This window comes from Bos javanicus, chromosome 6 (genome assembly GCF_032452875.1).
Source record: "Bos javanicus breed banteng chromosome 6, ARS-OSU_banteng_1.0, whole genome shotgun sequence".
NCBI lineage: Eukaryota > Metazoa > Chordata > Mammalia > Artiodactyla > Bovidae > Bos > Bos javanicus.
Window position 1 is genome coordinate 94,687,942 of NC_083873.1, and position 144,179 is coordinate 94,832,120.

General features: G+C 38.9%; 1 long non-coding RNA gene across 1 annotated transcript; it reads right to left on the reverse strand.

The window, feature by feature from the left end:
* Positions 1 to 45,605: 45,605 nt before the first annotated feature.
* Positions 45,606 to 86,589, reverse strand: LOC133249762 (uncharacterized). Its single transcript, XR_009737090.1, has 3 exons — positions 86,330 to 86,589; positions 50,721 to 50,962; positions 45,606 to 47,481 (listed from the first exon to the last, which is right to left on the reverse strand). It is a non-coding gene; the product is annotated as an uncharacterized LOC133249762 (long non-coding RNA).
* Positions 86,590 to 144,179: the final 57,590 nt, after the last annotated feature.

Sequence of the window (144,179 nt, forward strand, 5' to 3'; positions counted from 1 at the left end):
GAGAAAGTAACATAATTTTTAAAACCTTAGTTGTTCTCTGACCTGATGGAAATGAATTCATGGCGCTGGGCTGATATACTTATCTCATAGCTAGTAACATAATTGTAATATATTCTGGAATGCAGGTGAACATTTGATGCAATAGCTTGAGGATAATTGACAATATGTGAGTATTCCTGAAATCTTAAACCTTCAATCAAAAAAAAAAATATTTGAATAGTTTTTCTTCTTCCTAATCACAAGTGAAGAATTTTTTAGTTAAATAGTTTTATGGTTAATACTGAATTCAATCTTTTATTTATAGCCTTAATAATTTTTCTTATTGATCTAGAAACCATTATACTATGAAAATCTTTACTCCTATGCTTTCTATTTTGAATGATATTCCTTTTTTCTTCATACTTACTAAGTCAGCTCAAACACCCCTATGAAGCCCACATTATAACCATTCTCTATCATGAAACATTTCCTATTCTCTTCGTTCCAGGTCGTTTTCATCCTTTGAACTCCTAAAGTGATATTTGTGAAAGCACTGTCCATGGATGGTCTGCATCAGAATCACCAGTATTAAAATTAAAGCAAGTTTAAATTGACTCATTAAAATTTTAAAACCCAGACCATCCTCCAGAACCACTGAGTCAAAATTCAATAACCATTGAATGTACTTTATTTATTTGGCCTATGCTTTAATTATATGCTTCAATTATATATATCTATTATAATTATTAATTATATAATTAATTGATTCAATTAAATACTAACCATATTTAATTAATTCTTTCTGAATAATTTTCTTATATTGTTATTTCTTGCATTTTTTATGCGATTCCTCTATTCCCGGGATGTATTTTTTGTGTTATTTCTTCTACAAGGTTATTATTTATTTGAGTTGTGTCATGATTTATCTGTTTATATACACATATATATTTATCTATTATTTATCTTATTATTCTACTAGTGAAGGCCTCTCTGAAGTAGTGATGGGTCTGGATGAGTTTGCTCAGGCAACTAAAAGAAGGCCAATCATTCTGGAATGCAGTAAAGAGAGGACAAATCACATAGGGCTTTTTAAGCCCACTTCGTGGTGCTGGAGCGACTATGAGGAGATACCCCATGTCCAAGGGCAGAGAAGCCCCAGCAAGATATTAGGCACTGAAGCAGCAGCTGCGCAGCTCTGGAGCGACTTTGAGGAGATACCCCATGCCCAAGGGCAAAGGATAAGGCCCAGCAAATGGTAGGAGGGGCAAAATCACATTTAGAATCAAACCCCATACCTGCCACAGACACTCAGAGGGCTCAAACAAACCTTGTGCACACCAGGCCCCAGAGACCCCACAGAGACTGAGGCAAAACTGTGTTTGAGTGTCTTCTGTGGAGGTACGGGTCAGCAATGGACTGCCGCAGGGGCAGGGGCTCTGGGTGCAGCAGATTTGGGTATGGCATAAGCCCTCTTGGAGGAGGTCACCGTTAACCCCACCAGAGAGCTGCCAGAACTTACACAGTGCTGGGAAATAGACCCTTGGAGGGCTCAAACAGAACCTTGTGTGCACCAGGACCCAGGAGAAAGGAGCAGTGACCCCACAAGAGACTGAATTAGACTTGCCCATTAGTGTCCAGGTATCTCTGAGAGGCAAGGAGAGATAAGAAAGACTTCCTCAGTGATCAATGCAAAGAAATAGAGGAAAGCAATAGAATGGGAAAGACTAGAGATCTCTGAACACATGTATACCTGTGGCAGATTCATTTTGATATTTGGCAAAACTAATACAATTATGTAAAGTTTAAAAATAAAATAAAATTTAAAAAAAAAGAAAATTAGAAATACCAAGGAAAAATTTCATGCAAATATGGGCACAATAAAGGACAGATATGTTATGGACCTAAGGGAAGCAGAATATATTAAGAGGTGGCAAGAATACACAGAAGAACTACACAAAAAAGATCTTTACTACCCAGATAATCATGATGGTATGATCACTCACATAGAGCCAGACATCCTGGAATGTGAAGTCAAGTGGGCTTTAGGAAGCATCACCACGAACAAAGCTAGTGGAGGTGATAGAACTCCAGTTGAGCTATTTCAAATCTTAAAAGATGATGCTGTGAAAGTGCTGCACTCAGTATGCCCGGAAATTTGGAAAATTCAGCAGTGGCCACAGGACTGGAAAAGGTCAGTTTTCATTCCAATCCCAAAGAAAGGCAATGCCAAAGAATGTTCAAACTACCACACAATTGCACTCATCTCACACGCTAGTAAAGTAATGCTCAAACTTCTACACGCCAGGCTTCAACAGGACGTGAATTATGAACTTCCAGATGTTCAAGGTGGATTTAGAAAAGGCAGAGGAACCAGAGATCAAATTGCCAACATCTGCTGGATCATAGAAAAAGCAAGAGAGTTCCAGAAAAACATCTATTTCTGCTTTATTGACTATGCCAAAGCCTTTGACTGTGTGGATCACCACAAACTATGGAAAATTCTGAAAGAGATGGGAATACCAAACCACCTAACCTGCCTTTGAGAAATCTGTATGCAGGTCAGGAAGCAACAGTTAGAACTGGACATGGAACAGCAGACCGGTTCAAAATAGAAAAAGGAATATGTCAAGGCTGTATATTGTCACCCTGCTTATTTAACTTCTATGCAGAGTACATCATGAGAAATGCTGGGCTGGAAGAAGCACAAGATGGAATCAAGATTGCCAGGAGAAATATCAATAACCTCAGATATGCAGATGACACCACCCTTATGGCAGAAAGAGGAGGAACTTAAGAGCGTCTTGATGAAAGTGAAAGTGGAGAGTGAAAAGTTGGCTTAAAGCTCAACATTCAGAAAACTAAGATCATGGCATCTGGTCCCATCAGTTCATGGGAAATAGATGGGGAAACAGTGTAAACAGTGACAGACTATATTTTGGGGCTTCAAAATCACTGCAGATGGTGACTGCAGCCATGAAACTAACTTGGAAGGAAAGTTATGACCAACCTAGACAGCATTTTTAAAAGCAGAGACATTGCTTTGCCAACAAAGGTCTGTCTAGTCAAGGCTATGGTTTTTTCAGTAGTCATGTATGGATGTGAGAGTTGGACTATAAAGAAAGCTGAGCACTGAAGAATTGATGCTTTTGAACTGTGGTGTTGGAGAAGAGTACTGAGAGACCCTTGGACTCCAAGGAGATCCAACCTGTCAATCCTAAAGGAAATCAGTCCTGAATATTCATTGGAAAGACTGATGTTGAAGCTGAAACTCTAATATTTTGGCCACCTGACAGGAAGAACTGACTCATTTGAAAAGACCCTGATGCTAGGAAAGACTGAGGGAAGGAGGAGAAGGGGACAGCAGAGGATGAGATGGTTGGATGGCATCACTGACTCATTGGACATGAGTTTGAGTAAACTCTGGGAGTTGGTGATGGACAGTGAGGCCTGGCCTGCTGCAGTCCCTGGGGTCACAAATAGTTGGATATGACTGAGCAACTGAACTGAATTGAAAGAAGTCTGAATTTTATTCCTAACATATGGGGCTAACGTGGCTAAGTGAAAGTTGCTCAGTCGTGTCCGACTCTTTGCAACACAATGGACTACATAGTCCATGGAATTCTCCAGGCCAGAATAGTGGAATGGGTAGCCTTTCCCTTCTCCAGAGGATCTTCCCAACCCAGGGATTGAACCCCGGTATCCCACATTGCAGGCAGATTTTTCACCAGCTGAGCCACAAGGGAAACCCAAGAATACTGGAGTGGGTAGCCTATCTTTTCTCCATCAGAACTTCCCAACCCAGGATTCGAACTGGGGTCTCCTGCATTGCAGGGCGATTCTTTACCAACTGAGCTATCAGGGAAGCCCTATGGGGAGCCACTGGCAAAAGAGTGGCATGATTTCATTTGCAATTCTAATTTATTAATATAGCTTCTCTATGCAGTGCAGACTGGGACAGAACAAAAGTAGTGCAGGGACAACTGTGAGGAGGCTATGAGACAAATCTAGGTAAGTGGTGATGGTTCAATTGAGTTCAGTCACACAGTCATGTCTGACTCTTTGTGACCCCATGGACTGCAGCAGGCCAGACTTCCTGTCCATCACCAGCTCCTGGAGCTTGCTCAAACTCATGTCCATCGAGTCAGTGATGCCATCCAACCATCTCATACTCTGTTGTCCCCTTCTCCTCCTGCCTTCAATCTTTCCCAGCATCAGGGTCTTTTCCAGTAAGTCAGTTCTTCCTATCAGGTGGCCAAAGGATTGGAGTTTCAGCTTCAACACCAGTCCTTCCAGTGAATATTCAGGACTGATTTCCTTTAGGATGGACTGTTTGATCTCCTTGTAGTCCAAGGGACTCTCAAGAGTCTTGTCCAACACCACAGTTCAAAAGCATCAGTTCTTCAGCACTCAACTTTCTTTATGGTCCAACTCTCACATCTATACATAACTACTGGAAAAACCATAGCCTTGCCTAGATGGGCCTTTGTTGGCAAAGTAATGTCTCTTCTTTCTAATATGCCATCTAGGTTGGTCATAGCTTTTCTTCCAAGGAGCAAGTGTCTTTTAATTTTATGGCTGCAGTCAGCATCTGCAGTGATTTTGGTGCCCAAAAAAGAAAGTCAGCCACTGTTTCCCCATCTATCTGCCATGAAGTGATGGGACCAGATGCCATGATCTTAGTTTTTTGAATGTTGAGTTTTAAGTCAGCCTTTTTACTCTCTTTAATCTTTATCAAGAGACTCTAGTTCCTCTTGGCTTTGTGACATAAGCATGGTGTCCTCTGCATATCTGAGTTTATTGATGTTTCTCCTGACAATCTTGATTCCAGCTTGTGCTTCATTCAGTCTGGCATTTCGCATGATGTACTCTGCATATAAGTTAAATAAGCAGGGTGACAATATATAGCCTTGATGTACTCCTTTCCCAATTTGGAACCAGTCCGTTGTTCCATGTCTGGTTCTGCCTGTTGCTTCTTGACCTGCATACAGATTTCTCAGGAGGCAGGTAAAGTGGTCTGGTATTCCCCTCTCTTGAAGAATTTTTCGTGGCTTAGACTAAAGTAAGGGTAAGGATGAAATCATATGGATTCAAAGTGTAGTTCATTCATTAGTAAGCTGACAAATTGACAGACATTTTCAGCTGAGAGATTGGTTGTGGGTTGAAAAAATGGAAAAGGATAGCTGATATGATTTTGGTCACTAAATATGTAAACACACTATTTCAATGCAGTGCCATAATTGCTGCTAAGTTGATGTACACATAGTTTAATGACTGTATAGGGAAAGATGTATCTAAGGATTCCTGAAAGAGTCAAGAATGTTATTATACAAGGGACTTGAAGGATGAACACAGTTATGTGCTGGGTAGAGATGAAGAGAACTAAATTTGTTGAACTTAACATTTACTGGTTGAACTTCTGCCCTCTGCTCCTCACATTTGCTCATTTCCCTGTATTTCTTATTTTAAGTAATAATATTGCCACAACTTAATCTCCAAAGTTATGTCCTATATCCCACTATCTACATATACAATAAATCTAGAGTGAATGTTACTTGATATTGCAAAAACATTAGCTGCATTACCTTCAAAATAAGGAAATGATAAGGACCACTATTACTACTTGTATTCAATATTCTCTTGAGGTTTTATTTAACAAAGTAAGGTGAAAAAATAAAATTAAGATATAGGATTAGATGTAAAGACATTTATGTTTTATTTTCAGAGGATATTGTTATATATAAATATCCAAAGAATCTAAAGACAAATTTTTGGAAAGAAGAGGAATTATTAATGTGACTGACAAATATACCACTAACAAAGAGAAAATGTAATGAGAAAGAAAGCATTCACAATAGAATAAAATGTTTAAGGTAGCTGGGGGTGCAATCTGAAATAACTATTGTTATGGGTCATTTAAGAACAGCTATGTCAGAGGAGACATATTTTAACAGTAATGACTTTATAAATAAAAATAATATATTTCTAACCACAACATTTGATAAAAGCCCAACTTTGGAAGTCCAAGCTCTGAGCAGTTGTCCCAAATATAATTTAAAAAGGAATTCTGGGATTATGTTAATCAACATAACAATCATCATTTATGAACTCTATTCATTGTATCATTTTTAGAAAACTGTTGCAAGAAATAAGTTGAAATGAGAAATACAAAAATCTACTAGAGTATTTCTAATACAGTTATTGTATAAGTATAAGGTGTTTAAAAAAGTAATAGAATACATATCCTCTTGTAATAAAACAGGGAGACATCATGAACTTTTTTAGCTCACAGAGATTCGCTGATTACCTTGTGGTAAAGGAATTCTTGGCTATGGAGAAGGCATCTAGAAAACTGATATTTGGAAATATTCCCATTATTAAGGAATATTTTTAGCCCCAAATAAATAAACTTATATAAGATTTTCAAATTGGAGCATGCTAAATAGTCCAAACAGCTTCCCAAATGGCACTAGTGGTAAAGGATCTGCTTGCCATTGCACAGGACACAGGAGATTCAGGTTTAATCCCTGGGTCAGCAAGATTCCCTGGAGTAGGAAATGGCAACCCACTCCAGTATTCTTGTCTGGGAAATCCATAGACAGAGGAGCCTGGAGGGCTACAGTTCACGAGGTCACAAAGAGTCATACACGCCTGAGAGACTGAGCACACGCAAACACACACACAAATACTCAAAAATAAAATTTTCACTGGAGTGAAGCAATTTGCTAAAATTAGAGGAACACCACTTATTAATTTGCAAAGAAAACTGATTGACATCAGGGAAGATGGAAAAGTATGAGTCAAATTTTAAGAAAAATAGTTTTCCTTAATTGGGGGGGTTGGGATTTTTAACTGAATATTATGATTTATTAATCACAGCCAAAAATGTCTCATTTGTCTCATAATGTTTGCACAAAGTATCTTTTCACTATGGCAGATATTATAACCCTGTATTAAAGTAAATTGTGTGCTCCGTTGTGTCTGACTCTGTGCAACCCCATGAACTGTAGCCTGCCAGGCTCCTCTGTCCATGGGACTTTTAGGCAAGAATACTGAAGTGGGTTGCCATTTCCTCCTCCAGGGGATGTTTGGAGGGATTGAAATCCTGTCTCTTGAATCTCCTGCATTGCAGATTCTTTACCACTAGCACCACCTGGGAAGCCCTATTAATAAGGGTACATGGTTAGAAAAGTGGAAAAGACATTGCAAAAAATAATAGAGCAGAAGAGAATAGAAATACTTGCAACAGGAGAGCAAATGGAGCAGAGTCTGAAATGTTCTGCCTGTCACACCTACTTGATACTTAAAATACAGGACGGTGGAAGATGATGGGCAAGACTCTGGGTCTTCACAAGAGGTTACTTGTTTCCTAAAATGCTTTATATTTATAATTCCTATTAATTAGAGTATGACTACAGGATCGATTTCACATTATAACCAAGACAATATTGCTGGCAGAACAGAGGGAGATTTTGTTGACCATCTAACATTTCCCTCCTCCTTGGCTTTAGGTCTATCTCAGATTAAAACTATTTCAAGACAGTTCAGTTCAGTTCAGTTCAGTCGCTCAGTCGTGTCCGACTCTTTGCCACCCCATGAATCGCAGCACGCCAGGCCTCTCTGTCCAGCACCAACTCCCGGAGTTCACCCAGATTCACGTCCATTGAGTCAATGATGCCATCCAGCCATCTCATCCTCTGTCATCCCCTTCTCCTCCTGCCTCCAATCCCTCCCAGCATCAGAGTCTTTTCCAATAAGTCAACTCTTCGCATGAGGTGACCAAAGTACTTGAGTTTCAGCTTTAGCATCATTCCCTCCAAAGAAATCCCAGGGCTGATCTCCTTCAGAATGGACTGGTTGGATCTCCTTGCAGTCCAAGTTTCTCTCAAGAGTCTTCTCCAACACCACAGTTCAAAAGCATCAATTCTTCGACGCTCAGCCTTCTTCACAGTCCAACTCTCACATCCATACATGACCACTGGAAAAACCATAGCCTTGACTAGACGGACCTTTGTTGGCAAAGTAATGTCTCTGCTTTTGAATATGCTATCTAGGTTGGTCATAACTTTCCTTCCAAAGAGTAAGCGTCTTTTAATTTCATGGCTGCAGTCACCATCTGCAGTGATTTTGGAGTCCAAAAACATAAAGTCTGACACTGTTTCCACTGTTTCCCCATCTATTTGCCATGAACTGATGGGACCAGATGCCATGATCTTAGTTTTCTGAATGTTGAGCTTTAAGCCAACTTTTTCACTCTCCACTTTCACTTTCATCAGGAGGCTTTTTAGTTCCTCTTCACTTTCTGCCATAAGGGTGGTGTCATCTGCATATCTGAGGTTATTGATATTTCTCCTGGCAATCTTGATTCCAGCTTGTGTTTCTTCCAGTCCAGCATTTCTCATGATGTACTCTGCATATAAGTTAAATAAGCAGGGTGACAATATTCAACCTTGATGTATTCCTTTTCCTATTTGGAACCAGTCTGTTGTTCCATGTCAAGTTCTAACTGTTGCTTCCTGACCTGCATACAGATTTCTCAAGAGACAGGTCAGGTGGTCTGGTATTCCCATCTCTTTCAGAATTTTCCACAGTTTATTGTGATCCACACAGTCAAAGGCTTTGGCATAGTCAATAAAGCAGAAATAGATGTTTTTCTGGAACTCTCTTGCTTTTTCCATGATCCAACGGATGTTGGCAATTTGATCTCTGGTTCCTCTGCCTTTTCTAAAACCAGCTTGAACATCAGGAAGTTCACGGCTCACATATTGCTAAAGCCTGGCTTGGAGAATTTTGATCATTACTTTACTAGCGTGTGAGATGAGTGCAATTGTGCGGTAGTTTGAGCATTTCAAGACAGAGGTGTCCACAAAATTGTATACTTTCAAAATCACAATAACCCCAAACCTTATCTTTCTTTTTCCAATCTTACCTTTTCACCCCAATCACATGATAGTATGGAGAAAGTGGAAAAATTCTTTTAGTAGATATTTTAAATAGGCCAGGGAGGTGGGAGGGGGGGTTCAGGATGGGGAACACGTGTACACCCGTGGCGAATTCATGTTGATGTATGGCAAAACGAATACAATATTGTAAAGTAATTAGCCTCCAATTAAAATAAATAAATTTAAATTTAAAAAAGGAAAAATAATAATAAATAAATAAATAGGCCATAACTGAACATCAATGCAATTCTAAACCACATATCAAAATTCCCAAACATGTGTTCTCCATCTTTTGCAAATCTATTTTTGTTCCTGGGAGAAATATATTTGAGTCCCAGAACTGTTTGTTTAGCAGAGATATTATATTGCAATTAGCTGAGAATGGAAGAAACAAAGGGAAGTCAGTTGTAGCTGTCTGGTCATTTGAAATCATCTGGCATTAACTGTTAATGGAAGAGTTTAGAAACTTTTCTTTCCTCAGACCTTTTTATAATTAATATGATTATTAATATTATACTTTACAGATAGAAATTAATATTATAGTTTACAGATATAATATTAATAATCATATTAATTATAATAATTAATTTTGTGGACACTGTAAAAGAAGGGTACAGTTTAAGATGCGTGGGAAATTTAGTTCTCTTTAGCTCCAAAACATCTAAACCTACAACCTCAGACAGTCTGTATACACTTCTGTATGCCTGCAGAGAGAACTAGTGTAGTGTGTTCACAGCAACAGTCGGGAAAATATTCTTTTCGAATGGAAGAATCAGCTCTTTGAAACAGCATTTGCAGCCTCCACAGAAGACTGCTGTAGGGTGTGTAAGAAGGCATTATCTTTTACAGAGCTGTGCATCCGCCTATGCACTATCTCCTCTTAGCCAGTTGCCTGAGTGTGGAACATCTGTGTTTATTTTGCATGACAAAGTTGTTCCTTGGCTTTGCCAAAATGAGCTTTGATGTGGGACTCTGGGTTTGTGGATTTTCCGTAGGGTAGAGATAAAGCTCAAGTGGCAGGACATTGTTTTTGTATATAATGCATATTACATGAAGTCATCCATATTTAATGACAAATGTGCTATATTTTTAATCTTTATAGCTTTAATGTGTGTAAGAGGTTTTAATAATTGGTGCTGGGATGGTGGTAACTTCCCAGAAATGCTCAGCACAACTGCTGTGGTTCTCAGCCCACAGTGTGCACAGGTTGTAAATTATAAAACTTGATTAGTGATAGACTTGGCAATATCTCTTGTGCTTTTGAAGATGCCAATCTGTAACATCATGGGTACAAAATATTTCCATTCACATTTGTAATATTCACTTTAATAGCCTATATGAAAAACCCCAGAAGAAAAATGATGAGTTATTTGGGGAAATAAAATTGTTCTCCTAAAGAACTTCTTAAATTTCTAATCTTATTGGCAGGGATGCTTAGAATTCTGTATGCAAAATCTAGACAGGTTCACTTCAGTGATTATCCATTTAAGTTCTAAAATGTCTGCTTGTGTTAGCAGAGTTTTAATATTATAGATGTAAGTTCTATAATGTTCCTTAAAAAGACTACTTTGTGAGGAAATCACTAATGGGTTGCTATTAGAAATTCAGGGACCTAACAATCTTAATAACTTTTATTTTCAACTGTATCAATTTTTCTTCCTTGAACTTTTCTTGTACTTGTTTTGCCTGAATTATCTGCTCCAGTGAGCATTTAATTAGTGTTTACTTCAGGCAATAAAGAATATCCTTGATGACCCTAGACCCCATCCTTCCACCAAAAACAGAATGACTATTACCCATTCCCATTCTTATACCCATCACAGCAGAAGACTGAGCATTTATTCTCTGCTGAAGCAAAGGGACCCTGGACTTAATAACACTCTGCTCAGCTGAGGGTGGAGGTTTCAACTGTGAACATATAGACTTATGTGAAAGTCTATGTATAAGTAAGACTCCTCTACTCCTACTCCAATGTCTCAAAGAACACCAAATTACCAAAACAATCTTGAGAAAGAAAAGTATATCTGGAGGCCTCATACATCTTGCTTTCAAAACATATTATGAAGCTACAGTAATTTAAACAGTATGGCACTGACATAAAGCCTCAAATATAGACCAATGAAGCAGAATAAGGGCCCTGAAATGAACCCTCATGTATTTGGCCAAAAGATGTTTGGCAAGGGTTCCAAGGCTACACAATGCATAAAGGATAGTTTGTTTAATAGATGATGCTAGGAAAACTGGATAACCACCTGCAAATGAATGAAGTGGGACCCTTACCTCATGTTGTATACAAAAATTAACTTAAAATGGTTTAAATCTCCAAATGTAATAATACCTGAAACTATAAAATCCTAGAAGAAACATAGAGCAAAATCTCATGACATTGGATTTGGCAACAATTTCCTAAATAGGATACCAAAAGTGCAGTCAATAATAAACTGGTTTTGGTTATACCTCATACTCACTGAGTATGTTCATAAAGCAGAAAAAAATGAGGGAATGAAAGTAAATTAAGGGGACAGAATTATTCAGATTAAATCATTAGTCCCTACATAGCCAATATACCTTGCCTGAGATGATAGAAATATAATTCATAGAAAAATTAAAAATATTTATCCTCACCAATAAATACTAATGGAGAATAAATGAGAAATCTCTCAAAATTATACATAAAACTGGCAAAGAAAAGAAATAATAACATTTAATTCTAGCAAGAGTACACTGAGATATAGCTATCAAACAATCAGCTCAGTTCAGTTCAGTTGCTCAGTCATGTCTGATTCTTTGCAACACCATGAACTGCAACACACCAGGCTTTCCCTGTACATCACCAACTCCCAGAGTCTACCCAAATTCATGTCAACTGAGTCGGTGATACCATCCAACCATCTCATCCTCTGTCATCTTCTTCTCCTCTTGCCCTCAGTCTTTCCCAGTATCAGGGTCTTTTCAAATGAGTCAGCTCTTCACATCAGGTGGTCGAAGTATTGAAGTTTCAGATTCAACATCAGTCCTTCCAAAGAACACCCAGGACTGATCTCCTTCAGAATGGACTGGTTGGATCTCCTTGCAGTCCAAGGGACTCTCAAGAGTCTTCTCCAACAACACAGTTCAAAAGCATCGATTTTCGTGCTCAGCCTTCTTTATAGTCCAACACTCACATCCATGCATGACTACTGGGAAAACCATAGCCTTGACTAGACAGACCTTTGTTGACAAAGTAATGTCTCTGCTTTTTAATATGCTGTCTAGGTTGATCATAACTTTCCTTCCAAGGAGTAAGCATCTTTTAATTTCATGGCTGCAATCACCATCTGCAGTGATTTTGGAACCCAGAAAAATAAAGTCAGCTACTGTTTCCACTGTTTCCCCATCTATTTGCCATGAAGTGATGGGACCAGATGCCATGATCTTAGTTTTCTCAATGTTGAGTTTTAAGCCAACTTTTTACTCTCCTCTTTCACTTTCATCAAGAGGCTCTTTAGTTCTTCTTCATTTTCTCCCATAAGGGTGGTGTCATCTGCATATCTGAGTTTATTGATATTTCTCCTAGCAATCTTGATTCCAGCTTGTGTTTCTTCCAGCCCAGCATTTCTCATGATGTACTCTGCATATACATTAAATAAGCAGGGTGACAATATACAGCTTGGACGTATTCCTTTTTCTATTTGGAACCAGTCTGTTGTTCCATGTCCAGTTCTAACTATTGCTTCTTCACCTGCATACAGATTCCTCAAGAGGCAGGTCAGGTGGTCTGGTATTCCCATCTCTTTCAGAATTTTCCAGAGTTTATTGTGATCCACACAGTTGATGGCTTTGGCATAATCAATAAAGCAGAAATAGATGTTTTTCTGGAACTCTCTTGCTTTTTTGATGATCCAGTGGATGTTGGCAATTTGATCTCTGGTTCCTCTGCCTTTTCTAAAACCAGCTCAAACATCTGGAAGTTCACGGTTCACATACTGCTGAAGCCTGGCTTGGAGAAGTTTGAGCATTACTCTACTAGTGTGTGAGATGAGTCCATTTGTGTGGTAGTTTGAGCATTCTTTGGTATTGCATTTCTTTGGGATTGGAATAACAACTGAAAACTGACATTTTCCAGTCCTGTGGCCTCTGCTGGGTTTTCCAAATTTGCTGGCATACCGAGTGCAGCACTTTCACAACATCATCTTCCAGGATTTGAAATAGCTCAACTGGAATTCCATCACCTCCACTAGTTTTTTTCGTACTGATGCTTCCTAAGGCCCACTTGACCTCACATTCCAGGATGTCTGGCTCTAGGTGAGCGATCACACCATCGTGATTATCTGGGTTGTGAAGATCTTTTCTGTACAGTTCTTCTGTGTATTCTTGCCACCTCTTCTTAATATCTTCTGCTTCTGTTAGGTCCAAACCATTTCTGTCCTTTATTGAGCCCATCTTTGCATGAAATATTCCCATGACATCTCTATTCTTGAAGAGATCTCTAGTCTTTCCCATTCTACTGTTTTCCTCTATTTCTTTGCATTGATCACTGAGGAAGGCTTTCTTAACTCTCCTTTCTATTTTTTCGAACTTTGCATTCAAATGGGTATATCTTTCCTTTTTCCTTTGCTTTTCACTTCTCTTCTTTTCACAGCCATTTGTAAGGCCTCTTCAGACAGCCATTTTGCTTTTTTACATTTCTTTTTCTTGGGATGGTCTTGATCCCTGTCTCCTGTACAATGTCATGAACCTCTGTCTATAGTTCATCAGGTACTCTGTCTATCATATCTAGTCCCTTAAATCTATTTCTCAGAATGAACCAGGGCCAAGACTAATAGACTTTTGCCAAGAGGATGCACTGGTCATAGCAAACACCCTCTTCCAACAACACAAGAGAAGACTCTACACATGAACATCACCAGATGGAATTGGATGATTATTGGTACATTCTTTTTGGAAAATCACTTTAGAAATGTACATTTGGGAGTGCTTTTGTGTAGCACAGCTAGAGTAGATATTAGATCAAATTTTCAATTCAAGAAAATTTATCTTTGTAGTTGAGTCTCTACCTCTATCTTGAGGAAATTTCTTCTTTCAAGCACTAACAAACTTCACTTTCCTCGTGATCTCACTAGTCTTGTTTTCCCTTCTAGATCTCAATTTCAGGAATCCTTTTGGATATAAGAAGTTTCTTAATAATTAATACTTTAGAGTAAACATACATTCAATAATATTAGTTTAAATGTGATTTCATTTTTATGCATTAAAATTAAATAGAAAGTGTTAGCATTTGAATGATAGAAATTAGTATTTTGGGGATAAAGAGCTGCATATTCATCCTATTCCTAGTGTTGGACCTAAATATAGAGACAGATTTTTCCAATGCAGCATTCTTCCTGTGTGGATGTAAGTGTATTTGCACATTCCAGCTGGTTAAGAGTCAAGTGTAAAACAAAATGAGTCTCTACAATCCTTAAGTTAATGTAAACCATTTCACTTAAATCTCAAAACCATAAGCTTAGTGAAAAGCATGTCCCTAAGGCAACATTCCCCAAATTGTGCTTCCTAGGACAACAACAAACTGATATTAAATGTTTCATGGAGGAAACAATTGAATTAAATTTAGGGGGGAAATGAGCTGATTATAAGCAAATAAAATGAAATATGTTTATTATATTTCATAAAATGAGGGTGAGACAGGAGAGTGAAAAAGCTGGCTTGAAACTCAGTATTAAAAAAGCTAAGATCATGGCATCCAGTCCCATCACTGCAGGACAAATAAGATGGGAAAAAGTGGAAACAGTGATGGATTTTATTTTGTTGGCTTCAAAAATCACTGTGGATAGTGACTGCAGCCATAAAATTCAAGTACTTTTGCTCCTTAGAAGGAAAGCTATGACAAACCTAGAGAGCATATTAAAAAGCAGAGACATCACTTTGCCAACATAGGTCTATTTAGTCAAAGCTATGGTTTTCCTTCATCAGGTAATGGATGTGAGAGTTGGACCATAAAGAAGGCTGAGCACCAAAGAACTGATGCTTTCAAATTGTGGTGCAGGAGAAGATCCTTGAGAGTCCCATGGACTTCAAGGAGATCAAACCAGTCAATCTTAATATTCACTGGAAGGACTGATGCTGAAGCTGAAGCTCCAATACTTTGGTCACCTGAGGCAAAGAGCTGCCTCATTGGAAAAGACCCTGATGCTGGGAAAGATTGAATGCAAAAGGAGAAGGGGACAGCAGAGGATGAAATGGTTAGATAGCTTCACTGACTCAATGGAAATGAATTTGAGCAAACTCCAGGAGACAGTGGGGGACAATGAAGTCTGGTATCCTGCAGTCCATGGGGTTGCAAAGAGTCAGACACAACTTAGCAACTGAACAATAAGAAAAACAAGATACAGTGGAATATTTTATGTACTAATATGCATTGTGAAGCTTTCAGAAATTAAAAAAAAATGACATTTTTTATGAAGAAATTTATATCACAGAATTTTTTAAGAAAAATATTTTCGGTTGAAGGCAAGTTAGGTGATACTTCTTCGTAAACCTCTTTTCAAGTGGATTCACCCAGGCCATGATACTCTCTTACTTTTTCAAGACAGTGATTTAAGAGCTTCTGCTTTCCTTCTCTTATTTCACAAAGAGACAAATTAGCAAAATAGTTTCATAGACCACCACTGACAGGTAAGAAACTTCTGAGGTAGAATTAAAACAAAGTTTCCTACCTTTTAAAATGTCCTTGCATTTGACAGTCTAGATTCTGTCTTTGGTTTTTCGTTTTCTTGGAATCTCTCAGGAATTCCCTTCTCACAAGAAACTTCGCAGGCAGTGGTAATGATTTGTGAATGGAAAGAGATTTATAAGGAAATGAGTTGAGACAATGCTTTAAAAATTCATTCTTAGGATACTTTTCAAGACACAGGAACTTTCTGATAACCGTCTGAGATTCAACATAGTGGCTTCTGACAAGCAATAGAACATTAGAAACATAATTAAGCTTTTAAACTTTGAGTAGGTTGCATTGTCCAATTATTTCCCCTGACATTTCAAACTCACACACCATTGAACAAACACAAATCCAAATGCTGAAAACAAATATGTGAGAGTGAATGAAGCAGATGAGACAGGGAACATTCCTTACTCAGAGGTAAATCGAAGAGCTGCTTATGAAGCCATGAGAATTCAACAGAATAGAAATTTGAAATATCAAGTAGGCATGCCTAGAAACACAAATGAAATGATGAGACTAGAGTGTCTGTGAGGATCCTACTATGAAGTGGGATCTCAATGAAAAGTTAAAGAATGAAATGAAAAAAAAAATTAATGAACATTATAGAAAGTGTAAGAAAAGTGAGGCAACTTTTCTTTCCCCATTTGGAAGCTCTGTTTACTACACAGGAAGCTACTGTGAAGTTGATTAATAGTGCCCCCTCTCTCTCTCTTTAGTCACTAAGTTGTGTCCGACTCTTGCGACCGCATGGACTGTAGCCCGCCAGGCTCCTCTGTCCATGGGATTCTCCAGGCAAAAACACTGGAGTGGGTTGCCATTTCCTTCTCCAGGGGATCTTCCCGACCCAGGAATCGAACCCAGCTCTCCTGCACTGCAGGCAGATTCTTTACCAACTGAGCTATGAGGGATGCCCTACCCACTGTTAAATCTCTGGTTCTGACTTGTTGCCCAGAATAAACTATGCTCTCAATGCACCTTGCGGGAGGGGGTGCAAATTAACCAACCATGGGGTGAAGTATGAAAGAAGTGGAAGGAATCATTTAATCTCTTTAAACACAGACCTAAAGCTATCATTGAGGCATCCGTGTCCATGTAATGAATAATAATAATATGTATTCTACAATTGATTTGAGGGAAAAAAAGTAAACAGAGCAAATTCACAAAACTTGAAGAACAGGAGAGAGAGGGAGGGGATAAAAGGGTTTCTAAGAGTGTTAACTTATTCCTATTTGACAGTGGGTATTCACAAGACACAACCTCATTTCTGAGAGTGATAGATTAGGAAATACAAGTTTTAACAGTATTATTTGTTATAAAAAACAGAAACATTATTTTGCCAACAAAGGTCCATATAGTCAAAGCTATGGTTTTTCCAGTAGTCATGTATGGATGTAAGAGTTGGACCATAAAGAAAGCTGAGTGCTGAAGAATTGATGCTTTTGAATTATGGTGTTGGAGAAGATTCTTGAGAGTCCTGTGGACAGCAAGGAGATCAAACCAGTCAATCCTAAAGGAATTCAATCCTGAATATTCATTGGGAGGACTGATGCTGAAACTGAAGCTCCAATACTTTGGCCACCTGACACGAAGCGCCAACTCATTGAAAAAGACTCTGATGCTTGGAAAGATTGAAAGTGGTAGCAGAAGGGGACAACGGAGGCCCGGATGGTTGGATGGCATCACTGACTCCGTGGATATGAGTTTGAGCAAGCTCCGGGAGCTGCTGAAGGCCAGGGAAGCCCGGTGTGCTACAGTCCATGGGGTTGCAGCAAGTCAGACACAACTGAGTGACTGAACAACATGTGTTATAAAAGGTGCCACTCTTAGAATTAAAAAAGAGTTATACCTTTCCCTATTTATTCAAAGCAACTAAGCATACAGAATAAATTAGAGAAACAAACTCTTCAGAGGAGGATACAGAATGAAAAGATCTAGAAATTGTATGCAACAGATTGCATATTATTGAAATTGCTTAAGGCATAAGTACACTGCAGCCCTATTTGCAATAGCCAGGACATGGAAGCAGCCTAGATGTCCATCGACAGATGAGTAGACAAAGAAGTTGTGGTATTAATACATATATACAATGGAATTTCACTCAGCTATAAAAAGGAACAAATTTGAGTCAGCTCTAGTGAGGTGGATGAAACTAGAGCCTGTTATACAGAGTGAAGTAAGTCTGAAAGAGAAAACCAAATATTGCATATTAATGCATATATCTGGGATCTGGAAAGATGGTACTGATGAACCAGTAGAGATGCAGACATAAAAACAGACTTGTGGACACAGTGGGGGAAGGGGAGGGGGGGACAAATTGAGAGAATGGCACTGAAACATACATGTGCATTACCATATGTAAAATAGATAGCCAGCTGGGATTTACTGAATGACACAGGGACTGTGCCCAGTGTCCTGTGACAACCTAGAGTGATGGGATGGGGTGGGAGGTGGAATGGAGGCTCATTAGGGAGGGGACATATATATTCCTATGGCTGATTCATGTCGATATATGATAGAAACCAACACAACATTGCAAAGCAATTATCCTCCAATTAAAAATAAATAATTTTAAAATTTATTTTTAAGAGTAGTATGGATGCATATACATTAACACATGTAAATAGGTAGCCAATGGGAATTTGCTGTATAACTCAAGGAACTCAAACTGGGGCTCTGTAATAACCTAAAGGGGTGGGAATGGGCAGGAAGTGGAAGGGAGATCCAAGAGGGAGGGGGACATAGGTATACCCATGATTAATTCATGTGGATGTATGACAGAAATCAAGCCAATATTATAAACCAATCATCAATCAATTGAAAATAAATACATATTTTAAAAATAAATATATTTTTTAAAAGACATAAGTAAAAGGAAAGTCTTCTTTGCCTGTTTAACTTGCCTGATACGTTTCCTCTGACAGTTCTCTCCTTGTTTCATATTCTGGGGTCCAATTCTGTATTGAAATATTTATATTTATTTTTATCAGTAATAAATTGACAACTTCTACTGTCCATCAAATCATTTTATACCTAGCATATGAGATTCTAATAAATTAAGTTGTATTTATATGATTCCCAAAGAGGAGATGTCGAACAAATAAGATCCACCCAGGTACTAAAATGTGGTAGTAAACTGTTCTGAATGATGGAATCATAATAGAAGGAAATGTGGGGGCCCTTATGTCTAGAGAGGCTATTTTTTGATGGCTTTGGGGGATGGAAAATATGTTACCAATCTGAGAGCATTGGTGTCAGGCCGACTTGTTGACTTCAGGATTGAACTGAAGGTTAGTTTTAGGTAGTCCCTGGACAATTTTGCCATGGGATTTTAGAACAGAAACAAATGCAGGGTTTCCATTCAGGGGAGTTCTAAAGGCTTCCATATGAAATGGAACACAACTTAGTAATAGATAGCGTAGGGTTTTAAGTCAAACTCAATGCAATTTGAATGCCAGCTTTGTGACTTAGAATGATTCTGAGGCAATTTTGTGTGTGTGTCTTAGTTTCCTTATCATTAACATGGGATAAGAATAATTAGGGCTTCCCTGGTGGCTCAGTGGTAAAGAATCCACCTGCCAATGCAAGAGATGAGGGTTCAGTCCCTGGGTTGGGAAGCTCCCTTGGAGAAGGAAATGGCAACCCATTCTTGCCTGGGAAATCCCATGGACAGATGAGCCTGGCGGGCTACAGTGCATGGGATCACAAAAGAGTCAAACAAGACTTAGCAACTAAACAACAAATAATAACCTCCTCAGAAACTTGTGTCAAGGACTAAATGGGAAAATGCAAGTGCCTAGTTTATAATAAGTTTTCAATAAATGTTAAATTTAAATTTTTACTCAATAACTTTGATGTTCTATGAATTAGTGGGATATAGAATTTATTTTCTCTTCACAAAGATCTTCCAGGATTCCTGGGAGATATATCAAATATAAATATCAGGAATTCATTCTTCAATTCAACAAACTTTTATTGAGCACCTAATACTTGCCAGGCACTCTCCTAAGCTTTGGGGATATTGCAGTGATAATCTACAGACAGAATCCCTGCCTGCTTGAACCTTGTAGATATCGGGTAGAGGTCGGGGGGAGACAGACGGTATAAAAGCGTACAAGTAAATGTTTCCTTTCTGGTAATTATAAATGCTATAACTAAAATATTTTAGAAAAGTGAGAGAGACTGGTATTACGGATAAGAAAGGGAAAGACTATTTAAATGCGGTCAAGATGTGAGTCTCTAAAGGACATTTGATGAGAGATCCAAAGAGAGGGATCAAATTATATAAAGGTCTATGAGAGAAGAGAATTCCATTCAGCAACAATATTTAATTTAAGGTTTCCAAAGTAAGAATAAGCTGGGGATACCAACAGAACAGCAAGAAATCTGTGGGAGCAAGTGCATGCTTTCTAATTATTAAGACTTCATGCAATTTAGAGTTTCACACAATTTAGTTTCTATTTAGAATTATTGAGAAAGAAACTCTAAATTTCATGAAATAATATTTGTGAAATCATAATCTAAAACTTGCCTGCACACACCATTTATTAGTTCAACATAAGCTTTTATGAATTCACTGTTATACTGTATCTTGAAATATGTTTTTAAAATATCTGGCATTGCTTTGTCTTCATAAAGCCTATAGCCTAGTTTTCTGTTTTCTGCATCATTAATGTATACAGTTTATTTGTATGCAATTTAGATCTAACAAAATCTATTAGCATAGTGTGGGATGGAGCTTTATGGTAGCTGATAGAAAGGTAAGCAAAGTGCAGATTGAAGTGCAGTGCCCTCTGAGGTCATATCATTATACTGAGAGTTCTGTGGAGGTCTAAGAAATAATCAAGGTTTTCAGGTCTCAAGTTTTTAAGACAGTCTCTAAGTCAACTTTGAATATTTTACAGTAGAAAATATTATTAGATAAATACAATTTAGTAGGCAATATAAAAATCATGGCTGAACAAGAACTTAACGATACCGTCTCTGGTTGCTATACCTTTATGTTTAGTTTTATAGAGTATTTTAAATATTTTTATGTGTTTTGTGTATAGTTGAGAACTGAATGAACAAGATTTAGAAAAAAAGAGAAATCAAGATTATTGAAAAGGCATAATCAAAAAGAAAAATTTAGTATTATGGTTAGCATAATTGAATAATAATTATATGATACTCATTTTATATGATACTTTAATACCCTTGCGCTTTAAGATAAAGTCAATGCAACCAAAAATACAGGAGGGTAGTAAAAACATACTTAAAGCCAGAAATCCTGGCAGCTATAAAGTCTTAAAGAAGCAATTTTATAGAGACTGACAGATCTATAGGGGTAGATCCAAGAATCCTTAATAGAGGTGATCATTCATTCAACAAACATTTATTGAGTAAGCCAGACAGTAGATGAAAACCTAATATATGTACCACCCTCTGTATAACACATCAACATATATCATTTCCTCTAATATTTGTTACAGTCCCATGAAGTGTGTATTCTTAAGGGGAATACAGAATTCAAAGGGGTTACTGTAAATGAGCTAGGTCATAGTAGAAATGCTGGAGTAGAAACCCAGGGTTTTTTGACAATCTATTTCTTGATCTTTCCAGTATACCATGCTAACCTTCCTATTCACCTGCACAAGGTTGAAACACGGGCCTTCTTCTTCCTGTAATTTTAATTTTCTTTAAGAGTCTTTTTTAATATAAATGTATTTATTTTAATTGAAGGCTAATTACTTTACAATATTGTATTGGTCTTTTTTTTATCACACAGAAAATGAAAAGACTGAGTATCTTATAAGATGCCACTAGTACCCAGTGGGAAGTGGTGTGCATGAGACTGAAGAGAAAGGAGGAGAGGGAAAACTAATTTGAATGAAGAAGTTGCAGGGTAATAGTAAGAGAGTGAAAGAGAAGAGAGGAAAGTGGTAACAGGGCAGCAAGAGATGCAGGCACACTCCAGAGAAACGTCTTTTGTTGTGTTGTTGTTGTTTTTCACCTAACTTTTGTTCTTACTATATTAGTTTCTAAAGAAAAGCAGGATGATTACAGACATTTCTTAACTTATACTCAATATCCATTTCCCCTAAATTTTATGTCTTCTTCAAACCATTCTCAGAGCTTCAGTTATCTGCCCGTAGTGCAGGAGACCAGGGTTCAGTCCTTGGGTCAGGAGGATCCCCTGAAGAAGGGAATGGCAACCCACTCCAGTATTCTTGCCTGGAGAATTTCATGGACAGAGGAGCCTGGCTACAGTCCATAGAGCTGCAAAGAGTTGGACATGACTGAGCAACTAAAACTAAGCTTCAGTTAGCACATCTAAGTTGCTAACTCCATAAGTTTTATATCCAGACCCAACTGTTCTCAAAAGAATACCATATTTCCAGATGCTTACAGAAAAAAATCAACTTGGAGGATGCTGCAAGTGCCTTAAATTCAACCTGTCCAGAACTACAATAATTTATTTTTTTTAATTTTTATTTTATATTGAAGTATAGAACCAAATGTATAAACTCTGGAAAAACAGCTTACTGTTTTTCTCCCTGCCTCTCCCTATATCCTTCATCTAAGACTAAGAGAGCTCTCTTTCTACCCAAGAATGGCAAATTCAACCTGTGCAACCCATCATCTCCCTCGTCTCTATCCAATCACTAGTACCTGTCCTTGTTCTTGCTCAGTCACTAAGTCACATACAACCCTTTGAAACCTCATGAACTGTAGCCCGCCAGGTTCTCTGTCCATAGGATTATTCCAGGCAAGAATACTGGAGTGGGTAGCCATTTCCTTCTCCAAGAGATCTTCTCGGACCAGAGATCAAACTCAGGTCTCCTACATTGCAGGAGGATTCTTTACTGAGCCATCAGGGAAGGATCTGCCCTTGTACTTTATTAATAATTCATGAGTCTATCCTCATGGTCTTGGTAATTTCATCATTCTTTCCTGAAGTGCCAGAGGAGCCTCCGCTTTTTCCTTTTGTATCTTCCCTTTCCATTCCAGTCTGTACACAGTCAGTAGAGGCAACTGTCTAAAATTTAAATTTAATCATGTAGTTTTCTAGAAAAATGTTTGTATAGTATCCCACACTATCTGAAAGATCAAGTCCACAATCATTCCATGGCTTTCAGTGCTCTCAGTGAATTCCGTTCAACCTTTCTCACCATCCTCAGCCCCTGACACTCTTCAGTTGAGTTCAGTTCAGTCACTCAGTCATGTCCGACTCTTTGCGACCCCATGAATCGCAGCACGCCAGGCCTCCCTGTCCATCACCAACTCCCGGAGTTCACTCAACATCACGTCCATCGAGTCAGTGATGCCATCCAGCCATCTCATCCTCTGTCATCCCCTTCTCCTCCTGTCCCCAATCCCTCCCAGCATCAGAGTCTTTTCCAATGAGTCAACACTTCACATGAGGTGGCCAAAGTACTTGAGTTTCAGCTTTAGCATCATTCCCTCCAAAGAAATCCCAGGTTTGATCTCCTTTAGAATGGACCGGTTGAACACTCTTAGCCAAACCAAATGTACACTTTTTTGCTCAAATTTTTTTCTTTCCAAAGCACTTATCATGGCCTGAATTGTCTTCTGTGCGTGTTTATTGGTTTCCCTCAGAAGGTGAGCTTTCTCAAGTCAAGAACTCTGTTTACTTTGCTTACTGCAGAGTCTGTCATGCCTAGAACAGTGTCTGACACATAACAGGTGCCCAGTGGATATATATTGATTAACTGACTGACCCAGAAGTTTTGAGACAATTGCCTCTGAAGCCCAAATCCATGTTCTCTATTATATATTATTATATATACTAGATTAACAATCACTTTCTTACTTTTCACCTTAACTTTCACTCAAAGTAGTAAAATTTTAAAACTAATATAGTGAGGAAACGTACAGGTTTGGGTGGGGCTTTCCCCAGTGGCTCAGCAGTAAAGAATCTGTCTGCAATGCAAGAGACTCAAGGGACTTGGGTTTGATCCCTGGGTCAGGAAGATCCCCTGGAGGAAGGCAGGGCAACCCACTCCAGTATTTTTGCCTAGAGAATCCCACGGACAGAGGAGCCTGGTGGGCTATAGTCCATGGGGTCTCAAAGAGTCAGACATGACTGAAGCGACTGAGCACAGCATGTAACACAGGTTTGGGTATCAGGGAGACTTGGGTATCAGGTTTGAATTCTGGCTCCACATTGACTCATTTACCTCATTTAGAAAATGAAGAAATATTTCCTTCTTTACATAGTTATTTCAGATCGTGTGTATGATTTAGATATATGATTTATACTGTAAATACACCCTCCCTTCCTTCTTTCCTCCCTCTTACCCTTTCTTCTTTCTTCCTCCTCTTTTCGCTTTGGTAGGGAACCTGTTTTGCAAGATAAAACCTCGACTGTGACACAGAGGAATGAAGGGGGACATTTTCACATATTAAACTATCCCTCTTAGCTGAAAAATCAAATGTCTGATTTGGACAGCCATGTGATTGTCCAGCTTATGCTTAAATAGCTCTAGCAGGAAAAATTCTACCTCCTGTTTCTGTCTAGCCACCAGAAAACATAAATTCCATATCACAACTACATAAAATTGTAACATCAGCTAATATTAAAGATAGTTTGCATAGTATAATAAATTAATTAAATAATCTTGGTGAGTCTATTTGAATTGAAACGTCAAAGTCAAGTTTCCTGCAATTTCTTTATCAAGGTCTCTAAAGTTGTATTTTTATTGATATTTTAAAAATAAATTCCTATAACATCAAACCTATAAAAGGTTCATCACAGACCAAATACCTCTCTAACCTTTTAAGCTTTCACAGTAAAAACTGTCTTTTTTATTTATCTAAGTTTGGGAAAGATACAAATGTAATCATAACCCCCAAGGCAAAATTTTATGGCAGTTTTCAGAACTCTTCACTATAAAAACTACTCAGACCTACAAACATAAAAGTTTCCAATAAAATTTGTTTTAGATACTTGCAATAAAACATTCTTTGCTTGCCTCTTAGCTCCAAATTTTGGAACCACAGCTGTCCAAATGCTGAAGATATATTCCACCTTCCCCAGCCACACATTCCTCAAACTTTTAATCTCCTTCCATTGAAAAACACTATTATTTATTAAATATAATTAATATTTCATATATAGGAAATGTATGTTAATAAGAATGAAAGAAAAAATGGGTCATATTAAAGAAATCACAAAGAGCATTACATACAAAGAGCAATACATACATACATTACTAAAGCACCTTAAGTAACTATATTTTACGTTAAAAATAATGTCCTTGGGTTTTCACCTAAAAAATCATTCTGCTGTTTAAGCTGGAACATGTTTCATAATGAAAATTTACATAATAAGGGAGAAACATGGACCTATGAGCACAGAAGTGATTCATATTGGAAGGTCTTCTGAGAGTGCGTGCATGTTCTTGTAGGGGCATTTTGAAAGCTGATTTCAATTCCACTTCTGGTCCTCCCAGTACCACAGGGAAATGCTGCCAATGGCTTCAGTGCTAAGGAAGCACACAGAAGCATCCTGGCTCTGGGCTTGAATAGTTTTACCAAGGTGTTCCTTTCAGGCCTCTGACCTTGAAATCAATCCATTCCATCCATTGCTTTGATCTCTGTTTCTCTGGGGCATTACACAAAATACAAACCAGGCTCCTTCCTTTGATATCAGCATATTGTTTACCATGCAGAAAGCAGTCAGTGGTCCGGGCTCTGTTCTCAGCTAGTCCCTTACATACATGTTCCTCTGCCTTAGGGAGGGAGTGTGGGTGGAAACGTGTGCAAAGGCTTAGGCACCAGACCAATTTATGTTTGAACCTCAGAAATGCCACTTTCTATCTCTATCAGTCTGGCAAGTTAAGAAACTTCCTCATCTGTAAAACTGAAGCAAATTTCCTCCCGTTTGTTCCTTCCTGACTCATGGTCCCATTGCTGACCTCCCTGCAAACTCCTTCAATTTTATACAGTTTCTCTCAAAGTGCAGTAAAGTTCCCTACAATCCAACCTTCAACTTGCAAACTTTCAAAGACGCAAACATGCATGCTAGCCCCTGTATTGTACTGGTGCTGTTTTTCAGTCGCTATGCCATGTCCAACTCCTTGCAACCCCATGCCTGTAGCATGCCAGGCTTCCCTGTCCTTCAGTATCTCCCAGAGTTTGCTCAAACTCATGTCCATTGAGTCAGTGATGCCATCCAACCATCTCATCCTCTGTCGTCCCCTTCTCCTCCTGCTTTCTCTCAATCCTTCCCTGCATCAGGGTCTTTTCCAATGAGTTTTCTTTGCAAAAGGTGGTCAAAATATCGGAGTTTCAGTTTCAGCATCAGTCCTTCCAATGAATATTCAGCATTCAAAGTACTATACTTTAAGGTTAAAATGTTTATTTTTTATTTTTTTTTATGTATTATCTGTGTGAAAGTATTATATGTATTAAAAGGAAGTGTTAGTCTCTCAGTTGTGTCTGACTCTTTGCAACCCCATGGACTGTAGCCCATCAGGCTCAACTATCACTGGAATTCTCCAGGCAAGAATACTGGAGTGGGTAGCCATTCCCTTCTTCAGGGGATCTTCCTGACCCAGAGATCAAACCCAGGTCTCCTGCATTGCAGGCAGATTCTTTACCATCTGAGCCACCAGAGAAGCCCAATTATATACACTATGTATGTATATCTCTGTAAAAAGTAACATAAAACTATTACAGTAGTACAGTATAATATCGTGATCGTGTTAGTTGGGTACCTAGGCTAACTTTGTTGGACTTACAAATGTGTTCTGTGAATGAAACTCCTTCATATGTAGGAGACTTACTATAAACTCATTGTAATTCAGATTATACAGAAACAAACTGAGACAAGAACTGTGTACAAGGTACTCTCTGTGGTACTGGGAGAGACTTGTCAGAGAATCAGGGAAGCAGGGCAGGGAGAGGGAAGAAGTAAAGCAAGAGTATATTTTCAGGCACAGATTTGGCCTCACCTGGCCTCTCAGAGGAGGTCTGCAGCTGAAATTATACTGGCAAGTTTGTTCCCCACAGAGGCTGGCCAGATAAAATGTGACACCCAGTTAAATTTGAATTTCAAGTACACAAAGAATTCTTTTTGTGCTGTCCTTAGTCTTTCTGTCCTGTGTGACTCTTTGCAACTCCTTGGACTGTAGCCCACCAGGCTCCTTTGTCCATGGGTATTTTCCAGGCAAGAATACTACAGTGGGTAGCCTATCCCTTCTCCAGGGGATCTTCCTGACCCAGAAATCAAACAGTGGTCTCCTGCATTGCAGGTGGATTCTTTACACCAGCTGAGCTACCAGGGAAGCCCAAATTTTTTTAGTATGTTTCAAATATTCCGTGAAACGTGCTTATACTAAAAAACAATTATTTGTTTACCTGAAGTTCAAGTTTAATTGGCTATCCTGAATTTTTTTTAGTTTGTATGGAAATTCTGTGAAAGTCAGGCTGCTGGGCTTTCATCCTAAGGGCTGTGAGTTGGGGTCATGGAGATGGGGAGGTGGTAGCAGGACCTCACAGAATCCATACAAGGGATGAAAGAGGATCTGAGTGAGACCCCAGCAAAAGTGTCTGCTAGCATCCTCCAGTATTTTTGCCTGGAAAATCCCATGGACAGAGGAGCCTGGCAGGTCACAGTGTATGGGGTCGCAAGAGTCAGACATGACTTAGCGACTAAACCACCACCACCAGCATCCTATACTGTGTCATGTTCTTCATACAATGCTCCTTCCACTTCCTTCCACTATGGAAAAGAGGTCTCACAATTTTTCTCTGCAACAAAACTAACTTTCTACAGTTCTTCAGTATAGCTTATAGATCACACATTGATTGCTCTGACTCCCCAGGGATAAGTCCCTCTTGAGCTCTGGCTCTCTGGCTATTGCCTTCTTGTCCTGCAGTTTTGCCTATATCCAGGAGACCCTTGACCCTGATAACTGTGGTGTCTAGGTCACAGGTTTCCTCCAGCCCCAAATGCTACAGCCATCTTGGTCACTGCTTTGTCAAATAAATAGTCTCAAAGTTCTGTTATTCATTCTTTATGTTCACAGCACATTCTCTTGATTCTTCCTGGTCTAATCATTACTGGGATTTCCTTCACCTGTGAAAACTTAATTATCCCACTTTGAAAATACTCTCATTCATTCAGTTTTCACTCCATTACTCCTATTACATTAGTCCTTAGACTTAATGAAGACACTTTCCTCATTCATCCACCCTTCCAGAGTTTACTTTCTTCTCTCATCAGCAACATATTTCAGCTTTTTATCAATATTTATAAACATTCCAACAGCCTCATCCTGTATTTATTCTGCTATACTCATTCTAAGACCCCCTCAACCCATAACAATGCATAAGCCTCCTTATGTATTCCTCTGAAATTTGATTAAAAGATTATCATTGTGAAATGAAAATATCTCCTGCCGTATTAATCAACAAGAAATGTCACAGCCATCAGTGATTTCTGGCCTCCAAATGTGAATGAGGGCTCCAAAAACTGATCCGGCGGATGCTGCCACCACCACAAGGTGATTGCTGGGGAGCCAGGGGAATGCAAGAAGCAGAGGAAACGAGGAAACAGGATTGGCCCCAGATAGCTGAGGGGCTATGAAAGGAATGAATTCAGTGAGCCCAGAGGCTAAAGTTATGACAAACCTAGACAGCATATTAAAAAGCAGAAACATTACTTTGCCAACAAAGGTCCATCTAGTCAAGGCTATGGTTTTTCCAGTAGTCATGTATGGATATGAGAATTGGACTATAAAGGAGGTTGAGCACCAAAGAATTGATGCTTTTGAACTGTGGTGTTGGAGAAGATGCTTGAGTCCCTTGGACTGCAAGGAGATCCAACCAATCCATCCTAAAGGAAATCAGTCCTGAATATTCATTGGAAGGACTGATGTTGAAACTGAAACTCCAATACTTTGGCCACCTGATGCGAAGAACTGACTCATTTGAAAAGACCTTGGTGCTGGGAAAGATTGAAGGCAGGAGGAGAAGGGGATGAAAGAATATGAGATGGTTGGATGGCATCACCGACTCAATGGACATGAGTTTGAGTGAAGTCCAGGAGTTGGTGATGGACAGGGAGGCCTGGCGTGCTGCAGTTCATGATGTCGCAAAGAGTCGTACACGAGTGAGTGACCTAACTGAACTCAACTGAACTGAGAGGCTTGCCTCTTCCCATACATAGAATAGTATGCTAAATTCCTTGACTTGACACCTGATTTTTGATGTTCAAATTGCCTTCTCCCTTTGCTGCAAACTTGTATTTAGCCTGACTTCCCTGCTGCCTCCTTGGAGCAGTTTTCTCAGAGCTACTGATATGCTGTCTCCCTGGGGCTCCGAGTCCTAAACATTCCCACCAAATAAAATGAATCTCTACTTTCAGGTTTTTGTCAACTATATTTTTTTAGTCGCCATCATGATAAGGATTTTCTTGGCAGTCCAGTGGTTAAGACTTTGCCTTCCAAGGCAGGGGGTGCGAGCTTGATTCCTGGTCAGAGAGCTAAGATCCCACATGCCTTTTGCCTAAAAAAAAAATCAAAACATAAAACAGAAACAATATTGTAATAAATTCAATAAAAACTTTAAAAATGGTCCACTTCAAAAAAGTCTCTTTAAAAAAAAATGATTACTCTGATGTCTTGTATACAGTATTGGAACAACAAAACTTTCACTTATAATTATAGGAGCAAATTTAAATCATACTGAAATTAGCTACATTATATATTGCTATAACATATCCCCCACCCCAGTGGAGAGGGTTTTAAATGCAAAGACACTCTGATATATTGCAATTTTCCTTTAGGGATCATTAGGCATTTAATATGAAGAATATTAGCTTGGGTAGAGTAGAAGCTTGAATCTATGCATTTAGTAATTTCTCACACGACAGTATAAATTGGAAGCAACATTCTTAGAGTGCTATGCTATGCTAAGTCACTTCAGTCGTGTCCGACTCTGTGTGACCCCATAGACGGCAGCCCACCAGGCTCCCCCGTCCCTGGGATTCTCCAGGCAAGAACACCGGAGTAGGTTGCCATTTCCTTCTCCAATGCATGAAAGTGAAAAGTGAAAGTGAAGTCACTCATTTGTGTCCGACTCCCAGCGACCCCATGGACTGGAGCCTACCAGGCTCCTCCATCCATGGGATTTTCCAGGCAAGAGTACTGGATTGGGGTGGCATTGCCCTCTCCGTCTTAAAGTGCTGAATCCATGTTAATATTTATACATTGAAAATAGACACAGGGAAAAGATATCCTTTTTCAAAGGAAAATTCCTTTGAAAGTAGGTTTAATATTAAACCTTATTTCCAATACTCTTTTATTATGCTTACTTATTTTGTGGTGGAAAAGAAGAGGCAGAAGTACAATGAAACACAACAGCAATTATCCTATGCACAGACATGTATTAAACACAATAGTGAAACAAAAAACAATTATCATGCATGCATTTACATTAAAACAGAAATGAAATATTTACAAAGTTGAGTTTTTTCTTGGAATTGAAAGTAACTTCAGGAACAAGTTAAAAACTCTAAACCATTTTAAGTTCAACATTGTACAACTAGATATAACTCCAAGTTCTTTTCAAAACAAACTGTTTACAGCGGCTTCTTAATTCATTATAATTACCGCCACCGTTCAAATCCAACACAACTAAAAGCTGGAAACTACGGCAAGAGTTCCTCCTACTCTAAATAGTGAAATCGAAGTAAAAGTTAATTATATTTTAAACCTATTTTTTCTTCCTTGTCTTATTTCACTGTTGAAGTCATTTAATATTCATGAAGGTGTGCAAAGATTAATTTTCATTTTATATACTTGTTTCAGACATACTTAAACTGAAAGAGTTTGATTACTATACAAAATATAAGGTGATAAATCATAATCCTTCCCCATTTAGTAGAATTGGATTTTACCAATATGTTACCTTAAATTTTATTTGCTGGACTACCCTGTGGTTCAGACAGTGAAGCATCTGCCTGCAATGTGGGAGACCTGGGTTTGATCCCTGGGTGGGGAAGATCCCCTGGAGAAGGAAATGGGAACCCACTCCAGTACTCTTGCCTGGAAAACGCCATGGACAGAGGAGCCTTGTAGGCTACAGTCCATGGGGTCACAAAGAGTCGGACACAACTAAGCGACTTCACTTCACTTCACTTCACTTCACTAAGAACCTCAAGTAAGTTTGATTCTTTCAGCTTGACTCCCTGTGTCCTAGTATAAATTGTTGTGTGCAGGGAGACAGTGTGATATGGTTAGGAAGTATGTTATTTCAAACAGTTGGAACAAGAAGGCCCAAGGAATGAGTCCTAAATTAATAGCAACTAGTTGGTTTCTTTTTTGGTTTAAAAGTGAAACTAATATTTCAGGAGATTCAAGAATCAGAGGTCTCCAACCTCTGGAATCTAACAACTGGTGGTCTAAGGTGAGGCTGATGTAATGAGTCCCTTTGCTGTCCATCTGAAACCATTGAAACATTATTAGTTGGCTATACTCCAAAATAAAATAAAAAGTTTAAAAAATATAAAAATATTTTAAAAGGAAGCCACTCAATAAAATAATGAAACATGGACATGGAACTCTGAATTTTGGTTATACAAGAAAGAAACAAACTCCTCTCTGAAAACAAACTAATTTATCAAGTGAGAAATTCTTTGCAATAATTTGTATACTTCATAAATATTACAATTTTTAAGGATAAAAAATTAAATAAGTAAATAATTCATAGCATATTAGGTCTGAACGGAAATATTATTGCAACTTAAATATTTATTTTATTGATTTTTAACACTTTTTTAAAAATTTTATTTTATTTTTAAACTTTACAATATTGTATTGGTTTTGCCAAATATTGAAATGAATCCGCCACAGGTATACATGTGTTCCCCATCCTGAACCCTCCTCCCTCCCCATACCATCCCTCTGGATCATCCCGGTGCGCCAGCGCCAAGCATCCAGTATCGTGCATCGAACCTGGACTGGCAACTCATTTCATATATGATATTATATGTATTTCAATGCCATTCTCCCAAATCATCCCACCCTCTCCCTCTCCCACAGAGTCCAAAAGACTGTTCTATACATCAGTGTCTCTTTTGCTGTCTCATATACAGGGTTATTGTTACCAACTTTCTAAATTCCATATATATGCGTTAGTATACTGTATTGGTGTTTTTCTTTCTGGCTTGCTTCACTCTGTATAATAGGCTCCAGTTTCATCCACCCATTTGGTTTTAGGTGATGTTGGCACAGTTGAATTTTTAACCATTTAAGCTTTGCATTCATTCACTTGTTCATTCATTTAACAAATATGGATAGAATATCTACCATGTGCCAGGCACTCCACTGAGTACTAAAATGAATGGAACTATGCCGAAGATAAAAGTTGTCATAGCTCCCTGGAAACTCACATGTGATGAGTATGATGATCTAACCAACATGAACCATATATGGCTGAGGAGCTTTCTGTATCTAAGACTCAGAGAAGACTTCTGTGACCCACTGACCTTTCAGATGGGACCTATTTTGTGTGTCCCAGAGGGCAGTGAGGAAGGGAAGAGAGAATTCAAAAGGTAAGATAACACCTTCTTCTTGAAAGGGTTAGCTCTGTGTTTATATTTCATTTTTACTAGTTATTTTATTAGTTTTAGTACATTTTAGTAGTTATTTTCAAATAAGTATTTTCACATTGGTTCAAAATAAACTGAGATTTTTTTTTAAAACATGAGGGAAAGGTGAGATTTGGCATTTGCTATGGTTCTTTTGCTATTTGAAGGGCTCCTTCCTAGGGGCTTGACTTGGAAACAGATGGTGCATAGTAGTGACTTAATGAGATAAATGTTTCTCCCAATTAAGATCTGTGAGTGGGTCTTTCTATTAGTAAAGTATTTACTAAAGAATAAAATCAACTGCTTGTGTACTAGTGTTCCTTAAGCTAATGACACTTTATATTCCTGATATCTAATATTAGGATTTATGATCTGGGATATGATAATGCTTTCAATATAGTCAGTACTTCTTCTTTATATGGTTTATCTTAAAGAGGACTACTGTGTAATTACTTTTGTGCTTTCCCATTTGTTTTCTTGTATAAAATAAAAAAGACAGAATATTAACAAGCCAGCTGTTAGCACTTCTTTGATATTTCCCTGTGGTCTGCCCCATTAGAGGGGGCTAAGTTCTTAATATCAGTTGGATTTGTTAATCATTGGTAAACAGTGCTCTATGAGTATTGGGTAATGGGCTCATTTTGTGCACTTATTTTTACCACGGAAATTTGGATGTTCTCTTATCTTTAAAAGGTTTGTTTAAAAAATTATGAAAAGCATAATCCAGATTTCCAAGCCTTCCACAAAATTAAACAAAATGATGTTTTCTTTTATTTGCATGACTAAAGAAAGTATGATTTTCAGTTTTTATTTCAAGAATTTATTTCAGATGATCTTAGATCACAGTCTCCATACCTAACACCATGGGGAAAATAATAGGAAAAGCTATTGCATCTGTACATGAACACTATTCATTTATTCAGGGACTACTTTAATACCAGGTTTTTGTTAGGCTTTGCGGAAATGAAAGAAATGATAACGATGGGGAAAATTTCACCCTAGAGACTCCTAAGTAGTTAGTTGATCCTTTCAAATAAAGTTCAAGGGTATTTGGTATGGCATTTGCTATTTTATAGGAGACAAAGAAAAGCTCTAGCAAATTATGCCATAGACAGCCAATAAATGCCTAATTCCCATTTCCTTAGTGGTAACCCAACTCTGGGATAGATCAATTTATATCTTTACATCCCCATCACAAGAGATATCCATGGGGAAACCAAGAGACATAGATCTAGATGTTTAGCCCTAAGGCAAAGACTTGATAAGAATAACTTATTCAGCCAGGAGTGTTTTAAAAAGAAAAATGTTCTCTTCTCAGTGAGCTTCATCCAGAGAACATTTCTTCAATGACCTCTCTGCTGTCAGGTGTGGTGGCATCTGCTGTGTGGCTTTAAGATCAGACACTTAGGAGAGCTCCCCCTCTTTCATGAGGCAATCTTCATGAAGTATGTGACAGCTAGAAACATAGACAGAGCTGAAGATAAGGAGGGAACTTAAGCCTAGCATCCTTTCAGGTGCCCGATTTATCTGGGATGGGATCAAATTTTATTCATACTTCTCACTGAGGCAGAAACATAAATGACATGTGACTGCTTTACAATTTGCTTAGCTGATGACCATTTTCCCAGAATTGACTCTTAAAAGCCCACTCCATCAGTCTCAAGAACATTCTAAAGAAATTGACCACTTCCTTGATTGGAAGATTTACTAGGCAGTAGATTTCCCTCCGCCTCCCTGTACATATAGGTCCGTAGAGGACAACAAACTGAAATGATCCTCCTTCCCTGAAGCCAGTATGGAGGCAACGTAAAGTGCAGGCTAATCCCCTGAGTCCTAAATGGCCTTCAACAGACCTGTCCTAATGAAGCAAAGTTAAAAATCAGTAATAAATTAATGAGAATGTGCCTCATAGTGGCAATCATCCATCCATTCCCTCTTAGAGCACCTCTTAATTATTTTTACTAATGACAAAGTTTGGGGGTCACTGATTTCAGAAAAGAAGAAAACTTTTCTGCTCTCAAGGCTGTAATGTGCAGCCTCTACATTCTGCGTGTTTAGAATAATCACTATTTATTACTAGTGGTTGTTTCTTTTTTAAATGCTTGGTGATGGCATTGCTTCAGTGGGCTGAAAAGACCAAATTTGCTTTTTTTCATTCAGAAAGAGACTGTTGTTTGGGACTGTCCATCATTTATTGATAGTAAGGACTAGAGTAACATGTCCTCTGCACCTTCTCCATCTTCCCATGGTACCACAGTAATCCCTAAGGAGTCATAAAGGTGTGGATAAAAATGCCTGTTTCCCCACTTCCCATATTTCCATTAACTGGACTTAAGTCCAATTTATGCAGAGAATCTTTCAGTCTTGCTGGTGATTGTTACAGCTGCTGGCTAACACAGCCCTCTTAACATCTCTACTAAATTCTAAAATCTGCTTAAAAAATTATCAGTGACACGTGTTGGCAGCAATTTGATTTCACAGAGAATCACGGAGTGAAGGCAGTGCTCATTTTTCCTCCCTCCCTTTCCTTTCTTCCCTCCCTTTGCTTTCTTCCCAAGATACCAGTGACACATTCCAAATGGGGTGACTTTCTGGGGTCACTTTTCTTGGAATATAACTTACAGGTTGGGAAAGTGTGTTTAATAAAATGTGTCACAGCACAAATGAAGAACAATCAACATGAGTCAGTACTTTGTCATCATTTTTAGAGCAACCAAGCTGTAATTGGGAATTAGAGGCTGTGGTCATCCCACTGGACGCCGACAGAGCCAAGAGCAAGGGCCGCTTGTCCAGAGCCCACGGTGTGGCCACACGTGGCAAGTGCACGCCCACTGCTCTCCTGTGCCTTTCACATCAGCCACCAAATCCATGTGATCTCTCTCTTGGCCTCAAGCTTCCAGATTCAGAATCCATGAAGAGTGTAGAAAAGCAACCAAAGAAAACAGTTGGGTGTATTTTGATAGAATTATGAGAAACTACGGCTTCATCGCTTTGCTTATTACTGTTCTAACTCTGGCAGGCCCCCTCCCACTTCATAAAGGAGGAAGACATTACAGGCAATACTAGAAAATTCAGGATTAGTGAAATAAGAATAACAACAAATTAGCATTTTAAAGGTTTTTGTTGAGCTTTACATTTTCAAAGCTTCTCCCAGAATGCTTTTCCTCCCCCTTCAAGACTGCTGATATTGGATATATCACTCAAGAGAAAATAATATTATCAAGTGTTTTAAAAACAATCGAGTCGAAGGAGACTGTAGGATTAATATTTTTAAATGATTTACAGTGGTCTGTATGCACCACTTTCTTCAGCAATTTTTCTTGGCAGAGGAAAATATCAAACCCAGTCCAATGTGAAAATTCCCCACCACAATGAAAGAATTCAATACAAGCATCAAACTTGTGATAGTATGTTGTTCATTAAGAGATTTTCACAGCTAAAGTGCATTATAGGTCAGCCGATTTAATGCACATGTCTCATTCCTTACTACAAAACCAGCAGGGCTTAGTCACATCTCACTTCACGAATTCTCACCTTCATTGAAAACTGAACCACCCAAGTTCCCCAGAAGGCTTTGTAAGAAATGAACTCTTACTCGAATTACCATCACTTTTGCAATGTTCTATACAGGCTAATGCATCCCCCTTTGAGGAGAAATCTTTCCTGGAGCGAAAGAGAATGCCGTCAAGCACACCGAGTCTCATAAGGATCACTGACAGTGAAGTAAGTTCAGCAAAATTTCTTTCAACTGATTAAACTCTGAAAGGTCATCCACACAGATAGCAAGCCCAAAGTTACCCTCCCCCTTCACAGGATCAGAACATCTTATCGCCACCAGTTACAAGGCTCATGAAAGATGCCTTCACTTATTTACGCATTCATATGTTTTAAAGACTTTTTCGCATTTAAAATTTTTATTATTGAATTTTCCAGAAGTCCTCGAGGTCTTGAGAAGAAAGTCACAAATTTGAGGCACTGTCATTTGGATGTTAAATTGGTAGCAGCCATTAGAAAGGCAGCCTGAGTTAATTATGTGGGATTTACCTGCCCTGTAGATTTGCAAGTTAGACTTTGTTGCAATTTCATTATTATTTGTGCTATTCAGAGAAACAAATAACTCCCCTATTTTTACTTTATGTTTTAATGCAATATTTATCTCTTGGCATTGGCAGAAAATAATACTTTTATTGGCATGACCCAGAATGATGGGGCAAAACCATGAGAAGATAGAGTTGATATATGACTTTGCTGATTCAAGTTTCTGTGATTAAAGTAGAGTTGATAGCATATTTTTATCTCATGGCTTGCACGATATTTCTATGCCCTCAGAAGAGAACTGGCATTGCTTCCCCTAATTTAAATCCCAATGATCTATTGCTTTTTAATATTAACAGTCATTGCTAGTCAAGCTCTTGCAGAACAAGCAGCTTCAGCTCCAAATCTCAAGGTCTAAAGACTGTAGTCATTTATCTAATGAGCCCCTGGAGGACCTAGGGTAACTCAGCCCATTAAGCAAGCTGAGTCTCAAGCAAGGGCTGCTGAAAGTTGACCTGCAACTGCCAAAATCCTCCTTTGTGGAGTTTCGTTATGAGTCATAAAACTCACCTCCTCCATGACAAATCCAAGGTATTTGTTAATTGTGTCTTTGCTCTGAGCCGTAAGCTTTACTTCACCAGAGCATCTGCTTGGGCTCCATTCCATTGCTAATGATCATTCTCTACTTTCCAGTCACTAATTTTTAAGAAGTATCAGTGTAATACAGTGAAAATCTACCCTTAAAGAGGTATCATGAAACTTGATTTGTATTCCCATTTCTGCCAATAACTATCCAAGTAACATGGAGGAAGTCCTTGGGCCTTTCTGAAATTCAGTTTCCTCAACTGCAAAACAGAGGTGGGGGTACCGGGTGGGGGGATGTACTAGATGACATGAAGGTCCCCTCAGCTATAAAATTTCAGCTCTATTTACTTATAATGAAATGACTTTGTTTTTACTATTTTCATGTAAATTTTTGTGAAATTGGACAATTTTGCATGACTAAAAAAATTCATTATATATTCAGTTATCAACTCTTAGGAAAACTCTTTAAAACCAGAGGAAATCTAACACAAGACAAAAAAAAAAGCATATGAGTTTCACAGCATATTAGCTGATATGATTCTCTAGGAGGGCAAAAAATAATTTAAATCTTCATTAGTCACTCTTAAAACTCTGGATTTACTAGAATTTGGTGTTTAGTTTTCTGGAGTGTTATTTTGTATGATTTGCAATATCTCAACTACCTGAATTGATGCTTTTGAACTGTAGTGTTGGAAGAGATTCTTGAGAATCCCTTGGACTGCAAGGAGATCCATCCTGTCAGTCCTAAAGGAAATCAGTCCTGAATATTCATTGTATTCATTGAAAGGACTGATGCTGAAGCTGAAACTCCAGCAGTTTGGCCACCTGATGCAAAGAACTGACTCATTGGAAAAGACCCTGATGCTGGGAAAGATTGAAGGCAGGAGGAGAAGGGGATGACAGAGGATGAGATGGTTGGATGCCATCACGGACGCAATGGACATAGGTTTGAGTAGGCTGTGGGAGTTGGTGATGGATAAGGAAGCTTGGTGTGCTGTAGTCCATGGGGTTGCAAAGAGTCGGACACAACTGAGCGACTGAACTGAACTGAACTACCTTAAGTATGTTCTTTATTTTCTAAATGTGGAAATTAAAACACAAGTTTGGAACCTGTGGTCTCTTACATCAAGGCTGTATGTCGTCACCCTGCTTATTTCACTTATATGCAGAGTACATCATGAGAAATGCTGGGCTGGAGGAAGCACAAGCTGGAAGCAAGATTGTCAGGAGAAATATCAATAACCTCAGATATGCAGATGATACCACCCTTATGGCAGAAAGTGAAGAAGAACTAAAGAGCCTCTTGATGAAAGTGAAAGAAGAGAGTGAAAAAGTTGGCTTAAAGCTAAACATTCAGAAAACTAAGATCATGGCATCTGGTCCCATCACTTCATGGCAGATAGATGGGGAAACAGTGGAAACAGTGGCTGACTTTATTTTGGGGGGCTCCCAAATCACTGCAGATGGTGATTGAAATTAAAAGACGCTTACTCCTTGAAAGGAAAGTTATGACCAACCTAAACAGCATATTAAAAAGCAGAGACATTACTTTGTCAACAAAGGTCCATCTAGTCAAGGCTATGGTTTTTCCAGTGGAATGGATGGGAGAGTTGGACTATAAAGAAAGCTGAACACTGAAGAATTGATGGTTTTGAACTGTGGTGTTGGAGAAGACTCTTGAGGGTCCCTCGGGCTGCAAGGATATCCAACCAGTCCATCCTAAAGGAGATCAGTCCCAGGTGTTCATTGGAAGGACTGATGTTGAAGCTGAAACTCCAATACTTTGGCCACCTGATGTGAAGAGCTGATTCATTTGAAAAACCCTGATGCTGGGAAAGATTGAGGGTAGGGAGAGAAGGGGACAACAGAGGATGAGGTGGTTGGATGGCATCATCGACTCAATGAACATGGGTTTGAGTAGACTCCGGGAGTTGGTGATGCACAGGGAGGCCTGGCATGCTGCAGTTCATGGGGTCGCAGAGTCGGACATGACTGAGAAACTGAACTGAAATTGTCCACTCCCCTCTTAAACACACTTGGGCTTCTTCTCCTTGGGTTTCTATGACCCTGTATATCTGGGTTTTCTCTCCTTCTATGACTGTTCCTTGACTTTTCACTGGATCCTCTCCCTCTGCTCAACATATACCGGAGAGTTTTCCCCAAGTTCCATTCTCAGTCCTCACATTTTAATTTCTCTGTGCATGTCCCATTAGTCATATCTTCTGCTACTATCTGAACACAATTTTCAAAGTCATTTCTCCATTAAAATATCTTTGGTGACTCACCATTACATCTATTGATCAAGTTTAATTTACTTAACAAGGCACAGGTGGCCCCAGCCTACCGTGGCAGAACTATTTCCATCTTGCTCTTTCACAAGCACCTAATTCTCTAGGCTTGTTTAACTAAGTACCATTCCCTGAGTCCTCAGGGACATTCAAGTTTCTCTTCCTTGACTATGTTATTTGCCCCTCTTATGATGTCTTTATCTTATTCCCTCCTTTTATATCTTAGAATTTTCTATTCATTTTTTAAAAATTTAAAGTCTTTCTTTTTTACCTCTTTTATTGGAGTTTAATTGCTTTGCAATGTTGTGTAAGTTTCTGCTATACAATGAAGTGACTCAGATATACGTAAACATGTATCCCCTCCTTCTTGGACCTCTCTAACCCCTCCACATCCCACCCCTCTAGGTCATCACAGAGCACCGAGCTGTTTTCCCTGTGCTGTACAGAAGCTTCCCACTAGCCATCTATTTTATATATGGTAGTATATATATGTCAATCATAATCTCCCATTCATCCCGCCCCCCTTCCCTCACCCATGTCTATATGTCCATTCTCGTATACCTGTGTTTATATACCTGCCCTGCTAGTAGGTTCATCTGTGCCATTTTTCTAGATTCCACATATCTGTGTTAATATATATTTGTTTTTTTCTTTCTGACTTACTTAACTCTGTATGGCAGACTCTAGGTCATCCACATCTCTACAAATGACCCAATTTCATTCCTTTTAATGGCTGAGTAATATTCCATTGTGTATGTGTACCACATCTTCTTTATCCATTTTTTTTAATTGTAGGATAATTGCTTTAAAATCTTGTGTTGGTTTCTACCATATAGCAACATTAACCAGCCACAGGTATACGTAAGTCCCCTCCATCCTGAACCCCTTCCCACCTCCCACCCCATCCCACCCCTTAGGTTGTCACAGAACACTGGGTTGAGCTCCCTGTGTCACACAGCAAATTCCCACCTGCTATCTACTTTACATATGGTAATGCATAGGTTTCCATGCTATTATGAACCTATTTGCAGGGCAGCAATGGAGACACAGACACAGAGAACAGACTTATCCATTCATTTTTTTCCCCAGTGTGATTAATTTATTATGAATCAGACAATAAACATTTGATTTGACAGGTACCTGGACATAGGCTATAGTCAACATAAAAATTAAACATCTGCCCTTTAACAAATGTAAATAAATCTAGGTCAACATTTTCCCCTAAGTGATTTTAAAGAGACATTTTATTTATATAACTTTGAACTTAGAGACCCAGCTCAAAGCCACTTTTCTCCTTGTAGCCTTACTGACCCAACTGGGAAGCACGAATTAATTGGGTCAGTAGGCTACAGAGACAGAGAAGGCAATGGCACCCACTCCAGTACTCTTGCCTAGAAAATCCCATGGACAGAGGAGCCTGGAAGGCTGCAGTCCATGGGGTCGCTGATGGTCGGACACGACTGAGCAACTTCACTTTCACTTTCATGCATTGGAGAAGGAAATGGCAACCCACTCCAGTGTTCTTACCTGGAGAATCCCAGGGACGGGAGAGCCTGGTGGGCTGCCGCCTATGGGGTCGCACAGAGTCGGACACGACTGAAGTGACTTAGCAGCAGCAGCAGGCTACAGAGAATCCACCTGCAATTCAGGAGACCACAGTTCAATTCCTGGGTTGGGATGATGCACTAGAGAAAGGATAGGCTACTCACTCCAGTATTCTTGGGCTTCCCTTGTGGCTCAGCTGGTAAAGAATTTGCCTGAAATGAGGGAGATCTGGGTTTGATCCCTGGGTTGGGAAGATATGCTGGAGAAGGGAAAGTATTCAAAACTCCAGTATTCTGGCCTGGAGAATTCCATGGACTACATAGTCCATGGGGTTGCAAAGAGTCGGACATGACTGAATGACTTTCACTTCACAGGCTACAGAAAGAAAAGTAGCTTTGAGTTGGGTCTTTAAAAATGACTGGATAAAACTACATGCCCTGGAACCCATGCTCTGCAGCAAGAGAAGCCACCACAATGAGAAGCCTGGGCACCACACCTAAAGAAGTCCAGCACACAGCAAGGAATCCTCAGCGTAGCGCCCCTTCCCTCCCCCTCCAAAAAATGGAAATGAAGTATGATTTGGAAGAATAACTGAGAAGATGTGTTAAAGGACTGAATGTGGAAGATGAGGGGACAGAGATTACGAATGACTTCTAATTTGGGGGATCAATGAGGGTGGTATTCACTGATATGGAAAATATTGAACTAAAAAAGTATTGAATATTGAACTAAGTTTCAGTTTTGCTTTTGTTTTCTGATCTGTGCCTGAGAACAGGAGAGATTACAGAATTCTGTTTAGGTTATGTTAAATCTAAGGTATTGTGGATTGAAGTGGAGATGTCAAAAGGCGACCAACAAATATTGAAATTTGGAACTCAATGGTCATGGCTAGAAATACAAATTTAGTTGCCATGAGCATATACATGGATTTAAAGCCCAGTGACTGAATGGAAACACCTAGTGAGAGACTGCAGAAGAAAAATAAGGACCCACAACCTAGCTCTAGGTAAGTGACATTGAGGAGGAGCCAGCAAAGAGATCCAGAAGAATGAAAATACATCTTATTCAGTAATTTCTCAACATTTTGAATATGCGAGTAGTGAAACAGGAGCCTGTTCTTCAACCATTTATCTCGGCACTAGTGAGAACTTAAAGCAGCAAGACGTAAGAAGATATTTGTAATTCACAGAAAATATTTTCAAAGTTTGGAGGAATTTCTCATAATACTGATACTTTGGAATTGGATGCATATGTATTACTTAACCATGACAGGCCATTCTCATATATGAAGGTTTGTAGGCAGAGGTTGGGCTTCCCTGGTGGATCAGAGGTAAAGAATCCACCCACAATGCAGGAGAGACAGGAGACGCCAGTTCTAGCCCTGTCCCTGGGTGGAGAAGATTTCCCTGGAGGAGGGCATGGCAACCCACTCGACTATTCTTTCCAGGAAAATCCCGTGGACAGAGGAGCCTGGTGGGTTTCAGTCCATGGGGTCACAAAAGGGGCCTACAAACTGAAGCAACTGAACAGCAGCTGTAGCAGGCAGATGTTATGAGCATAGATATCAGAACTTCACCTTTTAGCTTTGGGATTTTGAGCAGGTTACTTCTCAGAGCCCCATTGTATTTATCTGTGAAATGGAGATCATAGTAATAGAACCTATCTCAGAGAACTAATCTAAGGGTTAAATTATTTAGTAGATGTAAACACATTGGAAAAGACTCTGATGCTGGGAGGGATTGAGGGCAGGAGGAGAAGGGGACGACAGAGGATGAGATGGCTGGATGGCATCACTGACTCGATGGACGTGAGTCTGAGTGATCTCCGGGAGTTGGTGATGGACAGGGAGGCCTGGTGTGCTGCGATTCATGGGTCACAAAGAGTTGGACACAACTGAGCAACTGAACTGAACTGAAACACTTAGAACAATGGCTAGAACAAAATAGCACTGAAATAAATATCAGCTATGAAACTCCAGTACTTTGGCCACCTCATGTGAAGAGTTGACTCATTGGAAAAGACTCTGATGCTGGGCGGGATTGGGGGCAGGAGGAGAAGGGGACAACAGAGGATGAGATGGATGGATGGCATCACTGACTCGATGGAAGTGAGTCTGAGTGAACTCCGGGAGTTGGTGATGGACAGGAAGGCCTTGAGTGCTGTGATTGATGGGGTCGCAAAGAGTCGGACACGACTGAGCCACTGATCTGATCTGATCTGATGAGCATCACATGTAGTTATCTTCAGGGAGCCATATTCTTGAGCCATCTACAGTATATCCAAATTAATGTAAAAATGAGTAACAGTTTTCTAGGTTCAAACATAAATTGAGAGTTATATTTACTATGTCTTTGAGAGAACTAGTTGTGAACCAGGTAGAAAATATGTGTTTTACAATTCTGATACTTATCATAATAATTATCATAATATATCATATATATATACATATGCATGCTGCTGCTGCTGCTGCTAAGTCACTTCAGTCATATCCGACTCTGTGTGACCCTATAGACAGCAGCCCACCAGGCTCCCCCGTCCCTGGGATTTTCAGGCAAGAACACTGGAGTGGGTTGCCATTTCCTTCTCCAATGCATGAAAGTGAAAGGTGAAAGTGAAGTCATGTGCATGAGTGTGTGCTAAATCACTTTAGTAATGTCTGACTCTGTGCAACCATACACATACATATGGTATATATGTGTGTGTATGTGTATATATAGATACAATACACATATATACCATAATATACTATGAAAGTGAAAGTTGCTCAGTGGTGTCTGACTCTTTTCGACCCCATGAACTATACAGTCCATGGAATTCTCTGGGCCAGAATACTGGAGTGGGTAGTCGTTCCCTTCTCCACGGGATCTTCCCAACCCAAGGATCGAACCCATATATAACAATAATTGTGGCTTTGCAAAAGTATTTTAAAATTATGGGGTCCCAGCTATCCAATTTAAAGAATGAAGAAGTGAAAGGACTAAAAGTTCCTATTGGTTTTCTCCAAATGTTATAAATTATAAGATTTCTTTATTTCTCATTTCACATGATTTTCTTTCTTTTGAGTCTACAAGTGGATGGAAACCACTGTAAATGGGTTAAAATCTTCACTTAAAGTCTGTGCATAATTAGTTTTTATGGAGCTCGAGATCACAGGAAATAATAGTTACTTTCTTGGTTATTTTTATAGATTACAGATACCAAAGTGTCAATATAACTGTGACTGTAGATCTATCCAAATGTCATGCTGAGAAGCTAATGAAAGCTATTTGTGAAAATTCTTACTTGAGTCTGAGATAATTTATTTTGTCTATCATTCATTTGTAAGGTGTGTTTTAAGAAAACACATAGTGATTTCAATACATTTAGTTTAAAATTGATGACTTTCAAGCTATTTATTTGAAACTGAACATTCAAGGAATACTTTTTTTTTGAGATCTTAAGTTTGAATGTAAGTATTTGATTGAAGACATATACAAAGTGCAATTTAATGTGCAAATATCTTGAGAGCAGAAGACTGTGAACTACTACTACTTCTTGTCCGCTTTCCAAACAGGTCAATAGTTCTGGGGAATTTAACAATGCTCCTTGGTTATGCTCAGACCTTCGGGCACTCAGTCATCCAGCCTTCTGAAGACCTTGCTTTTTAACTAACTACAGATAGCAATAGTGTTTCCCTCCTTCTTATTAGCAATGGGATTTTTACCTAGAGATTTCAGAACAAAAGGTAAGAAAGACAGTTAATTATAGCCCAGGCCTCACATGCAGAGTTAATGAATTTTAATGCACATCAATTAATAACTAATTGGGTTTTTTGCCTGACTATAGATAGAGATATTGGCTGATAAGAAGAAAAGAGGCCCCATTTTAATTGAAATACAACAGTCATTCTGCTATGGCTTTGTGTCCCTGGTTCTCCTTGTTTTTAAGTCAAAATCAGAAATAAAAAATCTGAAGCTTCTAAAGAAGTACTCACAACTTTTCACATGAGGCAAATATAAAATTCTTTATAACTCTGTATGGAACAACACTCTCAAAGCGTGTTTACATCCTGTGTAGGCAAGATGGATATGGTACTTTAATTTCTAAAATAAATAAAGAGGAAAAAAGAAAATAAAAGAAGAAAAAGGGAGAGAGAGGAGGTAGAAGAGCTCAGAATGTTTAAAATCTTGGTTTCATTTCATAGCTAGTGAAACGGAAACAGATACAAGACTTATGAATCTTAACTCCCAATTTCTCCTCACCACAACATAAAACACCCTCCAACTTCAGTACGCCCTCAAATAAGAACAATCAGGCTAGACTAATGACAGGCATATACATGAAAAGTGAAAGTGAAGTCAGTCCTATCCAACTCTCTGTGACCCCATGGACTGCAGCCTACCAAGCTCCTCTGTGCATGGGATTTTCCAGGCAATAGTACTGGAGTGGATTGCCATTTCCTTCTCCAGAGGATCTTCCCAACCCAGGGATCGAACCCAGGTCTCCCACATTGTAGACAGATGCTTTACCATCTGAGCCACCAGGGAAGTCTGTCAGACTAATGACAGGCATATATATACCCAAGTGTAGAAAAGTATTTATTTCAATATCTAAACTATTCTATAGAATATGTCCAGCTTTTAACAAAAACATACAAAGCCTATGAAACGCAAAAAAGTTTGAAAAGGCAACATAATCATCAAAACCAGAGTTAAATATGACATTAATGTTGGAAATATCAGACAAGGGATTTAAAATAACTATACTATGTTAATGACTCTTAATGAAAAGGTATACCACATGTTAGATCCGATAGATATCTTCATGAGGGAAAGAGAAACTGCAATCAAACTAAAAAGAAATGGAACTAAAACTAAAATCAAACTGAAAGGCTAGGAATATAAAATAACAGAGATGAACACTGCCTTCAGTGGATTCATCCGTACACTTTACACAGTCAAGGAAAAGATCAGTGAACTCACAGGTAAGTCAATAAAATCACTCAATCTGAAATACAAAGAGAAAAAAGTGAAAGCAGAGGGAGTATCTATGAGCTGCGGGACAATATCAAGCAGTCTAACATCCATAGAATCCTAGAAGGAGCAGAGAGCAAACGGGGCCAAAGCATGACTTGAAAAAAATAATGGCTGAGAATTTTCCAAAGTTAGTGGCAAGACACTAAACTACAGATATAAGAAGCTCAGAAAAACATTTAGTTTAGGAGGGGTAAGGGAACACCTCGGAGAAGGCAATGGCACCCCACTCCAGTACTCTTGCCTGGAAAATCCCATGGATGGAGGAGCCTGGTGGGCTGCAGTCCATGGGGTCGCTAAGAGTCAGACATGACTGAGCGACTTCACTTTCACTTTTCACTTTCATGCATTGGAGAAGGAAATGGCAACCTGCTCCAGTGTTCTTGCCTGGAGAATCCCAGGGATGGGGGAGCCTGGTGGGCTGCCGTCTATGGGGTTGCACAGAGTCGGACACGACTGAAGCAACTTAGCAGCAGCAGCAGCAGCAAGGGAACACCTATATATCATATTTAGATTGCTAAAACCTGGAGACAAAAGGAAAATCTTGCAGAGAAAAAAAGACATATTACCTATAGAGAAACAATGACAAGAATTACAGTAGACTTCTCATCAGCAATCATGTGGGAAAATAGACAATGGTGATACCTTTCAAGTACTGGAAGAAAGAGAAACAGAAAGACTACCAATTTAGAACTCCATACCTAGTAAAGTATAATCCAAAAATTAAAGAGAAATAAATTATTTTCTCAAACAAGCAAAAAACTAGTGAAGTTTTTAAAATTAATGAGTATATGACTATCTTGAGAAGAAATACTCAAAAGGTATTCAGGCAGCGAGGATGTAAGAAATTTAGATTTACACAAAATATGAAGAGCATTTGAAAAGGAATAAATTAAGGAAATTAAATGTATGTTTTTCTTTACTGCTCTAGAGATGACTGTTTGGAGTGAAAGATAATAGTATATTTTCTGTTCATAGCAGACGCAAACGTTAAAATCTATGCCAGCGCAACAAAGGATGGCAGGAAGGGACTGGGAACACACTGTTAGAACTTACAGCGTGTGCGGTTCTCAGTTGCTCAGTCGTGTCTGACTCTCTGCGACCTTTTGGACTGTAGCCCTTCGGATCCTTTGTCCATGGGGTTTTTCAGGCAAGAATAATGCAGTGGATGGCCATTTCCTGCTCCAGGGAATCTTCAGGACTCAAGGATTGAACCTGCATCTCCTGAGTCTCTTGCATTGCAAGCAGATTCTTTATACCACTGAGCTATCAGGGAAGCCCTGCTAAGTGTGAGGGGAGTATAGTATTATTAATATTAATATTTGAACATAAACTCAGTCTTCATCAAGGTAAGCAATGAAACAAACTAATTCACACAAAAATGTTCTAAGATCATAACGGATTTAAACTAGTAACAGAAAGAAATCTAGAAAATGCTCCAATATTTGAAAAGTATGCAACATACTTCTGAAAAGACTGAAAACACAAAATGTTGGCAAGGGTGTGGAGCAAAGAAATCCCTTTTATATACTGATGGTGGGAGTGTAAACTGACCCAAACTTGGAGAACTGCTTGGCAGTTTCTTAAATATTTTTCACATGAACCAGCATTTCAACTCCAAGTATTTGCCTAAACGGAATCAAAACATAAGTCTAGTAAAACCTGTAAAAATATTTTTATTGCAGCTTCATTAATAATAATTCCAAACCAGCATGTGTGTTCAGTGCTCAGTCACAACTGACTCTTTGTGATCGCATGGATTGTAGACCGCCAGGTTTCCCGGTTCCAAACTGGAAACAATCTAAATATGTACCAAAAGGAAGGAAGATAGATAAATAGCTACATATTATACAATTATACATATTATACAGTAGGTAATAAAAAAAGAGAATTACCTACTGTTCCATGCAACTACAGAGATAAATCTCTCAAAAAAAAAAAAAATAGCATAAGATGGCTCAGTGGTAAAGAATCTGCCTGCAATGCAGGAGATATACAGGTTCGATATCTGGGTCAGGAAGATCCCCTGAAGAAGGAGGTAGCAACCCACTCCAGTATTTTTGCCTGGGAAAGCCCATGGACAGAGGAGCCTGGCAGGCTACAGTCCATGGGGTTGCAAAAGAGTCAGACACGACTTAGCAGTGAAAACAAGTAAACACATATTGGGTGGTTCCATTTGAAGTCCAAGAACATATTATACTCTTAGTGACAGAAACAGAGCAGTGTTTGCCTGAGGGTGATAGAGACTGATGGAATGGAGGATGAGGCAACTTTCTGGGTTAGAGGAGTGTTCTTTGATTGGGGTGTCAGTTATATATTTGTGTGAATTTGTCAGACTCCCTAAAGTACACAATTACTGGCTGTGAATCTGTGTAAACTTTACCTGAAATAATAAAAGAAGTTTTAAAATTTCTTTAGCAGATAATATTACAGTATTAGCAAACAGACAATAAATTCTTAATAATATGTACAAAAACACCTTAAAAGAAACTAAAGTTCATCATCACTTTGTTTTGCCCTCAAATAAATTAAATTTCAAAGGCAATATAATTTAAAGTTTCTTAATACTAAAATTAGTTTAAAATCATTATGGAGACCTGGCAAAATTTTAGATTTTAGAATGCTTAAGCAATGGACAAAAATATAATTTAGCATCTTGTATATTTTCAGTTTGGAGAAGGAAATGGCAACCCACTCCAGTGTTCTTGCCTGGAGAATCCCAAGGAGGGCGAAGCCTGGTGGGATGCCGTCTATGGGGTCGCACAGAGTCGGACACGACCAAAGCAACAATTATCTATCTTCTTCATTTGATGTTATGATTACCATAATTAATCAAGATTTACTTAATTGTAAATAAAAAATACCCAAAATTACAGCTTACACAAACTTACTTTTTGATTTCTATCAATTTTCAAAGAATACTCCGGGAGGAAGGTATATCTTCAGAATCTACTAAAAATCCAATATTTATTTATGACTGCCAACATTTATTCTTATAGCAGATTTTTGTCCCTTCATAGAATTGTTTTTTAATGGGGCACTGAGTGATGGATACTATCATTTTAGAATTCTTTTTTTTTCCTTTACTTTTGGTTATTCATCACAAGAAATCTGTTAACTTTCTTTTTGTAGTATTTGATGGGGCACTGCTTCATGTATTAAACATGGATGACTTCCCAAAGTGCAGTATGTCGTTACTTCTTGGCTAGTTTCCCATGTGGAAAAATAAGTGTTCATAATTATCTGAAGAAGAGTGTTTGCATATTACTCCTTAAGCATATAATTATCTCATATTTTGGGAAGCATTTTATGTGTAGGCCTACAGCCTACTGTATGTTTTCTTTAAAAGGCAAAGTAGCTAAAAATGAATGTGTGGAAAATGTGACAGTCATACCATGCTAGCTGTATTTGTTACTATGCCACTATATGATTTAAAAGCCACTAATGCGAAAGGAAAGTGCATGGTACTTGCTGTGTGTTTCTAATTGGCACAATTTGCTAATACAGTCCTTGACGCCAGAATTCTGTTGTTCACATATCTGATTTAATATAATTAAATGGCAGGCACTTTTTCCTTGCAATTTTGGAACACCAGAACAAACAGAAAGAAAGGCTATGCCCATGAATACTAATTAATAGCAGTTCTTGCTAAATATAACTTGCCTTCCTCAAAGGCAACTATGATAAATATACTATTAAAAATGAATGCATGGAAAAGCCATTTTCTAGAATAGAATTGTATCAAGATTTTCTCTGATTCTCTCCTTCAGTCCCCAAGTGTACAGCAGCTCGAGCTTTGGAACTCTGATTAAACAACACCTTTTCTCATCCCTCACCTAATTCAGAAGAATCAATATCCATGCTGACTTTTAATGATTGGGAAGCTGCTCAAAAGAGCAGGTGACACCTGAGTTCTGAGCTGAGACACACCCACGCCTCTCCATATATAGTCCTGTCTTTCTCCCCTTTCCTTTCTCCCCACTCGATTGTCTGACCCCAAACCCTTGATGACAAGGATTTTTCTTGATGAGGAAGACTCCTCAGTGCAACCCCATATTTACTCGTTCATCCATTCATTCATCCACCAAGGACTTATTGAGAATCTACTAGGTGTCAGAGGCCATGTTAAGTAATAGGAATAAAATATTAACCAAATCTTCTATACCTTCACGAAGTTTATAGCTTAGTGTGTGCCAAGTCGCTTCAGTTGTCTTCGACATTTTGCAACCCTGTGAATGGCAGCCAACAAGATTCCTCTGTCCATGGGATTCTCCAGACAAGAATACTGGAGTGAGTTGCCACTGCCCTCCTCTAGGGGATCTTCCCAACACAGGAATCGAACCCACATCTCTTACATCCCGCCAGTGGCAGGTTCTTGACCACTAGCGCCACCTGGGAGGCCCTTATAGTTTAGTGAGAGAAAGTAGATCAATTATTACAATATAGAATGAGAAGCACCACACTGGGGTGCTATGAGAAAGCTTTGCTATAAAAGGAGAGCATTTCAGGCAGAAAACTAACTGCAAGTGACAAAGCTGCTGCTCGCCCCACTCTACAACACTGTTTTGTAATATTATATTTGTAAATGGATGTGAAAAGTTAAGTCATGAGAAACAGTAACACTTCCTCCTCCTGAAACATCTAGGAAATTTCTATCTAAATAATGCTGCAAGTCCATCTTTAACCTGTGTCTTGAAAATTGGCTTCTTCCTCAAAGAATTATTTACCATATTATTTGCATAGTGATACTATTTCTTGTCAGAAGATTTGGTATGTTTTCTTTGTCATACAATGAGAAATATACTCTTATTTGACTTGGCAATCTGCAAGCCCAGAGCTATATTTAAAGCTAAATCGTTGGACCTTGTCATATGCTCCTGTTACAAGCTTTTTTTCATCAACCACGTTTTGTTGAAGAATATGTTTCTTGACCTCTCTAACTTTATTTCCAACCATTCTGCTATGCTCTGTGTCACCTCAGATCATCTTTTTACAAGTATGTATATATTGTAAACACTTATTTCCTTAGTAAATTCCTACCAGATATTATCACTTGGGCCTTGATACAACGTTACTGAAAATTTGTTGTTGTTCAGTCCCTCATTCCTTTCCACCTCTTTGCAATCGCATGGACTGCAGCATGCCAAGCTTCCCAGTCCTTCACCATATCCTGGGGCTTGCTCAAACTCATGTCCATCGAGTTGGTGATGCCATCCGACCATCTCATCCTCTGTTGTCCCCTTCTCCTCCTGCCTTCAATCTTTCCCAGAACAGGGTCTTTTCTAATGAAAAGAAAAAAAAGAGAGAGAGACTGAGAATTAGATTACTTAATATACTTGAAATAAAATGCACATTCTCCTGATTATTCATTCCTAGTTTTCAAAAGTCACAAAGATAGTTTGTGAGCAACAATATGGCATTCATAAAACATATAAAGTCATTATTCTTTGCTTATCAAAAAGACAGCAATACTTTACACTGATAGTCTTTATTAAAAATCAGCATTACTGCATTCATGATGAAGCTTGCATTAGGAAAGTTTTTAAAAAATACAGTGTGCTAAAAAGCACTCTATATTTCTACAACAAAATTTGTTTCCATCCACATAGTTATAGTATTGATCCATGCCATGAGTGAGTTGTCTGTAAGCGTTAGGTTGTATTTCATAATATATTTTCATTTCCAAAATAAAAGAAATATTCAGTATAAATTTTGAAATGTGTCCCCGGTCCTGATCATTTTTCCCCCCACTTTTTATTGTTCAAGATAATATTTTAGTTTAAAACCTGGAGAAGTTAAAGGAGCATCCTTAAAATGAAGAATCAGTCTGTGCCACATCTTTTTGAGAATAAACTGTTCTAGGAGATCCTAGTGGAACAAAACGCTCTCTGGAAGACAGCAATTACAGGACAAACAGTACTTTCATCAGAGTGCTTGCTGCCACAAATAAATTGAAGGTCCAAATGGCATACACAATCCAAAATTAGAGTAAAGCTTTTTCAAAATCATAGTCTAAGATAAGGAAGAATGATGCTTATCTTGAAAGAATAAAACTGATTTAAAAAAAATACAGCTAGAAGCACGTTAAATAAACAGCATAGGACTTAGAGCCTTTTTATATTTGATTTAGTCCTCATCATACATTCACCATTAATCATTCCCCCTCCCCCTTTTTCCTTCCTTTCCTTTTTTCCCTTCATTCTTGCCTTCTTTTCTTCTTCCTCCCCGTATTCTTATATATGTTGGATTTACAGATGCATAAATAATACAAGAATAATAATTCAATAGTCAATGTCATTATGACTTCACATTTTGAACTGATTCGAGTGTGCCTGCTTTCTATTTTTCCCTCATTAGATAAGGGTCAGACCCTTTCAGGTTTTATAAATTTCTAACCACATCCATAGCTAAGACTTAACAGGCAGATGCAAATCAATTCTACTTAATACCAGAAATAAACACAGAGACTTAAGACTTGCCAAAAAGAAGTCAGAACAGTGTCCTGTCCCCTTATTGATTTTATTCTCATTAATTTTAACAAGAAGACATTATTTGCAATGATTTGTTGTTTTATCAGACCCTCATTAGTAAGTAAGAAACATTTACCTTTATTCCACAGCATTTACCTTACTTATTTACATCTTTTCTGATTAATTTTCAAAGTTGCAGTTTGAAATAGATTTATTTTATTTGGTTATGTTGACATGTAATTTTCTTTATCCTGATATCATAAAAAAAACACTGGAAAATATGTTCAGTTGAAATAGTTGCCTATGATCTTCCTGGAGGTTGAAGAGAAAATTTATATGCAGAATTTCCCATATAATCTCTAAAATACATTTATCAACAATTTTACTGATCGACAGCCAAAGGTTTATAAACCCACATGCTATTAATTTTTAAGCACCGGAGGAGAGAACAGTGATAATATGAAAAAGAAAGAACTTATTAGTTTTTAATAGACCACTGGACAGCACAGATTTTGTATCCAACTATATATCCCAGGTTTCTCACCATGCTCTTCCAAACTGCTGCTCAATAAATAATAAAAGATTAAAACCTTAAACCTGGAAAACTTAGAAAAAAATATTAGAAAATTTTATTTGAGATTATAAAAATCCTCAGATGATTTACTTGAAGAGACACCTTCATTGCCTCCATGCGCGAGGACTAATGATGGCCCGGGGCCTGGGATTGGCGAGGAGCTGTGCTGGGAAACATAGTCAGAGGTAGGTGATAAAGCAGACCCTCCACATGCCTCTCTCACTGTCACCCACATATCTTCTTACCATTTGTTACAAGGAAGTGATGGTCCATATACATATTGATATACTTGGACCGTTATGACCCTGATTTTCTCTTTTCCAGGACTAGTCTTTTTGTTCTAAGCAACCCAGTTTCTAGGCAGGGTGACTGCAATGAGTTTTGTGTCTTGAGCTTAAACAAAATAAAAGAAGATTCTAATTAAAGGAACTGCTCTGAGGCTACTGACATCTTCAGCGACAAGATTTCACAATCACGTTGGCTCTGTCTAGACCCACTCTGGCGCTCTACGCAGGCTCTTTTAATTAGGATGTCATGTCTTTAGTAACCTGATACTCATTTCTTCCCTCTCCTTCTAAAGATAATGTATCTTTGATAGTTGCTCAGATACCTATTGGAATGAGATTGGATGTGTCTTTTCTGTTGAATACGACCTGAACGTATATTTGCCCTAGTCGCAACCAGGAGATGAAGATGAGGACTGAGTTTCAATCGGGTCACTTTTATCCACTATAATAGCAAAAGAGTAAATACCCTAAAAAAATTATTGTCTGGAAAAATCTACAAAACCAGCAGGCTGTGCATATTCTTTATGAAGCTGGGTTGTTCACTAAATATTTCATAAATTTACCTTTGATCTTACAAACAGGTATAAGGAAATGAGAAACAGGAGGCAGAGAGATAGAAAACCTCTGCCTCGCTCCCAGGACTTGGCACACTTACTAACTCACCACTGGACTGCACAATGTCATGTTATTTCTAAATGCCTCGAATTGTTCGAAACTATTTTTGAAATATGGTGTCCCCACAGAGTTAAAACTTGTTTCCAGGACCCATCTCGCAGTGGGGTAGGGTGTACGTTCTAGTTTAGACTCAGACATCTCTGCCTTCAGGAATCGCTCATCTTTAGCTGTGACTAACCCTGTAATCTTAATCTCTCTAAGCCTCAGTTTCCTCCTTTACAAATAGGGTAGTCATAAGATTAAGCTCATAAACTGTGATAAAAGTAAAACATAAAGTCCTTGACATAAAACCTGGCATACAGTGAGCATGAAATAATTTCTCTAAGATTATTACTGGCTATTGATCTTATAAAGTTTCTTTTCTTTTTTTTTTTCTAATTTTATTTTATTTTTAAACTTTACATATTTGTATTAGTTTTGCCAAATATCAAAATGAATCCGCCACAGGTATACATGTGTTCCCCATCCCGAACCCTCCTCCCTCCTCCCTCCCCATTCTACTCACCAATGATGTTAATTATATATCCATTATGTCAAAGATACCAAAAAATGTAAGACAGCAGTAAAGAAAAACTAAAGTAAATATGTTTTTAGGATGTTCCTAAAGATAGCAAAAGATAGCAACAGTAGTAAACCAGGAAAAAAAAAATTTTTTTCCATCAACTACTAATGAGAAGAAAAGATAAAACGAGGGAAGGGAGAGAAGTGAGAGTTAGGGAGGGAAGAAATCAGCATTTATCAACAGGAATTATTTTCAAAATAATGTTTTTCTTAGGTAGAGGAAGTTTGTACATCTTTCACTTCAATATTTTGAGATGGATGATTGGGTTAGAAGATAAGTGTCATGTAAAAGTGCTTATTCTTTTTAACAACAAGGTCATTGACACATTCAGACTTTTAAGATGATATGTGGTTTATTGCTTATGGGGAAATTCATAAAAGTATTTTGACAAAAAATATGGAATAAAATTAAATTCTAATTCGTTGTGCCGTTAAAATTGTCTATGTGCCTTGTTCACCACTCAGTCTTTTCCCACCCATTTGTGGTTGTTCAGCTACTCAGTTGTGTCTGACTCTTTGCCACCCCATGGACTGCAGCACCAGGCCTCTCTGTCCTTCACCACCTCCCAGAGCCTGCTCCAACTCATGTCCATTGAGTCAGTGATGCCATCCAACCATCTCACCCTCTGTCATCCCCTTCTCCTCCTGCCTTCAATCGTTCCCAATATCAGGGATCTGGGACCTTCCTGACCCAGGGATCAAAGCTGGGTCTCTTCTGTCTCCCGCATTGGCAGGCGAGTTCTTTACCACTAGTGCCACCTGGGAAGCCTTCTAACTGCATGCTGCTGCTGCTGCTGCTAAGTCGCTACAGTCGTGTCCGACTCTGTGCAACCCCATAGACGGCAGCCCACTGTCCCTGTCCCTCTATCCTCTGTCCCTGGGATTCTCCAGGCAAGAACGCTGGAGTGGGTTGCCATTTCCTTCTCCAGTGCATGAAAGTGAAAAGTGAAAGTGAAGTCACTCAGTCGTGCCCAACTCCTAGTGATAGTTTTTTACTATTTGCTTTCTTCTAACTTCACTATCATCTGCAGTATCATTTATCACTGCTGTGGCATTTTTCCTCTTGGTGACAGTATTAAGTTAATCCAGAATATAGGATTAACTTCAGTATATATATTAACTCTAGGTTTTGGGCTTCTCTGATAATTGTTGGATGTTTTTAAAAGATAAGTTGACTTACTTCATATTGAGTATTTTATATCTGAAGATAAGGATTAACCTCTTCAGAACACAATTATCTCTGAATTTTAATTCTAATATTAATTGTATTCTAATTCTAATATTCTAATATTAATTGTAGCCCATTCCAGAATCTTTTAACACCAATCAGTAGAAGCCTTCTGCATCTTCAGTCTATAAAACAATATCAAACAGTTGTGTCTTTTACTTGTACAAATGCAGATACCTTAGAAGACATAAGCCTTTTACCTTAGTATATGTTTTTTAAAAAATCAGTATCTAGCTGATATTAATAGCTCAAATCAACTGAGGATTTTAATTGGAAGGTCTTGAAATTTTGGAGGAGAAAGAATTTTAAGGAAGAACAAATTTTATAGACTACTGAGTTCTCTAGTTATAGTTTAAGAGGAGAAACTAAACAAAAATTGTAAGGAGTAGAGGTGAGAACTTTGACTACTTAATTTTCAACAGAGGTTCTAAAGGTGTCTTAGTGAATAATAAACATTGTGTGTGTGTGTTGGTCCAAATAGTGTCCAACTCTTTGTGACCCATGGACTGTAGCCCACTAGGCTCCTCTGTCCATGAAATATTCCAGGAAAGAATACTGGAGTGAGTCGCCATTTCCTTCTCCAGGGGATCTTCCCAACCCAAGGACTGAACCCGCACCTCTTGCATCTCCTGCATTGGCAAGTGGATTCGTTACCGCTGTGCCACCTGAGAAGCCCTGGCAGACATTACTGTGTAGTAACATCCCATGTAGATTGTGATGTGCCTATTTATTTCCTTTATACAGTTTACAATTGATTTATTGCTTATTCATTAGTAAAAGCTCTTTATGGTCTAGGGATAATCCATTCTCATATGTGTTGGAGATGTTTTCAATTATATTATTTATCTTTTGATTCAATTGCTGATATATTTTCTTTAAAGACATTGAAAATATTCACTGTAATAGAACCTCTCAGCTTTTTTCAATATATCTGTGTTATCTTGGGTAAAATGTTCTTGCCTACTTCATATCTATGTATAGATATAAATAGATATATGTATAGATAGATAAATAGCCTGACAGACATAAATAGGTAAGGAGAGAGAGGCAGAGAATCCTAAAGAAGAGCAGGACTTCCCTGGCAGTCCAGTGGTTAAGACTCTGTGTTTCCAGAACAGAGGGCAAAACAAGGTACAATCCTTGGTCAGGAAACTAAGATCCCACATGCCACATGGTGTGGCCAAAAACAAGAAAAAGGAAGCAAAAATAGAGATCTAGAGTTATGAGTGGAGTAGGAGCAGTGAGAGGGATAGGAATAGATACAGATAAAGAGCTAAGTAGAGGTATTCAGTCCTTAGGAAATTTACTCTTTGTGTAATTTTAGTAGGAGTTTATAGCCAAAATCAGTCATTTATCCACTTATTCTTATGCCCCTGTCATATGGTTTTGTTTACAGCTTTATAATGTTTTATCAACTAATAGGGGAAGTTCTTCCCTCATATTCTTCTTTTTCAAAATTTCTTGTCAATTCGTACACTCTTATATTTCCATATATTTTCAAAAATTATTTGATCAGCTAAAGCAAGCTACCTTGGAGTTTTGACTACAATTTTTTTTAATGTGTATATAGGTTGGAATTGTTTTACAATTCCTGAATTTTAAACGTTCTTAGTTTCAAATTCTACCTCTTATTATTTAATATTAGGCTCATTAATTTTGTCCTGTAAACATTTTCTCAGTTAAATTTGGCCTAAAAATAGCTTCTTACAGGATTACTAAAAACTCTAAGAAGAAAACATTCGATGTCATTTTAGAAGATAAATTGAATGCCTAGCACTGCAGACCATCTTAGCCCCCTTTCAAGCAAAAGAGGGAAGTGAAGAAATAGGTATAGGAAGAGCATAATTATAGGCATTTTATAAGCCACTTTCTACACTATCAACAGTATTCATTAGTACCCTATTAATACAGTGTTCAGAAACTGTACTACTTGGAATCTTTAAAATGTGTCACTATATATTTTCAGTCCTTCTTACAAAGAACCTCTAAGCTCTGCAAAAAATGAAGCCGTGACTGGGATGCTGAAAAATATTGTTAGTCTTAGGCATGACTGAAATCAATACACCATATAACTTGAAGGAATGGGGAGTACAAGTTCTTAAAACAAAAAAACAAACGAATGGCCACCACAACAAGACCCTTTTTTTTTTGGCCCTTTAATCCAATTGGCTGGCTCATGTCCTTATTCCAGGGTTTAGAGTTTTCTCTTCACTCGTACTTACTGTTCTTTATATCCTTTATCTTCCCTCTTAAGGTGAGCTCGTGGTCTTCAGCTTCTCCTTTGGGTCTGGCCAGAATAACTTACACAATTCAAGCATCAAACCTATGCTAACCCGGGGAGCAGGACCCATCTTTAGACCAGACTTGTCCTGTCCTCCAGAGATCCATCAGCAGTCTGATCCTGTGAGTTCAGCTCTCATACCTGGAACTCCTCACTACGGTCCCATAGTCAGGAGAGACTGATGCTAAATAGACCTTTGTTACTGGGGAAATTGTCATTTTCACTATCAGTCAGTAACTAATATCAGCAAAGAAGACATATCTTGCTTATTAAAAGCCCAGCACTGTACCAGATATTACACATATTTAAGGAAACATGTAAAGAAATGGTTTACTAAATTATTCCAATTGAAATTAAAAATATTAAAGAAGGTTAAATCTCGCTTAAGATCATTGAACTAGTTAAGTACTAACATCAAGATTGTGAGTCTGTGTTGCTGCATTTCAGTTACATTATTAAGGATCTATTCATTAGTTTAGGTAAGGATATTTAATAGGACTTTAGCATACTAAGAACTGAGAGGAGATGATATAATCAAATGCCTGCTTTTAAAAAAAGAATTTTTAAAATATTTTTTTAATGGAGACATTTTTTAAGTCTTTATTGATATTGTTACAATATTGTTTTGGGTTTGGGTTTTTTGGCCATGAAGCCTGTGGGATCTAGCTCCCTCACCAGGGATGGAACCCCAACTGTCTGCATTGGAAGGCAAAGTCTTAACCACTGGACTGCCAGGGGGTCCCAATGAAATGTCCATTTCTTTAGTTCCGACTCTCCTGTTTCCTTATACTATATCTCCTTCTCAAGATATACCACACATATTAACAAGGTCACTGTTAGCATTATTTGCAAGTTAATTGATAGATGGAGTAAAGATTTTAAGTAACAAAAATGGATTTGTTTAGAATTGGTGAAGAGCATCTATTTTGTGGACTAATGCTATTTTAATAGAACTTTCATCTGGGACACTTTAATAATTGCTGTAGGGTATATTCATTTGCTCTTTAAGCAGATCACAATTTAGAAAGAGATTTTCACTATTGCATTTTCGCTCTGTTCCTCATATATTTAATCTCTATACACGTAGATCTGATACTGCCTCTTTAAATATATGGCTGCACTTCACTTAGAAGTGTTTATCTGTTTATGGGGATGTTTATCTGTCAGTCAGTCAGCTAGTATTTATTGAGGGCCCACAGAGTATGTGCGTGTTTGTGAACACGAAGCTTGCAGATTATTTAATTTTAAAAAATGGCACTTGTAAATCCTGGCCGACTAACTCTATAATGAGGATAATATTGTTTCCCAAGACCTCTTCTGTGTAAATATTATTGTAACTGAGTCTTTTGGCCTCCAATACATTGATCACACTCATGTGGTATGACTCCTGTGAGAGTGACCTAATGCACGATTGCATTTTTGTTAATACTCCTAATGTTTACTCTGTAACAGGATCACTCTCTTGCCCAGATTTGTGTTGTGAGCTCATTGAATTGCTTGCTGTAGACATACTCACACTCTGGATATCAGAATGAGAATGAGATCTAGCCTAGAAACATCTATCTGTGATTCTTTATAGCCATGTCATTGGAATAATCATTTAGCCTCACCAGACTTCAGTCTCCTTCTGACGGAAATGTTAATAGTCATCATTATATTCATATTAACAATGAACGACAGGCATTTGTTAAATATTTACCATGTTCCATTCTTTGCTAAGAGTTTTAGATTGATTATTTTTAAAGAATTCTTATAATAAACCTCATTTACAAAATCACCATCATCTCCATACTTCATCCTACCCACACCTAACTTAAAACATTTCAGAGGCTTCTCCTTCCTTCAGGATAAAAGCTAAAATCCTTTATATAGCCTCCGTATTTCTATACTTCTCACTGTTTTTCACTCCTGCTGCCTTTCACTCTTTTTCTATCAGCCACACCCAGCTTGCTTGTTTGTTTACTTTCTTTTTTCATCAATTTCTTGAATACAGAGTGTTTACCTTCCTCCCATTGAAGACACACTTAGGAGGAATATTTTCAACACATACAACTAAAGCTCCATGTAGACAAAGCAGCTTCTTAAGTCAACTGGGGAAAGAATCTTACATATGTAGAAAAATCATGGACAAATCACCGCTAAGAGGCAATTCATAAACTAGGAAACGCAAACAGAAGTAAATATTATGCTCAATTTCACTAATTTTTAAGGAAATGCAAACTAAAACAATGAGATGGTATATTTGGCTTTTAGGGGTTCCTAGCATTGATGACCAGAGAAGGAAATGGCACCCCACTCCAGTATTCTTGCCTGGAAAATCCCATGGATGGCAGAGCCTGGTAAGCTACTGTCCATGGGGTCGCAAAGAGTCAGACACGACTGAGCGACTTCACTTTCCCTTTTCACTTTCATGCATTGGAGAAGGAAATGGCAACCCACTCCAGTGTTCTTGCCTGGAGAATCCCAGGGACGGGGGAATCTGGTGGGCTGCCGTCTGTGGGGTCACACAGAGTCGGACACGACTGAAGTGACTTAGCAGCAGCAGCAGCAGCATTGATGACAAGGAAAGAGAATTCTAATATTCTTCTCATCCACTTTCATACATATATACTAAGATTCCAGCTATGCGTCTCACAGCATTGCTTATGTATTATAAGAAAGATCTACACCACTCAGCTAAGCATAATATATGTATATATGAACAGAAGAAAGAATCAGCAAATAACAGAATATTGATATATTGCTTCAAAGTATAACTGACATGACAGAGAAACCTATAAAATCAATACAACTCCAGTATTTCACATTTTTTATTATACTGGTGAAATATATAAAACCATATATGCAATAAAGGTAGAAACCAGTAAGTGTCACAACAATGTCTGGAACCAAACACTTGAGATAGTCTGCCCTCTAAAGAGAACTATCATGTTGAATACCACGCGTTTGTCACTTAACAACAAGAGTCTATGATGCAGCTGGTACATTGATATGCCACCTGCAACTGCTTGTCAAAAGCTCTAGTATGTACAGCTTGTAAATAGCATCATTCAGAGTATAATGTACAAAACTTTTATATGGAAGCAGTGAGGGAAAACAACTCACAGCTATTATACTAAGTCAAGATTAATTCAGCCCCATCATTTTTACATTTTTCACTTTGAAATAATTATAGATTCACAAAGAGTTACAAACATAGTGAAGAGGTTCCCATCCACCCAGTTCCTTTGAATGATTACATCTTATGTAACAATAGAAAAATATGAAAAACAGAACATTCATTTTGATACAATATGTCTGTACCACTTTATTACAAGTGCCTTTTAAAAAGTGTATTACAGATGCAGATTCTTAGAGCTACCACAAGTTTCCATCACCACAACCATCTTACAAGAGATTTCTTTAGTCACACCCTTCTCCCTCTTCCAGCTCATGTCTAACCCCTGCTGCTAAGTCACTTCAGTCATGTCCAACTCTGTGACCCCACAGACGGCAGCCTACCAGGCTCCCCTTCCCTGGGATTTTCCAGGCAAGAACACTGGAGTGGGTTGCCATTTCCTTCTCCAATGCATGAAAGTGAAAGTGAAGTCGCTCAGTCGTATCCGACTCTTAGCAACCCCATGCAGCCTACCAGGCTCCTCCATCCATGGGATTTTCCAGGCAGGTGCCATTGCCTTCTCCATGTCTAACCCCTAGCAACCTCTAATCTCTTCTCCATCTTTACAATTTTGTCATTGTGATTTACTCAATCACTTTTAACTTTAGTTCCTTGGGCATTTGTAAATGTGCATTTCTAAAGTAATGACATTTTCAAAAGTATTTCAGAACCAAGCATCACAGCTCTCAAACCTTGAGAAGGTGACAATGTTAGGTGAATTTGCCTGCAGCTTATCTAGTTTTGGTAATTTTTAAAACAATAAACTCACTCAAAATGTCAGTTGAAAATGTTGACAGTGGTAACTACTGTACTAACTAGATATACATCCTCTTATTCAGTGACCAAATCTTTTTATCGACAGATATAACTTCCATGATGAATGGATTCTATTATATCTCACTTACTAATCTATTTCCTCCAAAGACTAACCATTTATACATGCAAATCAAACATGTGTTTAGCAACTACTATGCACCTGGTGCATAATAGCTCAGACAGTAAAGAATCCACTCATATTGTAGGATCCCTGGGTTGGGAAGATCCCCTGGAGGAGGGAGGGCATGGCTACCCACTCCATTATTCTTGCTGGAAAATCCCATGGACAGAGGAGCCTGGTGAGCTACAGACCACGAGGTCGCAAACAGTCAACAGGACTGAGTGACTAAGCACAGCACAAGCACCTAATGCTGCTTTAATATTGTAGGAAGAAATGTATAGTCTTGAGGAATCTAAGATACAGATGAAGGTATTTTAAAATGTCCTATTGTTATATTGTATTTCTCTAGCCTCGTTCGTCTAGTCAAGGCTATGGTTTTTCCTGTGGTCATGTATGGATGTGAGAGTTGGACTGTGAAGAAGGCTGAGCGCCAAAGAGTTGATGCTTTTAAACTGTGGTGTTGGAGAAGACTCTTGAGAGTCCCTTGGACTGCAAGGAGATCCAACCAGTCAATTCTAAAGGAGATCAGCCCTGGGATTTCTTTGGAGGGAATGATGCTAAAGCTGAAACTCAAGTACTTTGGCCACCTCATGAGAAGAGTTGACTTATTGGAAAAGACTCTGACGCTGGGAGGGATTGGGGGCAGGAGGAGAAGGGGACAACAGAGGATGAGATGGCTGGATGGCATCACTGACTCAATGGACGTGAGTCTGAGTGAACTCCGGGAGTTGGTGATGGACAGGGAGGCCTGGCGTGCTGCGATTCATGGGGTCGCAAAGAGTCGGACATGACTGAGCTACTGATCTGATCTGATCTGATCTGATTTATGAGCACAAAGTGACCACTTCAAAATTATTGTTATATAACTGCTCATTTTAAATATTACAATGCCATGGTTCCTGAGTGGCTGATAAAATCAAAGGATGCCATGAATGCAAGCAGAAGTCTCTATTTGCTTCTGTTCATTAACTAAAGCTTAGACTATTTGCATCCTGATTTGGACCAAAGTTCTATTCCAATTATCACTGGATTTGTAGTTCAATTAAACCTTGATAGGCTGATCCAGGGATGCATTCAATCATCCAGCACAGAAAGCTGAACTCATTTTTGCACATTCAGTACCAGATAATCCAGATTTTCTCCATGTTAATAGATATTTGGGCATGGAGAGAAAACTGCATCAATCTGTATTGGCCATATTAGTACAAAGTAACCAGTGCCAGGACTCATTTCCTATGTAGAACTGGTGTATAAGGAAGTAAGTAACTATGAAACAAATGGGCTACTCAGAACAGAGGCAATATGTTGCTTTTGTAAGTGAAAAATTATACATAACAATGACCGTGGCATATATGTGTTTGCTTTAATTGATGAGTACATTTATGAATTAATGTACATTGTAAGGAAGTTATTGGAAATACTCAGTAAATGAAATGGTATTATAAGATATTGAGGTATGTTTTGTTGATATTGTTGTTTCTTTTGTATTTGTTTCTTTGTGTTTTTTTTCTTCCAAAGATAATCTCTACAAAATAGTAGTTGAAAACATATAATTTATGTTGATAGACAAGCTTTTGATGTCCAGCTCTCATATTTATCACTTGTGTGGCCTTGAACAAGTATTCTCATTTGTAAAATTTAACACTGTTATCTCTGTTTTAGAGTGGTTATAAGAGTTAATTAGATTTTATTATGAATACTTAGCACAATACCTGGCATGGTATAAGAGTTCAATACATGTTGGTGGCTCTTATTTTACTTATTATTATAAAGAGCACAGACAAATATTTTGAGAAAAGTCTTAAAATTGATCAGAATGTAGCCTCCATTAACAGTCACAATTCTCTTTTTAGAACTTCTGTAATACTAATAATACCAATGAATATCTTAGTTTATTTGAGATCTTAGTAACTCAGTCATGCCCTGCTCTTTGTGACCTGTTGAACTGTAGCCTATCAGGCTTCTCTGTCCAGGAGATTCTCCAGGCAAGAGTACTGGAGTGGGTTGCCATGCCCTTCTCCATTTTCTCCCAATTCCCCAGTAGTTTATCTGTAATTAAAGATAATGGCCAAAGAAAGGCATCCCATTTCACTTTCTCAAAGCCAACTAAAAAAAATAAAGAGGATGGAAAACAGAGGGGGAAACAACTGCAGGAAAATTTAAAAAGCACAGAGAAACCATAGACTATGACTCAGTGCAGTTCAGTTCAGTTGTTCAGCCGTGTTCTACTCTTTGCAACCCCATGGACTGCAGCACACCAGGCCTCCCTGTTCATCACCAACTCCTGGAGTTTACTAATGTCCAGTGAGTTGGTGATGCCATCCAACCATCTCATTGTCTGTCGTCTCCTTCTCCTCCTGACTTCAATCTTTCCCAGCATCAGGGTCTTTTCAGATGAATCAGTTCTTCGCATTAGGTGGCCAAAGTATTGGAGTTTCAGCTTCAACATCAGTCCTTCCAGTGAATATTCAGGACTAATTTCCTTTAGGATGGACTGGGTGGATCTCCTTGCAGTACAAGGGACTCTCAAGAGTCTTCTCCAACACCACAGTTCAAAAGTATCAATTCTTCGGTGCTCAGCTTTCTTTACAGTCCAACTCTCACATCCATACATGACTACTGGAAAAACCATAGCTTTGACTAGACGGACCTTTGTTGGCAAAGTAATGTCTCTGCTTCTTAATATGCTATCTTGGTTGGTCATAACTTTCCTTCCAAGGAGTAAGTGTCTTTTAATTTCATGGCTGCAATCACCATCTGCAATGATTTTGGAGCCCCAAAAAATAAAGTCTGACACTGTTTCTACTGTTTCCCCATCTATTTCCCATGAAGTGATGGGACCAGATGCCATGATTTTCGTTTTCTGAATGTTGAGCCTTAAGCCAACTTTTTCACTCTCTTTTTTCACTTTCATCAAGAGGCTCTTTAGTTCTTCTTCACTTTCTGCCATAAGGATGGTGTCATCTGCATATCTGACGTTATTGATATTTCTCCCAGCAATCTTGATTCCAGCTTGTGCTTCTTCCAGCCCAGCAATTTTCATGATGCACTCTGCATGTAAGTTAATAAGCAGGGTGACAATATATAGCCTTGATGTACTCCTTTTCCTATTTGAAACCAGTCTGTTGTTCCATGTCCAGTTCTAACTGTTGCTTCCTGACCTGCATATAAGTTTCTCAAGAGGCAGATCAGGTGATCTGGTATTCCCATCTCTTGAAGAATTTTCCACAGTTTGTTGTGATCCACACAGTAGATCTTAGACTATGACTGCTGCTGCTGAGCTAAGTCACTTGAGTCATGTCCGACTCTGTGTGACCCCATAGATGGCAGCCCACCAGGCTCCCCCATCCCTGGGATTCTCCAGGTAAGAACACTGGAGTGGGTTTCCATTCCCTTCTCCAATGCATGAAAGTGAAAAGTGAAGGTGAAGTTGCTCAGTCGTGTCTGACCCTCAGCAACCTCATGGACTGCAGCCTTCCAGACTCCTCCGTTCATGGGATTTTCCAGGCAAAAGTACTGGAGTGGGGTGCCATTGCCTTCTCTGAGATTATGACTAAGAGATATCAAATCCAATGGAATTAATAGCAAATTTAAAAGGTTTCTGAAAGGATGTTGACAGCTACTGACCTTTCATATGCAGTCTCCCTATAATTAGCCAGGCCTGAAGAGCTCAAACCATGACCATACTTGCAGTAAGAATTAAGAGACTGAACAAGTACAAGCTTCATCATAGCCCTTTTCATACTAGAGAAACAGAAAGAAAAGGCAGAATGAAGAATCAAGGAAACACCATGGTAGCCTCAGCAGAAGCAGATTGCAAGTATAGAAGGAGAGGCTGTGGGTGGCCGCCAACGGACTACTAGGCACTTAAATAAAGGCTATTATGTATTAAATTCATATCTTGAAGTTCTAATTCCCAATCTGACTACATTTGAAGATAGAACCTTTAGTGAGGTAATTAAAGTTAAATGAGATTATAAGGGTGGGATCCTAAGACTGTTGTCCTTATAAAAAGAGGGACACAAAGGATGTTCATGCACAAACAGTAGGCATATAGTGAGAAGATAGGTATCTGCAAATCCCAAGAGAAAGGTATTGGTAGAAATCAAACCTGCTTACACTTTGATGGATTTCTATTCCCCAGAGTTGTGAGAAATGGATTTCTGTTAAGTCACCCAATCTATGATATTCTGTTACATTCTCAATAGCCAAATTTGGGACAATTGGAGTAAAAAAATAATGACAATGTTTAATTAAAATCTGTAGAATAAAATAAATATCCATAAGTCTTATTAATATAAAAAAGTAATTGAGTAAATAAATGAAGTAGAAACTCTTTTTTACAAAGAGTTTCAATGAATAAATGTAGAAGTACTGAGGGGAATGTAGAATTATCATTAGGTAAACACCACAGTTATAATTGAATCAAGCAAAATCCACCCATGGATAAAGAAGGTCGTGGATGAAAGTTTGAGAAGAAATGGAATATTTGCATAACCTCAAATATCTCTCCCAAGATATTTATCAGTTTCCAAGGGAACATAGTAAACCTAGAACATAGTAAACATTGGAAAAACCTAGCAAACACCACATAAGCCATGTGACTGAAGTTTATAGCACTAGCTATAATGCATACATTATAAAAATAATTTTCCCCTTGGTATACTGCAGTGAAAAGGATACATCACTTCTGCAGTTTTCTTGCCAAAATATAAAACCTCATTCTAATCATGAGAAAACATCAGAATTACAAAATAACTAACCATGAGATGAAAAGTACCAAGTCACAATAGAAGTGGGAAGACTCAGGAACTGTCACAGCTTAGAGAAGGTGAAGGATGCAGCAACTATATGTAACTTGGATCCTAACTGGATTATGAAAGTGAAAAGGAGTATAACGGGGAAACTAATATTTGAATGAGTCTTTAGTTCAGCTGATAAGAGCTTGCTAATGTTAATTTCCCGGTTTGATCATTGAACTATGGTTTAACATCATGGGAATCTGAAATGCACTGACATCCTCAAGGATGGTGTTGGTTTGATCACTAAGTCATGTCTGAGTCTTTTGAGACACCATGGACTGTAGCCTGCCAGGCTCCTCTGTCCATGGGATTCTCAAGGCATGAATACTGAAGTGGATTGCCATTTCCTTCTCTAGGGAGTCTTCCTGACCCAGGGATCAAACCTAAGTCTCCTGCATTGCAGGCAGATTCTTTACCATTTGAGCCACCAGAAATCCAAGTGGAGGGTGTGTATGAATTCTTTATATTAGATTTGCAACTTTTCTGTAAGTTTAAAGTTATTTCAAAATAAAAAGGTTTTATTATAGAACAATAGGTAGATGTATTTCTAGACATTTATCTTTGAAGTTCAATAAAATAACACAGTCACTTCCTTAACAACTAATCTCTCACAATTCTACTGTAAAGACATGCTATTATTCTCAAAGTAAAATCATACATAGATATATATTATATATTCACTTGCTAGGTTTAAAGGTACTAACCAAAAGCAATGTTAAAAATACCATCTTGTTTTTCTAAAACTGAAAGAAGTTACCATACTTATCTCATGCTTTTTCCTATCAAAGAGAAGATTTACTATGAAACTTGAAAAAAAGTAACTATTTTATGTTACTTTAGAACAAAGAAATAATTAGCTATCTTTTAAAAGAGCAAAATTCTTGCCCAGAAATAAAAGAAAAATTGCCCCAATAAACCCTTTATTGAAAGTGTATCCTATACAGCCCCATAAATGCATGTAAACTTATACCAATCAGGATTTTTCCAATGGGATACTCTGAACCTAATGAAAGAATGAAGTAGATCTGTACATTTTAAAATCAAAATCCATTGTAAAATAAAAAACAAGTCACAGTAGTGAGTATTTTACATTGCAATCTGTACTTTAAAACCTCTATAACTTATATCTGAATCTTATAAAATATCTATAACTTATAAGTTAATCTTCATAACTTATATAAGATATATATAGTTTTTTTGGGGGGTGACAGTTTTCTCAAAGAATCCCCAAGAAAATTTCAATAGTGGATGTTTCTAGAGAGTAGAGCTAGGGGATGGAGTCATTTTTTATATACTGCATTGCAGGAGACCCAGGTTTAATCCCTGGATGCAGAAAGTGCCTTGGAGAGGTAAATGGCAACCCACTCCAGTATTCTTGCCTGGAAAATCCCATGAACAGAAGAGACTGTCAAGCTACAGTCCATGGGGTTGCAAAGAGTCAGACACAACTGAGCATACATTAATTGAAAATGTCTTTGCTGTTTCACAATAGGAATTAAAAAAAATGATTTTGGTAACCAGAAATAAAGTTGAACAGTGTGTATCATGGGATATAAATGTATCATGGAATATAATATAATGTGGTCACCATGACTTAATTTGATTAGTTTGGGATCCTAGCTTAAAACAAAATGTGTTGGAATCAAACCTCAGTGAAGCTTAGAAGAAAGCTGAAATCTGGTTGGCAGATAGTAGTCACTCATTCACCTATTCAATAAATACTTATTGAGTACCTACTGTATTACAAGCTTTTCTACAAGAGGAAACACTGCAAAACACAAGTACCTGTTGTCATGTAGATTACACTCTAGTGGAGGGAGGATGTTTTCATAGGAAAGAAACATAAAATTATTTTATATAATGTTAAGCACTCTGAAGAAAATAAAACAAGGTTCTAGGTTAAACAGTATGGTCAGGAAAGACCTCTTGAATTGAGTGACTTTTGAATTGAGATATGAAAATATGGAGGAGTATTCCCAGGAAAGTAATCAGCTAGTGATAATGGCCCTACAAACGAGTTAAAGGGATCTAACTTGATGAAGGAATCAGAAGGCCACTGTGACTAGAATTTAGGTAGAGGAAAGCTGGGTAAAAAAGAGGAAAAAAATAAAATGCCTTTAATTGACGTCTGTGACTTGATTTTAGTTATATTTGAATAAAAATATTTATTGTATTTATTCTTATCTATGGAGAAGGCAATGGCACCCCACTCCAGTACTCTTGCCTGGAAAATCCCATGGATGGAGGAGCCTGGCGGGCTGCAGTCCATGGGGTCGCTAAGAGTTGGACACGACTGAGCGACTTCACTTTCACTTTTCACGTTCATGCATTGGAGAAGGAAAGGGCAACCCACTCCAGTGTTCTTGCCTGGAGAATCCCAGGGACGGGGGCGCCTGGTGGGCTGCCGTCTATGGGGTCACACAGAATCGGACATGACTGAAGCAACTTAGCAGCAGCAGCAGCAGCAGCAGCAGCAGCATGAATCGTTATGGGCTTTCCTAATGATCCAGCAGGTAAAGAATCTGCCTTCAGTGAAGGAGACACAGGAGATTCGAGTGCAATGCCTGGGTCAGGAACATCCCTCGAAGGAGGAAATGGCAACACACTCCAGTATTCTTGCCTGGAAAATCCCCTGGACCAAGGAGCCTGGTGGGCTACAGTCCAAAGGGTAGCAAAGAGTCAGACACAACTGAGCACAATACCATTCATTCATTCATTCATTCATGTTTGTTCTCCTTTAAAAGTATAAAGCTGAAGTTACTGTGGATATTCTTAATATGCTTTGGGGAATTCACCTGTTAGTCACTGAGAAAGATGGTTTTGCATAATTGCAGTACATCTCTATTCAGGTATGAAGAAAGCTATATATATGAGTGGAAAGTCATTAAAACAACCCATTAGAGGATCTGGGAAACTGATGAAACTGGGAGATCCATTGGCAAGATGAACTGCCAACAGAGTAGGGTAGGTTCTGCTTGGACTACAGTTCTCTTCTTGAAGGAGTGTTTTCTTATAAGTTGAAATTTATGAGATGTATGTGTCAACAAGGCTCTGGCTGCATCCCTCTAAAAGCTGAATACTTGAAAGATAGCCTAGGAATAGTATCAATGTGAATGTAGCATTTGCCAACTTAAATCTCACCGTTGAATAAACAGATGGAGAGAAAAATTATTGAATGGTATAAATGTCACCTTCACTTTTTAGATACAAGCAAAGAAATGTGTGCCTGCTTGCTTAGAAGATTTTTGCTGGACAGATGTATGCTCAGATCCAGCCTATTTATTAGAGAACAGTCTCAGCTCTCATTTTCAATTTTAATCACTGTGTCAATTTTAAAAGGGCAGTTCTCATTATATAAACATTTGGAAGTTATAAAGCTGAAAGGTCAGGGTGTAGACAAGGCAAAGATAACATGCCACCAGCTGGCATACACTTCCATGTGCAAAACTTTTCTCCCAGTAAGCTCAACCCTCAGATATGAATGTCCTAGAACATAGGAATCATTGCCTACCAGTTTCTATTTCTCCAGCAACATGATTTTACTTGTATATGGAGAATTACATGTATCTCTCTATCCAAGGATTATGGAAAATGGAATTCTGCAATTAAACTTCATAACAATTTCACAGTTTGATTCAGTCAAACATCTTTATGTAGAATAATAATCATAATTGTCACTGTTTCAGTCATTTTGGTCTCTCAGTCATGTCCAACTCTTTGCGACCACATGGACTGGAGCATGCCAGGCTTCCCTGTCCATCACCAACTCCCAGAGCTTTCTCAAACTCATGTCCATTGAGTTGGTGATGCCATCCAACTGTCTAATCCTCTGTCATCCCCTTCTCCTCCTGCCTTCAATCTTTCCCAGTATCAGGATATTTTCCAATGAGTCAGTTCTTCGCATCAGGTGGCCAAAACATTGGAGCTTCTGCTTCAGCATCAGTCCTTCCAATAAATAGTCAGGACTTATTTCCTTTAGGATGGACTGGTTGGATCTCTTTGCAATCCAAGGGACTCTCAAGAGTCTTATCCAACACCACAGTTAAAAAGCATCAATTCTTCGGTGCTCAGCTTTCTTTATAGTCCAACTCTCACATCTATATATAACTACTGGAAAAAACATAACTTTGACAACGGACATTTGTCAGTAGTTTATTTAGCAACAATTACGTAACAATCGTTCTGTCTGTGTTATCTCATTTAATTCCTGCCACATCTCTGTGAGGTGGGTATTTTCATCATCAACATACAGAAATAGAAATTAAAATTTACAGAGATTAACCAATTTTCTCAGCTATTATACAACATGTGTGTGGTAGATCTAATACTTTAGCCCAGGCTTTTGCAACTTCAACTCGATGACATTAGCCTCTGTACTACTTCATCCCCTTTAATAAGTACCACTTAGCTGAGGGTTTTATTCAAGATGCAGTAACATTTGTATTATAGGACTCAAGAAATCCTAAAATACCCAAAGCACAAAGGAAGCATCACAAATCTTTGACATCTCATTTACCTAAAAGGTATAATGTAACCTGAGAACTTCAAAATGTACTGGCTGGACTCTTAAATATAGCAGAATGAAGTTTATTTTTTTTTTCTAATTTCTTTTTTTAATTCATGAAAAATAATAAATATTTAAAACACATAAAATCTGAAAATAAAAGCACACTTGCAAATTTCTATAATATCTGGACCAAAATGCAGAAGAAAAATGAGATTTGATCAATTTTTTAATAATTTTCTTAAAGTTAAGCAGCATTATGGCAAGTGACCTATACAAATATCTCTTGTTGATAGACACAAGAACCATGGGTGTATGTGTATTACATGATGAAATGGATGAGACCCTGTTAGAACCCTTGTGTGAGAGCAAGGAATGTAAAGGGAAGTGAAACTAGAGGAGCAAGTGTGTTGATTAAGTATTTGTATGAACATCATGCTTGCCTGGGGAGCCACTAGTGGGTAAAACAGGATCAAGGAGAAAAAGCATAAAGTGGTTTTCTGGTAGCAACACAGAGAGCTATGACCTAAAGACTTCCTCAACAACCCTCTTAAACACTAACAACAACAATAACAGTGACAAGAAAGTTGTCCCTAGGGCAAGGAAATAGCAAATTATTGAGTATATTTGCAATAGTAATTCTATGAAGAAGCTGACTGGTTTATTTCACTACCTCCATTTATCCCCACATGATTCTTTAACAAACAATTAGCTTCATTCAAAATAATAAGAAGAAAAGCTATTAAGTTTAATTAGGTCCCATTTGTTTATTTTTGCTTATGTTTCCTTTGCCTCAGAGACAGATCCAAGGAAATATTGGTATGATTTATATCAGAGTATTCTGCACAGCAAAGGAAACTATCATCAAAATGATGATGTCTAACTTACTGAAGGGAAAAAATATTTGCACATCATGTCAACATTTGATATTAAAATTAAACATTAAATATTATATTTAATATTCATATGGGGTAATATTAAAATATTTGTGGTTTCTAAAATGCAATATAAAAAATAGTAACCTTATTTAAAAATGAGAAGACCTGAACAATCTTCCAAAGAAGACATACAGATGGCCAATAGGCACATGAAAAGATGCTCAACATTGCTAATCATCAGAGAAATGCAAATCAAATCCACAGTGAGATATCACCTCACACCAGTCAGAATGGCTATCATCAAAAAGTCTACAAATAACAAATGTTTACACGGATGTGGAGAAAAGGGAACTCTGGTACACTGTTGGTAGGAATGTAAATTGATGCAATCACTGTGGAACAGTATGGAGGCTCTTCATAAAACTAAAATTAGAACTACACTGTGATCCAGCAATTCCACACCTAGGTGTATGTCTGGAGAAAATGAAAACACTAATTCAAAAGATAAATGCACCCCAATTTTCACAGCAGCATTATTTACAACAGCCAAGATATGAAAGCAACTTGAGTCCACCAACAGATGAATGGATAAAAATCTTGTGGGTATGTTTGTGTGTATATATATATATACGTAATGCATACATACACACACAATAGAATACTTCTCAGCCAAAAAAAGAAGGAAATTTTGCCAATTGCACCAACATTGATGGACCTGGGGGGTATTATGCCTAGTGAAATGTCAGAGAAAGGCAAATACTCTATATTATTAGGTATATGTGGAATCTAAAAAAATAAAACAACTGAATGACTATAACAAAACAGAAACTGCCTTACAGATATAGAGAACAGACTAACAATTACAAGTAGGGAAAGGGAAGGCAGGAAGGGCATCATAAAGGCAGAAAAAGTATTTGAATAATAGACATCTAGAAATAGATACAGTAAAACATGTAGAAGACCTTCACACCAAAAAAGGAGTAAGAGGAATTAAAGAAGATTTAATATATGCGAGACTATTCCATGATGAAGGTGTGGAAGATTCAGTATTGTAAAAATATCTATTCGATCCATCAGATCAGATCAGATCAGTCACTTAGTCGTGTCCTACTCTTTGCTACCCCATGAATCGCAGCATGCTAGGCCTCCCTGTCCATCACCAACTCCCGGGGTTCACTCAGACTCACGTCCATCGAGTCAGTGATGCCATCCAGCCATCTCATCCTCTGTCGTCCCCTTCTCCTCTTGCCCCTAATCCCTCCCAGCATCAGAGTCTTTTCCAATGAGTCAACTCTTCGCATGAGGTGGCCAAAGTACTGGAGTTTCAGCTTTAGCATAATTCCTTCCAAAGAAATCCCAGGGCTGATCTCCTTTAGAACGGACTGGTTGGTTCTCTTTGCAGTCCAAGGGACTCTCAAGAGTCTTCTCCAACACCACAGTTCAAAAGCATCAATTCAATTTTTTTACTCAAAAAAAAAAAAAAGCATCAATTCTTCGGCGCTCAGCCTTCTTCACAGTCCAACTCTCACATCCATACATGACCACAGGAAAAACCATAGCCTTGACTAGATGGAGCTTTGTTGGCAAAGTAATGTCTCTGCTTTTGAATATGCTATCTAGGTTGGTCATAACTTTCCTTCCAAGGAGTAAGCCTCTTTTAATTTCATGGCTGCAGTCACCATCTGCAGTGATTTTGGAGCCCAGAAAAATAAAGTCTGACACTGTTTCCACTGTTTCCCCATCTATTTCCCATGAAGTGGTGGGACCAGATGCCATGATCTTCGTTTTCTGAATGTTGAGCTTTAAGCCAACTTTTTCACTCTCCACTTTCACCTTCATCAAAAGGCTTTTGAGTTCCTCTTCACTTTCTGCCATAAGGGTGGTGTCATCTGCATATCTGAGGTTATTGATATTTCTCCCAGCAATCTTGATTCCAGCTTGTGTTTCTTCCAGTCCAGCGTTTCTCATGATGTACTCTGCATAGAAGTTAAATAAACAGGGTGACAATATACAGCCTTGACGACTCCTTTTCCTATTTGGAACCAGTCTGCTGTTCCATGTCCAGTTCTAACTGTTGCTTCCTGACCTGCATACAAATTTCTCAAGGGGCAGATCAGGTGGTCTGGTATTCCCATCTCTTTCAGAATTTTCCACAGTTTATTGTGATCCACACAGTCAAAGGCTTTGGCATAGTCAATAAAGCAGAAATAGATGTTTTTCTGAAACTCTCTTGCTTTTTCCATGATCCAGCAGATGTTGGCAATTTGATCTCTGGTTCCTCTACCTTTTCTAAAACCAGCTTGAACATCAGGAAGTTCACGGTTCACATATTGCTGAAGCCTGGCTTGGAGAATTTTGAGCATTACTTTACTAGCGTGTGAGATGAGTACAATTGTGCGGTAGTTTGATCCATAGATTTAATTTCTTGAACTGAGTGAAAATTGACAAGATGGTGATAAAATAGTTAAGGAAATTTAAAGGCCCAAGAATAGCCAAAGCATTCTTGAAGAAGAACAAAGCTGAAAGTTGCAGTGCTATATATCAAGATACAGTACAAAGCTCTAATAATTAGGAAAATATTATAATAAGACAAGGAAGAGGAAACAGATCAATGAAACAGAATTGAAAGTAGAGAAAGCATCATTTCATTTTATGATCTGGATGTCTATTTAATGCATTGCTGAAAAGATGCTTTTTCAATAAATGTGCTAGAAAATTGAATGTTTTTATTAAAAAGTGAATAATGACCACAACATCATTTATACACAAAAAATATAGTCAAAAGCTAACTGTTGAAACAATGCAGATGACTTTGGAAAACATCTTCATGACATTATTTCCTAGGGCAGGCAAATAAACACAAAAAGTATTAACCATAAAGAAAAAGTAATAAATTAGACTATATCATAATTAAAAACTTCTTTCCATGAAAAGACACCATTGAAAGAGTAAAAACAGTAGAATATATTTGAAATATATATATATTAAACAAATAATTACTATCCAGAATATATAAAGAACATCAAAAAATCAATATGAAAAATGTGTACAATGGAATATAGTAGAAGGGGAAATATGCAAAATACTTGGAGACACTTTACAAAAGAGAACATCCAAGTGGCCAATAAACATATAAACTGCATTCAATTCTCAATAACATTCAAGTTATAAATATAATGTAATTAACTTTACATCCACTAGGATGGCTAAAATATGAAAGACTTTTTTATGGAGCAGTTGGAGCTACCATTGCTGATGAGACTGTAAATTTATATAAGAACATTGGAAATTTGTTTGATGAAATTGACTAAAACTGAGCATACGTGCACCATATGACCTAGTAATCGCAGTCCTAGGTATCAGTTCAGTTCAGTCGCTCAGTCGTGTCCGACTCTTTGCAACCCCATGAATCGCAGCACACCAGGCCTCCCTGTCCATCATCAACTCCCGGAGATCACTCAGACTCACGTCCATCGAGTCAGTGATGCCATCCAGCCATCTCATCCTCTGTCGTCCCCTTCTCCTCCTTCCACCAATCCCTCCCAGCATCAGAGTCTTTTCCAATGAGTTAACTCTTCGCATGAGGTAGCCAAAGTACTGGAGTTTCAGCTTTAGTGTCATTCCTTCCAAAGAAATCCCAGGACTGATCTCCTTCAGAATGGACTGGTTGGATCTCCTTACAGTCTAAGGGACTCTCAAGAGTCTTCTCCAACACCACAGTTCAAAAGCATCAATTCTTTGGCGCTCAGCTTTCTTCACAGTCCAACTCTCACATCCATACATGACCACAGGAAAAACCATAGCCTTGACTAGACGGACCTTTGTTGGCAAAGTAATGTCTCTGCTTTTGAATATGCTATCTAGGTTGGTCATAACTTTCCTTCCAAGGAGTAAGCATCTTTTAATTTCATGGCTGCAGTCACCATTTGCAGTGATTTTGGAGCCCAAAAAATAAAGTCCTAGGTATAAACCCAAGCAAAAGGTATGAATCTAGTGTTTACCAAAAGACACATGCAACCATGTTTGTGACATCTCTCTATATAATAACCCCATCAACTAATGTCCATCTATTGTAGGACGGGTAGATAAATCATGGTGCATTCATACAATGGAAAACTAAATAAGAATGAACAATCCATAGCCTTAAGAATGAGAAAGATGAATCCCACAAACAAAATACTGAACAAAATAAGCCAGTTACAAACGACTATCTAGTGTATGATTCAACTTATACTCAATTCAATCCAGGGAACTACCTAAGGTTTAAAAGTGAGGGTAGTGGTTATCCTTGACACCATGGAGGAGAGGATGGAAGGGGACAGATGTCATTCTGAGTCCTCTAAGAAGCAGATGCTGAGACAGATTAAGACAGCAATAAATTTCTTAACAAGTAACAGTTGAAAAATACAAGTGGGTGAAAGCCTTATTGAGAAATGACTGTCTCTATACCCTGTGCTGCTCTGACATCTGTGCAAGAAAACAAAATGGAGCAAAAAAATCCTCCAAGTATAACACAGGCTAGAGAAAGTCTCAGCCAATCCAATGGGAAGTTCCACAAAATGATTGTCAAATACAGGAGTTCTATCATTACACTGGGGCTTCCCTGATGGCTCAGACAGTAAAGAATCTGCCTGCAGTGCAAGAGACACAGGTTTTACCCCTGGGTCAGGAAGATTCCCTGGAAAAAGAAATGGCTACCCACACCAGTATTCTTGCCTGGAAAATTCCAGGGACAGAGGAGCCTGGAGGGTTACAGTCCATGGGATAGCAAAAGAGTTGGGCATGACTGAGCAACTAACACTTTCACTTTCATCAATACATTGGCTAGAAGTGGTCAGGCTGTAACAACCCCCTGGAGTTGTTTACTAGCCAAGGTTGCCCTAGAAGACCTGAGCCTCAGTGGCCACATGAAAGAGCTGCAGCTCAGGGCAGTCAGCTTGTTGACACTGCAGGCGGCTGAAAAGCAAGTCTTTTCTCGAGGACAGACATTGGCCACACCTCCACGGCTGTCAGGGCAGAAGAGTAGCTTCTGAGCTGCTAAAAATGTCTCTTTTCTTTACTCCAATTCAGTTTATTCCTCAAATGAGGTCACTTTGTGAAAATGGTTTGAGCTGTGCACTCATGATTTGTGTATTTTCTTAGCATATTGTGCTTTAATAAAAGAATTTACCTAAAAAAATCACTCTAATCTTTTAATGTTTGTCATAATATTTTATTTTTGCTTGGGCTAGTTCTGGCTTATGGCCTGTGGTTTTGTTCAGCCCCAGATCTAAGAATGGTTTTTAAATATATAAAAGGTTGTAAAACATGCCCTCCTTCCCCTATAAACACACACAAGGATATGTGTGAGAGAACACGTGTGGCTCACAGACTAAAATACTTACTAACTGGTCTTCTACATAAGAAGTTTTCCCATTTCTGCTTCAGAGAGTTCTTCTAGAACTAACATATCATGGGATTAGTAAGTCAATTATCTAAAGTTCAGCATGCCTTTAATTTCTTTTCTCCCAAGTAAAATTTTATTTTATTTATTTTAAAATGGTATTATAGTGTATTAATCTTTGTTCTACCTTTTATCTGCAAATAAATACTCTATGTCTAGAAGAAAGCTGATTTTAAAAAAAACAGTAAGTTTCTGTATATTGGGATTATAAGTAACTTGGAAAAAAAACTCCTTAGGACTTTTTTTTAGTTACATGATTTATATGAAATATGACCATCCCATGCCACAGTTTTAGAAATCAGAATGATATCACATAGTCACACAACCCCCCACCACCCCACCCCACGCAAACACAATGTTTAATGTAATAAGATACGGAGCTTACTGGGTGATCTTTTTAAATGCTGCTTTTCTTAGTCCTGGATATCCACAGAAAACATAGCAACATGTGATGAAATGGCATAATGTGATTTATAAGAAAATAGTTCATCACATGCTGGACTTGGTGTGCTGTTTTCTCAGCAAGAATCACATGAACTCTGCAAGTTGCCACAAACCACAAATGCATCTTCAACTTTAAAAAGATATTAAAGCTCACCTGACACATGCGATTCTTTCTTGCCAAATATCTTTCGACCCAAACTGCGTTCACAGAGGCTCTTTACCTTCCTCATAAAAACACCCAGAAATATCAAATGCGTGGTAGAGTCACAAGTAAGGGACCTTCCCTAGGACTTTTTTGTGCCCTCTCATCTATGGAGAATTTACCATGAACTTGACAGAACTCTAATTCTCACTTCTTCCTAACCTCTTGCATCAGGGCACATTAGAAATATATATATATGTATATATATATATATTAGCCACATAATCAAAAATCTTCGTGTTAAAACATTTTCTGTTTGTCCTTGAGAAAATTAGGCATTACTATCAAGTCTTCATTCCTTTTTTGTAACATGAAATGAAAAGGTTTAGACGATTTGCCTTCATTTTCTATTGCTGTAAAACCAACACTACAAACATATGGACTTAAACACAGCATTACTTTGCCAACAAAGGTCCGTCTAGTCAAGGCTCTGGTTTTTCCGGTGGTCATGTATGGATGTGAGAGTTGGACTGTGAAGAAGGCTGAGCGCCGAAGAATTGATGCTTTTGAACTGTGGTGTTGGAGAAGACTCTTGAGAGTCCCTTGGACTGCAAGGAGATCCAACCAGTCCATTCTAAAGGAGATCAGTCCTGGGTGTTCTTTGGAAGGAATGATGCTAAAGCTGAAACTCCAGTACTTTGGCCACCTCATGCGAAGAGTTAACTCATTGGAAAAGACTCTGATGCTGGGAGGGATTGGGGGCAGGAGGAGAAGGGGACGACAGAGGATGAGATGGCTGGATGGCATCACTGACTCGATGGACGTGAATCTGAGTGAACTCCAGGAGTTGGTGATGGACAGGGAGGCCCTGGCATGCTGCAATTCATGGGGTCGCAAAAAGTCGGACACAACTGAGTGACTCAACTGAACTGAAACACAACACAAATACTCTCACTTTCTGTGGATTGCACATGATTGGGTTCTCTGTTCAGTGCTTCACCAGATAAAACCCAGGTTTCAGCTACATTTATAATTTTCATCTGGGGTTTAGGCTCCAGCCGTAAAGAATCTGCCTGCAATGCAGGAGATGTAGAAAATGAGAGTTCCATCCCTGGGTCGAGAAGATCCCCTGAAGGAGGAACTGGCAACCCACTCCAGTAATCTTGCCTGGAAAATCCCATGAGCAGAGAAGGCTGGTGGGCTACAGTCCATGGGGTCACAAAGAGTCAGACAGGACCGAGTGACTAAACACGAGCGTGCAGAAAGCTCACGAGCTGTTGGCAGAATGTATGTCCTTGCTCTTGCTGTACTGAGTCTTTTGTTTTCCTATTACTGTAGGTGTAGGACCACCCTTTTTTTGTTAATTGGAATATAATTGCTTTATAATGTTGTATTAGTGTCTGCTGTACCATGAAGTGAATAGCTATATATATACATGGACCACCCCCTCTCCACCGGCTTTGACCTCCATTTCTCCCATCCCACCCATCTAAGTCAACACAGAGCACTGAGCTGAGCTCCCTGTACTGGAAGCTGCTCTCTACTAGCTATCTATTTCACATGTGGTAGTGTATTTATATCAAACCTAATCTCCCAATTCATCCTGCCTTCCACTTCCCCTGCCCCATGTTCACACATCCATTTTCTACCTCTGTATCTCTATTCCTGCCCTGCAATTAGGTTCATCTGTACCATTTTTGTCGATTCCACATATGTGTATTGATATACAACATTTGCTTTATTGTTTCTGACTTACTTCACTCTGGATGATAGACTCTAAGCCCATCCACATGTCTACAAATGACCCACTTTCATTTCTTTTCATGGCTAATATTCCATTATATATATATATGTCCCACATCTTCTTTATCCTTTCATCTATCAGTGGACAACCATTCAATATCTAGAAGCTGCCACATTCCCTGACATCTGGTCATCTGCAAAGCCAGCAATGGAAAAATCTTCCTCACATCAAATCTTTCTCTCGCTCTAAACTTCTGAATTCCTCTTTGCTCCATCTATGCACCCATACTGTTTAAGGGGTTTGTCTGATTAGGTCTGGCCCACCAGGATAATCTCACTTTCTTAAAGTCAACGGTGCTACATAACACAATCTAATTATATACATAAAATCTACAAGATTCACAGTTCCAGTGATAATATACAAAAATGTACACTGGGGTGGAGATCTCAGAAGCCATTTTAGAATTCTGTCTACTAGGGTTGCTTTAGGGATTTCCTGGTGGCTCAGACGGTAAAGCGTCTACCCACAATGCGGAAGACCCGGGTTCGATCCCTGGCTTGGAAAGATCCCCTGGAGAAGGAAATGGCAACCCACTCCAGTATTCTTGCCTAGAAAATCCCATGGATGGAGGATGGAGGATGCCTACAGTCCATGGGGTGGCAAAGAGTTGGATACAACTGAGCAACTTCATGGAGGTTTCATGGAGGGTTGCTTTAAGGGTTAAATAAGATAACATGGCGGAGAAGGCGATGGCACCCCACTCCAGTACTTTTGCCTGGAAAATCCCATGGACAGAGGAGCCTGGTAGGCTGCAGTCCATGGGTCGCTAAGAGTCGGACACGACTGAAGCAACTTAGCAGTAGAAACAAGATAACATGGAAAAACACTTATCTGAATATCCAGCCCTTAATAGAGGCCTAACAAACTGATTTATCCTGATTATGATACTGTGGAGAAGGAAAGAAAATGAACTACTAACTAGTCAGATGCACCACAGGAAATCACCACTTCTATAGATCAATAATAATATATCAGCAATTTCATATTGTCCTATTTACCATATCTACTCAATAGCACATTTCACAAAACATTGAATAAACACATCCAGGTGATTTTTAGTCCATAATTTATTCATTCTCTTGTTTCATTCATTCATCCGTAGCAATGTAGAGCTTACAGAAAAGAACAAGGTAACCATCCCTAAACCTTTTAAAACCTTAGGATCTAGTGGATTTGAGTCCTTATAGATTTTAACAGTGCAGTTGATATTAAACAAAGCTGCTTCTGACAGAGCTAAAAGAAGCAACACATATAGCAATTTCATGCGTCTAACCTCACATTGTTTATAATCCCATGACAAAAACAAATGGAAACGATAAATTTAGAAGAAGCTCTGTACTACACAGGCTCTGTGACAAATGGAGTTTATAGTCTTGGCAAGCAGCCCCCAAGGTTTTCCAGCGTTAGCTGGCATCTTAGTTTGGAAATACCTTTCTTAGTTTCTCAGCAACAGTTAAGATATGACAAACAATCCCAGTGTCTCCTTTTTTGGCTTCAAATAAAATAGCATAAGCATATTTAAACATCTATCTTCTGGCTTCTAAAAATCCTCTTTCTCATGAGCACTTAATTCATAGCTCTGTACACCTTACAAGAGTCTCCCAAGGAGAGTTGTCCAAACTTTCCTGGAAACTTTAAAGCTTCTTTTGTAATATGATTCAGAATTCTGTTCTTTCCCAGTCTGTTTTCCATTATTTCATTGGTCAGGATGTGGGAAATATTTACTGCAGATAAGACTCATCTTTTTACTTTGCCAATGGCAACTTGTTTGACTTATACTGTAATGTAAAGACAGCTCTCAAATTATTATTAACTTCATTGTGTTGATATCATTACAATAAAGCATATGATAGAAGATGTTTTAGACACAATCTCCTCTAATTCTCATCCTCATCATACTTTGAATTCTTTTTTATTGTTATAATTAACATACAATATGATATTAGTTTCAAATTTCACTTTGAATTCTTTTTGCAATATCCTCAAGCAGTTGCCATGCAACCTCTTCTTGAACACTGAGATAAAGAAATCACTAGCAAAGAAGTATTGCTCACACTTTTTATTCTTAACTTCCAAGCTGAAAAAAAAAAATATTGTATTACAGTTTTCATTGCTGAACTTACAGTCTTTTGTGTTGGGATTGTGGATAAGCAAAAATAGACCTCCCTACCCTCCCCAGATACACGTAGATTAGATTAAATCTCAAACTTAATTAGCCAAGGACACAAATAATTAACAGAAGCAAGATTGACCAAACAAGTCAGAAACAGATGTAATTTATCTTAATGTGACTTTTTCTGGGCCTCCAGTTTTCAAAAAGACAGAAGCTAACAACAGTTTGAGCAGGGCAGAATAGTGCCTGGTCTGAGAAAACAGTCTAATTTTTCTTACCACAAGCTTTCTTAAAAATTATTTATTTATTTATTTCCTTTCAGCTCTGCAAGTGGTTGTGCGTTTGTGGACCTTACTGTGCAATACTGTGTCTAGTACAGTAGTACATTATCTTTATTTCAAGCCTAGGAAGTCTAGAAGACAGCGTAAAAGCAATGGTCATGTAGCTGGTATTACACTCTGTGATTGTCTTAAAAGCATATTACAAAACTCCAAATTTCTATGAGCATACCCTGACCATCCCCACACTGAAGTTTCTCTTTATTAACTATTTACAAATAAATCACTCACATCAGGCGAATTATCTGCATCACTTTTCTAATGGAAATCATCTTTAAGATTATGTGTTCAAAACAGTTCTTTCTTCTGTAGATTTGCTTATTTTCCCAACATTTCTTTTCATATTAATGACATCGTTATTATTCTGACCTCCCAAGTGGCTCCAACGGTAAAGAATCTGCCTGCAATGCAGGAGACCAGGGTTTGATCCTTGGATCGGGAAGCTCCCCGGAGATGGAAATGGCTACTCACTCCAGTATTTTTGCCTGGAGAATTCCGTGGACAGAAGAGCCTGGAGGGCTACAGTCCATAGGGTCGCACAGAGTCAGATACAACTTGAGCAGCTAACACTAACATCCAAGTTAAATTCATCAGACTGACTTCTTCTTAAATCCCAAATCAAAGTTGTCATTAAGTTGAGATATCTTGGCTAGCTATTTTCTGTCCACAACTGCTGACATAGTTTAAATTTATATTTTATCTTGCTGTCATAGCCTAGTATATTGAGTCTACTCCATCACAAAAAAGCAAAAAACATCATTTTTTCCCCCATTCCACTTCCTTGGTCAAGAATCTGCAATGAATCATTCATTTTCCATAGTATCAGGAAGTATGACCAAAATATTATTTAACACTTTCTGCATGAAGGGTCAAAAGATCTGATCTGTTTCTTATTATGGAACATTTTTATGTTTAATGTCATCATGTTTGTTTCCTTTATAGCCTTTCCACAGCTTGAAATGACACATTTCTTTGTTTAATGATGTATTTATTATTTATTTAATTAAACTGTAAGCCTCGCAAAGGCAAGAGCCAGGCTTTTTTATTCACTGTGTATGTTGTGCCTACTATAGGTTATTGTATGCTCAAGCTGAAGCTCCAATACTTTGTCTACCTGATGCAAAGAGCTGACTCTTTGGAAAAGACCCTGATATTGGGAAAGATTGAAGGAAGGAGAAGGGGACAACAGACGATGAGATGGTTGGATGGCATCACAGACTCAATAGACATGAGTTTAAGCAAGCTTCTGGAGATGGAGAAGGACAGAGAAACCTGGCGTGCTGCAGTACATGAGGTCGCAAAGAGCTGGACATGACTGAGCGATGGGACACTAGGCAAATATAATGAAATAATGCCATTAACAGGAACATGGCTGGACCTAGAGATTATCATAGTGAGTGCAGTAAGTCAGACAGAGAAGGAGAAATATCATATGACATCCTTTATATGTGAACTCTGAAAAGAAACAATACAAATGAACTTATTTACAAAACAGAAACAGACTCCCAGACTTAGAGATTGAATTTCTGGTTACCAGGGGGAAAGTTAGGGAGAAAGGTAGTTAGGGAGTTTGGGATTGACATGTATACTTCTATATTTAAAATGGATAATCAACAAAGTCCGACTATATAGCACAGGGAACTCTGCTCAATGTTATCTGGAATCCTAGATGGAAGGGGAGTCTGGGAGAGAATGGATATATGTATATGTATGGCTGAGTGCCTTTGCTGTCCACCTGAATCTGTCACAACATTGTTAACTATCAGTTCAGTTCAGTCACTCAGTCATGTCTGACTCTTTGCGATCCCATGGACTCCAGCACACCAGGATTCCCTGTCCATCATCAACTCTTGGAGCCTGCTCAGACTCACGTCTTTCAAGTGGGTGATGCCATCCAACCATCTCATCCTCTGTCGTCCCCTTCTCCTCCCACCTTCAGCCTTTCCCAGCATCAAGGTCTTTTCCAATGGGTTAGTTCTTCACATCAGGTGGCCAAGTATTGGGGCTTCAGCTTCAGCATCAGTCCTTCCACTGAATAGTCAGGACTGATTTCCTTTAGGATGGGCTGGTTGTATCTCCTTGCTGTCCAAGGGACTCTCAAGAGTCTTCTCCAACACCACAGTTCAAAAGCATCAATTCTTCGGTGCTCAGCTTTCTTTATTATCCAACTCTCACATCCATACATCACTACTGCAAAAACCATAGCTTTGACTAGATAGACCTTTACTGGCAAAGTAATGTCTCTGCTTTTTAATATGCTCTCTATTTAATACAATTGACTGTACTCCAATATAAACTAAAAAGTTTTTTAAAAGGCAAATAGAAGGTGCTCAATAAACACTTACTGATTTAATGGAGAAAGGAAGTAAGGACAAAAGGAAGGGAAAGAGGAGGAAGGAATTATTCTCCTGGTCTCCTCACTTGAGCACACCACCTATTTCCTTCTCCACCCCCATTTCATATATATACTTCCAGATAATTCATTGCCTTTTTTTTTTCACTACATCTCTTCCCTCTATAGCTCCCTACTTTTTCTGCACATCAAATCTTGTCACAGGACAAGTCACATCTCATCTCAGCTTCTCCTGATTCTATGTACCTTCCAACCAGAGACATGTCTCATATTTAATGAAAAGTTAAGTATCCATCTAATTTTAAGCACCTGGTTACATATTTTCTTACACTGCCATATAATCATTGAATATTTGGTATTGTTTCTGCAAATAGACTACCTTTCCAGTTGTTTGTCCTCTCCCTGTCTGCTATCAGAGTCTTTCACCACTCTTTCTCCTCTCTACTCTGCATTATGTTAATCTATATTTCCCAGACTCCCTACTCTCAGCTTCCCAGTAAGTTTAGCATTGAGAGAAACTCATGGAAGTTTAGGGGGAGGAGAAGCTGGGGTGTTTCTGTTTCCAGAGACTATTCTTACAGGTACTGTATTTTATCCATGGCTTATCTCTTGCTAGGCAGCCACTGCTGTGGTTCTACCTTCTTCAGATGCCCTCGTTTCTGGGTTCTAGTAATATCATCTCTCCCTTTGTTTTACTCTCCATTGGGAAAGTAAGGGCTTCCTGCTGTACCTAATTTCTGGGTTACTCCAATCAAAACCAGTTCAGCTGTTCTTCTATTCATGTATCAGAAATTCCTTTTATCGACTTTCTTGTGTTTGAAGGACTTCAAATAATTTCTTTTTTTCTGGCAGGACCCTGACCAATGTGCCTTCTTTAACTATTTTCTAGGATATGAAATTTTCCTATATCCTTCCATAGCGGGTCTTGTAAAGTTGCTTATGTATGTTCATTGTTTTTTTTTAATGAGCTTTACATGCTTTTATTAGAAACAGTCACCTGGAAAATATTCCACTGTTTTCTATAAACAAGATTCAAATAGTGTATTCCCCCAGTTCTTGAAGGAATGTCATTTAGCTTTCTTCTGGGGTAAATAAAGGTGAGATGATTTTGACTAGCTCACAAACATCAAGGAAAATAAGTGTGTTCTCTGTGTTTAACATTACACATAAAATAGGCTTTTCACTTTCCCTCATTTTGTGTACTGAGTCACATCCCGATCATCTATAGAAAAAGTGTTATTAATAGCTAAGACTCTAAAGGCAAGAATTAAACTGTGATTAAAGTTGCAGTGTGTGCTCTTAAGTTCAATTCAATCTCTGTGTCAATTAATAAACAAGATCCATTTAAATTACTTTACCCCTTTCACTAGAAATGAAACAAAGCTATACTTCCTCAAACATCTTTTAAAGGAATCTTTTTTTTCATGCTTCATCCACTACTGATTGAATCACATGAGACTATTTCCCACTGTCTTCTACTTTTGTAAAAGGACAGTATAGTTCATGACTGAGTATAAAATAGAGGTGTAAAATCTCAACATAAAGTAAAACAAGGCTCTAAAAGATTGGAAAAAAATAAAAACAAGCAAAAAACAAACAACCTAAAAAGCAAGATAAGGCTCTAAAAAGACTGGAAAGACTGGTGGAAAGATACTCACCCCACGGCTGCTCAGGACTAGAAGTGTAGTCTTAATTAAATCAGTGAAATGCTTAGTTTCCCTTCATGCTCCTTATTTTCAACATTCAGGAATGGGCTGGATTAAATGATCTGTTAAGACTCCAGCTGAAAAGATAGATTTAAACAAACAAAAAGCAGAACTGGTGACACCTCTCTTTTGATTCCAATACAAAAGCAGTCACACAGCCTTTGTGAATCAAGGAGTATTGACGTAGGAATACATAATAGGAGAGGCCAACAAAATATTTTTCATTTTTGAACCAGTCCTTTCACAGACAATGAGACACTGAATAAACTGAGAAGCAATCGCATTTTGCTTGGCAATAGGTAAACAAAGTTAGAATATTCAAGATTGGAAAAATGCAAGGCTTAGTTAATGTTATTACATAATTTTAAAGCTATAAGAGATCTTGAAACACAGTCCAGAGGGCTTTTTTTAACCTTTCTAAGGAAATCATTCTATCATTGGGAAATCATTCCATCATTGGGAAATCATTGGAAAGTTATAGAATCTCTTTCCTGATTAAAACCACCAAACAAAAACTAAACATATACACTGAGAAAATTGTACATACAGTTTCTGGGTGTTCACAAACCTACTGAAATCTACCCCTGCAACTTCTGAGCAATTCATCCCCATCATTTAACAGGTTAAAGACTTGATACTCAAAGGATTTAAATAGATAATCCAAAGCCACCAGGGTATTTATGACAGAAAGTATACTAAAACACAATCTCTCACTTAACTACTCTATTTCAAACTGCCTCTTATTTGGCTAGGAAATGTTAACAATTAATATCATTAATGAAATAATAAAGAAGATTATTAATTAACTTTGTTGTTGTTCAGTTGCTAAGTGGTGCCCAACTCTTTGTGACCCCATGGACTGTAGCACACCAGGCTCCTCTGTCTTCCATTATCCACTGGAGTTTGCTCAAATTCATGTTCTTTGAGCCAATGAAGCCATCCAACCGTCTCATCCTCTGCTGCTCCCTTCTCCTTTTACCCTCAATTTTGCCCAGCATCAGAGTCTTTTCCAATGAGTCAGCTGTTCCTTTTAGGAGGCCAAAGTATTGGAGTTTCAGCTTCAGCATCAGCATTAACATCACTGATGTAAAAAATAAAAAGTATCATTCGGACCAAGTGGTAAAATGTCTAAAATATAAGATGGGGAAAAAAATCACTGATGGAAAACTTGAAGCAAATGTGAGAAAAGCTAGTAGAGAATGTAGTAGGTATTGTTTTTCCTAAAAATAGTATAGCTCAGAAAGCTTCCTATCCAAAGCACAGATCAGCAAACCAAAGGTAATGTCAAAATTAGTTCTCCTTTCTATGTAAATTGATCGAATATCCTGATGAAATTCCACTGCCATTCTTTAAGTTCTCTTTTCTTACATATAACTTCTCTTAACTCCCAGGGTTCAGCTCCCCTGGGAAATGCAGCAGAGGGACCCCTTGTTGATCCTTGGCTCCTGCCTCTTAATTTTCTTTCTCTTCTTTCCCTCCTGCATCACAAAAGAGTACAAGCAGGGGAACTACCTAGGATTCCAGGAGAGGGTAAAAAACAGAGCACATAAAATCAGTATCACATTTAGCAAAGAGGGGTTACGGGAAAGACCATGAATCATCATCCTTTACTGCTTCTGGATGTATTGCTTTGTTTCTACGAATTTGAGTTAGCACTTGGAATTTTCCTAAGCCCAGCTAAGCTGTGTTCGCACTAACCTCCTTTGTGCTGTTAATGGCAAATATATTACATTTCTATATATCATAAGTTCAACAAGTGGCTCAGACAGTAAAGTGTCTGTCTACAATGCGGGAGACCCGTGTTCAAGTCCTGGGTTGGGAAGATCGCCTGGAGAAGGAAATGGCAATCCACTCCAGTACTATTGCCTGGAAAATCCCATGGACAGAGGAGCCTTGTAGGTTACAGTCTATGGGGTCGCAAAGAGTTGGACACGACTGAGCAACTTCACTTTTGCTTTATACAATTGATTTTTAAATTAGTTAAAAGACAAGAAGAGATAAGAAATACACTTTTATACTCTCTTTTACAATTATATTATGTAATTCCACAACTGCATAATTACCTTTATAGTGTTCTTTGTTTTCTTGTATGGATTTGAAAAAAAAAGATCATTTGCTTTTAGCCTGAAAAACTTTCTTTAGATTTCTCAAAGATAGGGCTGAGATTAATGCATTCTTTCACTTTTAGCTTATCTTTTAACATCTTTTTTCTACTTTTATTTTTGAATGATAACTTTGCTGCATTTAGGATTCTTGGTTGTTCTCTCCCTGATGTCTGACCTCCACTGTTTCTAATGAGAATTTGCCTGTTTATTTTAGTGGGGTTCCCTGTAAGTAATGAGTTATTTTCTTCTTGCTACTTTCAAGATTTTTCTCCTTGCCTTTGACTTTCACCATTTTTACTCTGACTTGTCTGTCTGTGGATCTCTTTGCATTTATCCTTTGAGTTTGCTGAACTTCATGGATGTGTAATGTTTTCCAATATATTTTGTGAATTTTCAACTGCTATTTCTTCACACTTTTTTTGCTCTTATCTCTCCTCTCCTTCTGGTATTCACTTTGTGTGCATTGATGTACTTAGTACTGTCTCATATTCCTCTGAGTGTCTAGTTTTCTTCATTCATTTTTTTTCTTTCTGCTCTTTGGGTTGCAAAATCTCCATCAATTTATTTTCAGCTTTGCTAATTATTTCTTCTGCTTTCTCAAGTCTGCTGTTGAGCTCCTCCAATGAAGTTTTCATTGAAAATTTCAACTCCAGAATTTCCATGTAGTTCCTTTTTCATCATTTATAGCTCCTTGATACTTTGTACTTGTTGCAACATTGTCATTATGGCTTTCTTTACCTCTTTAGTCAGTTTCCTTTTAGTTTCTTAAGCATAGTTATAATGCTACTTTGAGTCTTTCTCTATTAAACCTGACATCTAGTCACTTACAGTCTGCTTTTTTCCCCCCAATGTATAGCTGATATGTTCTTGTTTATTTGCATGTCTCAGAATTATTTGTTGGAAATGACATTGTAGATAATACATTGAAGCAATTCTGGTACTGTTACTGTTAGAGGAAGCACACTGATTGAAACTGCCCACCCTGGCCAGGCACCATAGTAACCATATGCATGAGTTGTTTTAGGACAGGAGGTCCTGGTAAGGAACACGGAACTAATAAGCCTCCGTCAACTGGAAGAGTTCAGGAAAGGTCAAAATGAGACACCACATGTCCGACCACTCCCAGAATCCTTCTCTCTAGCATTCATCTTGGCTGAACAAGGCATGCACCACCAGGAAGGACTCTTGAGTCAGAATGATTGGCTAAAGACAACCCGGAAACTGATCCCATCCCCATAAAACCCGAGACATCAAGCCATGTGACAGAGCTGTTCTCCTGGGTTCCCTTACCCTGCTGCTCTCCGCCCAGGTGCTCTTTCCCAATAAAATCTCCTGCTTTGTCAACACATATGTCTCCTCAGACAATTCATTTCCAAGTGTTAGACAAGAGCCCAGTTTTGGGGCCTGGAAGGGATCCTCCTTCCTGCAACAGTACCTTCCCTCTGGGGCTTGTTACTGTTACTGACCATGCTGTTTTTGTGAAGTCTATCACCCAGCCCACCCCACCCAGCACTCTGTCAAGCCTCGTATGCTATCCAGGCACACAGCCTTGGAGAGCCCAGATCATTCTCAGATGACAGTGGTTTGGCAGCACTTTCTTTAACTGTTTCTTTCTCTGCCTTCACCTACCTATTAAACTGCAACAATTGCCAGCTAATTGCTTTATTGTTTTCAACAATATCCTGGGGATGAATTGTTTAACAGGCCAATGAAATTTAAGCTGCTTTGAAAGGATAGCTCCTAAAATCACTGTTTGAGGTTTGTTCTGATACAAGGAGTACTCTTTACAGCTGTCTTTTCCCCTGGTTCTCCCTGGCAAACAGTTAGCCAACAGTTTTGCCTGTATTCCCAGTGAATCTAACAATCTCATCAAATGTTTACTGCCGCAACTCCTGCTAGTTTTGAGAACACCTCTGGGTTTAAATTTTTTCACACTTTTTTGCAAATGAAGTCAGATCTCACTAGTGGTAAAGAACACACCCACCAATGCAGGAGATATAAGAGACACGGATTCGATCCCTGGGTGGGGAAAATCCCCTGGAGGAGGGCTTGGCAACCTACTCCAGTATTCTTCCCTGGAGAATCCCATAGACAGAGGAGCCTGGCCGACTATAGCCCATGGGTTGCAGAGTCAGACACGACTGAAGCAACTTAGCACACATGCAACACACAGCCAGATTCTCCTTCCAGAAAAAAAAACTATATAGGCCATGGCTCTGGAGCTGGATGTGAGGACAATGTTAAGACATACTGCTTTGGAGTTGCATGCTGAATGGAAGGTGGGGGCTGGTGAGCAAACAGTAACCTCGGGTCTTCTCAGCTTGCGTCTCTCAGTATGGAATCTCCACCCTACAATCAAGGGAAAGGACATGCTTCAGTGTTCTCAGTGGTGCTTTACTCAAGGTAGAGCCCCTGTCCCATGAGTGGGGGTTGAGTAGAAGAAAGGAGCCCCCACCCCTGTCAGTCAGACTTGCTGGTAACTTAGGTTCAGCAAGAAACAACAGAACAGGATGAGAAATGCTGTGGTCCTGCCCCTCCTAAGAGAACAGCCCTCTAACTTGGACATTGAATGAGAGGGAGTCCTGTGTTCTTGATCACACAAGTTTGGAGTGGAGTTTCTATCTCACTAAGATGGGAGAGCAAAGAAGGGAGTGAGTCTTGGTTCAAATACCATTGATTCTTACGGTTCTTGCCAAATTTTAGCAGGTTTTCTTGAATGAATACTCTTCATTTGCTGTATGCCCTTAGGTCCATTTCCAGAAACTTTAAACGGTTGTATGTGTGTTTACATTTTTTTTTTAATTTTTGCTGAAAAGCAGGTTCACAGAGCCCCCCACACTGTCATACTGAAGGTAAAGCCTCCAATTACCTTGCTTTTTTGGGAAATTTTGAAATACTTTGAAAATAAACACTGTGAATTAAATATTATCCTTATTTTATAAAGAAAGTATTCTTATTTCATATCACAATCCATCTGTGAGCAAGAATTCGAATAGAGTTCTTACAAATGCAGATTTCAAAACCCCTACTCTTAATATATTACACTAACTAATTTAATAGCAAAGAAGGGATATAAAAGATAAATGATTACTTTGGGAAAACACAGATTTTGAAATGCAGAAACCTGTTACCTATTATAGTAGGCATTGTTAGTGACCAGTAAATTTGTATTGTTTTATATTCTGAGTACCGAGCAAGTGTCTGGTAGTACAGATTACTTAATAAGCTTGTTGCCAAATTAATACAAAAATTAATTGTGATGAAGGAAATTTTACTAGCTTTGTCCTTTTCATTTTTAATTTCACCTTGTGATAATTTTAAGATAAGATATGGCAATTTGTAGATTATGAGGAGAAATTCTACATAGAAACACTGGAAGTAAATAATCTGAAAAACAAGAATATACAAGTAAAGATAAATCAAGTCTAAGAACAGTTAGTAGGATCATTCATAGGTTTTATATCAACCTTTGATATTTCAAGACAACGGCAAGCATATGAATAAATAAGCAGCCAGCTTGAAACCTTTGATACTTCTTATTATCTGCAAATTGTCATGAAACTTTTAATTACTCTAGAAAGTAAAATTAAATTAAACAATGATTGTTTTTCTTAACATACACTTATAACTGTTATGTTTTCTAGATAATTATGTCATAGAATATATATCTTGATGCAAGAGACCTGGATTCAATCCCTGGGTGGAGAAGATCCCATGGAGAAGGAAATGCCAACCCACTCCACTATTCTTGACTGGAAAAATCCCACGGACAGAAGAGCCTGGCAGGCTACAGTCCATGAGGCTTCAAAGAGTTGGACACAACTGAGCACTTGTTTTGTAGATAATTATGTCATAGAATATATATCTTATACATATATATATATATTCTATTTTATGTAATAAAATATACAACCACATATACTTATGATCAGTTTTGTAAAGGATACATTCTGTGGTAAGTTTGTTGTATACTGTAACCCTTGCTGAATTGTATATATTTTCATTAATAATTCAAAATATATATATTTGGTTTTATTTATTTTGAGCAACATTTTTAAAGTATGAAAAATTTAAAAAGAAATGTTTAAGAACCTATATACCTTATATGGATGAGATTGACACACTTAAAGAGTGAAAATGTTAGTCACTCAGTCATGTCTCACTCTTTGTGACCCCATGGACTACAGCCCGCCAGGTTCCTTTCTCCATGGGATTCTCCAGGCAAGTTTACTGGAGTGTGTAGCCATTCCCTTCTCCAGGGGATCGTCTCGACCCAGGGATCAAATCTGGATCTCCTGCATTGCAGGCAGGTTCTTTAGCATCTGAGTCACCAGGGAAGCCTGACGCACTGAGTAAATTATAATAAATGGCACCCTACAATCTGATAGGAGTTCCTGAAATTACTGGCATTACAGTCAGGACAGCATTTATCCAAATAGGATACACAGGCCATCTGCAAAAGATCTTATCAGTGTAGATCTCTAAGCCCCACTCTGCATCCTTCACATTAGAATCTCTGGGGACATGACCCAGGAATCTAGAGTGTCAATCATATACACCCTGGGTGACACTTCCACGTATGAATACTCAAGAACCATGGATTAAACAACCGAATCCTAGTAAAGATAATCTAGACATTCCACTTATTCCCTGAATATCAACTGTCATACAGGGATAAGACCTCAGAAGGAGACTTGAGAGCAATCACAGAGGTGAAGGGGTAATCGCTGATGAAAATTTATTTACCAGTATTCAGAGTTAATATGTAAAAAACTACATAAGCAAAGCAGAATATAGAAATAGAAAAGAGCTTTTATTTGGTATAAATGAATTACAAACCACATACATAATCAGAACAAATGAAAAATATGTTTAGTGTGTGAACAAGAATAATTACAGTCCCTCAACCAGTCTTGGCATATGATACAGTAGTTTAAGGTTGATATTTCTGTTTTGACAGTAGACTTATAAAGGAGATGAAAGACAAAAAAAAAAAAAAAACAACCCTGATTTTTCCTTTCTTATGTTAGGTTAAATGGGTAATGGCATACTGAAGAACTAGCATTTCATCAAAGGTCATTTAAATCAAAGCACTATAATTATTCACTTTTTATAGATACTAATTATAATTTCACTCATGCTTTTCAGTATTTCAAAATAAAATTGCTCTTCATTTTTATGCCAAAACATCTTTACAAAAGTTGTTACAGATTATTTCCAATACCTTTTGCTCAGCCATTTGGCATCATCATTATTCAGGCAACAATGTTCATATGGTAATAGTTAAATTTGTTTCACTAGGGCCCTCTCATCCAAATTTTTCATTTCCAGCCTGCACATGCTGAACTCCAGAAAATGTTTTAATTGTTTTATTTAAATATGGATATTTCTAATTCAATTAATATCAGATATGTTCCCCATCCTCCCCCTACCCTGGAAACCACCACTTAAAGAATAGGCCTACTCTACAAATAGAAGACTCAATCGTATTTTTTAGCTTACAGTTAGGCAGACTTGGGTTTGACTTTCAACATTGCCTCTTCTTAGCTGGATGCCATTAGGAGAGTGCAAACCTCTTTGAATCTCACTTTTGTCATCTCAGTTTGTAACCTCCAGAGTTGTTCAGGGCTGATTTGAAACTATCCCCTGTCCAGGGAGGGCAGGGAGGGACCAAAGAAGGGAACCTATATTGATAGGTGGTCAGTTTAAGAAGCAAGGGAACTTATGTGAAAGATTTGTCTTGTGTGGCCACAGCAAGAGTAAATGTCCACAACCACATGCCAAAATCTTAAAAACTTATATAGAGTTCTTACCAGGGTTCAGTCATGTGTTCTGTCCAGACAATCTTACAAACACAGTGCTCTCTCAAGGGTCCAACCTTGAAAATGGCTCCCATTTAGGGTGTGATGTACAGAACATACATTCTGAGGATGGGGAAGGGATGGGGAGCCTCCAACTGCAGCTTGTGGGTCAACCTACAGTCATGTTTTTCTCAATGACCATTTCCAACACCGCCACTTTTAAAATGAAATAACACTCACTTTGCCTTTGTGTCAAGATTAAAGGAGTTAATTGAGTGTGCAAAACAGAATAGTAGTACAGATAATATCAATCGGTTAGTATTGGGTGCATGCTCAGTCATGTCTGACTCTTTGCAACCCCATGGACTGTAGCCCAGCAGGCTCCTCTGTCCATGAAAATTTGCAGGCAAGAACACTGGAGTGGGTTGTCATTTCCTACTCCAGGGGATCTTCTCCATTTAGGGTTTGAACCCGCATCTCCTGCATTTGCAGGTGGATTCTTTACCACTGAGCCACCTGCTAAGCCCCAATTAGTTATTACTGCTGTCTAACAAATAATCTCAAAACTATAGAAATCAGGAGTTGCTTGTATATTTTTGAAATTAGTTGTTTGTCAGTTGCTTAATTTGCTATTATTTTCTCCCATTCTGAAGGCTGTCTTTTCACCTTGCTTATAGTTTCTTTTGTTGTGCAGAAGCTTTTAATTTTAATTAGATCCCATTTGTTTATTTTTGCTTTTATTTCCAGTATTCTGGGAGGTGGGTCATAGAGAATCCTGCTGTGATGTATGTTGGAGAGTATTTTGCCTATGTAATCCTCTAAGAGTTTTATAGTTTCTTGTCCTATGTTTAGATCTTTAATCCACTTTGAGTTTATTTTTGTGTATGGTGTTAGAAAGTGTTCTAGTTTCATTCTTTTACAAGTGGTTGACCAGTTTTCCCAGCACCACTTGTTAAAGAGATTGTCTTTTATCCATTGTATATTCTTGCCTCCTTTGTCAAAGATAAGGTGTCCATAGGTGCGTGGGTTTATCTCTGGGCTTTCTATTTTGTTCCATTGATCTATATTTCTGTCTTTGTGCCAGTACCATACTGTCCTGATGACTGTGGCTTTGTAGTAGAGCCTGAAGTCAGGCAGGTTGATTCCTCCAGTTCCATTCTTCTTTCTCAAGATTGCTTTGGCTATTCGAGGTTTTTTTGTATTTCCATACAAATTGTGAAATTATTTGTTCTAGCTCTGTGAAAAATACCGTTGGTAGCTTGATAGGCATTGTATTGAATCTATAGATTGCTTTGGGTAGTATACTCATTTTCACTACATTGATTCTTCCGATCCATGAACATGGTATATTTCTCCATCTATTAGTGTCCTCTTTGATTTCTTTCACCAGTGTTTTATAGTCTTCTATATAAGTCTTTAGTTTCTTTAGGTAGATATATTCCTAAGTATTTTATTCTTTTCATTGCAATGGTGAATGGAATTGTTTCCTTAATTTCTCTTTCTATTTTCTCATTGTTAGTGTATAGGAATGCAAGGGATTTCTGTGTGTTGACTTTATATCCTGAAACTTTACTATATTCATTGATTAGCTCTAGTAATTAAGCTCAATTCCAGAAAAATAAACAACCCAATCAAAAAATGGGCCAAAGAACTAAATAGACATTTCTCCAAAGAAGACATACAGATGGCTAACAAACACGTGAAAAGATGCTCAACATCACTCATTATCAGAGAAATGCAAATCAAAACCACTATGAGGTACCATTTCACGCCAGTCAAAATGGCTGTGATCCAAAAGTCTACAAGCAATAAATGCTGGAGAGGATGTGGAGAAAAGGGAACCCTCTTACACTGTTGGTGGGAATGCAAACTAGTACAGTCACTATGGAGAACAGTGTGGAGATTCCTTAAAAAACTGGACATAGAACTGTCATATGAACCAGCAATCCCACTGCTGGGCACACACACTGAGGAAGCCAGAATTGAAAGAGACACGTGTATCCTGATGTTCATCGCAGCACTGTTTATAACAGCCAGGACATGGAAGCAACCTAGATGTCCATCAGCAGATGAATGGATAAGAAAGCTGTGGTGCATATACACAATGGAGTATTACTCAGCCATTAAAAAGAATACATTTCAATCAGTTCTAATGCGGTGGATGAAACTGGAGCCTATTATACAGAGTGAAGTAAGCCAGAAAGAAAAACACCAATACAGTATACTAACGTATATATATGGAATTTAGAAAGATGGTAACGACAACCTTGTATGCGAGACAGCAAAAGAGACACAGATGTATAAAACAGTCTTTTGGACTCTGTGGGAGAGGGAGGCGGGGGATGATTTGGGAGAATGGTATTAAAACATGTATAATATTATATAAGAAACGAATCGCCAGTCCAGGTTTGATGCAGGATACAGGAAGCTTGAGGATGGTGCACTGGGATGACCCAGAGGGATGGTATGGGGAGGGAGGTGGGAGTGGGGTTCAGGATGGGGAACACGTGTACACCCGTGGCAGATACATGTTGATGTATGGCAAAACCAATACAATATTATAAAGTAAAAAAATAATAATAATGATAAAAAAATTAAAAAAAAAATAAATTAATGCATGCATACAATGGAATGCTTCTTGAAAAAAAACTATAGAAATCAAAATTTCACTTTTCTTTTCATTTTATATATTAGGAATTTGAGGAATGCTTAGCTGAGACATTCATCCTAAGGGTCTCTGATATAGATGCTCTCAGATGTTGGCTGGGAGACTCAGTCAAAAAAACATCTGAAAAGGTTGGCTGTGAAAGAAGACTCTCAAATGCTGACACTTGGGGGTGATTATAGGCTGGAGGTCTAGCTCTTGACTAAAGTGTGTACTTCTGTCTTCTCCAGCATTGAGATATCAGCATAACCATATTTACATGGTTTCTAAATACTTTTGGAGTGAGTTTTCTAAGAGAGCCAGATGGAAGCTTCATAGTCTTTTCTGATCTGAACTTGAAGTTACAGAGCGCACGTCTACTAAATTCTACCCAATTGTAAGAGAATTGCTAAAGCTGGTCCAGTTTCAAAGGGAGAGAAATTTAGCCCCCAAATCTTGATGGGAAGAAGTTCAAACGATTTCTCTTAAAATCACCACGTAGTCCTGCAGATTTGAGTTATACATAGTCCATGCTATTTACATTAATTTTCTCTTAAGTTTTCATATTTATATATCAGGTATATATAATATATTAGATATATATATATATCCTTCTTATTTTATATATATAATTTATACATAAATTCTCCTAATATTTGCATCTATTGGCCAGATGTAGATATTAAGAGTTTCCACTTACAGGTGTCAAGTATTAAAATAGATAATTAAAAGATTGGTATATCTTCTAGAGGATTAATATTTTTAAACATAGATGTTTAATTATAGATAAAGGCATTAACTAGACCTTAAGATATTTAGATATTAAGATACTAAGATCTGTAGTAACCTCAGGGTTATATGAAACTACATCCTGAGAAGAAAACATTATAAACAAAGAAGCTTCAATTGTGACTATATTCAGATATTGGTTTCCAAAAGAACAAAGATATTTTGTAAGGATATCTTATATCTTATACCATGTATATCATTTTTTTCCTCCACCATATGGTATCTTTCAACTTTAATGTGTACCCTAGTGTTCTAATAACCCAGTGCTCCATGGACTTGCTATAGTCATCAATAAACCATAGAGACTGAAAGCAGAGCCGGATGTTTTCTAAGGACAAGGTCTTCACAAATGTGATAAATTTCCTAATGGTGATTTAGCTTGCTTGTCTCCTATAAATTAAAATGTGAATATTCAGTTCTGGAGCCTTCCCTAGGACATCAGATGACTATCGGGCCAGAGCTGCCCACCATGAGCCAGGTATTATATAATCAACCAAGCCATAAGGTCCACTAGGCACAGCAGCCATCCTGTGTATGAATGGGGACAATGTTTTACTTGGGCTCAGACTTGAGCAGGTTCAGAAAGAACAAGCAAATTATGAGAACAGACTCCCTTGAAAATTGTCTTTCCTGTATCAATGCCTTTCCTCAGATCATACCTTCTAGAGGTTGACTGCTCTTGTATATGTTGATATTCGCCACCCAGGTCTCCCTTCAGGAATAAAGGATTCATTATATCACACACTGTAATAGCTAGCCCTCAGCTGTCAGCCCTTTGGGAGTTTGTCTTAGCTGGACAGAGCTTCTTTTCCTAAGATCACTCCCTTCCTTGAGCACCTACTTTCAGTGACCACTGAAAAAGCATATAAAGACCTGGTTCTCGGGGCTTCCTTGGTGGCTCAGTGGTAAAGAATCCACCTGCCAACGCTGGAGAAACAGGTTCCATCCCTTATCCCACATGCCACAGAGAAACTAAGCCCATGTACCACAACTATTGAGACTGTGCTTTGGAGCCTAGGAGCTGCAGCTACTGAATCCCATGCACCCAGAACACGTGCTCCACAATAAGGAAAGCCACTCCAATGAGAAGCTCACTCAGTGCAATGAAGAGCAGCCCCCGCTCACCATAACTAGAGAAAAGCCCTCACAGCAATGAAGACCCAGCACAGCCAAAAATAAATTTTTTTAAAGACCTGGTTCTCTTGTCTCAGTCAGGACAGCTCTCAAGAGTCTCCTGGTCTTCAGTCTTCTTGCAAGGCTGGTGGAGACACTCCAGAGAGAGAGAGGGCATCACAGTTCCCTTCTCTCTCTGCCCAATCCTGCCTCCCACCTTCCCCTTCCACAGGTATTATTCTAAAAAAAAAAAAAAAAAAAAAAACCTTCACATTAAATCCCTTTAACAAAGTCTGCATCCTGAGAAACTCACCCTGAAACTGACAGAGGAGGCTCAAACTACCGTACAATTGCACTCATCCCACATGCTAATAAAGTAATGCTCAAAATTCTCCAAGCCAGGTGTCAACAAGATGTGAACCATGAATTTCCAGATATTCAAGCTGGTTTTAGAAAAGGCAAAGGAACCAGAGATCAAATTGCCAACATCCCCTGGATAACCAAAAAAGCAAGAGAATATCAGAAAAACATGTATTTCTGCTTTATTGACTATACCAAAGCCTTTGACTGTATGGATCACAATAAACTATGGAAAATTCTGAAAGATATGGGAATACCAGACCACCTGACCTGCCTCTTGAGAAATCTGTATGCAGGTCATGAAGCAACAGAACTGGACATGGAACAACAAACTGGTTCCAAATAGGAAAAGAAGTACATCAAGGCTGTATATTGTCACCTGTTTATTTAACTTACATGCAGATAACATCAAGTGAAATGCCAGGCTGGATGAAGCACAAGCTGGAATCAAGTTTTCTGGGAGAAATATCAATAACCTCAGATATGCAGATGACACCACCCTTATGGCAGAAAGTGAAGAAGAACTAAAGAGCCTCTTGATGAAAGTGAAAGAGGAGAGTGAAAAAGTTGGCTTAAAGCTCAACATTCATAAAACTAAGATAATGGCATCTGATCCCATCACTTCATGGCAAATAGATGGGGAAAAGTGGCAAACTTTCTTTTTGGGGGCTCCAAAATCACTGCAGGTGGTGACTTCATTCATGGAATCAAAAGATGCTTATTCCTTGGAAGAAAAGTTATGACCAACCTAGACAGTACATCAGAAAGCAGAAACATTGCATTGCTGACAAAGGTCCATCTAGTCAAAGCTATGGTTTTTCCAGTAGTCATGTATGGATGTGAGAGTTGGACTGTAAAGAAAGTTGAATGCTGAAGAGTTGATGCTTTTGAACTGTGGTGTTGGAGAAGACTCTTGAGAATCCCTTGGACTGGAAGGAGATCCAACCAGTCCATCCTAAAGGAAATCAGTCCTGGGTGTTCATTGCGAAGACTGATGTTGAATCTGAAACTCCAATACTTTGGCCACCTGATGCGAAGAACTGACTCGTTTGAAAAGACCCTGATGTTGGGAAAGATTGAAGACAGGAGGAGAAGGAGAAGACAGAGAATGAGATGGTTGGATGGCATCACTGACTCGATGGACAGGAGTTTGAGTGAACTTAAATTGCCAACATCTGGGAGTTGGTGATGGACAGGGAAGCCTGATGTGCTGCAGTCCATGGGGTCGCAAATAGTCCAACATAACTGAATGACTGAACTGAACTGAACTGACAGAGGAGGAAGAATGTGGGTCCAGTCCACAGATGGGAAGATGTAATACATCTTAATGTATTACATCAAGACTAGCAAGACATGGACTGCTGTCACCCTGCAGCCTTCCTCAGAGGTGGCCCCCCAAAAACCCAGGGTGAAGTAATTCTCTCTGTTGAAACTTGTGAACAGTACAGCTTATTGCTTATCATGTATGGAGAAGATAGTGGTTTGAGTTTGAATGTACACTGATTCCTGTGCCTGAAGGAATCAATGTTCAGACACGAGGAAGTCTGGAGAAGAGATGGAACATGGAAGTGGCCTTAGAGTATCCAAATATTTATGCCCCATATAAATGCCCACTGATGTGCGTTCATCACCAAAAAGATACTCAGTAACCAACTGGACCAGATGATCCATCGCATCCCATGAGTGTCAATCACTTTATTGACTCAGCCCAGTGGTACTGATGCAATGAATTATGAATGACGTGGTCACTGTGTCAGGGACAGAGGCTATCCATGAACTACCTAGCACAAACTTTCTCTCATCAAGAATGATATAGCCTCTGTTTTGGCTACTTCATGATCATTGTAGACCAGCTGTTGCTTTGGATTCTTGATGAATAACTACAGCACTCAATGTCTGAGCTCCAGTAGCCGCACAGACTCACTTCTTTTGTTTCCTAGACCTGCTGTGCAGTGCCTGCCCCAGGGCCTGTATACACACTTTGCTCATGCTCTCTCTCTTTCTCTTACACAATTCAAGTAGTCTTTGTTGTAAGTTGCAAAATGTACCATACTGCATTCTTGCCCATTTTTTTCTGGTACAAAACACTTTGCAGCTGGTGAGAAATCCATAAAAATTTTGCTTTTTAAACTCATGACTATTCTTAACAGAACTTTGCAAACTCAGAATTTCAACCTTCAATTTCTTTTTCTAAATGGCGCACAGTACTTGAGCTTCCTGAAGCTAAGACAGCTGTTCCAGGGAGAAAGAAGGGGAGGAGAAGGTAGCAAACATCTAAGGATTTCTATTTCTCTTTCAATGCCCACATACTTGGCAACATCAACCAGGTTCTTCCCATAACCAAAAGGCAGCTCCTCGCCAGTCTAAATGGCTCTCTTACCAAAAATCCCTAACCTTTGATCACCATTAACCATCATAACATGTGCACATGAGCTTGGGTTTACTGAATGATTTGCAAAAGGAATCCTGTTACCCTTGTGGGTTGCATTCACCATAAAATCATTATTTAAATTACATAGAAAGCTGCACATATATTTAACATATTCCCTGGTGGCTCAGATGGTAAAGAATCTGCCTGCAATGAAGGATATCTGGGTTCGATCCCTGGGTTAGGAAGATCCCCTGCAGAAGAGAATGGCAACCCACTCCGGTATTCTTGTCTGGAGAATCCACAAGGACAGAGGAGCCTGGTAGGCTACAGTCCATGGGGTTGCAGAGAGGTGGACATGACTGATTGACTAAACACAGCACAGCTGCCCTCTTTTGCTGGCTTCATCTTGAAAAGAAGAATCTTTTTTACAGACCAATTTTACAGCTAAAGAGATAGAAGAATGGTTCCATATTCACAGAATCCAGTAGACTTATTACACACCTTATCACTCAGAAGCACTTGGCATGAGTAGAATTGCTGACTTAGAATATAATAGTATTAATTGGCATAGCATCTTGTGAGGATGGCACATAGGCCTCCAAAATGTGGTTGTTTCTCTGAACCCTGAGGATAAAGGTCTAGGGTCACTCCACCAGGCAGATGACTAGCCTGTCTTGCCAAATTTAAGGGAAATTCACAATGGATCACAGAGGAGAAAGAAGTACCATTATGGCTTTAGAACTAGTTATAAAAGTAAAGCCTGCAGCTCGCTCAGCTAATCCTCTTTTTTAAAATTAACTTTTATTGGAATATAGTTGTCCTACAATACTGAGTTAGTTTCTGCCATACAGCAAAATGAATCAGCTATATGTGTATACGTATCCCTTCTTTATTGGATTTCCTTCCCATTTAAGTCAACACAGAGCACTGAGTAGGGTTCCTTGAGCTATATAGTAGATTCTCATTAGTTATATATTTTATACATAGTATCAATAGTGTATATATGTCAGTCTCAATCTCCCAATTCATCTCACTCCCTCTTCCCCTCTTGATGTCCATATGTTTGTCCTCTACATCTGTTTCTCTATTTCTGTTTTGCAAATAAAATCATCTATACCACTTTTCTCGATTCCACATATATGTGTTTCTATCCCATACTTGGTTTTCTCTTTCTGACTTACTTCACTCTGTATGGCAGTCTCTAGGTCCATCTACATTTCTACAAATAATGCAATTTCATTCTTTGTTGTGGGTGAGTAATACTGCATTGTATATATGTACCACATCTGCTTTATCCAATCCTCTGTTGATGGACATTTAGGTTGCTTCCATGTCCTGGCTATTATAATACAGTGCTGCAATGAACAATGGAGTACACATGTCTTTTTGAATTATGTTTTCCTCAGGGTAAGTGCCCAGTAAATCCTTGCAAGTTTGGCCACTACCTTGAAAGGGGCACTCTAAAGGGAATGAAAGATACCTCTTGGGCTCTGCCTCAAATCCTCTCCACATCCTATTCCAGAATTGCAGTGTTGGCCCATCCTTTGAAGGTTTCAACCAGCTTCCCACCAGTGCAACCTGACAGCACTTGACTCAGGTCTGTGTTAATATCTCTCAATCCCTGCCTGGGTTTTTGTTTTAAATTTTGTTGATTCCATTGCACCTTCTTGGGATGTCTGTAAATACTTATGTGTCATTCTAAAGTGCAGGGGAGGATCAATAAGGCTTCCCTTGACCAATGCAGGGTAGAAGCTAAGGAATAGATGTTCCTTTTGATATTCAGCTGGTTAATTCTGAAACACACACCAGAAGGCTCTTCAGAAGGGACCACAGAACTGACTGTGGCCAACTCAGTGCCTGTACTGCCTTTTCCTCCTTCCTGTCCAACCATCCATCACTTCTTGCTTTCTGGAATCACTTGCTTCATGCTTTACAGTGACCCATGGATCAAGTACCTACATGGAAACTTTTGTCTTAAAATCTTCCTTCAGAGAATGTCTAAGACAGATTACTATTAGAGAAACTGAGGCCATGGTAAGCTGGAATGGAAGAACTTCTGAAAGATGAAAGTGTGAACCACATCAAGGCATTCTATTTCTACACAGGAACCTGGGAAACTTTATTATGTCAGGACTTAGCTCAATTAAATTAGATTTGAAGCTTTTAAAAAACTATTGCACTGTTATTATATCTGATTCTAAGCCTGGAAAGTATTCTCTTATGGAAGTTCAAAACATCCAGTGTATGATGTCTCCAAGTCTGAAAAGATTTCAACCTGACACTCCCATTCATGTCACTGGGGCGTGTACATAATGATCAAAAGATAATACTTGGCTGGCCTTTAAGGGAAGGAAGGTCTCTGTGTTGTGGCAGATAAGCACTGACGCACATCTTCTCTTTCTGATTTCAAAACACATTTTATTCATCTCTAAACATTTCTCAATAAAGCTGGAGAATCTACTGCCCTAAACTAGAGCAAGCAGGATGGATTTGAGACTCATAGACACCATTCCCAACTTTCCCTGAGTGGCACATTTTTTTAAAGCATTCCACATGGGTAAACAAATGTTTATATGTTTTCTTTGAATAAACAAAGTTTAAAATATCAGAGTCAGCAAAAGCAAGACAAGGAGCTGACTGTGGCTCAGATCATGAACTCCTTATTGCAAAATGCAGACTTAAATTGAAGAAAGTAGGGAAAACCACCAAACCATACAGATATGACCTAAATCAAATCCCTTACAATTATAGTGGAAGTGACAAATAGATTCAAGGGATTAGATCTGATAGACAGAGTGTCTGAAGAACTATGGATGGAGGTTCATGACACTTATAGGAGGCAGTGATCAAGACAATCCCCAAGAAAAAGAAATGCAAAATGACAAATAGTTGTCTGAGGAGGCCTTACAAAGAGCTGAGAAAAGAAGAGAAGCTAAAGACAAAGGAGAAAAGAAAGGATATACCCATCTGAATGCAGAGTTCCAAAGAATAGCAAGGAGAGATAAGAAAGCCTTCCTCAGTGATCAATGAAAAGAAACAGATGAAAACTATAGAATGGGAAAGACCAGAGATTTCTTCAATAAAATTAGAGACACCAAGAGAACATTTCATGCAAAGATGGGCACGATAAAGGACAGAAACAGTATGGACCTAACAGAAGCAGAAGATATTAAGAAGAGGTGGCAAGAATACACAGAAAAACTATGCAAAAAAGACCTTAATGATCCAGATAACTACAATGGAGTCATCACTCACCTAGAGCCAAAACATCCTGGAGTCGGAAGTCAAGTGGGCCTTAGGAAGCATCACTATGAACAAAGCCAGTGGAGGTGATGGAATTCCAGTTAAGCTATTTCAAGTCCTAAAAGATGATATTGTTAAAGTGCTGCACTCAGTATGCCAGCAAATTTGGAACACTCAAATTTGTGTTCCAGTGGCCACAGGACTGGAAAAGGTCAGTTTTCATTCCAATCCCAAAGAAAGGCAATGCCAAAGAACGTTCAAACTATACTGCACAATTGCACTCATCTCACACGCTAGCAAAGTAATGCTCAAAATTCTCCAAGCCAGGCTTCAACAGTATGTGAACCGAGAACTAGATGTTCAAACTGAATTTAGAAAAGGCAGAAGAACTAGAGATCAAATTGCCGACATCCATTGTATCATCAAAAAACTAAGAGAGTTCCAGAAAACATTGACTTCTTTTTTATTGACTATGCCAAAGCCTTTGACTATGTAGATCACAAAAATATGTGGAAAATTCTTCAAGAGATGGGAATACCAGATGACCTTATCTGCCTCCCAAGAAATCTGTATGCAGGTCAAGAAGCAACAGTTAGAACCAGACATGAAACAATTCACTGGTTCCAAATTGGGTAAGGAGTATGTCAAAACTGTATATTGTCACCCTGCTTACTTAACTTCTATGCAGAATACATCATGTGAAATGCCGAGTTGGATGAAGTGCAAGCTGGAATCAAGATTACTGGGAGAAATATCAATAGCCTCAGATAGGTAGATGATACCATCCTTATGGCTGAAAGCGAAGAGGAACTGAAGAACCTCTTGGTGAAAGTGAAAGAGGAGAGTGAAAAAGCTGGCTTAAAACTCAACACTAAAAAAAACTAAGATCATGGCACCTAGTCCCATCACTTCATGGCAAATAGATGGGGAAACAATGGAAACAGTGAATATTTTGGGCTCCAAAATCACTGCAGATGGTGACTGCAGCCATGAAATTAAAAGACACTTGCTCTTTGGAAGAAAAGTTATGACCAACCTGGACAGCATATATTAATAAGCGGAGACATTACTTTGCTGACAAATGTCTAGCTAGTCAAAGCTATGGTTTTTCCAATAGTCACTTACGGATGTGAGAGTTGGACAATAAAGAAAGCTGAGCACTGAAAAATTGATACTTTTGAACTGTGGTGTTGTAGAAGACTCTTGAGAATCCCCTGGACTGCAAGGAGATCTAACCAGTCCATCCTAAAGAGAATCAGTCCAAAATATTCATTGGAAGGACTGATGCTGAAGCTGAAACCCCAATACTTTGGCCATGCAAAGAACTGACTCATTGAAAAAGACCCTAATGCTGGGAAAGATTGAAGGCAGGAAGAGAAGGGGACAACAGAGGATGAGATGGTTGTATGGACATGAGTTTGAGCAAGCTCCAGGAGTTGGTAATGGACAGGGAAGCCTGGCATGCTGCAGTCCATGGGGTCTCAGAGAGTCGGACACAACTGAGTGACTGAATGGAACTGTACTGAAAACATCAGAGACTCTATATTGGCATATTAGATTTAAAGATTACATCAAATTTTTAGTGCAAATATAACTGTCAAGAAATTTCAATCATTGAAGTTTTTAGATTGGCCACAAGTCAAACATTATCATGCCTGAAAATTAAACTTAAATTTTTTTTTTTAATTTAAAAATAATTTAAAGAACCTCTCTCTCTGTATATATGGCTCCCTAGTACTCTTGCCTGGAGAATCCCATAGAGGGAGGAGCCTGGTAGGCTACAGTCCATGGGGTCACAAAGAGTTGGACACTACTGAGCAACTTCACTTACTTACTTACTTACTTACCAAGCTGATTTGGAGGGTTTTTTGTACGTTTTCAAATTAGGCAATAGTGTTATTACATTAAGTTAATAATCGGAAGTTATAAGCTATCTTCAAATGTAAAATTTCTCATTTCAAAATTGGTGTATTCTCTGACTAACCTGAATTTAAATGAGTAATGATGTGATGATAAAATTATTATTGCCAGCACTTACTGAGCACTTTCTATGTCCCAGCTTTTTGCTAAGCACTGCATATATTATTCCACTTAATTCTCAAACAACTGTGTCAGGTAGATTCTTATGATTTCTCTTTTTTGTAGCTGCAATTACACAGGCTCAGCAACAATTCAAAGTTTCACAATCATACCCAGCTTATAAGTCATGAAACAGCAATGAAATGTATTCAAATAACCAAAATACAGGGGGAAATGGCATCATATCTCTTCAAGATATGCTTTAGTAATAATGGCTTTCTATTGAGAGCGATAGGATAAATGATAACAACAGATATCCTCTTAAAATAATTTCATTTCATGTTATAGATCCACTGGCAATCTACTAAAGAGTCATTGTAGAAAGTGACATTCTTTTTTTAAATGAGTCATTGTGTGTGCAGTGGCATTGAACAATTGAAAGGGTCTTTAAAATATGTATTTCAATTATGAAATATAGTAGGAGTTTATGTATTTGCTGTGGGACTTTATGTCCTGTGGTTGAATCAAGATCATCCATTCCTGGGCTTTTGTGAACATGTCTGTGTTCAAATGTTAAGAAATATACAAAAAACTTTTAGCCTCTTAACAAATGTCTTGCCCTGCAATGTGGTCATGCCAATCAGCTTGCATTTTGTGTCTCTCTTCTCACACTGTCATTGTGTTTTATGAAAATGCCCTCCGGCTCCTTACATTTCCTTAGTGAAGGGGATTTCTGGACCCTCTGTAGAATCCTTGGGGCTTTTTACAATCATCTCTTCCCAGCTGTTCCCTCTCTACCTGGCCCGGTTCCGAGAAAATGATGCAAGGCTGTGAAATGGGACTGTGCTTGGGATCCAGCTGAGGGGAAAGCCTGCCAGAAAGGTCACAGAAATGTTCACCTAAGCAGAACTGTGACCTGACCCGATCTGGGCTGATGGGGTTAAAGACTGTTTTTCCTGTGAGGGCCCACAAACTGCACTCAACACGTTCTGTTCCAGGGCTGCTTCCCTGTCATTTATGCAACACGGGGAGATGCCCTTGACCGTTTCTTTCCCCTCTCTTGTGACTATGATTCAATGTCTCATTATAAATTATTTCACCAAGTGAGGAACCTCATTGGTTCCTCAGAGCAGGCCCTCAGCACAGTTACGGAGTAAGCCAGATGAATCTACGGAAGCCTCCTCCCTTTCACATCTTCAATCACTTTTCTTTCTCTGTTGGATTTCGAACACCCTGGAACTGTCCTCATCTAATGTCAGAGTGCCACGTCTAAGTCTACTCTCCCTGAATCTTACCACAACCAACATGGACTCAGGCGCTGTCATTTCCTTATTTTTCTGTCACCTCACAACCTGTAATCTTTAACTGACTGGTAAATCCCAATAGGAGTTCCTGTGTTAATTGGGCTGAAATTCTGGAAAGACCTCTGGAAATAATCTGTTATGTCAAAAAAACCAAAACCAAAGCTAGCAAGGGTCAGCTCACATTTGATGCTGGAGAGGACTCTGTTTGAATATCAAGAGCTTCTCCTGTCCTTTGGCTACCATTGCCCTCTCTGCTTTGTGGCTATGTCATTACATATTTTTGCTACCCCTGGAGAAGGTAAAAAAACATTTTTTAGAAACTTCTTAATGTGTAATTCTCTTTATGATGTGCAATCATTTTGTCCGTTGCTTGGAATTTGTGTTTGGAGAAATTCCCAGGGCTTTGTAATCCATGTCTTAGCCCTTCCAAGCCTTTACCAGTCTGTCCAACTTATTCAGTTCAACGCCAGCTACAAGCCTTCCTCCAACTCCCTCTGAACCAAAATAAAAACCAAAGTCAGAGTATGTAAGAGTGAAAGGTCAGTGAAAAATAGAAATAAGTTCTATTTCCTCAAAAATTATTGGCCCCGAAAAATTACTGGGTTAAATACTGAATTAAAAATTATGGGCTTAATTAATAATCTAACTCATTCTAAGGGAGTATTTTGCATTAGCCTAGAAATGATCAATTATCCTACAACACAAAATTTACCTGTCTCAGTGTCGTAAGCCTAGAGGGAAAAGTATAGAACCTGAAGTCAGAAAAAAAAAAAGGGGGTGTCCTGTTACCAGTTCTGCCATGTTTAGCTGTGTGGGCTTGATCACATTAGTTACCTCTCTGATCTCAGTTTCCTTGTGGTTAAATAGATAAACTTGTCTAGCAAGATTGCCACAAAGTTTAAATTCTATGATATAGTATGTATCAAGATCCTTCCTTTGTGGCATATACTTTATTTATTTTTTTTTTAAGAAAGAAAGCAGTAAAAAATCAAGAAGAGAGAAAATCCACAATAAACAACCAGCTAGAGGCAAATATGTTCTCTATGTGTTCTGTGATAAACAGCATGTCCCTCAGTTGTGTCCCCCTGAGTAACATACGATCCTTCAGGAAAAGTGACAGGTCTGCCCATACAATATACAAAACCTGGTGTGATCCAGTCTCTAGTCTTTTTCCAGCTTTTCTCCCAAGGCTTTATCTCCCAGCTTAGGAACGTGTCAGACCAAACTGTCTTGACTTCCTGAATTCCCCTGCTCTATTATGTCTCATTACTTTGGCATAAGCCATTCCTCCCACCTAGAAAATATTTTTCCATCTTAATGTCCTAAAGAAACTCAGACATTTGCACATGCAAACACACATGCACACACACACATACACACACACCAGCTCACTCTTTCAGTTGTACCATATATACCTCAAGGATTCTAAGCATGGGATAAACTCCCATATGGACTTTCATAAATGACCTTCAGGAAATAAAATATCTCTTGAAATGACATGTAAAATTCTGCTTATATGTGCATTGACACATTTTCCCCCCTAAAATTAGGATTTGCAGTTTTGATCACAAGCTCAAAGGGTTTGTGATCTAAAAACCCTAAAACAATGCCAAGACAATTGTTGCAGTTCTGGGTGCAAATCACCACTGTACTGCAACATTTTGCTGGTGGCAATCAGATCTTATTCATCTCTGTTTGCCAGCCTCTACTACGTGCTAAGTGCTCAAAAGGCACTTGATGGATGATGAATTGCCTTTTCAGGAGAGCACTCTCAGGGTGCTGGAAATTAGGGTCACAGTACTACACAAGGAGGAATGACATTCATGAAACAGGAAAGTCCATCCTTGCCCAGCTGCTGTGAAGTAAAGCTCTGTTGGTGCAGTTTCCAATTTGCTAATTATTAGTGCTTTTCTACATACCAAATTAATTATAGCATAATAAAATCCAATAGCATTTGTTCTTAATTCTCCTCTGATCTGCATTCTGTTGTTTATTCTCATTTGTTCTGATAAGGTCCATTGTCTCTAATGTTGCCTCATAAAGGGTAAGAAATAAATCAATGGTATTTAGCTTTTCTAACCATCTGGTCTGGCAAACATCCCAAAATTAATGTTTAAATCTGGGTGCAGTTCATGTGTTTTGTCTTGTCTTAGGAGCATCTCTGGAGATGGGAAATGAGGGGTAAGGGATAACCCCCTAATCTCACTGAGGAATTTGATCTTTGAGTAGATATGACTCTATAAATACTATAGGTTTTCATCACATGTTATGAGGTTCAGTTATAGAACAAAGGCCAAGACTGGTCAGTTTGAAAGCTCCCACTTAGGACACTCCTTTGTGTTTCAGATTAGAGGTTAGCAAACTTTTCCTTGTTAAGGGCCAGATAGTAACGAGCTCAGGCTTCACGGGCCATACAGTTTCTGCTGCAATCATTCAGCACTGCTGATGAAATGTAAAAACCGATAGACAGCATGTAAAGAAAAATGGATGCGACTGTGTTCTAACAAAAGTTATTCACAAGAGCAGGTTACTTTTTAACTCAGATATCTGAGATTAGGTCAGAAAGCACAGTGCAGCTAGAAGAGGATAGAGGTGGGCAGGGCACAACCTTTAAAAGAATGATATGTCCACGCAGCTGCTGCTGCTGCTGCTGTCGCTTCAGTCATGTCGGACTCTGTGAGACCCCATAGACGGCAGCCCACCAGGCTCCCCCGTCCCTGGGATTCTCCAGGCAAGAACCCTGGAGTGGATTGCCATTTCCCCCTCCAATGCATGAAAGTGAAAAGTGGAAGTGAAGTCACTCAGTCGTGCCCGACTCTTAGCGACCCCATGGACTGCAGCCTGCCAGGCTCCTCCATCCATGGGATTTTCCAGGCAAGAGTACTGGAGTGGGGTGCCATTGCCTTCTCCAGATGTCCATAGGACATGACAAAAACTGCTTAGAATCAACTAGGTTCAAGACAGCAGAATATTTGACTCCCAGTGGACCTCGAGCTTCAATGTGTTTTCATGGTAATACTTTAGTGTGTTAAATGGCACACTCACCAGCACTATGACAATTCTGAGGCCAACTCAAAAATTGAGTGGTGATCCAATTTCTGGAAATCCCTCCCCCTTCCCCAAAATAACTGGAATAATCCTCCCACTCATTTGCCTATGAAATTACCCAGCCCATAAAAATCAACAATTTCTGTCTCTCACCTTCTGAGATGGCCCACACTCTGTCTGCAGAGTGTATTTCTTCCTAAATAAATGCACTTCTTACCTATCACTTGCTTAAAACTCAGCATTCAAAAAAAAAAAAAAAGAATAACATGGCATCCAGTCCCATCACTTCATTGCAAAAAGATGGGGGAAAAGTGGAAACAGTGACAGGTTTTATCTTCTTGGTGCTGGAGAAGACTCTTGAGAGTCCCTTGGATAGCAAGGAGATGAAACCAGTCAATCCTAGAGGAAATCAACCCTGAATATTCACTGGAAGTACTGATGCTGAAGGTGAAGCTCCGATACGTTGGCCACCCAATGCAAAGAGGCAACTCATTGGAAAAGACCCTGATACTGGGAAAGACTAAGGGCAAGAGGAGAAGGGGATGACAGAGGATGAGATGTTTGGGTGGCATCATTGAGTCACTGGACATGAGTCTGAGCAAACTTGGAGATAGTGAAGGACAGGGAAGCCTGGCATGCTGAAGTCCATGGGGTTGCAAAGAGTTGGACATAACTTAGTGACTGAACAGCAGCAACAACCTATTACTTTTTCTTTCCCTGAATCCTTTCTGTGATTACACATCAAGACTTTCACTTTTTCCTGGTTCTTCTGGGATGGAGAATTTAATCAAGAATAGTATTCTTTAATTCAGATTTCTAGACCCTCCATCTTCTGACACTAGATTGCTTTCCCCACCTTATGTTATGTCCCTTCTATGCATCAGTTCAGTTCAGTTTAGTCACTCAGACGTGTCTGACTCTTTGCTACCCCATGAGTTGCAGCATGATAGGCCTCCCTGTCCATCACCAACTCCTGGAGTTCACTCAGACTCATGTCCATCAAGTCGGTGATGCCATCCAGCTATCTTATCCTCTATTATCCCCTTCTCCTCCTGCCCCCAATCCCTCCCAGCATCAGAGTCTTTTCCAATGAGTCAACTCTTCAAATGAGGTGGCCAAAGTATTGGAGTTTCAGCTTCAGCATCAGTCCTTCCAATGAACACCCAGGACTGGTCTCCTTTAGGATGGACTGGTTGGATCTCCTTGCAGTCCAAGGGACTCTCAAGAGTCTTCTCCAATACCACACTTCAAAAGCATCAATTCTTTGGCACTCAGCTTTCTTCACAGTCCAACTTTCACATCCATATATCACCACTGAAAAAACCATAGCCTTGACTAGACGGAGCTTTGTTGGCCAAGTAATGTCTCTGCTTTTGAATATGCTATCTAGGTTGGTCATAACTTTCCCTCCAAGGAGTAAGCCTCTTTTAATTTCATGGCTGCAATCACCATCTGCAGTGATTTTGGAGCCCTAAAAAATAAAGTCTGACACTGTTTCCACTGTTTCCCCATCTATTTCCCATGAAGCGATGGGACCGGATGCCATGATCTTAGTTTTCTGAATGTTGAGCTTTAAGCCAACTGTTTCACTCTCTTCTTTCACTTTCATCAAGAGGCTTTTTAGTTCTTCACTTTCTGCCATAAGGGTGGTGTCATCTGCATATCTGAGGTTATTGATATTTCTCCCGACAATCTTGATTCCAGCTTGTGCTTCTTCCAGCCCAGCCTTTCTCATGATGTACTCTGCATAGAAGTTAAATAAGCAGGGTGACAATATACAGCCTTGACGTACTCCTCTTCCTATTTGGAACCAGTCTGTTGTTCCATGTCCAGTTCTAACTGTTGCTTCCTGACCTGCATACAAGTTTCTCAAGAGGCAGGTCAGGTGGCCTGTATTCCCATCTCTTTCAGAATTTTCTGCAGTTTATTGTGGTCCACACAGCAAAGGCTTTGGCATAGTCAATAAAGCAGAAATAGATGTTTTTCTGGAACTCTCTTGCTTTGTCCATGATCCAGCACATGTTGGCAATTTGATCTCTTGTTCCTCTGCCTTTTTTAAAACCAGCTCGAACATCAGAAAGTTCACGGTTCACGTATTGCTGAAGCCTGGCTTAGAGAATTTTGAGCATTACTTTACTAGCGTGTGAGATGAGTGCAATTGTGCTGTAGTTTGAGCATTCTTTGGCATTGCCTTCTATGCATCAGCAGCTCTTAAATGCATCTTCTGTGACAGTGACATTGGTGGGGGTGGGAGTGATGTGCTGGCTGCTGCTTTGGATTGGCTGTATTTGGGGAGTGAGAGGAAAGAAGACACAAAAATGACTCCAAAAATCCCAAAGTTGAATGAGTAAGGGATGATACCCTTAGTAGAAAGGTTGAAGTTGATGAGAAAGAAAACAAAAAGCTACAGCATAAAACTATTGCTAGGCCTTTCTTGGTGGTCTGGTGGTTAGGAATCCACTTTGCAATGCAGGGGACACCAGTCTGGTTCCTGGGTCAGGAAGATCCCACATGTGGCACAGCAACTAACCCAGGCACTGCAACCACTGAAGCCCAGGCACCTAGAGCCTGTGCTCTGCAAAAGGAGAAGCCACTGCAATGAGAAGCTGCACCCCGCAACCAGACAAAGTCCACGTGCAGCAACACCTACCTAGTGCAGCCAAAAACAAATACACAAATTGAAATTGTTTTTAATTTAAAATGCCATTGCTAGCATGAAATTCCTCCCTTGTGTATACACTCAGTGCCCTCCTCTCTCTCATTTTATCATTTTAGACTGGCAAAACCCCATCCTGCTTAAATTCAGCGCTCTGTGGTTCTGCTCCTCTGCCCGGCTGAATATGACCGGAAAAGGCACACAACAGTGACATGCCCCACTGTCAAATGGGTTCCTAATGTACTCAGAAACAAAGTACATTTTCCTAATGCTTTCCCTCGCCCACACTTCCAGAGGACCGTTTCAAACCTCCTGGGTTCTCATACTACACCCAGTACTTCCTCCTGATCACCAACTGTTGACCTCGCTTCCTATTTAACAGGACAATAGCAATGATGAAAAAAACAATTCTCACAAGCTTGAAAGCTTGAATCATTGCACCTAACTACCTCTTGGCATCTGTGTCCATGTATCCTTTCTTGCTTGCTTCCTGTTATGCTGTCATTTTGCACAACCTGTGTTCCTGTTTAAGGTCCTCTGTACACAAAACCACATGACCTCTTGCTTGGTTGAGGCCATAGCTCCAGCAATTCTTTCCTTTCTCTTGCATCACCAATTTTCTCCTTCTACCAAATAGTTTCTAACCCATTTATACACATGCTAGCATCTCTCCAATAGTAACAAAAGAATCTTTCCCTTGACCTCACAGTACTCTTACAGCCATGACTCCACTCTGGTCTTCTCTTTAGAAGTTGTTACCCTCTACCTCAATGTCCACACCCCTCTGGTCCTTCGCAAGCTTCTCCTTAGCTCACCATACTTCTACACATTGGAGTGACCACAGCTCAACCCATAGGTCTCTTCTCTTTTCTCCTGCACACGCTACCTCCTGGATTCCTCCAGTTTTATGGCTTTAAATACTATCTAGATTAGGGGATCCCCAGCCTCTGAGATGTAATGCCTAATGATCTGAGGTGAAGTCGTTGTAATAGTAATAGAAATAAATGTAATGTGCTTGAATCATCCCCAAGCCATCCCCCTCCCCAGGTCCATGAAAAAAATGTTTTCCATGAAACCAGTCTCTGCTGCTGAAGATGTTGGGGATCACTGATCTAAATGATGATAATTCCCCAATTCACAGCTCATCCCAGGCACTCTCCTGAATTCCAGACACATATATGCAGCCTACGGTTTAATTTATATTTCCATTTTGATGTCTAATCGCCCCCTAATTGATCCCAAACACACTCACCAAGTCAAAGTCTTCCCAGTTTCAGTTAATAGCCACTTCTTCCTCCTGAATCTCAATTAAACCTTGAAATTATTTCATTTTTCTCCTCATGCTTCACATCTTCCCTGTTAGAAAATTCTACTGGTTCTACCTTCCAAATATATCCAGAATCTCACCTCATCTTCCCGCATCTATTGCTCCCAACTTTTGCAAAGCTGCTCTGGTCTCTCAACTGAATGATTCCAATAGTTTCCTAAAAAAAGTCTATGCTTCCACATTCACCACCACAGTCTCCAGTCTAGTCTCAACACCAGCCAAGACATGTAGGTTCCTGTCTCAAAATTTTCCATGAAGTTCCTATCCTATTAGAGTACAAGCCATCATCTTTGGAGTGACCCAGGAGGCTCCTGATGTCCCGACATCATCACCTCCCACCTCAGCTCCTGCTTCCCTGCCTCTCTGGCTCACTGTCTTCCAGGAATGCTGGCTTCCTGAGTTCTTCAGGAACCGTCCAGCCATGCTGTGGCCTCAGAGCTTCAGAACTCTGTTTCCCTTTCCCACAAAGCCCTTTTCCCAGAGAGACTCACTCTCTCACTCCCTTCACGTCTTTGTTGTTATATCATCTTCCCAGTGACGTCTTCATAGGCTCTCTTACTAAAAATTGCAAACCACCCTGCTCCACACACTGGCACCCTTTTGTGCTCTCTTGCTCTGTTTTCCCCATAGAATGTGGCATCAGCTGGCATCATTTCCACCTCACCCTACTCCACGGAGACATGGATATAGAAGTACAGCTGAGACCAAGTCCTATCTCATGTGAGGGCTGTACACCACTGGTCGCTGCAGCAAAGGATGCCGTTAAAAGTGGCCCAGGCAGGTGTGAGGCAGCAAGTGTGATGCACACAATACAGATGCCAACCGGCATAATCACACCTTAAGTCAGCCTGGACTTTCCAACCCGCCTCTTGAAAACAGTGCCTCTCATCTTCTTGAAGTGGTTGTACAGAAACAGATTTCCATTTCTTTATCTGCTTAACGCTTTTGAGCTTCCATTCCCCATTTTTTCCTTTTCAAATTTTTTGTTTAATTTATGCTCACTTTTTACTGTACCTTCAGTACACAAGTGAAAAATGTACTTGACCTTATTGATGTTTCTCTATTTCCCCATGTGCCAGTTTGTTATGCTTCTGGAAAGGTAAAAGTGACCTTTTCCATGAAGGAGACAGGACATACATAATTTTGGTGGTATGTTTAGTTTTGCCTTCACTGGCATGTCTTAACAAACGGATTTTTTAACTCCTATTTTAACACCTTGTTGTAACTAAGTAAATGTGAAAAATATATCCCTCAATATGTGCATTTGCATATTTACATGTTTTCAAAAATAAAGAGAAAATACATAATATTTAGGAATGAGATAGGAGAATCATTTTCACAAGTTACAGATGTCCTGATAACTCATAAGTGGTGATACTATATAAGGTCATCTCTAATGAGTGAAAACATTGTTGATTTCACACTTCCCACATCTTGTACTCTGTTTATAAGATTTACTTCAGATGTTTGAAGATTTTAAGAATTTTTAAATGGTAACTTAACTATCAAAACTAAATAAATACCTCTTTATAGAGTTTGGTATGGATGTGAGAGTTGTACTGTGAAGAAGGCTGAGCACTGAAGAATTGATGCTTTTAAACTGTGGTGTTGGAGAAGACTCTTGATAGTCCCTTGGACTGCAAGGAGATCCAACCAGTCCATTCTGAAAGAGATCAGCCCTGGGATTACTTTGGCCACCTCATTCGAAGAGCTGACTCATTGGAAAAGACTCTGATGCTGGGAGGGATTGGGAGCAGGAGGAGAAGGGGACGACAGAGGATGAGATGGCTGGATGGCATCACTGACTCGATGGACGTGAGTCTGGGTGAACTCTGGGTGTTGGTGATGGACAGGGAGGCCTGGCGTGCTGCGATTCATGGGGTCGCAAAGAGTCGGACACGACTGAGCGACTGAACTGAACTGAAGCTTTCTTTGGACAGAAAAGGACCTTGAAATCTGTTTAACACCTTTGAGACCTTTCTCCTAACCTAGAGCCCTCATCATAAATTCTGTTTTGTTTTCTAATCACTGTTAATAAATCCACCTTACATCTTTTCCACATGACAGAGATCTTTTGTGTGGGTTTAATGCCATAATCCTAGAACAACAACAACAAAATCTTTCAGAAGTGTATTCACTTAAGTTACTTATTTAATTTAGTTTGGTTGTGTGGGGTCTTCTTTACTGCACTCAAGCCTTCTGTGTTTACAGTGAGCGGGGACACTCTCTAGTTGCCATGCTTAGCTTCTCATTGCAGTGGCTTCTCTTGTTGTGGAGCACGGGCTCTCTGGCTCTTCAGCTTCAGTAGTTGTGGCACATGAGCTGAGTTGCCCTGCAGCATGTGGGGTCTTCCTGGACCAGGGACCAAGCCCATATTCCTTGCATTGTCAGGTGGATTCTTAACCACTGGACCACCAGGGAAGTCCTGCCTTCACTTTTTAAGGCTATTTCATGGATGGAGTTCAGTAGAGTAAAATCACAGTAATTTCAGAAAGAGTATTTTTCCACCTTTCACGATATAGGCATACCAAATCTACAGCCACATATGAGAGAAACCCCCAGACTACCTGAGCAACTCCCACACATTGGATGAACATGAAAAAAAAACCCACACCAAAGTATATAGAAGAGACTGAGACACAGTCTCATCGTAACACCCCCAGCACAGCAACCCACAGTCAGGAGGTAACTTACAACCCCGAGCTTCTCCTGAGGAACTAAGGGTTTGCACCCCAAGTCTGGTAGCTCAACTTTTAAGATCAGCACCTGAGAGGGGACTCCAAGCCATCTAACTTTTGAAAGCCAATGAGGCTGTGTCTACAAGACCCATAAGGTTATCCTGACCTGAGAACCTGCTCTTAAACAGCTAATGAGGACTCACTGCAGCTATACCCTGGCGTCAAGTGCAGAAGCAGCCCGCTGAAATGCCCAGTATTCCTGAGAAAGAGGTCTATCAAGATTATCTTCACAGCTGCAGCCCAAGGAGTGAAGCTTCCAGTTAAATCCACACCTAAAAGTCCACTGTAATCCTCCACAGAGACTTTGGAAGGTGGTTGCTGTCTTCACGCTCTCCCGCTGTATGACGATATATGTTTTGGTCTCTGCCTCTTGTTCCTGCTAATATTTAGTCTTTGACTTTTCATGAGGAGGAAATGGCAACCTGCTCCAGTATTCTTGCCTGCAAAATCCCATGGACAGAGGAACCTTGCAGGCTACAATCCAAAGGATCACAAAGAGTGGGACACGACCGAGTGACTGAGCCTGCACACAGACCTCACACAGAACTCCTAAAACCCTTGTAATTTCCCAAGTCATAAGAGCATCTCTTATTTTAATGGGGGGACTGTTGGTGGGCTCCTGGATGGAGGATGGTCACCAGAAAGACCAATAAGTTTGGAACTTTCAGCTCCATTTCCCCATTCTTCAGAGAGGGAGAGGGACTAGAAAATGAGTTAATAATCAATTATGTCTACATAATAAAGTTGCTGTAAAATTTTCTAAAGTATGATTGGTGAACACATCCACATTCCAGGAGGCCAGTGCATCCCAGCTCCACAGGGATAAAAGAGTCTGTGTTTGTGCCCTTTCTGGCCCTCACGGTGTGTACCTCTTCATCTGGTTGTTTATCTTTATCCTTTTGATCATATCCTTTGTTGTACAAAAACCCAGCATCTTGAAGTAAATGATCCCTTGAGCTTTGTGAATTGTTGTAGCAAATGATCAAACCCAAGAAGATGGTTGTGTAAATCATCATTTTTTTTCTCTATTGGATTTATAAAACATTATTTCTGATATATAACATTCAAGGATAATAAAGCTATCTTAAAATCTCAAATATGAGAAATCTGTGGCAAGAGTTTAAAAAAGTACACTAGTCAAGGTGAAATTTATATATTGATATACACATATTCTAAAACCCAAATCTTTTTTACATGAACACTAACCTCTTTTGTTGTTGTTAATTTTCCCCTTACAACATGACCTGACTCTGCAGCTGCCATGTCCTTCAGGAAACATTTGACATCTGGTATCACTGGGGCTGCCATGGGGGGACGGGTGCCAAAGGCATTTTTAGGATAGAACTTGAAGAAGTCAGTCAGTCAGAAATACAGCTGACAACCTGGGATTTGTGATTGGCCTCTGAAATGGGGGCAGTCTTGTGGGACTGAACCACTGACAAGTGTGATCTAACACTAACTCCAGGTAGATACTGTCAGAACTGAACTGAATTGTAGGACACCCAACTGATGTTGAAGAATTGGTCACTGTGGAAATAAACCCACACATCCGGGGTCAGAAGTGTTGTAAGTGTGGCAGTGAAGTGAGAGTAAAGAAAAACCCAATGCATTGTCCCCCAGATGGCAAGATGTCAAGAGAAAGGAAGTCTTGGTTACATGGCTGGAAACCTGAATCTTGCTTGTGCAGTAATAACAGTAATGGTAATAATTCCTTTGTTTCCAATGGGAATTGGAGTTAGGTTTGTGTCATTGTCAACTAAAAGAAACTTGATTGAGACAATGGAAGAAGTTACTGAAGTAATTATTTATTTCATTTATGTGTGATTAAGAAAGAACTCCTCACCACAAGGAATATGAAAGGGATGGGAGTCACTTTGTATATTGTGATGCAAGATCGTTTAAATAAGCTGTACTTTAATGTTAGACAAAAAAGAAAGTAAGGAGAGCATGATCCCTTTCTGATTTCCAAGAAAAGACACTTAGTCAATATGTGGGTGATTCATGTTGAACACATTTCTTGATATTGGCTGGTTGTAATACTGGATAATGCTGTTGGAATATCACTCCCTGTATTTAGGAAGGGGGGGGTCATTAGTGAAAGGCAAATGTTTCTATAAAGTTTGCCATCATGACAGTCACGTTCCTGAGGATAGAGTGTGTCTGTCAGACAAGTATTTGAAGGGTAGTCATGGAGAAAGACAAAATTAATATTATTCTGCTGAGCTCTCAAAGGCAGAACTATTAAAAACAGCTATAGTGTGTAAAATTCAAATTAAATAAAAAGAAGGCTCTCTTAATCATTTCAGTCGTAAGTGACTCTTTGCATCCCTGTGGATGGTAGCCTTACAGGCTCCTCTACCCATGGGATTCTCCAGGCAAAAATACTGGAGTGGGTTACCTTGCCCTCCTCCAGAGGATCTTCCCAACCCAGGGATTGAACCCAGGTCTCCTGTATTGCAGGCAGATTCTTTACCATCTGAGCCCCCAGGGAAGCCCTCCTCCATAAAGAGTGTTCAAATAAGATTTTTCAGGGATATTTAGAGAAGATTCTTAAATTGAACAGAGGAAAATGCAGAAAATTCCTCCATTGCTTTGAATGAGTTCTACACCATCTCCAATTCTAAACTTCCAGTAACCTACCCTCCAAAGTCCACACATAACTATCTGTTCAGTATGTATGTTATTTAATAATAACACAGAAATCTGAATAACTAGCATTTTCCTACTGTTTTATATTTGCGTAAAGCATTCTTAGGTATATGAGTAATTAGTATACTTCAAATCAATATATTTTATTGCTTTATCTTTAAAGACACCATATTTAAAACAAGTGGCTTCTATCGAGAAAATGGATCTCATGACACAAGATATAAGTCATCTTGACATACTTATTTGGGGAACATTTCACTTGCAATAGAAAGGGAAAATGGGAAAGTATCTTCCAGAAAATTATGTTTTCCCAAAGGTCATTTTAAATTTTAATAATTTAATCAACCACCTGATTTTGATTTCAAGTCAAGAGTCATAGAGTTTCATTTTATTATAAACAGAAAAACCATAGTCATTCAAACACTGATGACAGAGAATTACACCATTAACTGTGCTGGACAGGACAAAGGAGCCAAGTGAAGGAGAAAGACACAATTCATGTCTCTCATCAATTTAGGAATGTTTTCCCCCCCAGGGCCATCCTAAAGCCAAAACAGGGAAAGTATTTCCTACCTTGGTACATTATGACCTCTATTCCCTCCCCTACATGATCTATATGTCTCTGAAACTTGGTTTCTGTCTAAGTGTCTAAAGAAAGACTTTATTCGGTGAAATACATTTTTGTGGACATTCATGTGATCTCTGGGTTTTGAGTTACAAATGTTCTAAGTGCAGCGACTACAGGCAATGGACATAGAAGCGAATGAAGGAGAGTATGGAGCTGCCCCACTGCCGTTGCTCTGTTCACAGTGAGGACTGAGCCATTTAATCCCCTTGGATTTTTTATCTACCAAAACAGCTTGGGCCCATCAGCAAATTGCAGTGGCATATGGTCCAGGTTTACGAGTAATCTGGCTCATGATTAAGGCAAGGGGGATGTTATCCTTCAGCAAATACTGAAAATATTGCCAGAGAATTTGGTGGGGTTTTAAAAGTCAAACTGATAAAATGATAATTATTGAAGACTTCTAGGAATCACCAATTTGGATTTGGTCAAATTAAAATTTTTCTTTGGAATAGGAAGTTCCTTCAGAAAAGAAAAATTAGAGCCCTAAGTTTTAAGAGGTAGTAGTTCTGTTTCTCTCTCGAATAAATAGCTTAAAGGCTGATTGTCAGAATCTTCAGGGGGCTATACTAGGTTTCCACTTCCCTACAATCAGTTTTGCCATTGTGTTTACAGCTGTCCTAAGGTTCCAATGATGAAGGAAACAATTTCAAAGAGAAGTGTGTGACCTGAAGACAGGTAGATGGTAGCTAATATAACCTCATCCATGTTTCTCAAATGGGCTAAGTCTCCAGGTACAGCAGGGATTCCCATCCCTGGATGCACACCAGGTTCATCTGGTGAGATTAGAAAAATCTTTCCTAGATATTCAGATTTAATTGGGCTTCAGTGAGGCCCAGCAATGGCATTTTCAAAAAGGTTACCTAGTGTTTCTATAACCACTGAATTAGGCAACACTCTAGTATGCCCCGGAGAAGGCAATGGCACCCCACTCCAGTACTCTTGCCTGGAAAATCCCATGGATGGAGGAGCCTGCTAGGCTGCAGTCCATGGGGTCGCTAAGAGTCAGATACAACTGAGCGACTTCACTTTCACTTTTCACTTTCATGCATTGGAGAAGGAAATGGCAACCCACTCCAGTGTTCTTGCCTGGAGAATCCCAGGGACGGGACAGGCTGGTGAACTTCCGTCTATGGGGTCGCACAGAGTCGGACACGACTGAAGCGACTCAGCAGCAGCAGCAGCAGCAGCTGGTGTGCCCAGTGGTACCCCAAAGTGTAGTCTAAAAACTGAACACATCTTTCTGGAAAATCCATCTTACTCAAAGATTTGAGGAAGAAAATTAGCTATATTTTATTCCTCTTTAACAGTTATCATAAGACATAACACTTATAATTCTAAGACAGACATGAATACATCATAAAATGCAAAATTCACATGAGGTTTTCAGGTAAAACAGTGCCCCCAAATCCTAAAAGCAATATGTTTATTTTTTTTCCTTCATTCATCAGATATTTTTGAAGAGGTAATATACATAAGATATTATGTGTGTGTTGATACACATATGTTGATACACCTAAATATTGATCAATCATCAGTTTAGGAATATATGTGTGTCTGTATGTGTTTGTATGAATTTATGTTTCAATCAATAAGAAAAAAATTTTAAGACTCTATCATGCTAGATTGCATCTATGTCCAAACAAGTTTAGCAGTTTCAAGTACAGTTGTATAAGCCTGATTTAGGTCCTGATTCCCTCACAGATTATTTAGCATTTATGATGGTGAGGATACTAAGTAACAAATTGAGCAGCAGAAATAAAAACAAATAAAATGCTCATCTCATTCTGTTCAATGTTGTAGTACTCTTTAGATCTATAACATAGCAGGAAAAAAATTTTCAGATTCTTGGTTGTCTTGGGCATTATATTCTTACTTTATCAAGTGATTTCTTATTGGATTAAAGCTAATTAGTCCTACAGAAATTCATGATCATATAGTTCAATCTGTGTATAAAGGGATTCAGCTTTCCCAAACCTCTCTTCTTAGCACATAACATAGGAGAAACAAGCCAAGTTTAACTTCAGTCTTTCTAGTCTTTAACCTTAAAACAATATCAGCATTTATTTCAGTTGAGTTCTAATAATTACCCTCACTGAAGACCCTCATTAAAATTTTCTCCCTTATGCTCTTCACCATTGATTAAGGAAAATGTATTTATTGATTCATCTTTACTACAGCTTCCAGGAGTGACAAAAATAAGAGTTTTGTTTGACACTCATCAAAGTAATTTTTGCAAAAACTCCTGCTGGGTAAACCAACCAGTGATCACTTGCTCAGCTACAGAATCACCATAGCAACAGAGTCACCTCATCATGTCAGGACCCCTGCACTCTCTGGGCTTTTAGAAGAGCTTCGTATCCAGTGGTACATACCGACACAAAAAAGCCAACATCAGAGATTCATGGCTTTGACTGTTGAAAAAAAAGAAAATCTCATGGTTTTGGCTCTGTTGAAAAAAAAAGTTTCATGTTTTAATTTAAAATATTCATGCCGAATACTTGAAAAATGCCACAACCAAACGAGGCGTCACAGGAACATTGGACTCCATTCTTTGCATTGGAGCAAAATCTTGAGAAGGGTCCAAAGTTCGCTGTGAACTGGAGGAGAAATGAGAGAACTAATGACACCAAAGTGGTTTCCTACATTGAAAGGAAACATTCCCCTCTGCTATTTGGAAAAATCAGGGTGGCCTATTGGTGACTTGCATGGAAAGTTGTTGAGATGGATAATAGCTATTTTGCAGCCTGTGGATTTTTAAAGCAAGAAAGCAAAAGGATTATTACAGCATGAGAAAATTGTAGGCTGTGCCAGAATCAGTGTAAAAGAGTTGGAATTCATTTTCCTGGCTTCCCCATGAGTCATGTACATTCTAAGGATATTAGAGTGCGTTTTGGAGAAGGAAGGAGCTACTTATCCCCAGCAAAGATGTTTCCAGAACTGATAGAGAAGGAATAAGAGTCAAAGTATAGAGTCAAGAAAGCCAAGTTGCAACTAAGACACAAGGTCTCAATTAAATCCAGGAAAGAAATGAAATGTCAGTTTTGGGTAAGATAATTGTGTTCGCTGATAGAGATCACACCCCAATTCTCCACATGCCCATGTATAATATGAATTATATAACTTAAAATAATTTCATGCAAAGACTTTTTTTCATTACTCAGGATTTCAGGGAAAAGTGAATACTATAGACAGTGGTTATCATTGGAACTCAAGAGTTTACAAAATCAAAGGAAATCTAGGAAAGGCACAGACTAACTAGAAACCACAGTCATACTCTCATTCAAATTTTTACCATCTTGCATGGTAAGAGTAAATTTGAAACAAGAGACGTTCCTACACTATGCCCTGAATTAAAAAGCATCCTTGTCATTCTGCCCAGAGAATCCATGCTTTACCCAGGAAGTTGGTATCCCAAAAAGTGCTTGTTCAGAGTAACTGGATAGGAATTTCATAGTTGTTATTAAAATACAAGGAAGGCATTCTCTCTTTCCATGGACTGTAGCCCATCAGGCTCCTCTGTCCATGGAAGCCCCTGTCCAGGCAAGAATACTAGAGTGTGTTGCCATTCCTTTCTCCAGGGGATCTTCCCAACCCAGGAATCAAACCCGGGCCTCCTGCATTGCAGGCAGATTCTTTACCATCTGAGCCACCAGGGAAGCCCTTCTAATGGTTTAACTCATCTTAAACCTGGCACACCTCTTCCAGGATTTCCTACCAATATTTTGCTTAGAAACCTAGTTTTTAATTTTTTTTTTATTTTTAATTTTTAGCTGTGCTGGGTGTTCATTGCAGTGCTGATTTCTTTGGTTGTGGCACATGGGCTTAGTTGTCCTACAGTGTGTGAGATCTTAACTCCCCGACCCATGTCCCCTGAATTAGAAGGCAGATTCTTAACCACAAGACCACAAGACCACAAGGGAACTCCCCCTTAGAAGCCTAATTTTTAATCAGAGCTCTAGCCTCAAACTATCGTCATGCTATCTTTTTTCCCAACAAATGAAGCTGTTAAAAGTAATAGTGGCAGCAATGGTTGCCATTTATCAAGTGCTAACTAGGTGCCAGGTGCTTCTGAAAACTCTGAAGCAAAGTTGCTAGTTGGGTTATTACTGGGTTATTCCAGTGCAGCAGTGCAGTGCTCAGTAGTGTCCGACTCTTTGCAACCCCATGGACTGTAGCTCGCCAGGCTCCTCTGTCCATGGAATTTTCCAGGCAAGAATATTGGAGTAGGTAACCATTTCTTACTCCAGGGATCTTCCAGATCCAGGGGTCAAACCCACGCCTCTTGTGTCTCCTGAATTAGAAGGCAGGTTTTTTAACCATTGTGCCACCTGGGAAGCCCTAAAATAAGTTATAATTTATAGATGAGGAAATTGAAATCTAAAGAAGTTAAACTCACCCAAGATTACCCAGTAGGATCCCAACTTAGTTGCTTTATATTGTCCAGCTCCCAGCACTCACTCATTCCTTCCTTGCACAAACATCTGTGGCACCCTGACCTTCTGCTCTCTTGGAGCTCACACTCCACATTCTGCACATATATGTCAAATGCTGTCAAGTTCACCATGAACGAAGAAGAGAAAAGGGTAGAAGTTGAGAGAGATGAACTCATCATCTCTGCCCACCTCCCCAAATGCAGACAGACCTCTCACTTACACTTTTTCCTTCCATATGATTATGTCCAAGCTGGTGCTCTTTTCTTTTCTCTTAATTTTAAGGTTTTTTTTGGGGGGGGGCTGGGGGATATAAGGCAAGAGGATATGGGAGAGACAGAGGATGAGATGGTTGGGTGGCATCACCGACTCAATGGACATGAGTTTGAGCAAGCTCTGGGAGGTACAGAAGGACAGGAAAGACTGGCATGCTGCAGTCCATGGAGTTGAACATGACTTAGCAACTGAACAGCAGCATAGAAGATTAACAATGTAGCGATAGCTTCAGATGGACAGCAAAGTGACTCAGACATACATATATGTGCATCCATTCTCCCCCAAACTCCCTTCCCATCCAGGCTGCCACATAACTCTAAGCAGAGTTCCCTGTGCTATACAGTAGGTCCTTGTTGGTGACACCAAACCTTTGCTTCTCTAAATTCTTGTAAAAATATATCTGGCTATATCATGCCCACCATATTTTTGTCCACTTCAGTCATCTAATTTCGTGTTTGGTTTAAAGCTCCCCTCTCTGCTCTAAGTTCTATCATAATAATTAGTGCTTTGCACATCCATGTGGAAACATCAGTTGGACAGTGTCTCCTCTCTGCTGCAGACACTCACCCCGCCTACCATGCACCACCCAGAGCTAACACACCTCTGAAATCTGAAAGTTCTATGTCCACTCTCTAAGCACAGTTTCCCTTTTTTTTTTTTTTTGCTTTCTTATTTGAACTACTAACATCTTTGTTTCTAGTCCATAATTAGATTTGAAATTTATTGACTATTCCATCTTGCCCATTAATCAGCCTCTTCCAGTTCCCTTTTCCCACGTGAGCAATAATCCAGCATTTGAGTCACTCCTTTGTGTCTTGATTCTTTGCTTCCTTCTGCTGCATCTGCCCCCCTCAATCTGGCCAATGCCACAGTCCTCTCTACCTAAAATGGATGGGGATGGGAGAATGAAATATAAAACTGTGTAGATCTGCGTCACTGTAAGTGAACAGTGTCCTGGCCCTTAATACTGTCCAAAAATCCTGTAGTGTATTTTTTTTAATGTGATAGACTGCTTTATTTTTTCTAATTAATTTACTGACAGTGAGCTTTTTCTCTAGTGTGGCCAGCAGGGCTACTCTTAATTGTGGTGTGCCAGCTTCTCATTGCGGTGATTGGCTTCTCTTGTAGAGCACGGACTTCAGTAGTTGCAGCCCACGGGCTTAGTTGCCCGGCAGCATGTGGAATCTTCCTGATCAGGAATCTAACCCATGTCCCTTGCACTGGCAGGTGGATTTTTAACCTCTGGACCACCAGGGAAGCCAGCAGTGTGTTTCTTATCAGCTTGTATTTTATGATACAGCATAACTAGTATAAGTTTACCTGCTTTGCACAAGTCCCCTATCCCATAATTTCACCTTTCACTCTCAGAAAAGGCCTCCTCTCAAATTCTACACAGAAAACACAATCAGGTGAAAATTTGTCCAACTTCACATGCACCTACCTACTCACTTTGCTATATTTGCTGTTTATTTTTCTTTCTCCTATTTCTCTAGAAAAGAGATTGTCCTCTTTTCTGAAGTTAATCCTGCCATCCCCTCCAGCCTCCATACAGCAGTTGCTCAGTCATTTCTTCTCTCTTATGGCAAGTCCTCTGACTTCTCTCTTTCTCCACTAACATTTCCTCTCTTGCTTACAAGATGGCTCAAGCCTCTACTATGCAAAACACGCTCCTTTAACCTTCTACTCACTACTAGCTCCCATCTAGTCTCTCCCATTTAAATACAAGCTAGTGCAAAAAGAAAAACTAGTCTGTACACAGGTAATTTAATTTCCTGTCATTCACCTCACTTCTTAACTCTCGTCTTCTGCAGCCTCTGCTCCCATCACTTCATTGAAATAATTATTCCAAATGGAGGGTGATCATGCATCCTGGTTTGCCTTGAAAACTTCTAGTTTATATTTGTCTTATTGTAATTATTAGTTAACGATCCCCATATTAGTTTTTTTACAGAGAAACAGAACCAAAAGATTGTGTAGATAGATAGAAGATGTGCGTGCATGCTCAATAGTGTCTGATTTTTTGTGACCCTATGGACTGTAGCCCACCAGGCTCCTCTGTCTATGGACTTTTTGAGACAAGAATACTGGAGTGGGTAGCCATTCCTATCTCCAGGGGATCTTTCTGACCCAAGGATTGAAGCTGTATCTTTTGGATCTCCTGCATTGGCAGGCAAAATCTTTACCAACTGTGCCGCCTGGAAAGCCCCAGATATGTGCTAAATAGACAGATAGATAGATGATAGAGATAGAGAAAGAAATGTATTATTATAAGGACTTAGTTCATATGATTATAGAGGCTGAAAAGATCTGTAATCTGTAATGTGGAGACTGAAGAAAGCTGGTGGTATAGTTTCAGTCCAAATCCAGGGTCCTGAGAACCAGGAGAACTGATGATGCAAATTACAATCCAAGTCTGAAGAGCTGTGAACCAAGAATGCCAATGTTGTAAGTCCCAATCTGAAAGCCAGAGAGGCTGATGTTGCAGCTCAAGTAGTCAGGGAGTGTGCATCCTAAATGCTAAGTTGCTTCAATCGTGTTGACTCTTTGTGACCCTATGAACTATAGCCCTCCAGGCTCCTCTGTCCATGGGATTCTCTAGGCAAGAATACTGGAGTGAATTGGCCGTGCTCTCCTCCAGAGAATATTCCTGGTTTAGAGACTGAACCTGCATCTCTTACCTGCATTGGCAGGTGGGTTCTTTACCATTAGCACCACCTGAGAAAGAGCAAATTCTTTTTCCTCTGCCTTTTTGTTGCACTCAGGCCTTCAATCGATTGTATGATGCCCCTGGTGAGAACAATATCCTTTACTCACTCCAGTGATTCAAATGCTAATTTCATCTAGAAATATCTTCACAGACACATCCAGAATGTTTATCCAAAACACTAGGCATCAGTCAACTTGACACATACACCCATCCATCAGTTCAGTTCAGTTCAGTCGCTCAGTCGTGTCCGACACTTAGCGACCCCATGGACTGCAGCACGCCAGGCTTCCCTGTCCATCACCAACTCCCTGAGTTTACCCAAACTCAAGTCCATTAAGTCGGTGATGCCATCCAATCATCTCATTCTCTGTCCTTCCCTTCTCCTCCTGCCCTCAATCTTTCCCATCATCAGGGTCTTTTCAAATGAGTCAGTTCTTCTCATTAGGTGGCCAAATTATTGGAGTTTCAGCTTCAGCATCAGTCCTTCCAATGAATATTCAGGACTAATTTCATTTAGGATGGACTGGTTGGATCTCCTTGCAGTCCAAGGGACTCTCAAGAATCTTCTTCAACATCACAGTTCAAAAGCATCGATTTATCGGCACTCAGCTTTATAGCCCAACTCTCACATCCATACATGACTACTGGAAAAACTATAGATTAGACTAGATGGACCTTTGTTGCCAAATCAATGCCTCTGATTTCTTTTTTAATTTAAATTTATTTATTTTAATAAGAATATGCTGTCTAGTTTGGTCATAACTTTTCTTCCAAGGATCACAATCCCTTTAATTCTCAAATGTAATCTATGTTGAATAATAATTTACACCATCACTCTTTCCAATTTCTCTATCTGCTCCTTAAACCAATCCTCTTGGATTATATATTCATAATAATAGCATCAGCTATTATGATGATGATGATGATACTGCTGCTGCTGCTAAGTCACTTCAGTCATGTCCAACCCCATAGACGGCAGCCCACCAGGCTCCTCCATCCCTGGGATTCTCCAGGCAATAACACTGGAGTGGGTTGCCATTTCCTTCTCCAATGCATGAAAGTGAAAAGGGAAAGTGAAGTTGCTCAGTAGTGTCCGACCCTTCACGACCCCATGGACTGCAGCCTGCCAGGCTCCTCCATCCATGGGGTTTTCCAGGCAAGAGTACTGGAGTGGGGTACCATCATCTTCTCTGACAATAACTCCCAAATATACTTCTTCGAGCCCAGATTTCCCTCCTGACCTCTAGGCTTCATAAACAACAACTATGGGACTTTCCACTTGGATGCCTGAAAGAAAAACTGTAAAAAGAACACTTCTCAAACTGAGCCCATCAGTTTCCCTCCATATTTGTTTCTCTTCCCAGACTACCCTATCTGGGTGAGTTGTACTCAGTCACTAAGGAGTGTCTGACTCTTTGTGGCCCCATGGATGGGAGCCCGCCAGGCTCCTTTGCATATGGAATTTTGTAGGCAAGAGTACTGGAGTAGGAAATGGCAGGACCAAACCCATGGTTCATATCAGAGACCTGCACATCATCTTTGGCCCACATCTTCTCCTACTCCTTTATCCTGACATATTCCTTATGTCATGATTTTCAGTTGATTCTACTTTTTAAAATATTTCTGAAATCTTGATATCTGCATATATCAACTGTGATTACCTTGGTTTAGAAATTTATTTGTTTTTACTCTACTTACTATAGTATTCTTTCGGCTCTCTGTCTCCACTTGCAATCCTTTTAACCTACATGCCACACTATCATCAATTTATCTTTCTAAATTTCACAATGGAACTTATCTAAGTTTACCTACCCAGTCTTTGTACCTTGTATACCAGTGTATCCAACTCAAAATGACTTATTTGACCCAAGTCTCTCATGCTGTTATACACGCTTCTTCCTTTCCCCAAAGGCCCTCCCGATCATTCTTCAAAATTAGTCTCACTCAGCCTTGGTATCAGCTCCCTCTTAGAGTCTTCTAGGCTGTTAGGTAGCCCTCCTTACACAGCATCCTTTGCCTCCTTCATCACAGAACTCATCACCCTGTAGTGTAATTGTACAGTTGCTATTTGTCTGTACTTCTGGACTATGAACTTTGAGATATCTTTGCATCTCTTGTGCCTCGCTTAAGGCATGACTGAATTAATGTTGTTGTTGTTTAGTCACTAAGTCGTATCCAACTCTGTGATCACATAGACTGCAGCACGGCCCTCCAACACCTCCTCCTCTGCCCTCCACAATCTCTAGGAGTTTGCTCAAATTCATGTCCACTGAGTTGATGATGATATGTAAACATCTCATCCTCTGTCACCCCCTTCTCCTCATGCCCTCAGTCTTTCTCAGCATCAAGGTCTTTCCCAATAAGTCAGCTCTTCACATCAGGTGGCCAAAGTATTGAACCTTCAGTTTTAGCATCAGTTCTTCCAATGACTATTCAGGGTTAATATCCTTTAGGATTGACTGGTTTGATCTCCCTGTAGTCAAAGGGACTCTCAAGAGTCTTCTCTAGCACCACAAATCAAAAGTATCAGTTCTTTAGCGCTCAGCCTTCAGCCTGACTGAATTAATGAGTATCCATTTTTTAATGCATGCATAATCACTGTCATGTCTGACTCTTTGGGAGCCTTTAGACTGTAGCCCACCAGGGTCCTCTGTCCATGGGATTTTTTCAGGCAAGAATACTGCAATAGGTTGTCATTTTCCCCCTCCAGGGGATTTTTCTCGACCCAGGGATCAAACCTGTGTCTCCTGTGGATTCTTTACCTGCTGAGCCATCCAGGAAGCCTCCACCAACTAGAAATAATTTCTACCATAATAGACAGAATACATATTAAAAAAAATATGTTTTAAAGATATAATGTTTATCTTCTTAAAAGGATTTTATTTCAATCCAGAGATCTTTATATCTCTTAGAAGTGCTAAAATTACTGAGTTCTGCTCCATAGTTCAGGGTTCCATTTCATGCTTTACCATACAACACCTGTAACTTAATTTTTTTCTTTGAAATTTATTATTTGATCATTAAGTCATACTCTGCTGTCTGTTGTGGTTATTTTAAGGCTGTGCTTGTGCAGTATTTCAAGCTTCCAGAAATGAAGACAAGTCATTATAGAGATCCTTTTCTTGTACTGCCTCCTGCTTGCTGAGACATATGTTTCTCTCTCTTCTAACACTTGTGTTTCTGAAATACTTTCAAGCTAGACAATATTGTAAAGACTCTTAGTATCAGATTATTACTCTGCTTTTACACCCAAAGGATGAGGAATAATTTCCTTTTTTCTTGGCCCATTTGTGAAATACTATTTTAAAATTTGTTTCAAAGCAAAACAGTAAAAGAGAAATTCAATAGGGATCTATGATAAAAATGGGGAAAAGAAAAGTGTCTAGATTTAGCCATGTCATCCCAATCAGAAAGCATGAAATAGTCAATTACTAAGAATGGTCTGAACAAGCATCAGAGAGCCTTGGTGGAACATTGGATAAAGGAATGTCTCATGATTTTTACTGTACAACAAAAAATTCATGAAAAACATGACATATTCAAGTTAGAAAATGAGAGAAGCTATCACTTATGGAAAATCTGACTCAGCTTACCCTTAAGAAGAGTTCTACTCAGTTTCCATTGGTAAGTGGTAGGAAATTTTTCCTAGCTCTCAATAGACTTAGAGTTTCTGAAACTCTACTCACCAAAAATTCTACTGATGTAGAATTGCTCCTCTTCCATAACGTCCACTCCATCCATACACAATGCTATAATTTGGGAGTGGGGGTATCCTTTATATAAAATTAAGTCATATTTAAGACAATGAGAAATAATATTGTCTTATTTGTGTATAGTTGCTTTCCAATGTCATGTTAGTTTCTGCTGTACAATGAAATGAATCAGCTATATAATATGTATACATATATCCCCTCCCTCTTGGATCTCCCTCTCATCCCACCCCAATTACATCCCTCTAGGTCATCACAGAGAACTGAGCTGAACTTCCTGTGCTTTACAGCAGGTTCCCACTACCTACCTGTTCTATACATGGTAGTGTACATTTGTCAATCCTAATCTCCCAATTCATTCTACTTCCCCCTTTGTATCTACCCACTGCGTCCATACATCTGTTCTCTGTGTCTACATCTCTTTCCTGCCTTGCAAATAGGTTCATCTGTACCATTTTTCTAGATTCTACATATATGCACTAGTATATGACATATATATCTTTAAATGTGTATCCAAAGAGCAGTAAGGCTGGAATGACCTCTGTAGTCTTATGTCCAATCCAGTGGTCTCATTAAGTCTCCTTCCCTCTCTTTAGAATCCCTCAGAAAAAGGCATACTTGAGTGAGTCTTATCTTCTAGGGTTCCTTCTTCATTTTGTCTTTGGTCTCTTGTATACTCATTCGTGAAGGTCCAAATGAATTTAATTAAAATTTTATCCAGAATTTGTTTAATTAAGATGAACATTTAGAATACCTAATCTTTCATATTTCTAGAAAGAAGTGTGTGTGTATTATCTCTTTAATATAAAAAGAAACCTGAAATTTGAGAAAAGACTCTAACATAAAATGTAGCGGCTCAAAAAATAGATGAAAAGAAAATTTTACAATTAACATACAAAAGTAAGTATGGAGTTTGCAGCTATGTAATAAGAATATCAAAATAAATATAATACATTCAGATAATGGGAAAGTGCTTTTGTAATTTAAAAATATGAAAAACGAAATATACACAACCAATAGGAATGTTGTAAAATAAAGCTAAAGAATTGACCCAGAAAGTAGAACCAAAAGACAAACAAATGGGGAAAAAAAACAGAGAAAAGAATCAATCCATGAGATTAACATTCTGTTCATAGGAGTGCTAAAATTTTTATTTTAAATCAAAGAGGAAATTATTGAAGGAAGAATACAAGTATATTTCCTATTTTCTAAAACTTGGGAACATGTGTTTGTGAATTCAAAGTGAAAGATCTCAATGAGAATACCAAGAAAAAAATGGAATAAATAAAAGATTTTAAAAGCTTTCAGAGAGACAAAAACAAGTCATACAACAAGGATCAATAATCAGAACAATATCAGATTTCTCAACAGCAGCACTGAGAAATAGAATATTAAAAAAAATAGAATTTACAACATAGCATTCAAACATACCAATGACTGAAAAAGTAAAATAGAAATATTTTCAGACATGCAATGCTTCAAAACATCAATATCTCAGGCAACCTTTCTCAGAAAGCTACTGGAGGAGGTAGTCTAACAGAATGAGTGAGTGAGTCATGAGACAGAACATGAGAGGAGCAGTAATGTGGGGTCCAAGACAGAAAAGGACAAAACGGCAGTAAATCTAGTGGTTAGTAGTCAAGATGGGAACAAGAAAATTGAAAACACCAGGAGAAAGATAGAAGACTAGAAGAAAAAATAATTTAACTGATAGCTTATTAGCTGTGTTTAGTCAATTATTTCATAGTTTTATGAATTAATAATTTATAAGTAAATAAATTATAAAAGATAATTATTAATCTAGGAATAACAAAAAGTATACAAGAATGGAAGATACTTTATTACATCAAGTGGCTCATCAGTAGACATATCTATGTTAAGAGCAATGTAAATACTGAAATTGACTTAAATAAAATGGTAGAACAACTATATTAGAATGAGAGAAGAAAGAAACATGTATGTCTATAGTTTGAGATGCCTGAGGGGGGGGGGTGGGTATAAATATGGTTTGCAGCAAGAAATAAAACAATAATTTCTAAAATTTTTAAATTAAGAAATGACAATATTATTTAGCTATTTGGACAAATGTGGAGAAATTTCATCAGAAACAACTGAAAGGGTTCATGTTGGGAAGTAGAACACAGGAATGGGGAATGAGTGTGATAGGTGAATACTTTTGTTTTAATTAAAATCTCTGTACATGGTTGAAATCAAATAAAATTAAGATGAATAGCTTAATGTATCAAAAGGAATATAAAGCTGAAAATTCTATGAACCCTCAAAAACTTCCAGCTTCTTCATGCAATAGTGGCTTTTCCAACAATGGCATAATTTTTGCCAACTCTTACTGGAGAGAAAAAGAGTTTTGTTTGCCCCTTTACCTGAAACCCTACCCACCATTCTCTTACTGGTTCATAATCACAGGTTTGACTCCTTAAAAAAATGGCAGATGAATGGATAAGAAAGCTATGGTACATATACACAATGGAGTATTACTCAGCCATTAAAAAGAATACATTTGAATCAATTCTAATGAGGTGGATGAAACTGGAGCCTATTATACAGAGTGAAGTAAGCCAGAAGGAAAAACACAAATACAGTATACTAACGCATATATATGGAATTTAGAAAGATGGTAACAATAACCCTGTGTACGAGACAGCAAAAGAGACACTGATGTATAGAACAGTCTTATGGACTCTGTGGGAGAGGGAGAGGGAGAGGGTGGGAAGATTTGGGAGAATGGCATTGAAACATGTAAAATATCATGTATGAAACGAGATGCCAGTCCAGGTTTGATGCACGATACTGGATGCTTGGGGCTGGTGCACTGGGACGACCCAGAGGGATGGTATGGGGAGGGAGGAGGGAGGAGGGTTCAGGATGGGGAACACATGTATACCTGTGGCGGATTCATTTTGATATTTGGCAAAACTAATACAATTATGTAAAGTTTAAAAATAAAATAAAATTAATTAAAAAAAAAAATAAAAACCTAGAAAAAAAAAACAAAAAACGGGTAATTTGTTTACACAGTGACACGTGCCATTGCTTTGGTCACTAATTTGACCAGCACAGATAATCCTCTTGATGCACGTTTTCTGTTTGCAATTCCAAATATTAACTGAGGCTTCATCAGTTCTGAGTCACTGAATCAAACATACGTCTTGAACACTGGGGGAAGCACAAGTTTTTAGGACTTTACTCTCAGCAGGAGAATCTTTGAAGTTTACCCCCTCCACTAATAAGGAGGGCTTCCAACTAGCAAGTTGTAAAGTTCATCAATATACTTTTTAATCCCTTCCAATATTCATCCAGTTAACATTATGCCTATAGCCTTCCACTGTGGCCAAGAAGAATAAAACCTACAAGTCAAAAAACCACTCCCATACAAAAATCCTATGATTATAAGATCAGTTTGATAATTCTTTGAAAGGATTATGCCATAGTACTCACAAGAATGTGTGACAAAAATACATTTCACAATATTGTAGCTAACAAAAGTCTGTCTAGTCAAAGCTATGATTTTTCCAGTAGTCATGAATGTTTGTGAGAGTTGGACCATAAAGAAAGCTGAGTGCCAAAGAATTGATACTTTTGAACTATGGTGTTGGAGAAGACTCCTGAGAGTCCCTTGGACTGCAAGGAAATCAAACAAGTCCAACCTAAAGGAAATCAGTCCTGAATATTCATTGGAAGGACTGATGCTGAAGCTGAAGCTCCAATACTTTGGCCATCTGATGCAAAGAACTGACTCATTGGAAAAGACCCTGATGCTGGGAAAGATTGAAGGCAGGAGGAGAGGGGAACAACAGAAGATGAGATGGTTAGATGGCATCACCAACTCGATGGACATGAGTTTGAGCAAGTTCTGGGAGCTGGTGATGGACAGGGAAGCCTGGCGTAATGCAGTCCATGGGGTGCAAAGAGTTGGACATGTCTGAGTGACTGAACTGACTGACCGACTTTTAATTTTATCTGAACTTGGTGAGCCCTTCAGAGGATTTTGCTCCTGCAGTAATTTGCCTCTTTGTGAGCATGTCTGAAAGGCAGCATGTCTTGGCTTCTACTTAGATAATTTTCTCTTAGAATATGAGACCCAACCAGAACTAAAAATGTCTTTTAAAAATCTCTCGATGAAGTTTGTTTTTAAGAAGTTTCAAAAAAAAAAAAAAAGAAGTTTCAAAGTGAATTACAATTGTATAAGCAGCCCTTAAGAACCTCAGTGAGAACAAGATGAAAATCTTTCCCAAATGTGATCCCAAAATGTAATAGGTGTAGGGCCCCAAGTCCATTAAGTAACCCTATTAGTCCTTGCAGAGTCAAGACATAAACCATATAGCATATTCCTCTCTAATTACAGACATCAGCTATCCATTCGTGGGGGTGTATTTTATGTTGGCCAACACAGAAGCCACAAGGAGGTCAAAGTCACCTTGTTTTCTGAAATCTGTTACCATCTGGTGAATTTCCAGCAAATTTTAGGAACATTCTGTCCCTCCTCAAGGAGGCTGAACCACAGTAACCATTCATAGGATCTCAAAAAGGAAAGCAAATCTATGTCCAAGCCAGAAAAATGCCGGAACTCAAATAGCCTACTCCTCCCAAGGCGAGCTCCTCTTATGCCTGAGAAGAGGTTCCAAGTTCATTATCTATTTAAAAGATTCAAATGATTTACCTTCACAAAAAAGTGAATTGTTACCTAATTAACTGTCATGTCAGAGTTGCTTTCCTTGTCAAACAAGCACTCAGTGCTGCTGATATGAATGACATTACAACCGTATTTTAGCTAAGAAAACACACACACCTGTTGAGATATGGTTCATCTCTCCAATCAGAAAGTTGGTACAAAGGAGACAGCAAGAAGAAAACCAAAGAGCTAGAGTCCAATCAAATTAATCACATTTTGCAAAGGGATTTTCCTATGAATCAGTGACCAGAAGAAAACTCAAACTGAATATAACTTTCAATGACTCATGGCCAAAGAAATCGGGAGCACAACTAGCTGAGAAGTGGAAATTTTCCCTGCAAGACCCAGAGCCCAGAGTTAGTGACATTCCATCTCTATATCAGGAAAGATCACCTTAAGATTTCTGTCATTCTGGCCACACAGGTCAGTGGCGGAGTGTTTACTGGGCCCCTCCACCAGCACCAGTTAGGTACAATCCACAAAGGTCTTGCTGGATTTCATTGCTTCTTCTCAGAAGACAGTTTTACATTCCTCTGAATGCCTTAAATTTACCTCTGGTGGGATATCATGACTGATTCCTTGACTTTTTTCTTTTTGCTTATAAATAATTCTTTATGTCTCCCCCATGCAATGGAGGGCAGAGCAGGGGGTTGTATCCCTGCCCTCATGCAGGGAATGGAGGTCAATGTATACTGATCTTATTGCCAGCTGCCCTGTGGCCTTGCGGTGGGAAATGGTGGGGGGTGGTCTACAGCCCCCTTTCTTCTAACATTGGTCTCTCTTCACCACATCACCATAGTGGAGCTGAGGGGCTGGAGGTGCTAGGAGCTGAGGTAAGGACGCTTATCTAGGGAAAAAAAAAATGTCCCCACCTACCTGCCCACTGGTTGCCCCAGGAAAGGGCTGGAATGTATCCAGATGTCTCTGCCCAGTGGGCAGTAGAGGCTAGACAATGTCTCCAGATTGGGCTGCCCACAGAAATCCTCACTGGAGGGGACAGTGTGCCCCAAACATCTTGTCCAGGTGGTACCTCCAGCAGCGATGACAGTCATGAAAACATGATGGATTACTCGACTTCGAACATTTGTGTATTGATTTATACTTTTTGAATTTAAGACAAGGCAAATTTGCTCAAAATAAACTATTCTCGGAAAGCATTCCAAAGATAATATCATGTCAAATCATATTTTGATGTTTGAAGCCCCCATGTAACAATGACAGTAAGAAAGGAATATTGGGTGTCTACTGAATCCCGTTGTAATCATAAGGCTGTACTCATGAGTTTCTCTAGTCATTTCTGGATCTCCAGTCTAGTATCTTTCAACATTTTTTAAGTGAATGAGTGAACAGTTAAAACTATGATGGTGTTTATACTTTAGCAATGAGTAACAACATCAAGGCTCTCTGGTCTTAATCTCAACATTTTAGCCCTAGTTGGTTAGATTTATGATAAAAAGTTGTTCAGTTGCTCAGTCATGTCTGACTCTTTGCAAACCCACAGACTGCAGCTTGCCAGGCTTCCCTGTCCTTTACTATCTCCCAGTTTGCTCAAACTCCTGTCCATTGAGTCAATGATGCCATCTCATTCTCTGTTGCCCTCTTCTCCTCCTGCCCTCAATCTTTCCCAGCATCAGGGCCTTTTCCAATGAGTTGGCTCATTGCATAAGGTGGCCAAAGTATTGCAGCTTCAGCATCAGTCCTTCCAAAGAATATTCAAGGTTGATTTCCTTTAGAATTCACTGGTTTGATCTTCTTGCTGTCCAAGAGACTCTCATGATAAAGGTGGTGGGTAACAACCTTAACAATGCTAGGCTCAGCTAATTTTAAGCATGTTCTCACTTTGCTCACCTCTAAAGAAGAGTGGATCTAAGGTCAAAGGAAACTTGGGGAGATGACTAATTTTCTGAAATATACAAGAGATTTTTCATCCTGATTTATAAATTCACTGGCACCTGTGACTAACAGTTTGCTATGGAACAAAATTCAGCATAAGGCAGGTCCATCTTGAACTCTTTCCAAAGGGGTTTAATTACTGAATCGCACACACAAAAATCTTGTTATAAAATGGATTTACCCAAAAGGCAGCCAGATGGCCTAGTTCCAATGCATTCATGAGGATAAAAAGAACGACAAACATGTGTTCCCCCACCCCCAAGATGTTTATTGTGTCGCTGAGCAGAGTCAAAACCCAGGTAATAAGACGTTGATGCCTGGAAAAGGAGATGATATGAGCTTTACAACGTCCCTACAGCAACTGAATAAGCTCCCTTGACTGGGGTCTCAGCAGGTTTGGGAGGAAGATAGTTCCTCTAGACCAAGATCACTGTTTCCAAAAACTGTGGGTGCTACTTGCCTCCACGAGCAACTGTATCTTAGGAACAGAAATTTTAATTGACTGAAACCCACTGTGTGAAACTTAGAATGGAAAGTGGGTTCTCCACCTCCGCAGCACCTTTATTTTGGGCTATGAAGCTTTGGAAGGACAGCAGGGAGTATAAACTGGCTAGTGGTTGTCTCCTGTATTATTCATTTATGTACCACGAGAAAAAAAAGAAAAAGAAAACCTTCTGGTCCTGAGGAAGTTGCATAAAAGGTAGAAATGCTGCTAGAATGACATGTGCCTTCTGGCTTATGAAATAAATGGACCTTTTGTATGTTTTTGTGATGGAAGGAAAAGCAGTTGTCATCTGTCATCTCTGGGAAGTTTGTCACCCATGAGAATTTCATTAGCCTTCTGTATAGTTTTATCCAATACTAAGCACAGATCTCTCTGAAGGCAGGCGCTGTGTTTTATTTATCTTTATTGCACCTGAGTCAACAAAGTTCCTGGCACTTAATAGGTTCTCAATAAATGTGGGGAGATGGAAAAAAAAGATGAATACATGAAATAATGATGAATGCATGAAATGATAACTTACATGTATGTATGTTTAATCTAGAAAAAAATGGTACAGATGAATTTATTTGCAGAGCAGGAATAGAGACAGACATAGAGAGCAGACATGTGGACTTGGTGGGGAAGGGGAAGGTGGGACGAATTGGGAGACTGGGATTGACATACAGAGACTACCATGTGCAAAACAGATAGCTAGTAGGAAGCTGTTATATAGCACAGGGAGCTCAACTCGGTGCTCTGTGGTAACCTAGAGGGGTGGGATTGTGGGTGGGTGGGAGGAAGTGCCAAGAGGGAGGGGATCTCTGTATAAATATAGCTGATTCACTTTGTTGTACAGCAGAAACTAACATTGTAAAGCGATTATACTCTAACAAAAAGAGTGGAATGTATACTTAAAAACTAAAATTTTCTCATAAATCAAAAATAAAAGTATATAGACACAGCTTATTATAATAGAAGATAAATGCGCTACAGGAAAATTTCTTAAAATTTAATATATTCAATGTCTCGACTTTAAAGATAAGGAAAATAAGGTTTAGGGAAATTTAATGTATTAATTGACTAGAAGAGTATTGAGGTTTCAAGATTTTGAAAAATACCTATTTAATATGTATGGATGCTACACTGTTTTGATTATATCCATACTGCCTGGTTCTATCTGGACCTCCAAGTCACTTCTGGGTTCCTTTCATGCACTGGAGAAGGAAATGGCAACCCACTCCAGTGTTCTTTGCCAAAGAATGCATACAATTTTAATACTAGCTTAAGTAAAACCTAATTAATTAAATCATATGAAAATGGATTCCAAAGACACATTTAAAATCCCTTCTCTACAATACTTGCTGAAGCCTGATCACAATGAGCCACCTTGTTTGAACTGTCAAGAAAAAATGGAAGGAAGAGTTAAATTTAGAAAATCTCAAGTGGTTGGAGTGGTAATGTGATGAAGTGACCAGGCAATTAAATGTCAAATGCCAAATGTAGATAGTAACCCCTGTATATCAAGCAGACACTGACTACCTGCCAGTGTGCACAGAAGACAGAGGTGGTCCCCAGGTCTCCATTGCTTTTGCTCCACATCTCAGCTCAGCACCAGCCTTACAAGAAGGGGAAAGAGAGACCTCCCTGATGGTTCGGTGGTTAGGAATCCTCATTCCAATACAGGGGATGTGGGTTTGATCCCTGGTCATGGAACTAAGATTCCACATAACAAAGGGCAACTAAGCCCATGCACCTCAACTAGACAGCCCACGAGCCACAACTAAGATGTGATGCAGCCAAATAAATAAATATTAAAAAAAAGAAGAGGAGCAGGTGGCCTTTGTCCCACATGTATGGGTCTTCATCCCACACTGTCTTCCTCAATAATTTCCTCAGAAGCCCTAATAGTCACAGTTTGTGAGTTAGAAACTTACCTAAATACAAACAGGCCTGGGAAGAAATTTTATTGCTAAAATTCTGTCTCAGATCGAAAGACTCATGGCCCTGGAGGCACAGCTGCTGCTGCTGCAGCTGCTAAGTCACTTGAGTCGTGTCCGACTCTGTGAGACCCCATAGACGGCAGCCCACCAGGCTCCCCTGTCCCTTCGATTCTCCAGGCAAGAACACTGGAGTGAGTTGCCATTTCCTTCTCCAATGCATGAAAGTGAAAAGTGAAAGTGAAGTTGCTTAGTCTTGTCCGACTCTTCGAGACCCCATGGACTGCAGCCTCTGTCTGTCCATGCGATTTTCCAAGCAAGAGTACTGGAGTGGGTTGCCATTGCCTTCTCCCTTGAGGCAGAGACCGTTTCAAATACAGGTGTCAGCAACACCTTCTAGCCACACAAACTTGAGCAAATTAATCAACCTTTCGAACTTAATGTTTCTTGGTTTTCTTTCCTAAAAACTGTGAAGATGTTAAGTCCTACATTTGAAAGTCATTGTGAAGATTAAATTAGATATTGTACGTAAAACATAAAGTTATACTGGAGGAAGGGGGAGCAAGGAGGAGATGTCAGTAGCTTGTATGTTGTTTAGTTGCTCAGTCCTATTCGACTCTTTGTGACCCCATGGACTGTAGCTCGCCAGGCTCCTCTGTCTATCGGATTTTCCAGGCAAGAATACTGGAGTAGGTTGCTGTTTCCTTCTCCAGGGGATCAATCCCAACCCAGGGATTGAATTCATTTACTCCTGCTTTGCAGACAGATTCTTTACCACTGATCCCGCAGTAGCCTTACCTAGATGGTTAAGCATCCCATCTCTATCAGGTTGTCTGAGTTAAAATGCCATCTGAGAGGCTGTGTAATTTGAAGCAAGGTACTTACCTTCTCTGTGCCTTTTCTTTCATCTGTAAATAAGGGAAAATAATAGTACATACATTATAGGTTATTATATAGATTTAATGATATCATAGAGATATAATGCTAGTATTGAGGCTGAATAAATGGAGTGCTGAGCTGGAGATACAGCAGCTGTGAATTTTTGAGTAGATAGTAGGTGAAGGGGAAGCATGTCAGGGAAACAAGTAAAGGTAAAAGGGACTTTAAAAGGAATGTAAAATGGTATTAAGAAGAAGGTGCTTATTCAAATTTTTATCCGAGTCTGTGCAAAGTTAATCTTTATCTTCCCACATCGCTATAGAAAAGCTGTAAATCTTTTAGTTCCATGTCTTGGACTTATTAATTTTAATAAGTCTCATTTTGATTTTGATTTTAAAGCCGGTATTCAATCATTGGCCTTCTGCATGCACTTAAAATTAACAAGTAAGAGAATAAAATATTTGCATCCCCACCCATCCCAGAGGGACTGAAACGCCTTTCCCTTAGTAATGAGGCTGAACAGATGGGGCTTGCCCCAGGCCCCAAAGGTTCGTACTCTTCAAGCTGCAACAGAATAACAATAGAAACAAGCTCCAAAGTGGCAGATTCTCCACCCTTCCAGCAGTGTTCAAACTCAGGACCTGATAAAAACAATAGATTCTGCTAATGGGAGGATTCATCAGTTCAGTCCAGTTGCTCAGTGTGTCCAACTCTTTGCAACCCCATGGACTATATAGCACACCAGGCTTTTCTGTCCATCACCAACTCCTGGTGTTTACTCAAACTTGTGTCCATTGAGTCAGTGATGCCATCCAGCCATCTCATCCTCTGTCATCCCCTTCTCCTCCTGCCTTCAATCTTTCCCAGCATCAGGGTCTTTTCAAATGAGTCAGTTCTTCCCATCAGGTGGCCAAAGTATTGGAGTTTCAGCTTCAGCATCAGTCCTTCCAATGAATATTTGGGGTTGATTCTCTTTAGGATGGACTGGTTGGATCTCCTTGCAGTCCAAGGGACTCTCAAGAGTCTTCTCCAACACCACAGTTCAAAAAGCATCAATTCTTTGGCGCTCCTATTGTCCAACTCTCACATCCATACATGACTACTCTTATTACTCATCACATTTTACTAGTAAATTTATTTTAGTTTTTATTTTATATATTTTACACATAGTAGAAGGTGCAGAGCTTACAGGAGTAGAGTTGGATGAATTTTGATAAATGACACCTGTGTAACCATCGCTCAGTTAAGATATATAAGAATTTTTTTCTTTTACCCCTTGAAAGATCCCTTTCCAGTTAATACTGACCTCCTATCCACACTTCTCCCTGAAACATATTTTTACGTTTTGATCAGAATAGACTAGTTTTGCTTGCACCTGAACTTCCTATAAATACAATCACACTATGTGCATTCTTTGCATTGTTCAGTATAAAATTTTTGTGATTCATTCATGATGGTGAATGTATCATCATTTTTATTGCTGTTTTTCCATCAAAAAGAATAGAGCACAAGTAGATATCCATTTATTTGTTGTTGTTGATGGACATTTGTTTCCACTTATTGGTTGTTATAAATAAAGCTACCATGGGCATCATGAACAACTGTTTATTGGATGTGTGTTATCATATACCTTGGGTAAATACAAAGAGTGGCATTGCAGGGTCATGCAGTAGGCATAAGTTTAACTCTATTGTTGCTGTTCAAGTTGTCACCAAGTTGTGTACAACTCTTTGTAATCCCATGGATTGCAGCATGTCAGGCATCCCTGTCCCTCCCCATCTCCCAGAATCTGCCCAAGTTCATGTCCATTGAATTGGTGATGCCATTCCACCATCTCAGAATATACTAAACTGTTTTTCCTAAATGGTTATCAGTTCATTTCAGTTCAGTTCAGTCGCTCATTTGTGTCTGACACTGCGACCCCATGGACTGAACCACACCAGGCTTCCCTGTCCAACACTAACTCCTGAAGCTTGCTCAAACTCATGTCCATTGAGTCGG